Source organism: Schistocerca nitens, chromosome 7 (genome assembly GCF_023898315.1).
Source record: "Schistocerca nitens isolate TAMUIC-IGC-003100 chromosome 7, iqSchNite1.1, whole genome shotgun sequence".
Classification (NCBI taxonomy): Eukaryota; Metazoa; Arthropoda; class Insecta; order Orthoptera; family Acrididae; genus Schistocerca; species Schistocerca nitens.
In genome coordinates, this window is record NC_064620.1 from 120348208 (window position 1) to 120492386 (window position 144179).

Consider the following 144179-nt stretch of genomic DNA (forward strand, 5'->3'; position numbering starts at 1 on the left):
GAGACCTCTGTCCCCAGACCTCTGCCTCGTGGTTCGTATCCCTGCAATAGACCTAGAGCCAAGACCTGTGTAGTGGACTGTTAAGGCAGCCAGTCCACAGAGACGGGTAGCCGAGAGGGCACACGTACACACACGCCGACTGGTGCGAAGTCTGGAACAGGATTCGTAATGAATGTGATAAAGAAAAGAACGTAGCTACTAGAACACTTAACTTTTATATCGTCCTTTGGTATACAGCATTCTTGATGATACAAGTGAGACTATCTTGAGATACATGCAATGGTACAAATGGCGCCTTGCTAGGTCGTAGCCATGGACTTAGCTGAAGGCTATTCTAACTGTCTCTCGGCAAATGAGAGAAAGGCTTCGTACGTGTAGTCGCTAGCAATGTCGTCCGTACAACTGGGGCGAGTGCTAGTAAGTCTCTCGAGACCTGCCGTGTGGTGGCGCTCGGTCTGCGATCACTGCCAGTGGCGACACGCGGGTCCGACATGTACTAATGGACCGCGGCCGATTTAAGCTACCACCTAGCAAGTGTCGTGTCTGGCGGTGACACCACAACCTGCCCCCTATATCCTCCGATAACTATCTACTCCAGTCTGGTCAGAGGCAACCACTGTCCCATCAAAGGCAGAGCTACCTATGAAAGCAGTCATATGACCTACAAACTAAGCTGCAACCACTGTGCTGCTTTGTATTTGGGCATGACAACTAACAAGATATCTGCCTGCATGAGTGCCAAGGACAAACTGTGGCCAAGAGACAGCTGGACTACCCAGCTGCTGAATATGCCACCCACCAAATGTCCCTCATTACAATGTCTGCTTCACAGCCTGCAGCATCTGGATCCTTCCTACCAACATCAGTTTTTCTAACTTGTGGAGGTGGGACCTCACTCTGCAATATATCCTACTTTTATGTAACCCCTCTGGCTTCGACCTGTGTTAGTTCCTTCCTCCACTTATCTATTCCCTTCCCTGCTGTCACTCCAACACGACACTGCCTTCTATTCATCAACACACCCATTAGTCCTTTTCACCTTCTCTACTACTCTACTTTTCCGCCCCACTCATCTCCTCGAACCTCCTGAATGCTCTTAACAGCCCTACCCTTTCCCGACCACTTCCCCACACTGCCCTGCTATTGGCCTCCCCACCCCATGTTGCCTCCTTATCTCCATCACCTGATTGCTATTTCCATCAGGCACAGTTACAACTCAGTCCCCAGTGAGACAGTGCCCATGTGTGAGAGTGTTGTGCTTGTGCGAATGTTTATTCTACTTCAGTATAACGCCATTTGAGCTAAAGCTAAAATGAACAACAGTCTTTTTGCTGTGCCTGTCTGTGACTCAACATCTCCTCTTGTCATAATGTTGTAATTAAAGAAATTCCAACACAGCCAGTAATCAGATAAGAAAGAACATTGCACATGAATGTACTATAACATTATTTACAAAAGAAAACACAGAAATTGCTCAACAGTAAAAATACTCTCCATATTACTAAACATATCTTCTTTCTATACGACTAACACTATTAGTTATTAAGTTCTACCTCATGTACATACCCATACAGACTATAACCTTTTTTCAAGAAGGTGATATCACTTACGTTAAAACTAAGCTACTATTTTCTAACAGTTATTTATAATCACACTTTGAATCATTCAGTGAATAATCTTATGTTTAACACATGTTAGAGATAAAAACAATTTTCTAGTTTTATTACAGCCTGAAATTAATACTTTAGGCAAAACTTATAAAACCATTCATAGAATTAACTCATTTAAAGATGAAAATGGAGGGGTAAAGAAAGTTGTATGCCTTGCCTGACTTCATGCATTTGTGAGCTAATGAGACAACAAAATTTACAGACTAAAAATGAAAATGTCCACTAGACACATCCTACTTTCTGTAAGCTAGTGGATATTACCTTCTTTCATAAATTCCAAGTTACAGGAACATTATTCAGAAATTGGCCTCTGCACCAGTACATACTTCTGCTTCCAACCACATCTGCTAACCAAGTCAGTCTCCCCCCCCCCCCCCTCCCCGCCCCAGGCTGACTACTTGATACTCAGCAAGAACTTCGAAACTCTGAGTGTCTTCTTTTTAAATGTACTCACAAAACTGTGTTATCAATGGCCAATATTGCATATAAAACTGCCACTTCTCATACTGTATCAACCTTTCACAGTGAACAACTAGTTAGGAGCACAGGAAACTACCTGATACAACACTGGTTTGGAAAAACTTGTATCATGTTACCAAAATTGCTTGAAAAAAATGTGGCAGCTATGTAGAAAAGTAAGAGAAGCATTGTACAGTGCCAATAAAAGTGTTTCAACATGATAAACTGTAACATTTTTTGTAAAATAGAGAATCTTATTTACTGGACACCCCTTGTAAATCTTTCTGTCACTAGGTGGATTCACTCTTGTTTGGAATCAGGTAAAGTAACTCTTATTTTGTCGAGAATTGCATGGAATGGAATTCTGTTTGCAAAGTCAACAGCTAATGTGGTTCTTTCTGTTTCTGTCAAACCTAAAAGATTATAACATTCTGATGTCCCAAATGAGTATTAATATTTTACTTTGAAGCTACCATCTCCAGGTTAGGTTACATCACTGCTGGAAGAACAGCAACCATTTTTTTTTTTTTTTTTTTTTTTTTTTTTTTTTGCATACCATGTGAGGTTGTCTGAAGTGTGGTATGATGCACACTTCTTTACATAGAGAGAGAATGTGTTTCTCTCGGTCTGCTGCTTCCAGTGACCAAATTCCAGGACAGATGCAAATTTGCTCTCTTCTGATGTGACTGACACAGCATGTTTCATTGACAAATGATCACAATAGCATTTCTTTGAAAGGCCTGATATGACACACACAGTTGACATTTCATATCTGTTTGCCACATAAGTTAGACAAATATTTATAAAAATTTTGCAACTTTAATTGAGGAGCAGTAGCAGTTAACTTTCCTGGAAGTGTGTGTGGTCTGTGTTTCCTCAGGTACTTGTTATAACCATAACTTCATCTGCACTCTGAACATGTGTATTTTTTATCTTCATTCATCGAATTTCTGATGGTACTGTCCTGATTCAACAAGGAGAAAATCTTTGCACTTTCTTCACACCTCAAAAACTTCACAAGATGGCAAGGAAAACTATATATTCAGTAGTCACATTATATGCCACATACACTACTAGACAGAAGGTAAATACCCATTGAACAGTACATATTTTCCAGCTTCTGCTTTTTCTACGAGATGTCACCTCCATGGATCCTTAGTTATACATCAGGTGATATAGTTACATCTCAGGCACTAAACATGTCTATTTCATGATAAATGGCTACAATTACAAGCACCTAAATACAGGTGGCTATTTTACGGCGGGGGTGGTGGTGGTGATAGTGGTAGTAGCAATAGAGCAATAGTAGTAGTAGTAGTAGTAGTAGTAGTAGTAGTAGTTTATTCACATAGAGACAATATTCACTGCATCAATTTTGTCAGAAAATACTTAGTGTACAAAATACAATAGTATAAGGGTACATAGCACACATTGTATACTACATTACTATAGTCCGATCCATGAACAGTGACGGTTTGTGCATGTCAAAGCATGGACAGGGATTGCATTTTGCAGATCTTATGTGGTACATGTATGCGTGTGCTTTGTGCCTGAAGAAAGCGTATATCCAGCAAATTATCTCTCTCTCTTCCTTATGTAGAATTTCTTTTTACCACCACCGCCAGTGGTGACAACTTGCAACAAAGGAACAGAAATTCACTAAATAACTTGCTGCTATCACACTTAATGCTCATTGCTCATGTTAGCTACAGCATTCCAGTAGAGCACCCAGAACTCTACCGAGTCCTCATTGGCTGTCGGAGAATGCATGATGTAGGTGCCAAGAACAAGCCTAAACTCGACCGCCATCGTTCGTGACTCCAACTATAAATCTGTGTTGTTTACCAGTCATGACTGGACGGATTACACCAGAATTACATATATACATACATATGAGTTGTTTACAGTTTTTCATATAACATATAAAGAAAACTGTTCACAATAAGGAATATGTAACAAATGAAATCAATATTATTTTGTCTACTGACTTCGGTCACTGCTGAAAAATTCTCCATTACAGTATAATGGGTGCTATTTCTAGTCCTGTGCAAATTTTCTTTTTCATAGTCCTGGTGACAGACATTGTACTTCTCAAGGCAGTGTACATATTTAGAGCAACCATTGGAAAACTATCTTGTGTCCCAAACAGTCGACAGCATGGTATTTCAACGTTCCTCTTGTTGTTGATATCATAATTGTGTGTTTCTTACCTCAAACTGAAAGATCCCTATTTCTTTTATTTTTTAAAAAATACTGATTAGGCATACAGGCTGAAATTTGTCATAATTCCTAAACCAGGTGAATACAGGCTTGCACCACTACAGTCTTTTGATTGAAGTGATGATCCTGACAGCCGACAGATTTTTTTTGTAGCATTATTTGATGTTCTATTTATTTCATGTTCCTTAGATCCAGGTAGCAAGGGAATCACAAGGATATGGAATGTATCAAATTGAACAGAGTTCAAATATAAATTACATGACAATAACAATTTGATGTAAATAAAATATCAATTACAGAACATTTACTGAATTAATGCAAAACTGTGTTTCACTGTGGAAGGGTGAGTAATACGTTAAGGGAGCAAAGTTAAACTAAATATTACAATAGTACATGAATACAAAAACCAAATTTTTGCTTCTCTATGGTATTGTCCAAAATAATATAAGAGTGATAACAGTTTGAACTTAACACATGCCTAAGAAAATAATAAAGATGAAAAATATGATACAGACACTGTAGGTTGCACTGTTTTTGAGTGGAGCAATCCAATCATGTTTAAAACAGAATTTTTGACATAAATTTAATTGAAACTAGTTCCAAAACAGTTGTAATGTCACCAATGAGGATAAAGATGAAAAATACTACACAGAGTTTGTAGTTTACAATGACTTTGAAATAGTGCCTCACAATCATGTTTAGATTAAATATCCTGATGCAAAATTAATAAATCTAATGCTAAAATATTTGTGCATTTAACAGTGATGTTCATTTTGTCTCAGAAATGCATCAACTGTATAAAAAGATTTCTCTGTTAGGTACTCTTTGAGAGTTTCTTTGTATGTGGGCAATTGTTTATGGAGACATTTAATATGTGATGAGATATTAAGCAGTTTAATGCAAGAGTAATAAATCCCTTTTTGAACCAAATTAAGACAGTTCAGTGGGCAAACAGTTTTTGAGTCTTGTGTTGTGGTCGTGATATTTGCTGTTGTCTTTATAGAGAGGAAAGTTATTAGAGACAAATGTCAACAAGGGGGGACAAAAAATACTGTGAGGCAGTGATAAGGATCCCCATCCTTCAAAAAAGGATGCCTAAGATAGACACCACTCATTATTCTAATTTTTTTTCACTAAAAACTTTTTGCGAGAAGTTGGTTTTCCCTAGAATATAACTGCATGTGACTTTTATGAATGAAAGTAGCCTAAGTAGGAAGCAGATGAAGAATGTGGGTTGACTAATTATATTTGCTATCTATCTATATAAGCACCGAGGAACTCTGTAGCCTCAACTCCTTGATTGATTTCTACACTTTTTATGTCGATTTCTTCAAGGTTTCTTTGTGGTGTATGGAACTTCATATAATGCGTATTGTCTGTATTGAGTGAGAGACAGGACAGTAAGCAGTAATTTACAGTTGTTTGCCGATGATGCTGTGATGTAGAGGAAGGTGTCATTGTTGAGTGATTGTAGTAATGAATATACAAGATGACAGACAAAATTTTTAGTTGGTGTGATGAATGGCACAGCTTGCTCTAAACATACAAAAATGTAAGTTAATACAGATGAGTAGGTAAAAAGAGTCCCGTAATGTTTGGATACAGCACTCATAGTGTGTAACTTGACACAGTCACTTCAATTAAATATATAGTCATAAGGTTGCAAAGTGGTATGATATGGAAAGAACACATCAAGTTGATTGTAGGGAAAGTGAATGCTCAATTTCATTCTACTGGGAGAATTTTGGGAAAGTGTAGCTCATCCATAAAGGAGACAGTGTACAGAACACTAGTGTGACCCATTCTTGAGTACAGTTTCAAGTGTTTGGGATCCCCACCAAGTCAGATTGAAGGAAGACATCTAAGTAATTCAGAGACAGGATGCTAGATTTGTTACTGGTAGATTCAATCAGCATCCAAGTATTAAGGAGATGCTTCATGAACTCAAGTGACAACCCCTGGAGGGAAGAAGATGCCCTTTCTGCAAGGCAATGTTGTGCAAATTTACAGAACTGGCATTTGAGGCTGACTGCACAGTGATTCTACTGCTGCCAGTGTATATTACACGCAAGGATTATGAAGATATGATGTGATAAATTAGGTTTCATATGGAGGCTTTTAAACTTTTTTTTTTTTTTCCATCTGTGAGTAGAATGTGGGAGGAAATGACTGTTGGCAGTATGCAGTATATGGTAAACAACTGCCATGCACCATATGGTGGTTTGTGGAGAATGTACGTAAATGTACAGGGTGGAGCAGAGGAAACACATGTTTTTCACTATTGAATGACTGGGCCACAGTTTGATAAAAATAATAAAAACAAGTATTAAGTGACAGATTTTTTAATGCAGTTTTGAAATATACATACTTTAATTAGGTTTGAAAAATAATGTCTTGGAGACAACGTCCTTCTTTCTGGATACAAATTTGGATCCTCTCCTGAAAGTTACGCATGGCCCTCTCCAACATTTCATTCAGCAAGGCTTCAATTTCCTGACAAATGGAATTCTTCAGGTCATCAATTGTGGGAGGCTTGTTCACGTAGACTTTTGATTTTAAATATCCCCACAAAAAGAAGTTGCATATCGACAAATCAGGTGAGCATGGGGGCCAGTAAACATCACCATATCTCAAAATAAAATGTCCTGAGAACATTTGTCGAACCACTTCCATGGATGCTTTCGCTGTGTGAGCTGTGGCACTGTCCTGCTGAAACCATATTTCTCTCATGTTCACTTGACGCCTTTCAAGTTCTGGACAAAGAAAGTTATTTAACATTTTAATGTAGCACGCTAATGTCACAGTAACTGAGTTCCTTCCTCTTAAAAAAAAATAGGGTCCAGCAATCCTCATCTTTGAAATGCAGCACCACACTGTAACTTTTAAACTGTGGAGAGGTCTTTGGTGTAATTCATGTGGATTCTCCGGCCCCAATACCGACAATTTTGAACATTGACGTAACTGTCAACATGAAAATGTGCTTTATCGCTCATGAAGACTGTAGCATCTGCATCTTCCATAAACATTCCGTCCAGTACCTGACAAAACTCTCTGCGCTGCACAAAATCCCCTTCACTAAGCTGCTGGATGATCATTATCTTGTATGGGTGAAACTTACGATCATCATGTAAGATGCGGTGAAGCGAACAATGTGACATACCCAGCGCTACAGCCTGTTGTCTAGCTGATTGTTTTGGACTAGCAAGAACCGCCTTTCTCACTCGGTCTACATTTTCTAGAGTATGAACTGAACGGGAAAGACCAGGTTGTTTCTTTTTCATCACAGATCCAGTACTTCTAAATGCTGCAACCCATCAGAGTACAGTATTTCGATCAGGCACTGCACCTCGACGTCCAACTCTACAATTTTGACGGAAAAGACATTGCACTGTGACTACGGAATCACTGTTTCTAAAGTACTGCTCAACAACGAACACACGATGCTCTACGCTCCAACGCTCTGTAGTGACTGAAACTGCATTGTATGGGCAGTCTGCCAACATTCATTCAAGGTCAATACCCCCTTTAGTCGCCACGTACTAGCGGTTCAAAGACCATGCATTTCCTCTGCTCCACCCTGTATATGTAGACAATCTGAAGAAAACCAGTTTAACATTTCAGTGAAAACTTTGTTCACAGTTTTTTCGAGACTATTTTCTGACAATTTGTTAATGAGAATTGTGGTATCATCTTCGAAAAAGGTAAATTTACTCTTTGTATAGGAACAAGTGAGAGATCATTAAGAGCGTCAGATCTAAAATAGGCACACCACAACTTATGGTACCCCACTCAGATGAAGCATGTTCTCCGAGATAAGCCATTCAACACTGAAATCTGCTTTTAATCCTTCAGATATAACTAGAGCCACCTGCTAAACCTTAATACTCTGTCTTTCTCAAAAGAATTTGACAGTTTACACAATCTAAGACTTCCAAGAGATCACAAAAAATACCTACTAGTGACAATTATTTTGTTTATGGCTTACAAAACTTGATTGTTAAAACAGAATATTGCTTGTTTGGTAGAAAGAGCAGTAAGAAACCCAAACCGACTTTTGTTAGTGAATAGCACATCCCTGCAACCTGGAGTGTGTCCCCACTATAGCAGGCCATTAGTAATGTGGCTATTAATAGTGTATAGTACACTGTTATAAGGTACTGGCGAGTTAATACACCCTTTAGTCTCCTCAGAAGGTGCAGTATGTGGGAGAGCTTGGAGCACACATACATTATTTGCTCATTCACTGATAGTTTGCTATAAATCATGAAGTGCAGCAGTTTGACAGCCTTCATGATCTTGACATCCAACTTTTCTGAGGCTATATATCAGATGAGGTGTTTTTTCTTTGTTCATTGTCATTTTATTTTTGACCAACCACACTCCAATGTTTTCAAACAACACATCTGTTGCTTGTAGAGCTATACAACTCTGGCTAATTACAAAAGATGTACGAAAAAGGTATCTTGTATGGAATATATAATTGACATTTACAAGCAAATAAAATTGTAGTGACCTCAGCAGTCAACACATCGGTCATGAACAGTGAGAGTGTAATCCGTGTATCTTTCTTATGGAGTGAGTTTCTTGTACAGAAGCTGTAAACATTGTTTATCTTTTGTGCTGCAGGGCATCTATGAATATCTGCGATGCTGTGGTTTTCTGCTAAAAGAAACTCAGTGATATCACTCAGTTTGCAGATGCCATTTTGAAAGCTACATATAGCACTGCCATCTACCGGTATTTCACGAAACTGTAGGGGCTGAAGCGCGAATATTCCATGATGTCCCATGACAAATTCCACATATTTTCAACCAAAATTGGCGGAGGAAAAAATAAATGGGTTGCGTTACTTGTTGAACGCTCCTCGTATTTCCAGTCAGTGTTGCAGGTGAAGCAGACACATGTCGTGTGGCACACACACAATACACAGAATGGCGGCACAGTGATTTGGCATAGCTGGTACATCGGTTGCCAATTGAATACAATGGTGTCCCGGCTCTGAACTGTTATGGCTGTAGCAAACAGCGGTGCCCTCTCGTGTCGTGGCACAGGGTTCTGGTAATGTGGCAGTAGGCAGGGCCGCCCAGGAAGGTGAACCGTGGATGGCCGGTAGCAAGGCTCCGTCAAGCAGCAGCACACACCGGCGACACAACGCAGAGCTAATGGACTGTCTGTCCACACCCCGGCTGTGAGATGGTGTCAGGCTCGTCAGAACAGTCTATCAGGGGCGATGGCAGAATGCAGTCTGCAGAGGCCCTGGGCAGTCAACCACTGATTAAGGCCTGGTGGAGGCAATGGTGGTGGCTACGTAGTTATGGTCCAAAGTAGAAGGCTGTATCACAAGAAATTGTGGCAACAACTGACACAGAACATGTGCTTTGTAAATGACGCCAAGTCTTAGGAACAGTGACCCTTTTGTTATAATAAACAGACACAGTCTGCATCAGAACTTTTTCTTTACTGGCAGCTGGTTTCTACCTGCGTTGCCGATCATCTTTAGGTCTGGGGCTGCAAAGTGTATTTTGCCAGTACGAGAAAAAGTACCATCACAGCTGTATCTTGAGAATGTCTTTATTCTATCACACAACTAGTTTCGGTGACACATAACCGCCATCCTCACGGCCTGTTTAGCAAAGAGCAATAACACAAAGCCAATACTTGAAAACTAAACAACTATAAAAGAATGAACACACAAAACTACAGTTCTCTAATATATTAGTTGAAATAACCTTAAGGTTATATTTTACACAAACACCTAACTGCAAGGAAAAAACTAAAATACCCGCTTCAAACAGCATATTCCTCCATAATAGGACCCTCCTAGAAATAAAACACAGAAACCTGAAAACACATTTAAATATCTACAACCCAACTGCTACAACTTCATTGTCTCGGGTTTGGGCACGGTGACCACTTTTGTCAGTGTTGTGTAACACAGCTGCTGCGTGGATTGGAGGCAGTTGCAGGTAAACAAATAGCTGTAATCCACACGCCGCATGCCTCGTCACCTACACGTCTGGGCTGGTGGTTTAAATGCAGCTGTTCGGTGCTGGCTTTTCAGAAGTCGCTGCTTTTCTGTGACACCACAGAGATGTCTAGAACAGGATCAGTGACCACGGTCCATTTGTTGTCACGTAGCAGTGGCATGAACTGCAGAAACTGACTGGGGCACACACAAGTGGCAGTAAGGAAGCAGCACCTTCTGCAGGGTTGTTTGGCAGTGGTCTATGCTCCATTCCCAGCACTCCACCCACAGCACTGAGCATGGCTGTTTTGTTCCCTGCCAATACATTAATTCTTATCAGAGTCACATAACACAGTACTCTTCCATTTTTGCTGATGAGTGCTGCTCAGTGTTTATAGACATTACAGTGATCTTTGGCGCTGAGAAAGGAGATTGTAAGGTTGCAGATACAATAATGCCACTGGCTGTAAGGATGACCCAGGGACGATACCATTACCCAGGGCACATGAGGATGAATTATGAGCTAATGCCCATTGATATTTCGAAGAATATGAGACTGTATTATAATAACAATCATCTTGGTTCACACCCAGTTAAAACCTAACTGTGTGTTTCCATCTTAAACACAGGCGGGCTCATTGTATGCTCAGTTTCTCATGCTAAGGAGTAGAACCAGATTGAGCACAAATCCAAAAGCAATCAGGTGTTACAGCTGATCGATTCTTTAAGAACAGGAAGCATTGCCAGAACAGAGGGTTGAAAGTGGGATTGGAAATAACATCCCAAGGAAGATAATCAACAGTACAAGGAGCTCTCAGCCACTAACTTCGAGAGCAATGGAATTATTGGTTTGCTTCTCAGTGATACAGGGTGTTTCTGTAAGAGCATGCAAAAATTTAACAGGATATAGAGGATGCTCCACTGAGCAGTATGAAGTAGGGAACCTGGACTCAGAGAAGTCAGCTTAAGGAGATAATAGGAATAAAATCTTATCACTGTCTACTTTTTTATATACATTATATCTAAAAAGAAAGATGATGAGACTTACCAAACAAAAGCGCTGGCAGGTCGATAGACACACAAACAAACACAAATATACACACAAAATTCAAGCTTTCGCAACAAACTGTTGCCTCATCAGGAAAGAGGGAAGGAGAGGGAAAGACGAAAGGATGTGGGTTTTAAGGGAGAGGGTAAGGAGTCATTCCAATCCCGGGAGCGGAAAGACTTACCTTAGGGGGAAAAAAGGACAGGTATACACTCGCACACACACACATATGCGTGTGCGAGTGTATACCTGTCCTTTTTTCCCCCTAAGGTAAGTCTTTCCGCTCCCGGGATTGGAATGACTCCTTACCCTCTCCCTTAAAACCCACATCCTTTCGTCTTTCCCTCTCCTTCCCTCTTTCCTGATGAGGCAACAGTTTGTTGCGAAAGCTTGAATTTTGTGTGTATATTTGTGTTTGTTTGTGTGTCTATCGACCTGCCAGCGCTTTTGTTTGGTAAGTCTCATCATCTTTCTTTTTAGATATATTTTTTCCACGTGGAATGTTTCCCTCTGTTATATTTTTATATACATTAGTTAACTGCAAATACCATCAATGACACAATGAATGTAATATTTGTACTGTATTTTACAAAATGTGCTGAAACGGACGTCTATCAACCTCAATGCACAGATAACATCAGTGAACAAGATTCTGACGCATTTCGAATCACATCATAGGTAGCCACAATTCTGACAACTAATTCCATCTCCGTATCCACTGGATCTCATATACAAGTGACTTTAGATATCTGTATAGGAAATAATCAAGGGGATTCAGGTCAGGTGACCTCACAGCCCATGGAATAGGACCTCCAATGACCAGGAAATACTGTACCAGTACTGCTCCATCATATTGTGCTGTACGTCTCACAATAACACTCAGTGATGAATGGGTCTGTTGTTGATTCATAGCATGTTGTGTCATGGGACAATGTAAATATGATACAACAGAGCCACCTGATAGACAAGTAAATTAAACAAAACCTGCAAGACGACTTCCTAGTAATCAGGCTCGTCGTCCTTATTTCCTTGCAGGAAATAAAGAATGTACATGTAAATAAACGGCACAGTGGGTGTAAACTTGTTTGCATGTAAGTTGTAAATAAGCTGGAAAACAGAAATACTAGACAAAGGGGTAGACAAGTTTTCTTCCGTATCTCCATATTCTGGATCTCCAACCCCAGGTTCCCTGTCTCATACTGTTCAGCAGAGCATTCTACATGCCCTGTTACATTTTTGCATGCTCTTACGGAAACACCCTGTATATGCACTCTCTGGCACATATCTCGCCATGCCAAAGTGACTGAATGAGATGTGTGGCCTGCACCACTTGCCACGGTATGTCAAATAAAAGGTATTACTAACTCAGATATCCATCTTGAGGTTACTGCCAGTGAGGAAAGACTATACCTATTCACCAAGCCTAGCCATCCACTACATTACTGAGATCCAGGCAAAGCTTCAGCAACTTCTTACAAACGACAACAAAACAAGAATAGAAATGTTAAAAGCATAGGTACCAAATGATCCTCATTGGCCTCAACCATTTAATAATCTCCCTCCTTGTCACAACAAGAAGTGGACATGGTGTTCTCTCTGTCCCCTACGCTCTTGTGTCGGAAGTTAAAGACACAGATCCCCGAACCCTGAGACTTGCAGTTGTCACTACCAACCACGTCTGTAGAGAAGGGCAAACCATGGACCGCTTTCTCTGCTGGCAGCTCTATTCCGCATCCTGCACCAAGGAACATCTACTTCAGCTAGCTCCGCAAGGTCTAGAAGTTATTCGCTTTTAGTTAATCCATTGTATAATGCTCCGTGTACGTACATCTGGACAGTTACTTGTTCTACGTATTCTGTAATTTCTCTGTTTGTTTCATCTGCAGCTATTCTCATCAAGACACTTCACACTGCATGGCAGACGGTACTTTGGTACCACTATCTTTTCCTGTCCTTCCTTCTCACATGGGAAAAATGACTGTCAGCAGACCTCGATATTAGCTCTAATTTCTTGGATTTTCTCGCTGTGGTCATTACACTAGCCGGTTATTGAAGGAAGTAATTTGTTATTCAACTCTTCCCTGGCCATATACTCTCGAAATTTCAATAAGAAACTCTCTTTGATGCACAACGTTTCTTTGTCTGCCAGTGGAGTTTGTTGAGCATATCTGTACAGTTCTCCCCCACAACCGTGCCGAGTTATACGGTCTTCATTGAATCTTTTCTATCTCGTCTGTTAAACAAAACTGATAAGGGTCACAGATTGAAGAGCAATATCCAACGATCGGTAAAACTGGTGTTTTGCATGGCACTTAGTTAGTGGGTTAAATACATCTCCTTAACACTCTTCCAATGCAACTCGGCCTGTCATCTTCATATCGTACAATCTGTTGTGTGCAGTCTTTATGCAGTAGGTTTCTTTTGATTGTCTGGGTTTCTTTGTCTATTCATGAACAATATATTAAATCATGGTTGCCACACATTTCCCCAAGTGAAATTTCCTGATTTCCAAACAGTTTTAGCATTCTTTCCTGACAAATTTTGAGACTAATTGAGAGGGTTCATGGAGTCAAAGGGTGAGATCATAAGTCCCGCAATTCCAAAGTTACTCACAGAAGAAGTGGATAGATCCAGTCAGAGGAGTCAAACTATAAAACAAGGTAGTTAAAACACACACAGTAAAAGGTGGTAAAGATTAGACCCAATCTTAAATCCGGAAAAAAAAAAGAATTATCCTTCTATGAGGGAGTAGTCATGGGTCCAAGACTGACAATTCGTGAAGAGAGGCCCCAACCACAACCACCCTACCTCTGCTCCAAGAGTAAAGCAAAACCTTATGTCTGGAAATAACAACTTTCACAGAGGAAACTGAGGACCAGTTCAACCATCCATGAATTGTCTCCTAAAATTAAAATTAAGGAAAACTATTCTTAGCACGAAGGTGACAATCTACCAGTATGTGGGATATCGCCAGTCTGGCTCTCCACAACCATACTGTGGTGGTGGTTTGTTACGCAGGAGGACACAATGGGTGAGCCTGGTATGACTAATGTGTAGAGGGCATAAAGCAGTGGACTACTTCTGAGAGGAGCCGAATGAAGAGCACCAAAGCGCAGCAGTCTCCTTGATTGTGTGGAGTTTATTATTGAGAACATTAGCGCACCAGATGTCGTTCCACTTTCGAGCAAACGGAGATTTGACACAGACCTGCATATCCGCAGCTGGAGTCACAGTAGGGAATGGAGCGTGAGTATCAGCTTATCTAGCCAAACAGTCAGCCCACTCATTCCCTGGGATACCCATATGACATGGAACTCCGAGAAAGACAAGTGAACAAGTGGCATGGCCAAGGAAGGAGAGGAGGTCATGAACAGCACAGAGCAAAAGATGACGAGAGTAATAGGCTGCTTAATGAGTTGGTAAATATTAAAACACTGTGGAGGGAGGCCTGAATAACAAAATGGAGGGCCCTGGTAACGGCTAGCAGCTCTCCTGTGAACACTCTACATGATTCCAGCAATAAATGGTGTTCTAATTCAGTAGGAGAAGTGAAAGTGTATCTCGCTTTATCTATTGTCTTATAACCTTCAGTGTAGAAGGTGGTACTACCCTAGAACTGTGCAAGGATGGAAGTACAAGACGCGGTGCAACAGAGACCTTAGGACTCTGGAATAGGTCGGTCCTAATCAGCGATCTAGGCACCATCCAAGATGGGGTGTGAGAGGAAATACAAGGGGTGCATTTATGTGAATGAAGATTGAGATCCTGACAGAGGCAATCCCACCCGTGGGTAGTGATCGGGAGGAAGATGTCCCTCAATTGCAAAGAGGGCAGATTATACGGGATGGTCAGGGAATTTGCAAATGGCGACTGCGTAAGAAACCAGGAATTGGCTTCATCATAATTGTAGAGGGGGAATCCCCACTTCTGTGAGGAGACTGTTAATGGGACTAGTGCAAAAGGCACCAATAGCCAGACACACCCCACAATGGTGAACAGGATCAAGTATGTTCAGAGTGGAAGGAGTCGCTGAGCCATAAATCTGACTTCCATAATCCAGTCTGGACAAGACCAGAGCACTGTAAAGATGGAGAAGAGTAGCATGCTCTGCACCCCAAGATGTGTAGGCCAGGAGGAGGAGAGTATTAGGCTTCCGCATGCACGTAGTCTTCCGGTGGAGAATATGGGGCAGCCACATCAGCTTAACATCTAGGAGCTGGTCGCCTAAATAAAGTTCTGGATCAGGGTGTACTATGAACTGATGACAAAAATGCATAACCCACATTTTGGAGGGAGAAAACTGGAAGCCATGGGAGACAGTCCACGCAGAGGTCCATCACATGGCCCCTTGGAGCCGGCACTCAGCAGACGCAATCAAGTGGGAGATGCACCAGATGCAATAATCGTCAACATGCATCGCTGGGGTAACCTGAGGGCCAACAGAGGTTACAAACCCATTGATGGCTATGAGGTAGAGTGTGACACTTAATACAGAACCCTGTACAATACCATTCTCCTGAATCCGATGGGTAAACCCAGAAGAGCTGGTGGGATAAAAAATTGCAAATATAAATCAGGAGGGAGCCGCGAAAGCACCAGTCATGGAGGGCAACTAAAATGCGATGGTGCCAAGCCATGTCATATGCCCTATGTAGGTCAAAGAAGACGGTCACAACCCAGTCGGATTGCAGTTTCGAATCTGAGTAAATGGTCAGTTGGATATAGTCCTTCCCAGAAAGCACACTGATAGGAGGACAAAAGGCCCCAAGATTTGAGTACCCAAAAAATCGGTAGCTGACTATCCTCTCAAGCAGTTTACAAAGTATGTTCGTCAGAATAATTGGGCAGTAGCGGTTGAGAGATGATGGGTTCTTCCCAGGCTTAAGAATGAGGATAACTATACTGTCTCGCCACTGTGAGAGGAAGGCACCCCATGAGCCAAATGTGATTGATGAACCTGAGTAGATATTGCCTCTGTGTAATGTCCAAGTGTTGAATCATCTGGTTCTGGACAGAATCTGGGCCTGGGACCACCTCATGTGGAGAGGTAAGTGCCTGCATGAATTCCCATTTTTGAAGGGTTCATTATAGGGTTCAGCTGGGTGAGTGTTAAAACAGATGGGGTGTGACCCTGGACAGTTGAATGTCACTGGTGCCATAGAAGGCTACAGAGCTTGGACCAAACCTGCGATGAAGAGCCATACACCCCCGGGGAGGAAACATAGTGCTCCCAGCATTCCTTTTCCTTTGCTTAAAATGGAATGAGCCTTACCACAGAGACGCTTAAAAGTGAGGGGGTTGGTCTGTGAAGGGTGTCGTTTAAATCGTTGCAGCACCCGTCAGTAGTCCTGGACAGTGACTGCTATGTCCTTGGCACACCATGCTACTGGTCGATGATGAGGCGGACCTGTGGATAGGGGGACAGCAGTGCCAGCAGCATGAAAAATAGTGTCAGAAATACTCTGCACACCGCATCAATGAGTTCGAGAGAGAGGTGTCGAAGTGCACAGCAGATGCTTATATAGGTCAATTGGCCCTGTGGAATGCCTAATGTGGAAGCTCGTCTGCATGGCAGTCACTGTCCTGGAGATCATCACGGGGTGACCAATATTGGCAAGCCATGAGAGCAGGGGAGGAGATTGAGATCGAGAGCAGTAAAGGTTCCATGAGCGGACTGAAGTGGGCAGGGGAACCACCATTGGGCAGACACAAATCAAAGTCTGTAGTAAGTTGATCAAATTGAAGACCCCTACCGAATGAAGTGGCACTCCACCACAGGGGGTGGTATGCATTGAAGTCCCCAAGGAGGAGATACGGGGGTGGGAGTTGCTGTATTAAGGTAGACAGTTCAACATAAGGATGTGGCCTACCTGGAGGGAGTTAGACATTGCAAAAGGTGATTGCCACAGTCATCTGCACTCTAACTGATACCGCTTCCCAGTTGATATGAAGGGGGATCCCATCACTAATAACATCGGTGTGAACCAAAGTGCAGCCCCTCCAGACACTATCCTGGGGCTGGCACGGTTCTGACAGAACGCTCAATGACATGAAACTTTAGATAGTGGTCATCACCAAAGTGAGTTTCTTGAAGAGCAAGACAGAATGAAGAGTGGGAGAAAACAAAGTGGTGTATTTCCGGGAGGTGGTGATGATATCCATTGCAATTCTACACGATTATTATGTGCACAGTCCAGATGAGAGTCCAGGTGAGACAAAGAACCTGAGGGAAGGTCAAGTCACTTGGTTGGTGGTCTTCACAAATGAGGCTGGGGTGACATCTATAAAAACTGGGTCTGATTCGGGATGAGATGGAGGGGTGAAGGCCCCCGGGAAGCCTTGTCTTTCGACTTGCACTGCTGCTTCTTCTCCCTCGAAGGGAGGGAGTGACATTATCAGTAAGGGAACAGGTGGCAGTGATGTCAGGATCGGACAGAGAGTGAGTGGCTTTGGGGCCCTCTGAGCATGGGTCACTCTCTTCCAGCCTGAGGGTGCAAGTTTCCTGTCCTGAGAATGCCAGGGAAGGGTGTTCTGAGATAGATTTACAGGGTGAAGTCTGTCAAATTTCTTCTGGGCTTCAAATTAGCTGAGGCAGTCAAGGGCCTTCATTTCCTGAATTATTTTTTCCTTCATGTGCACCGGACACACTGATGAGTGGGGAGAATGGAGACCAGAGCAGTTTACACAGTTAGGCGGTGAGGTGCAAGGGCTCCCAACATGAAGAGGGTGGCCACAGTCACCACAGTCACAGCAAGGTGGTGAAAGGGATTTGTCAGGGAGGGAGGGGAAGGGGGAAAAGGGAGAGGGGGAGGAGAGGAATCCACGCCAAAGATGCTAGGGAGGGTGTTCTTCCCCATCTGACTCGGTGTAGAGATTTCAAATTTAGAGATGGAGGTCAAACGTCTGAGGGGGACCAAAAAAGAAAAGCCAAAAAGGAGGAGGAAAAGCAACCAACCAAAACTGCAAGACGAAGCAAAGTCATGAGAATAGCCAGACTGACATAAATAACACCAAGAGAAGGGATGGCAGGGGCAAAGGAAAAGGATGGAGGACAGGGAAGGGGATGGAAGAAGGACAGGGGAGGAGAACGAAGGGGAAGGGAAAGCAGCCCTGAAAAGAATAAAGGCTGCAATGGCTCAGAGACCCATACGCGCCACACACCCACCCACCAAAGAGCTTTTGGCCCCTTGAGGGGGACAAATTTTGAGATCTCAAGGGTAAGTAAAGACATGAGTTGACAAAAAAAATTTAAGGATTTGTGTATTTCTAAACATACGAGCAAAAGTCTTAAATACTAACAATAACATCTTTTGCAATGAACTGTTTCTAGATGGAGAAAGCAAGTCAAATGTTATATATGTTTCATTGAGATCACAGATGTTACCTTATTTCAATAAAACAAAACAAATTTGGTGACAAAAATACGTATTTCATTGGAACCACAAGACAGATTTAAAATATCTTCACTGATTTCAGAAATAGCCTCACAAAAAAGTAGGCCTGGTGAAAGAAGTGTATAAGGCAGGGAAGAGTGGTGTAAACCAACATTAAAGGTGGCTGCCAATAAAATGTTGGTTCTACTACGTTTGTTATTACCCATTGTGTCGTGTCTATTATTTTACAGGTACAGGGTTATTACAAATGATTGAAGCGCTTTCACAGCTCTACAATAACTTTATTATTTGAGATATTTTCACAATGCTTTGCACACACATACAAAAACTCAAAAAGTTTTTTTAGGCATTCACAAATGTTCGATATGGGCCCCTTTAGTGATTCGGCAGACATCAAGCCGATAATCAAGTTCCTCCCACACTCGGCGCAGCATGTCCCCATCAATGAGTTCGAAAGCATTGTTGATGCGAGCTCGCAGTTCTGGCACGTTTCTTGGTAGAGGAGGTTTAAACACTGAATCTTTCACATGACCCCACAGAAAGAAATCGCATGGGGTTAAGTCGGGAGAGCATGGAGGCCATGACATGAATTGCCGATCATGATCTCCACCACGACCGATCCATCGGTTTTCCAATCTTCTGTTTAAGAAATGCTGAACATCGTGATGGAAGTGCGGTGGAGCACCATCCTGTTGAAAGATGAAGTCGGTGCTGTTGGTCTCCAGTTGTGGCATGAGCCAATTTTCCAGCATGTCCAGATACACGTGTCCTGTGACGTTTTTTTCGCAGAAGAAAAAGGGGCCGTAAACTTTAAACCGTGAGATTGCACAAAACACGTTAACTTTTGGTGAATTGCGAATTTGCTGCACGAATGCATGAGCATTCTCTACCGCCCAGATTCACACATTGTGTCTGTTCACTTCACCAATAAGAAAAAATGTTGCTTCATCACTGAAAACAAGTTTCGCACTGAACGCATCCTCTTCCATGAGCTGTTGCAACTGCGCCGAAAATTCAAAGCGTTTGACTTTGTCATCGGGTGTCAGGGCTTGTAGCAATTGTAAACGGTAAGGCTTCTGCTTTAGCCTTTTCCGTAAGATTTTTCAAACCGTTGGCTGTGGTACGTTTAGCTCCCTGCTTGCTTTATTCGTCGACTTCCGCGGGCTACGCGTGAAACTTGCCCGCACGCGTTCAACCGTTTCTTAGCTCACTGCAGGCCGACCCGTTGATTTCCCCTTACAGAGGCATCCAGAAGCTTTAAACTGCACATACCATTGCCAAATGGAGTTAGCAGTTGGTGGATCTTTGTTGAACTTCGTCCTGAAGTGTCGTTGCACTGTTATGACTGACTGATGTGAGTGCATTTCAAGCACGACATAGCTTTCTCGGCTCCTGTCGCCATTTTGTCTCATTGCGCTCTCAAGCGCTCTGGCGGCAGAAACCTAAAGTGCGGCTTCAGCCGAACAAAACTTTATGAGTTTTTCTACGTATCTGTAGTGTGTCGTGACCATATGTCAATGAATGGAGCTACAGTGAATTTATGAAATCGCTTCAATCATTTGTAATAGCCCTGTATTGTGTAGTTTTTCTTTCACGAAATATATGAGTACATAGTGTACAAATTGCCAGTGACTGCCACTATTTTCTTCCTCTTATAAACCATACTTTCTAAGATATAAACTACTTTCAAAATGCCAAAATGTACTAGAATAAATAAAATTTCTATAAAATGCCGCACTATACAACGTACTTGCAGTGAGAGTCTCAATTCCTGAAATACGTGGCCTGTGGCCTACCGAGGAGCCCCACAATCCTGAGTCCATGGAAAAACCACAAAAATCCGCCGCATTACACCACACTGTAGGCAGATCGGTGAGACTTGATCCAATGGGCAGGGCCTGCACATTAGTGGGAAAGGATGGGCTTCAGATTGGCAGCCCCCAATCAATTAGAGATACCCACAGAAATGGCCTGCAGTTTTGGCCTGTCATGGAAGTCCACTGGTGTGGCCAGTTATTTACATGTCACAAACACCAGTTGATGAAATGAGACTGCAGTGATCAATCCACGTAACAGATAACTTGCGTGAATACTCTGAGAACCAATACTGATGAGGATAGGTAGCATCGTAAAGATGACCACTGAGCTGCAGACAGGCACATAGAAGAGACAATCATAGTCACAACTAAATTTCTGGCTATGGTCTTTGTCAGAAAATGGGAGCACACACACATGCACACAATCATTCAGGCACAACTCATGCACACATTACTGTTGTCTCTATGCGGTGCATCTACTACATTCTCTGAGAATCAGATCCAAACACACCAGTCCTCATGCCTCCCTGTCTCTTGTTGGCAGCTGCTAGGCTAGCTGCAAGAAGTGGTGGCAGCACTGACTGCAAGCTGAGGAGAGTGGTAGGAAGGGGAGAAGCAGTAGGAATGAGGGAGTAGGGAAGCGGCGCACGTGGTCAGCTGCATCCAACCAGTGACGATGCAGTACTCCTCAGTAAACAAAGCATTTCATCTATTGTGACAAAAAAGATTTTTCCAGTGTGTTTCAAATTTCCCTGGTATTTCCTGATGTGTTTGAAATTCCCTGATTTCTGGAACCCGCGGCAACGCTGTTTTTAGTCATTCCAGTATATTTCTCAAATAGCTTATATACACTCCTGGAAATTGAAATAAGAACACCGTGAATTCATTGTCCCAGGAAGGGGAAACTTTATTGACACATTCCTGGGGTCAGATACATCACATGATCACACTGACAGAACCACAGGCACATAGACACAGGCAACAGAGCATGCACAATGTCGGCACTAGTACAGTGTATATCCACCTTTCGCAGCAATGCAGGCTGCTATTCTCCCATGGAGACGATCGTAGAGATGCTGGATGTAGTCCTGTGGAACGGCTTGCCATGCCATTTCCACCTGGCGCCTCAGTTGGACCAGCGTTCGTGCTGGACGTGCAGACCGCGTGAGACGACGCTTCATCCAGTCCCAAACATGCTCAATGGGGGACAGATCCGGAGATCTTGCTGGCCAGGGTAGTTGACTTACACCTTCTAGAGCACGTTGGGTGGCACGGGATACATGCGGACGTGCATTGCCCTGTTGGAACAGCAAGTTCCCTTGCCGGTCTAGGAATGGTAGAACGATGGGTTCGATGACGGTTTGGATGTACCGTGCACTATTCAGTGTCCCCTCGACGATCACCAGTGGTGTACGGCCAGTGTAGGAGATCGCTCCCCACACCATGATGCCGGGTGTTGGCCCTGTGTGCCTCGGTCGTATGCAGTCCTGATTGTGGCGCTCACCTGCACGGCGCCAAACACGCATACGACCATCATTGGCACCAAGGCAGAAGCGACTCTCATCGCTGAAGACGACACGTCTCCATTCGTTCCTCCATTCACGCCTGTCGCGACACCACTGGAGGCGGGCTGCACGATGTTGGGGCGTGAGCGGAAGACGGCCTAACGGTGTGCGGGACCGTAGCCCAGCTTCATGGAGACGGTTGCGAATGGTCCTCGCCGATACCCCAGGAGCAACAGTGTCCCTAATTTGCTGGGAAGTGGCGGTGCGGTCCCCTACGGCACTGCGTAGGATCCTACGGTCTTGGCGTGCATCCGTGCGTCGCTGCGGTCCGGTCCCAGGTCGACGGGCACGTGCACCTTCCGCCGACCACTGGCGACAACATCGATGTACTGTGGAGACCTCACGCCCCACGTGTTGAGCAATTCGGCGGTACGTCCACCCGGCCTCCCGCATGCCCACTATACGCCCTCGCTCAAAGTCCGTCAACTGCACATACGGTTCACGTCCACGCTGTCGCGGCATGCTACCAGTGTTAAAGACTGCGCTGGAGCTCCGTATGCCACGGCAAACTGGCTGACACTGACGGCGGCGGTGCACAAATGCTGCGCAGCTAGCGCCATTCGACGGCCAACACCGCGGTTCTTGGTGTGTCCGCTGTGCCGTGCGTGTGATCATTGCTTGTACAGCCCTCTCGCAGTGTCCGGAGCAAGTATGGTGGGTCTGACACACCGGTGTCAATGTGTTCTTTTTTCCATTTCCAGGAGTGTATATTCCTTAATGCCCATGGCAAAGTATATTATATCGTCCAGATACGCCAGTCTTCAAACCCTGTAGTACGTAAGTTAGCAGCTGTTGCAATGTAGCCAGAGCATTTCTCAACTCAAATGACATCATGTGATATTGGTGATTACCTGAGGGGACTCTGCAAAACAGTTTCAGGCTGATCTTTCAGTGCTGCCTCTGATTAATGGTATCCAATTTGTAGATCCTTAGTTGTAAAACTCAGCACTCTCCCTGGTCTCATAAGAGTTTCTGGGATGTTAGGCAAAGCGAACAGTCAGCTATTGTGTGCTGATTTAAGAGGTGATGATCACAACAGAACTCATAAGCTCTGGCGCTGTCTGCACACTTTTTAGACAGCAGCACTCTTTGGAAGACCCTTGGGCTCATGCTTTCCTCTGCAATAATTTCACAGAACTGTGGACCAATTCTCTCCTCCTCTTACATGGTATAGAACCTGATACAGCTTCCAACAGACAGTGTGCATTCCTAATCGTCCCTGGCATTACATACTGGCTGTAGCACATAATGGACCTTCCATATTTAACAGCTTAACATAAATATTTCATTTTCCTGTAGGAGCACAATTTTTTTCCCCTTAATGTGATGTAATGGGCGGGTTTCCCTGGAGGCAGGTTTAGCGCACCTATCTCACCCTCTACTCCATTTCCTTCTGCTATGAGGGGGGGATTGACAAATCTGACTCAAACAGTTACATTTACCTAAAGCCTAACTTTATTTCTCAACATAAGTCTGTCCCCAGATCAATACACCTTGCCCCACATTTCTCCAATTTTTAATCCCTATAAAAATTACGATTTTTCAAGATCTGCAAAATATGTGTTTGTTTCTGACAGAATGTCTTCACTGGACATGAATTTATTCTTGTTAAGCCAGTATTCCAAATTTACAAAAAAAAAAAAAAAAAACATTGCTCAAAGCCAAATCTGGAGGTCTCAGTGAGGTAACAGTTCTTAGGGCAATTCTGTAAGTTTTGCCATGACAATAGCAATGACAGTTCTGTGGGCAGGCACATTGTCCTGGTTAAATAGAATCTTTTTCTTGACCATATGAGATCATTTCTTTTTAATTTCCAGTGAAATTGATACAGTAACACAGTATAATGAGTGCGCGATTGTTTTACACTTCGCCAAGTAGTCTGTAAATATCACATTTTAGGAATCCTGAAAGACAATTGCTGTGACTTTTCTCACTAACGAATTGGTTTCCCCTTTCTTTGGAGGCTTTTTGCATGAGGAACACCACTACCTGGATTGTTGCTTTGTCTCAGTTTGAAGTCAATCAGGTCACATTTTATAAGGCATCACATAATGCAGCAAAAACTCATTTGTATTTTGCTTGAACAAGTTCAAGCACTACTGTGAATTCTCATGATACCACTTATTTTCAGCAGAGAGTATTTTGCGACATCCATCACACTGACACTTTCCTCATACCCAAATGTTTATGCAAAATATCACTTAAAATGTCATTTAGCTGTACACTTGAGATGTTTATGGTCTTGGCTGTCTCCAAGATTTTTCACTCGGAAGTCCTCATCACAATACTGCATACTGAATTCAACATTTCTTCTGTTGTAACTTTTCTCCAAGCAACATGTAACTACAGCTTTTAGACACTCAACAATGATGTAAGAAACAAATTTCTGTGCTTACACACAAGACAGATATAAGACTTCAGTGACAATAAAAAACATGATTCAAGTGCAATTTCTCCTTTGAGTTATGAACTTCTCAATTTTAGCCCTCGTACTTCCAAACTGGCTAATAGGATTCCACATGATAGCCTTACTTCCTCCTCACCAAAACTGTCAATGACAACAAAGCCTGAATTTCCTTCTAGGCCACAGAATTTCGTCCTGCCCAGTTCCTCATTCTCTGGCAGGGGCTCTACTGCATGTGAATTTCCTGGCAGTTCAGTGCCAACACCATTCGCTGTGGAATCTTATCAGGAGAATTGAACTTGACAGATCACACATAGGGTTTACCTAGCTTCCCAAGGCCTTTGGAAACTGCTTGTCTTGCAGCAGTGTGTTCATCTTGGTTGTGGCACCTGGATGAAACTGTTGTCTGTCCAATGAAATGAAACACAACTTTTAGTCAACTATGGCTTAATGTGATACTAGGAAATCTATTCCAAGAATGACTTCATAGACACTACCCAAACGATGATGTTCTTCCATCCACATCTGGAAGCTGTCTACCAATATGGAGCTCAGCACACTCGTTTTACTACCACCCACTCCACATTTATCACACTGTGGCAGCCTCATAGTCCCAGACAAGAGAAACCCACCTCTGGCTATGGATACATAGGATCCTGTATTCAATAAAAATTTGCACTCACTGCCCTTTAGTTCACCTATCACATAGCGTTCCTCTTTGCACTGTTCCATGATGGTTGTATTCACAAGGATTGCTGGTCAGTATTCTGAGTGCCTGTTCCCATCTAATGAGCTTATGTCTGCAACCACTTTCATTCTGTCCACGTAAATGCTATCCTGCACATTCTCGTTTGATATGACCTTATTTCCCACACCTATTGCAACAGGAATGTTACGTTACCTCTGCATTAATTCTGTTTGCCCACATCAGTAGCATGTCATTACAGTGTGGAAAATAACCCACCTCTTCCTTGGCCACATAACATTATTAATTTCTGTCAAAGTATGGTCGTCAATACAACTCTTTGTATTGTGCTCTGTCATTCTGACCTTAGTTCAGGTGAGCCACATGTTGGTAGCCCACTCAGAAATGTAGAGCATGTTGCTCTGCTTCGTACATAATGGCGTCTTTTGCACTTCCATCATTCATCAGCTCGTAGGTCCTAGCACTTATGCTTCTTATGTGACCCACAAACTTCTCTAGGCTACCATTGTTCTTCTGTGTGATACTGTTAAACTGTTACCTGTTATATTTCAATGGCGTCTACGTCAATTTCTCGTGGTATCTGACATATGTGCCTCGCCTACCAATTTATGGAAAGTTATTCTTAAAGCTGTCCCTCAATCTGTTTTCCCAAAGCTGAGGCAGCTACTGCTTTTTCCGGATTACTGAAAAATACTGTGGCATCTTTCCAATCTTTCTAGAAATGGGCTATACAGGATGATGCTACCACATTCTAGAGTTAAGACTTACGAAGCACTCTCACTCTCACTCTCTCTCTCTCTCTCTCTCGGCTCCAGCAGCTCATTTTGGAAAGCTAAACTATGCATACACAGCAGTACTACTTCACTGCGCAAATGCTGGACTATGCTCCAGGTACTACCCCGCCCTGCTGCAGCACCTGCCTGCATTCTTAATATAATTATTTACACTGTAGCTAAGGGCCAAGACAATACAATGCATGAACACATGCTCTATGTTACTTACGGTGAAGCTACAAATGCTACTACTGACGATATCAGCAGATGTTCTGGATTTGACATCTGATGGCATTTCTTACACTGTAGTGGCCCAGCTGACTGCAGATTTAGCCAGAATGCCGGATAACGTTGGCCAGACGTGCACATTGCTGTGCCGGAAGAGCACAGCAGCTGCATATCAGAACAGCAAGGCAGTGGCACAGAGAGAATTACTGAAAGATGTGCACGCACCAGAAGGCACAGTTACACATAGCCGGCTCTCATATGCAGATATAGACAACTGGCAAGACGGTACCATGGCAACACACCATCCTGAGGCTCAGCTCTTCGTGCTAGAAATGCCCCAATAGACGAGCTCTTACGACTGCTTCTTAGGCAAGACAGGCTTATTTGTGGGTTGCCTGCTGGTCTCATCACTGATACAGTTCGATATGGTTGACGTTGCTACAGCTTGGCTCCATTCGGTGGAGCGTGTCTGTAAGAAGTGAGGTGTCAGATGAGAGTAAGAGGTCTTCCACTTCATCTTTCCCTCTCTCCCACCCTCCTCCTCTCCTCGTCAGGTGGGTCCCTCTCATCCTAAGGTCTGAATGACCTGCCCCTTCCTTTTAAAACTTGTCCAACCTATTCCTCTCTCCTCCATGAGAAACAAAAGACTAATTTCAAAATCTAGGAATATGTGACTGTTGGCAGTACTAAATATTTTACATTCTGAAGCTAAGTCATGGCAAATAATGTTGTCTCATAATTTTAAATTTTTCCAAACTGGATTTTCCCTTTGCAAGAACAAAATTATTACAAATTCTAGGCACAAAAGTTTATTAATTTTAAATTACAAAATCTTTTTATTTATCATTGTACAAAAAGTGTATAAAAGTAGCAGTTTATATTCAATACTATGTACATGTTTGTTTACAGACAAAGGAAGCAAGAGGAAACAACTTTAATGCAGTTTCTTATAAACTTTCTTGGTTTAGCTAATCACTGCACGCTTTATGCAATTTACCAAGAATCAGCACTATCACTGCATGTTAACCGCAGTGCTTCGTGGTTACCGATCAATACCGCCTCATATCTGAATTTCCCCTATCTTGAAAGAATATGCTAGCACACAGCTATTATATATTTCTGTTTAACAAAACAGTATAAGACTCTTTGCAGACACACCACACATTTACATCTTGTATTTTGTTAGACGTCACCAGTGCAAAACATAGGACTGATGTGGTGTTGCTATAGTAAAAAATTATTACCACTTGGAACCCCACATTCACATATGACTATAGCTTGCCATATGGTAAATTCCAAGTGATCATAGCTCACAGAACATAAGCAGCAACACTTCTGAAGACAATGTGTGCGAAGAGTGGCACACCTTCATCATATGGAGAGAAATACTGCATTCCACATGTGTGCTGTAAATAGAAAAGAAAATAAAGATAAGTACTGCAGATGTGTGAAGACCAGAAACTAACAAACAATCCATATTATGCTGCCAAATAGATCAAATACATCTAACTGCTTTCGTAGACTGGATTTCCCATTTAACTCTTACAGGTGAAACATCTTTTGGCATGTTAAAAATGCCTGAAATTTGCTTCCACTTAAGTGAACAAGTACAAGAGGCTCATTACAAAGTGAACAATGCATTTCCATAACCTTATTCGGTATCAGGTAACAGGCATTTTTCCTTCATAAGCTGAACAATCGTGGTAAATATTTTTTCTTCTCTTTCCTCTACAGACTGGTAGTTCTTGAGGAGAGAAATTCAGTTATATAGCTGTTTAGAAGAAACTCTATCACTTGTTTATTGCTCTCTGAAGGATTTGAAAGAAAATCAGTGGAATTAGTCTCTACATAGATTGCGTAAGTGGCGGGTGAGGGGGGGGGGGGATGTACACTGAAAGTCATCTAATAAAATATAATTAGAACGTTATTACTGTCATTATTAGTCAGTATCATTACAGAGTGTACAAAGACTTACTAGTGAATTTACGAACTATTAATTTAATTTTGTGCGATGTCACTGTCATATCCCACACAACAGGAAAGGATTCTTCTCTTGTATGAAACACCCTCCATTACGCAACAAACAAGGGATTGTAGGACAGGAATGCAAAATGCAAATTTAAGAAAACACCACACACAAAATCATTTATGCTGTCAACTTTTATGAAGATTGTACTTTTTAGATAAAGGAAATAATGAAATAACAGAGTCATAGTTCCCAAAATAAGTTACTGGCAAAACACTGATTGTTTTTACAACTTTTTACTTTTACTTCCTTTAAAGAACTTTGCTTCTGTGTCCACAAATTTATGTCAACATCCAAATTATTTTGTCACAGGAAGAGATGTACAAGGTTGGGTAAGTTCCTGTGCATTTACAATTTATCTTTCTTAGCGAGATAATTTTTAAGTGATAATGACTGGAGTGCAGGGACATTGTTAGGTGGTAAAACCCATGTGTTTCCTTCTCGTTTTTCTGAAAGTTCTGCTGTCAACGACTCTTAGGCGATGGACGACATTCATAAATTCTCTCAGTTACAGTACAGCTCAATGGAATGAAAAATTGGCTAATAATAAATGCATAATGAAAATAGAGTTCTAAAATCATGCCTTTCCCCTCTCCCAGTTTTTGCTTGTGCGGAATGGTAGCACCCTTGAAGATTTTCTTGATATCTATTCCAGTGCCTATCATATTGTCATAACCAAAAATCTACGTTTCAATGGATTTTGACAGTCATTTGCATGCACTTGCTTCTGCAATCAGACCATTTACTGTACACCAAACATTTCTTATACATAGGCAACTGGGTTGTAAAAGCAGCATACAAAAAAACCAGATACATGTCAAAATCTAAATCACAATGTAATGAACAATCCCTTGTCATAAACCAACATGGAAGGAAATGCTAATCATTTCCTGCATATCTGACAATGTGATCTGATGAATGTTTTAAGTGCTTTCTTCACTTGAAAGTGAAATGATTGCTGCAGTGATGTCAGCTACATGTTGGTGCATTCCCCAAAAATCACACTTTTCGCTACTCTAGTGTTTATATCTCATTTAGTAGATGACATTGTTTTCACAATGGTAGCAGTTACACAGTAGATGACAAATGTGCAGTACTTCTCATCACCACACCACTTCTTGTGGAGATGCCAGTACAAGAAATATACAATTCGAATTGCTGATCTCCCTACTGACATTCTGGATTCTGGTAACTTGTTGACACGTATATAACCAATGAATTACATAAAACATAACACCCATTTTATTTTTGTGAATTGTCAACATACTGACTAGATATTTGGCAAGTGTTGTTACATGGCTGATAGTCTTAACTATGGTGTCAACAGCAATATTGAAGGAAATTTGTATTTATTTTTTTAATGTGGAATGGTATACCTTAGTGTCATCTGAAAACTCAAAAAGATGAATGAATTCAGTGACATAGCATGTGTTAAAGATGGTGTTCAAATTTTCCACGAAATTGTGTGAGAACTGTGGTAATCTGAGACACAAGGTGGCCAAAATCCGAATTCGTGTTGCAAATACAGCCAAATGGAGCTCTTTGCCTACAACTACACTCTGCAAACCATTGTAAGGTGCATGGCAGACAGTACTCCCCATTGTACCGCTTATTAGGGCTTCTTCTCATTCCATTCATATATGGAGTGTGGGAAGAATGACTGACTGAATGCCTCTGTGCATGCAGTAATTATTCTAATCTTATCCTAACAATCCCTGTGCCAGCAATATGTAGGGGATTGTAGTATAGTCCTACAGCTGTCATTTAAAATCAGTTCTTGAAACTTCATTAATAGACTTTCTCAAGATAGTTTACATCTGTCTTCAAGAGTCTTCCATTTCAGTTCCTTCAGTACCTCCCATGGAGCAATCAAACCTGTGAGCATTCATGCAGCCCTTCTTTGTATATGTTCAATATCCCATTAGTCCTATTTCATACACAAGTGATTTGTAAACAATCTCTTTTGTAAACTGATCACAATTCTCCAGCATTCTACAAATAAACCGAAGTCTACCAACTGCTTTACCTGCAACTGATCCTATGTGATCATTCCATTTCATATCCCTCTAAAGTATATGGTATGAGTTGGCAGATTCCAATGATGACTTATTGATATTACAATCAAAGGATACTACTTTTTTTCATTTTGTGAAGTCCAAAATTTTACATTTCTGAACATTTAAAGCAAGTTTGCCAATCTTTGCACCACTCTGAAATCTTATCTAGCATTTTCTACGAGCATGTGGTACATTTTACAGGATTTCTTAAGTAAATTGTGTGAAGCACAACTGATAGTTTGGGAAAGCATCATTTCATATTGAAGGAAGTTCATTATTTTGGGCCGTGTTATCAGCCAGGATGATGTACAAGCAAACCCTCGGTTCAGGCGTACTGTTTGGTAATTTCCTATTCTTACTACAGAAAAAGAGCTACAGTCCTTTTCAGGTTTGACTAATTATTACAGGAATTTGTGCCTAAGTTTGTGGAAGTAGCAAGATCTCTTACATATCTGTTAAACAAGGGAATCCAAATTCAATAGACTCTGTATTCCAAAGACGCCTTTCTGTGATTAAAAGATCTGTGAGCCTGTGGACCCATCGTTTCTTTCCCAGATTATGAAAAACAATATAATCTTATAAGTCCAGCAACCACAACTCAAGGCGTGTGTTAAAGACAGGAAATAGATGGAGCAGGGCACATAATAACCTGCATTTTCAGGCAACTAAGTAAAGCACAAAAGTATTCCAACACACAAAACGTAATGCTTAGCCCGATTTATGATATCCCATACTTTTGTTATTAGATATATGGTACATGCTTCTAAGTTATAATGGATCACACAGCATTAAAATGGCTGATGGGTCTTATAGATCTGTCGAACCATTTGACCCAACTGACATTATGGCTAGTGAGTTTGGTTTTGAAGTAATACACCACTCCAAGAAAAATGCACGGTAATGCACATACCTGAATTGTAAGGTATGCTCAGTGGGACGCATCAGCGTTTCTGCAGATGAGTGGCGAAAGGCTCAGGCCACCGACTGAGACCATCAGCATTTCACAACTCGGGCTCTGTTTTATGATAATGATGGGAGTATCGCATAAGCAAAAAAAGTGCAGATGATCAAAGTCACGCTGGCGAGTTTCCGTGATGAAGTGTCAAGGCAGGCCCATGACTCCATCTCAGCAGGGCACAGAGGTTGCAGAACTACTGAACGAAACACTGCAAAACATTACTGGTTGGAAACATGCAAGCAGGACATGGAGCAACACATGAAGAAAATGAGTACCCTGTGTGCAAAGGGCAGAGCTTAATCGTCAGTGAATTTCATTGCAGAGATTACCAGAGGCCAACAAATTATTGGTACAGATATTCTTGCTGTATTGATATTCATGGACCATTTGCAGACACATCTGTGTGGAATCTGTAGTTCTGACTTTAATTTCTTATTTTTCATGCTGTTTATCTATGACTGCCATGTCGAATCTGCAAGTGGACACTGTACCTCAAGCAATGGTTAACTACTGGGTTCTGAAGTTTGGGACACTGGATACCGAGATAACTGTTCACGGTACTAATTTCACGTCCAAGCTGACAAAACAGTTGTGTCGACTTTTACAGATTTGGCAGTTGCAGAAGAGTGCACCACGTCAGCAAGCCAATGGGAGGACAGAACAGGCAGAACTACGGCCAAAATATTAAGTCACTAACGAACCCAGGAATGCTTTGCAATCGCTAAATGTATGGGAATTGTATATATGTTCTAATCTTCTTTTCCCCCTTCTTTCTGTCCACATCCCCCCCCCTCCTCCTTCCCCCACTCCATGCCCATTTACTCCCCTCAACCTCTGTCCATCTCCTTATCTCCTTTTCTCCCCTCTCTTTGACTCTGATTGAGCCTTGTTATTGCCAATGAAACCTGGATTGGGGATTGAAGTAGCTTAAAATGAAAGGGTAAATCGGTTGGGATTATTGGTACGCGAGGTCGAGACCTTTCCTGCTCCTGGATCTGTGAGGATAGTAGCTTTAATAACAATATTTCGCATTGATTTAATCTGCAAATTTGTAGAATTACAGTTGATTTAGATTCCATAGTGGTATTCTAATCACAAGAAGGTTAGCTATAAACTAAAATTTCCTGTTTTCTGTGAAAACTGCCTGTGTGGAAGAAAACAAAACAGCACATAGTTGTGTATACAATTTTTGTTTACAATTATATATAAGGAGAAAGTAAGTTTGTTTGTGTTTGTGTGTGTGTGTGTTTTGACAAAAGCCTTGTGGGCGAAAGCTTATTTGTGGCAGTCTTTTTGTTGTGTCTACCTGCGACTCAGTATCTCCGCTATGTGGGGAGTAGCAACTATCCTTTTCATAAAATTATTATATATTTTCAGAGCAAGCATTCTCTTTCTCACAGTTGGTTTTGACACAAAATCTGAACATTATTGTATAAAAAAAAGGTATGGGACAGGACTTGAACCTATGTTTCTACAGGAATACGAGCCACGAGACAAGAGGTTAGAAGCAGGAGGGGGAGAAGGGATAGATGAGGATATTGTGTAGGTTTGGTTGGTGGCGGAATACCACTGCGGGAGGGGTGGAAAGGCTCAATGAGAGGTAGCTGAAACCCTGGTGGAGAATGAGGTTAAGTTGTTCCAGTGCCGGGTGGTACCGAGTCACGAGGGGAACGCTGCTCTGTGGCCAGACAGTGGGACTTTGGGAGTGGTAGGTGACTGGAGAGGTAAGGCACAGGAGATCTGTTTCGTGTAGTCATCTTTGAGGTGGGAGTCAACTTCGAGGAAGGTGGCTTGTTGGGTTGAGGAGGACCAGGTGAAGCAAATGGAGAGAAGATGTTCAGGTTCTGGAGGAAAGTGTTGTGTACGACTTCATACATAAAAGCAAGGACAGGTGGGCTACAGAGTGGTGTGGTAACTGTCATTGTAGGAAAGCCGGACAGAAGCAGAAATGATCGGCGAGCAAGTTAATACAACAAACAGAAGATTTACTTAACTTGAATTTCTCCAAACATACAAAGACTCATTATAAATGATGAAACAAGAATACACTCCTGCTAATAAAATAGCAACTAGGATTACACATGCTGTCATAAGCACGAACAAAGGGATTGTAGCATACAGGCAGCAAGTGCAAGAGGGCTGCCGCCGGCCATCTTGTATTGTGGTGGCAGAGGACACTCGTAGTCCAGAGTTGCTGGAGGTGGGGCACACAACACTGGGTCCACCAGATCCGGGCAACTGCTATAGACATCAGATGGAAACTTGTCATTCTGTTACCAACCGTTGAACACCAGTGGGGTGGTATCAATAGGTGATACCACAGAATATGTTTAGGGTGTCCTCGCCTTCAACACAGATCACAAATATGTCATCAGTGAATCTGAGCCAGGTGAGGGCTTTGGGATCTGTTAAGCTGTTCCAGCTCGTCGGCTCCGTTGTGAGCGCCTGCTCCAGGGAGCCGTGTCGCTCGCTGTGCCCATTCAAGTGGGCTGAAACGCCGGCACATGGCACGGCTGGCTGAGGCAGGCGTCAGGGCAGGCGTTTTGATGTGTCAGCTGCATCTTACAAGATCGACAGCCTCACACTCTTAGCTGCTAAGACGTGGTGACATCCTACACCAGGAAATACGATGTTCAGGAAATAAATAAGAAACAACTGTTTTACAAGAAATTGCATACTAAATTTATTGGGCCTCTGTAGCTTGACATTTTCTTTTCATTACAAGATCGGAAATATCAGGCGTCAAAGTGTTCGCAGCGTTAATGAGGAGGATTGCCTTCATTGCTGCATCCTGAAGAAACGATCGTTCCTTACTTTTTACTCTTTTCATTGCTGAGAAAAGCTGCTCACAACAATACATAGATCCAAACATGCACATGATCTGAGCGGCATTGTTGTGAAGCTTGGGAAATGTTTTTCGCTGTAATGAACGATACCATTGTGACAAATCCAATGTGTTGTAGTACCTCTCTTTCAACAAAGTTGAATTTTGCAAATCAATAATCTCCTATTGAAGTGACGATGACAAGTCATTGGGGGAAACTGAAAAAGGAGTGCTGAACACCTTAAGTTCCATTTCCAAACTAGTGAAGTTTCGGAATCGTGTTTCAAACGACGTGGTGAGCTGCTTTAACTTTGCTTGGTAATCGCCGAAAGTAGTACCTTCAGGTAGTTTTAAAGAAGCAAGGCGATTGAAGAACGTTAAATGTCCATTACTCATCTGCCTCTCAAATAAACGTAATGAACGCTTTGATCTGGTCGTGCATGTCAACGATTAGCTGCCCTTTGCCCTCCAATGACAGATTTAAATTATTCAGATGCATAGTTATGTCAGCTAGGAACGCCAGGTCTGATATCCTTCAGACAACGCATTTCTTCCCCTTTCATTTCGAGAAAAAGGGAGATTTTCTCACGAATGTCAAAGAAAACATCAAGAACTTTTCCCCGACTGTCAACAAACTGTACTGTGGTAAGGTATATCCCCATACTCCGCTTCCATAGCTTTCAGGAATCCTTTGAATTGGCGATGATTCATATCGTGACGCCGCACAAAATTCACACACTTCACGACATCTTTCATTACGCCACCTAGCTCTACCGTTTCAGCACACAGTGAATCTTGGTGAATAACACAATGAAGAGTCAAAATGTCTATCCCGAATTCGTCCCTGAGTTTATTTTTCAAACGAGAAGGAAAACCTTGGTGATGTCCGATCATTTGTGGTGCACCCTCTGTCGCTACAGAATGGAGCTTATCCCACGGCAAATTCATATTGTCCACTGATTCACAAACAGCTTCAAAAATTTCACGTCCTGTTGCGGTGTAAACGAGTGGCACCACATCCAAGAGTTCTTCAGTTACTTGCAGCTCCATGTCGACACCACGCACAAAGACTGCAAGCTGAGCACAGACCGATATGTCGGTGCTTTCGTCAAGCGCTAGTGAAAATGCAACAGAGCTCTCCGCCTTTTTCCTGAGCTGTGTCTCTAAATCCGCTGCCAAGTCCAGGATTCGACGAGACATTGTTTGCTTCGACGGACAAACCCCTTCAATTGCCTGCACCTCCCTTGGAAACAAACATTCTGCAACTGCCACCATGCACGATTTTACGAGTGGTCCCACCGAAAACGGCTTGCCACTTGTCGCAATGATGTGAGCGACCCTGTAGCTTGCTCGAATTGCAGATTCAGTACTGTTTTCTCCGCTCTCATTCACCTGAAAATTATAAACGCATTACACAAAATGAACTATGTTGCATGTTTTGATACCCTCCGTATTACGAAACCGTTTTTGAACTTACGTCTCCTCGTATGTCGTTCTTAAGCCTGGCTACCAGTTGTCTGCGTGCAACGCCTTCTACCTGATCGTAGTGCGCTGCGTGAAGACGTGTATAATGTTGTTGTATATTGTACCTCTTCGCAGAATTAAATTCTTTATGACGTACAAGACACTGCAGACGACCGTACCTCTCAATGAATAAGGTATCCTCCAATAGAGGTACAGGGCTCCCGCAGTTAGTCATAGCTGTCATTGAACACTGATTATTGCGGCTGCATGCAGTCAGGGGGCAGTGAGTTCGCTTTCCCCCTCCACGCCGGCTCCGAGCTGCCGCAGTGAGCGCTCCGGCTCCCTGGAGCTCGGTTGGAACAGCCTGCTCTAGAAGGCCCACGGATAGGCTGGCATAGTATACAAGGTGTGACAAAGTAATGAGACTGATGTGGAAAAAAAAAAATGTTGCTTACTGTTTTAGCCAAGTTTAGTGTTGTCTCCTTCAAAGTAGTTACCTCCTGATTGTACACTCTTTTTCCAGCACTTCTACCACTGATGGTAACATTTCTGGAACTCATCTTCTGTAATATCCTCCAAGACCCTTGTCACAGCTTTTTGGACATCTTGTGTTGTTTGAAAATGGAGTCCCTTGACCGCCGTTTTGACTCTTGGAAATAGAAAAAAGCCGCAAGGAGTGATATGTGGTGAATAAGGAGGCTGTGGTAGTGCCGAAATTTGTTTTGAGGTTAAAAATTGCTGTACTGACAGAGCAGTATGGGATGGCTCATTATCATGATGCAGAATCCAATTATCAGCAATGTTGGCACGGACACTAAGAACTCTTTTACAAAGTCTCTGTAAAATTTCTTTGTAGTAATATTGGTTAACTGTTTGTCCAGGAGGCACCCACTCTTTATGAACAATTCCCTTGGAATCAAAGAAGCACACAAGCATGCATTTCACTTTTGACTTTGACATGCGAGCTTTTTTTGGTCTGGGTGATCCCTTTGAGCACCACTGCGAACTTGGGCGTTTTGTCGCTGTATCGCACTGCAAAAACCAACTTTCATCACCAGTGATAACACGGCTCAACAATTCTGGATTGATTTCCGTTTGCTCTAATGGATCGGCTGCCACATTTTTCCGTGTTTCTTGTTGTGGTGTGAGATTTTTGAGGACCATTTTTGCACAAATCTTTCTCATACCAAGATCTTCAGTTATTATTAGATGAACCGTTTCTTGATTGATGTTCAGTTCTTCTGCAATCATTTTCACGGATAATCTTCAATCAGATCGGACAAGTTCACGCACCCTGGCCAAGCTGACATCCGTCTGTGAGGTTGCGGTCTTCAACATTTGTTCTGCCTTCACTAAACATTTTATGCCAACAAAAAACTTGAGCTCTTGACATAACCTCCTCTCCAAAAAGCCTTCTGAAGCTTACAGTAAGTGGTCGTTGCGTTTTCATCCAATTTAACGCAAAAAGAAATGGCGTACCATTGCACAATATTATACGGTTCCATTTCCGTGATGAGAGATACAAACACATTTTAAATTATTGCAGCACAACTCACGACTGAGCAGTCGTATCAATGTGCCGCTTGGACTAGAAGCAGTTTATAGACCGAGGTCAAAGATGTTGTGCCTACACAAGCCTGCAGGGTTGCCTCATCTTGCAAAGAAAATCAGTCTCATTACTTTATTGTCGCACCTCGTAATGCTATTCGGGTGCCCATTATTGTACCATGGATTTGTTTGTAGGTGATGTGTTCAGAGGTGAAGTAATTGTGGGTGAGGATATAGTTGGTCATAGTGACCAGGAAAGAGGTTGTAGATTTGGAATCTGTCGAGCTTTGGAAAAGGTTGTGGCACATTGTAGTAAAGGAAACAGGAATTGTGGAGAGTTGGTGGAGGAAATCGCGCCTAATGATCTTCCACCTGCCAGACTATACTAATAGTGTTAATGCCTGTGATGACGTAGCTTATCTGCTGACGAGTTGTGAATGACTCCTATAAATAGTGTGAGCCAAAGACTCAATAAAATGTGTCCAAAATTAACTATGAAAAGTCAATTAGTTTCAAGTTCAACTAAAGAAAATAATTCTGAGGGCTGAATTCTTCTAAGAAGTGGAGAGTGTAATGGAGTGAGCCAGAGGCACGGCCTCATCGCCAAATGCATACTACTTGACACAACATGCTGGTGCAGCATTAGGCCACGACGTCCACCTGCGATGCTGCAGCACGCCTGTCCAGTCAATGACTGACGAGGTTACTGCAACAAGGGATGCTTCGGTACACGGTATAAATTGCATATGCGGAGGCCACCCAACAACAAACCTACTCTGGCACATAGGAATACTGGCCTTCTGGTCACCGAGTCGGTAGCCACCACAGTGTAGCTTCTGCCATGAAGCCCCCATTGCATCCCAACAGGATGATCTGTTTGTGGTCCAACTGCAGGACAGACGGGCTGAGTGTCGAACTGAGGCCCTCAACAGCCTCTGAGCAGCTGGGCCACCGGCTAGATGCAGGACTGGGGTTCATTCATACACGGATCATGTGCTCCGTGTCAGGGTCGAGTCTGCCAATCGCACAAGAATGCACATACTGCAAGGCCACGTCACCGTCGTGTCAGTGATCTGTGGGTCCAATATCCACTATCTCACGCCCACCACACATGGGAACAAGTCTACTATTATGAACTGTGGAGAAATAAAGGATTCAACTGACTTCGAGTGCCTTGTAACTCATCCTGCCCATTTATCTCCACCAGAGAGATCCCGCACCCCAACAGTTTTCTTTTCTGTTGGTAATGGAATTTCTTCGTAGATTCTTCTTCTAACAAATACAGTGTCATCCTTTCAGACTCCTTGTCATATGAACTGACATCTATATTATGCACGACAAATGCTGCAACTATAATAACTGTTGCACCATCTGGTTTTACTTTGACTACGAAACTTAAACATCTCAGCATTTTGCACATTAATAAACACTGCCAAAAGAGTGAAAGTACTGCCAAGGGGAGAAAAAAGTAATGTCGAGAACTGACTTGGGGTTGAACCAGAGAGCACCTGGACGCAACCACTGAGCCACCAAAGAAAGTATTCATTCTATCACTGGCTGATAAATATTACTTTGCTAAATGACTTACTATGCTTAATACTATTACTGTTCATCAATGCACATGCATCAGTCTTTGCTGTTTAAGCTCATGATCAGTACTTAAAAATTAAATACAAATTGTGTGGTTACTACTATTTGAGCCTTAATAGCATTTTTGTGTGAGGTGTTAAACCATTCTTGGCTCCTGCCAAACTAAACATACTTAACTGTTCACAGCAAATATTTTGAATTTCTGCTTCTTACTTTCCGCCAGGTGTATATAAAATGCCTCTGAACCAATAACATTACAAACTAGTCACCTCCAACAATTTTGATGAGATCAATTACTATCTGAGTTTATTACTTACACAGCTGATAATTTCCTCATATTTTCAAGCTTCAGCAATGTGGGAGTGGCCTATTCATATATTTACTTACTATTTACTGTGTTAGTAACAATTCCTTTCTTACTTCTTTTCAACTTTTATTTGCGCAAAAAAGGAAGATCATTTTGTAATGTTACTTGGTTGTGGACTGATGATTGCAGCTGAACTTGACTTGATCCACGAAATTTTGCCAGTAAAAGATAATCTCAGTTCATGTGACATAATCTGAGCTTAACTTTTATACAGCATAAATTTGAAAGGTCAGGTCGAGCCAAGTTTATTTTCTGGGCTAATTGAAGTTCAGCTTCTTTATACAACTGGGCCAGAGTGTATAAAATTCTGCATTCCAGAGAATTGATAACTAATCAACTTCAGTTGGTTGGTAGATCATGTACCACCATGTTCCTAGGCTTGTACTCCTGGTTTGTGTGTTATGCATTTTAGTGACTGCGTTTCACAGACACTTGGCAGAAGAGTAAGAAAGGGAAATTCAAAACATTTGCAATGAAAGGTTGAGGATATGGGGCTTGACATGTCCAACAATGACTGAACACTTCTTACAAAATTCTCTAGGTTCTAGTAGCAGTAACTATACAATTTCTAATACACTGAGGTGACAAAGGTCATGGGATAGCAATATGCACATACACAAATGACAGTAGTATCATGTACACAAGGAATAGGCAGTGCACCAACGTAGCTGTCATTAGTACACAGGTGATTCATGTGAAAAGATGTGCACTGTGATTATGGCTGCACGATGGGAATTAACATACTTTGCACACGGAATGGTAGTTGGTGCCAGATGCATAGGGCATTCCATTTTGGAAATCGTTTGGGAATTTATTATTCTGAGATTCACAGTGCCAAAAGTGTGCCAAGAACACCAAAGTTCAGGCACTACCTCTTACCATGGACAACACTGTGGCAGACAGTCTTAATAAGTGAAAGCAACAGCATTTGCATAGAGTTGTCCGTTCTAACAGATTGCATGAAATAACCACAGAAATCAATGTGTGATGTATGGCAAACTTATCCATTTGGACATTGTAGCAAAGTCTGGCATTAATGGGCTATGCAGTGAAAGACCAATGTGAGCGCCTCTGCTAACAGCATGACACTGCCTACAGTGCCTCTCATGGGCTCATATCAGTTGGATAGTAGACAAATGGAAAACTATGCCTTGGTCAGATGAGTCCCGATTTTAGTTGGTAAGGTTCCTATGTGTCCACAAGGCACTGTGCAAGCTTGTGGTAGCTCTATAATGGTGTAGGCTGTATTTACATGGAATGGACTAGGTCTTCTGGCCCAGCTGAACTGATCATGGACTGGAAATGGTTATGTTCAGCAACATGGAGACAGTTCGCAAATACGCATGGACTTAGTGTTTCCAAACAATGATGGAATTTTTATAGATGACAATGTGCCATGTCAGTGGGCCACAATTGTTCTGATTTGAAGAACATTCTGGACAATTCGAGAGAATGATTTGGCCACGTAGATTGCCCATCATGAATTTCATTGAACATTTGTAGATCATAATCCAGAGGTCAGTTCGGCACAAAATTATGCACTGAAACACTTTTGCAATCATGGATGGCTGTAGAGGCAGCATGACTCAATATTTCTGTAGGGACTTCCAACGACTTGTTGAGTACATGCCACATAAAGTTGCTGCACTTTGATGGGCAAAAGGAGGTCCCACATGATATTAGGACTTATCCCATGACTTATATTACCTCAGTGTAAATTTTTAACTATTGAATACAGACTTACACTGCAATAGCAACTGCATGCACATTGATGAACATAAATAGTAAGCTTCTGTCCACTTCCTGTAACAGTAGGCCTGGCGAAATTACCACCTGCAATTTTTCAAATTTGAATAGTTCTGGTACTACTTTTACTCAAGTTTACGCAGCACACATAATTACAAAAGATGAGCTGTAATAATTGTAGAGTGTGTATTAAAATTATACCTTGTCATGTGGGGATGCTTTCATGGTAGTTTCCTTTATACTGTCATATTTTCAAACTTTTTCACTGAGATTTGTCCCTATGTTCTGTGAACTGAAGTCAATGACTACTTCTTTATACACCTTTGTTAACCAGAGTAACTTTCAGTTTTTTTTCCCTTCTGTTGTGTCTTTATGGTGACCCAATACGACTTCCAGTAATAAATCATTTTCTACTTTTGAGCATTTTTTTCTGATTATTTTTCTCCATCTTTACAAAAAGACATATTTGATAATAAATACTGTGTATTTATGATGAATGATTAATAACTGAGGTCAAAGTGCAATGATCGTGTCAATAGCTGATTTTAGCTGCATAGAAAAAGAGTATTCCATTGTAATGTACAGGACATGGCGGAAAGCATTTCCAATTTGATAGGCAGTGTGCAGCAATAGAGTACAGTGGTGGTGATGGGGGTGTCCTTGAATAACTGCATATGTGCTGGTTTCAGTGTACAGCATGGCTTGCTCAGGTGAATATCACACTTTTGTTGTTGAGCAGTTTACTCAAAACAGTGTATCGCCAATAACTACTCAATGTGCATTCTGCATTCGTTTCACGCTCAGTTGTTGGGACCCAGCTCCCGACAACAAAAACATTTATTTGTGAGTTTCAAATTTTTGAGAGAGAGGTTCTGCTTTGAAACATAAGCCCCAAGGTCAACGATGGACAGCTATGGGCCCAGAAAATGCTTCTTCAGTGAGAGGTTCAGTTTAACAATCTCCTCTATGTTCCACAAGAAAGCATGCCTGAGAGGTTCAGTTTAACAATCTCCTCTATGTTCCACAAGAAAGCATGTGTTAGACTTATTATTATCAGATTGAAGTGTGAGAAGAATCTTGCATTGAGATTTGAAAATGCATCCCTACAAGATTGTGTAGGACCAAGAAAGAAGTGGAAGAGATTACAAAGACAGTACGCACAATCCGTATCACTTCAGGCAGGGGGATTACCTTCACAGTCTCGGATGTTATTGAATTTAGCACATGTTAAAATTAAGGAGTAAGTAAGAAACATGGACTTTTTTTTATTTTCTCCAAAAGAATTCCTGCCCCGAGATACAGGCCTCCACAGATGACATCGCGAACACCATTTTGAAGAAGCGTATTTCGGAAAATTTTTTCAGTTGCTGCATCTCTGTAACAGTTCTAGATATTTTGTTAGAGTTTTTTTATTTGAAAGACAACTGCTTTATGATTACAATGGTATCCTCCATTTGGACATATCTGTCAAAGTTCTTTTACTGTTGCCTTTTGAATTTAGAGATTTTTTTTCAAAAATGCCAATCCAGAAAAGTTAAGATTTTTTTTCTGTTGATTAGTACCATGTAGTACTATATTCTCTGTAAAGGAGAGCTTCCACTTTTTGTACAGGTTTTATTTTAAAAACTCTTTTTTAACTTTCAAGGATAATGTATATCTTCACTGAAGTAGTTTCTTAGTAATTTCTTTGTTACAATGTTTATTTCTATTGTCTTTGTTGCAGTTATTTCTTATCACTTTCTTTGTTACAATTATTTCTCTTGATTTTCATTGTTGCAGGTATTTCTTACACTTTGTTGTAGTTTCTTGTCAGATTCTTTGTCACAGTTGCTCGTTGCAGGTTTCTGTATTGTAGTTGTTCAATGCTAATTTTTTTACTTAAGAGGCTTCTAAGAAACCTGAGACCATCCAGTGAATTCTGTGTTTTCATGAGGAATTTGCCAGTTGACACAGCTGCAGTATGTTTTGTGAAAAGGACTGTTTGAAATGTCTTCTGACTGGGGCCACAGGAGAGAAGCGTACTGACTATTTGCGTATCAATAAAAGAGTGATGTATAAGATAAACAAATAAACAGACTTTGTTCAGGTTGGGAATAAGGGTTCTCATTTGAAGACTTTGTTTCAAAGTGAAGATGTTTCCAGTGACTACTTTTTGTGTTATAAATGTTTTAACAGAATAACAACAATTATAGTGTCTAAACAAGGTTGAAGCCCCCCATGGTGCACATGATTCAGATTTTGCATCAATAGAGGAAGAATTAAATACCCTGAATCAGTCAACTACTGAGGTAGGTGTTAGTCCTGTTAAGAAACTGTGGTCAGTGAAGCCGAACCATAAGCTCTATGCATCATGGAAGCGGAGAGAAATTACTAAAGCTATGGATGAATACACTACAGCAAAACTGGCCACACTCTTCAAAGCAGAAATTCCATCTTCGGAAATAAATGAACCAAAGCACCTTTGCACCTGTTGCCAGGAATTTTTCACAAATATCAATTCAGCTGTTGAATATTGTGCATCCTACAGTGAAAAGGTGCAAGTTTTAACTGTTATTCCACGGACATTTTCAAAGAAAACAATTTTGAACCATATTCCATCAGTATCAAAGTACATGGTAGACAAATCAAGAAATGTGAGGTCTGTAAAAGGAGTCTTTGGAAGAACAGATCCTATTATGCTAATCCTATAGAAGCAGCTCAAGTTTAAATAGTGCACTCATTTTATCTGGAAGATAAATGGGACTGTTCTTGCACGAATTTTGAACTTTGTATGGTAACTTTGAAGAAACTTAATGGAGCACGTGACATACGATGCCTTGGCTGGGAGTATGAAGTCTGTGATGTAAAGGGAGAAACTTGTTTGTTTCAAGAATGAGGTGACTGCCCTGGAAAGGGATGAATGTCTTTACAGACACTTGGCCTAGAAGACTTAGATAACTCTGTAGAAATTACACATGCGACGTGGGAGGAAAATAAACTAATTAAGAAAACTGTTGCCTTTGACAGTTTCATTGATGAACTTGGTAAATGGTCAGTGAAACCAGTAACACACCAGCATCTGAAAAAATTGCAACAGCACATTGCAGAAGTGGAAGCGTGTGTACAGGCTGAAGAACTATGTTTACTACTTCACTGTGATTTTGCTGAGAACTGATCTGTTATTCTCCCACAAGTAGTACTAGGATATTATTGGAGTAATGACCAGGTTTCAATTTTTACAGGAGTGACATATTTTTCAAAACAAGACCACAAGTGTTACAGTTAGAAGTGATGAAACAGGACATGACTCAACACATGCTTTACTAGCAATGCACAAAATTCAGCTGCAAACAGGGGCAGATAAGATAATCATTAGTTCTGATGATGCTCCCAGTCATTTTAATAATCGTTGCCAGTTGTTTGAATTGAGTAAGTCGCTTGTGCCAACTGACTGGGTATACAGTGCTACTGGTCAAGGAAGGGGCCTTGTGATGGTGTAGGAGGCCTGCTGAAGCACCATACTACAAAACAATCTTTCCAGACCAAAAACAGCTGCGATTCAGAATGCCGAGGATTTTATAAGAATCGTGAAATCTTACACATCCACAGGCCTCATTCTTTTGTCCAAAGAGGAAATTGAAGAATTCCATGAGCAGAAAAAAAGAAGAATGGTCCAAACAAACTACTCCTGTGAAAGAAATTCAGAAGATACATTTTTGGACTCTAAGTGGTGGGCAAACTCATATTGCATGCACTTTAAACAGCAAGAAAGAAGAAATTTCGTTTGTTCGGCCAACACCTCAGAAACAGCAGGATAATATTCAGATTCACAACCTGAGAAGGGGGATGTTTGTGGCATGTGTGTATAACTGTTACTGGTGGATTGTAGAGATTATAGACACCAGTTACGAGTTACACGAAATAAATTGTAGTGAACTTTATGATACCACATGGACAAGCTGCTGGATATAGGTTTCCAGCTGAAGGATAGCAACAATGCCATCAGTGCTCACTTCCTGTTCACAATGTTTTGAAGACTGTAAGTGCTCCAGTTCCTATTGGTTCAACATGAAGGCATCACTCTGTATCAAAGAAAGATACTGAAGCAGCGGGATGCATTTTCAGTTCAATGACTGGCTAATTTCAGTAACAAACACAGAGAACAGAAGTTGCATAAACTGAAACCTTTAAGTCTTTGCACCTTTCACATCCATTTTGGAACCATTTAAAATGCTTGGAAAGTGAGTCTCTTACTCATATTTATGTTTATAAAACCTGTTCAACCTGAAAGTGGAAGCTCTCCTTTTCATGGAATGTAGAACTATATGGTACTAATCAACTGGGAATTAAAAAAAAAAAAAAAGGATTATGGATTGACATTTAAAAAAATTCCGTAAATTATAAAAAAAAGTTCAGAATGCTATAGTAAAAGAACTTTGACAAATAAGTCCAAATGGAGGATTTCTTTGTAATCATAAAGCAATTATCTTTAAAATAAAAAACCAACAAAAATCTAGAACTGTTCCAGAGATACATCATTTTAAAATTTTTTCCAAAATTCACATTTTCAAAATGGTACACGCTGTGTCATCTTTGGAGGGCTGTATCTTGGAGCAGAAATTTTTTTGGAGAAAACAAAAAAATACATGTTCCTTACTTGGTCCTTCATTTTAACATATGCTATGGTCGAAGTAGAGAGGATATAAAATGTAGACTGGCAATGGCAAGGAAATCGTTTCTGAAGAAGAGAAATTTGTTAACATCGAGTATAGATTTAAGTGTCAGGAAGTCGTTTCTGAAAGTATTTGTATGGAGTGTAGCCATGTATGGAAGTGAAACATGGACGATAACTAGTTTGGACAAGAAGAGAATAGAAGCTTTTGAAATGTGGTGCTACAGAAGAATGCTGAAGATAAGGTGGGTAGATCACGTAACTAATGAGGAGGCATTGAATAGGATTGTGGAGAAGAGAAGTTTGTGGCACAACTTGACTAGAAGAAGGGATCGGTTGGTAGGACATGTTTTGAGGCATCAAGGTATCACAAATTTAGCATTGGAGGGCAGTGTGGAGGGTAAAAATCGTAGAGGGAGACCAAGAGATGAATACACTAAGCAGATTCAGAAGGATGTAGGTTGCAGTAGGTACTGTGAGTTGAAGAAGCTTGCACAGGATAGAGTAGCATGGAGAGCTGCATCAAACCAGTCTCAGGACTGAAGACCACAACAACAACAACAACAAATTCAATAACATCCGAGACTATGAAGGTAAGATTTTTTCCTAGCCTACCTGAATTGATATCGACTATGCCAGTAGAACAATGTGTGAAGGCTTGCTTCATAGCTGTCATCGAGAAGAAATTGTAATTTTTTCAGGAGAGGCTCATTTTCATTTGTCAAGTGCAGTAAATTAACAAAATTTCAGGTACTGGTCTGAAAACAACCTAAAAGAACTCCATAGTCCCAAAGTAGCAGTTTGGTGTGCTGTTTTTAATTCTGGAGTTATTGGTACTTTTTTTTTCTTCAAAGAAAATTGTGAGTGTTACTGTAAACAGCAATCAGTACTGTGCCATGCTCCGTAACTTCCTACAGTGAAAACTAGGCGAACTGTTTAATGACCCCGAGAGTGTGTGGTTCCAATAAGATGGCGCAACAGCTCACACAGCACTTCAATCACTGGCATTGGTGAGGGAAATGTTTTCTGGATATGTCACTACTTTGCATGGTGATACTGGGTGGCCATAACTTTCACCAGACTTTTTTCTGTGGAGCCGTCTCAAGTCCAAAGTGTAACAACATCACCCTCAAACTTTAGAAGCCATCAAGGAAATCATAACTCAAGACGAAGGAATCACACCCGACTTGACTCACAGAGTAACGAGCAACTTCAGAGAAAGGCTCAACCGACGGATCGACAATAGAGGCAGCCATTCGAGTGACTTATTGTTTAAAACAAGTTAATACACCATATTCTTAAATGGCATTATGTGTGTTCTTAGATAATAAAAATGTCCTATCTTACTCAGTTTCATTTATCTCAGCTTCCCTAACAGGAGTGTTGTTCTTCCCGCACCCTGTAGACCGACACCGTACGTTCAACTGATTAAAATTTATTATTATACAACATAGTGAATTCGTGAACTGGTTTCATTTTCTTAACAAAGCTCAAAATCGGTCTCCAGTCACTGGGGTTTACACAATTGGCCCACAGTATTCTGGTCTGCCACCAGCAGTACGTACCATATGACATATCTAATTACACTGGAAAAATTACAGACAATCAGCTAGCATTCTCACCTAGGTGCCGGCCCAGCCAGCAACAGGCCTGGGTCATTCGTCCCAGAGGCAGAGCTGTTTGTGCCGCACATAATAAGAGAGAAGACTGCACTTTCGACAAGTCTTGATGCCACAGCGATATCCACCTCCTGGCAGGGCTGCTGCCCTATCCTTGCCCTTGCAATACTTCAGACCACAAGGGTACCACCCAACACAAAGCTCCAGATTACAAGTGCAAGCATGCCAAGGGTCCGCAGTTTCGAGGCAGCGGGGAACAGGTCCCGCCCGTGATCCTCCATCAGGTGGTGACCTAGAGACAGAGGCAAGCAGTGCCGACAGTGATGCACCTGCAACAGAGGAGATACTGTAACTGGTCTGTAAATTGTAACATGCACATATGTATCGCAGAATTAGAATGTAAGCACTGACACAGAGAGCCATTTAAATATGTAATTTAATTTATCATTCAAAGTACTAGCAAAATCTGAAACTTATCAATGTATTGTAATTATTTTGCTAGTTACCTAGTGATGCTTTAATCCAATATTCTTTCAGAACAATTACTAAATCACGGTTTTTATCTAAGTCACTGCACTGAAAAACAACTATGTTTATACCCTGCAAGCTGCCTCATGTGATCCACCCATTCCCAGACACTGCTACAATGTTCAAACACAGCCAGCAGGCTGAAGAGTGTCCAGTTAGCCTTGCTGACCATCCATTTTGGTGGCTTCTGTGCAAGTAATGCTCCATCCAGTACATGAAAGCAGACTGGGGAGTGGTCACTGGAATGACTGGGGAGTGATCACTGGAATGAAGGTCATCAATGACTTCCAACTGAACAAAGTCTGTGAGGTCTGGAGAGAAGCAAGAGAGGACAATGGCTGAGTATGACACATATCAGCACAGAAATTGGGAGTACCTATGTTGAGGATGCACAGCTCATGAGAATCCCGAGGCTCTGAAAACCAACCCCGAGGGCAAGCAGAGGTCGAGCTCCACAAAACGAGATGAGCATCGAAGTTTCCTAGCAAGAGAAATGGTCGGAGAGTCGTTTCACAAGATCTACAAGAGCCTCGGAGGCTACTGCACCTCGCAGAGGAAGATGTGAGGAGCAAACAGTGATCCTCCGAGACAAATGAATTTCAGCGGCAACTGCTTGCAGGCCAGTAGCCAGAGGAAGAGCTGAGGAGTGGTGTGCATTACCAACATACACAGCAACCTGTCCCTTGGCCCTTTCTCCAGTCCGGTCATCCTCATAATGGAGCGTATAAACGCATAGTGCAGAGGCATCAGGTGCTTTAAAATATGTTTCCTGCAAACACAAGCACAGGTGTGCAAGGTGTTTTATTTCCTCCACATTGAACCCATTAATATATCACTATAGGATGGGAGCCATCTATGATGTGGGTAGCACTTTCATCCTATCTTTCAGCGAGGGTGGGGAATCCACAATGGGTGGAGGCTTCCTCTTGGGGTGAGATGATTGCCCCAGTCCGACATCATGGTCCATCACCTCTGAAGAACATTCGAGAGAGGCACCAGACAGGATGACATCAACACTGTTGGACGGTGTACTGCAGTTTTCTTGTCCAACGTGGTTTCAAAGCAACAACTGTGGAAGTGACAGTGGCAGTGCTGGAAAATGGACTAGACACGATCTGTGGAGGGGCAGGAAGTTCCACAATGTCAGCAACCACGGCCTAGACCGAAGTTCTACGGGGAGAAGCAGGCTTCAAATTAACTGCAGCAGCAAAAGTACACTGACAAACACAACCACTAGTGCTGACAAGCAATCTTCATTTGTGTAGCAACATTAAGTTTCTGGACTGGCCGTTCGAGAATGGAAGCAAAGGAGACAGCGAACATGGGTAGCTGCATGACCTTTTATATCTTTTACACTTCACCATGTCTTTTTATCTCCCAAATTTTCTGTTCTTCAAGGAAGACACTGCAGTCCCTACTCCAGACAGGGTGATCCCCAGAGCAGTTGACACAATTCAGAGGAGAGGAACAACATACTCCATCGTGGGTGACATTACCACATTTGCTACTGGGCAAATTAAAACGAGCATCAGGTTTAGGAAATAATGATGATGATGACAATATTCGGTTTGTGGGACACTCAACTGCGTGGTTATCAGCACCCATACAAATTCCCAATCTTTTCACTGTCCAGTCACCCCACTTTCACAAATGATCATGAAATTATGAGGACAACACAAACACCCAGTCCCCAGGTAAAGAAAATCCCCAACCCGGCAGGGAATCAAACCCAGAGACAGCAATGCTAGCCACTAGACCACGAGCTGCAGACTTGGGAAATAAGGCTGTACACTTAGGTGAAGGAAACCTGCCTTGACCTGCTCTGGAAGCTTGGTGCTGTTAAATGTAAGAATATCACAGTCTGACTTTCCCTCTCCTTCCCTCTTTCCTGACGAAGCAACCGTTGGTTGCGAAAGCTAGAATTTTGTGTGTATGTTTGTGTTTGTTTGTGTGTCTGTCGACCTGCCAGCACTTTCATTTGGTAAGTCACATCATCTTTGTATATATATATCCCACGTGGAATGTTTCCCCCTATATATATATATATATATATATATATATATATATATATATATATATACTCCTGGAAATTGAAATAAGAACACCGTGAATTCATTGTCCCAGGAAGGGGAAACTTTATTGACACATTCCTGGGGTCAGATACATCACATGATCACACTGACAGAACCACACGCACATAGACACAGGCAACAGAGCATGCACAATGTCGGCACTAGTACAGTGTATATCCACCTTTCGCAGCAATGCAGGCTGCTATTCTCCCATGGAGACGATCGTAGAGATGCTGGATGTAGTCCTGTGGAATGGCTTGCCATGCCATTTCCACCTGGTGCCTCAGTTGGACCAGCGTTCGTGCTGGACGTGCAGACCGCGTGAGACGACGCTTCATCCAGTCCCAAACATGCTCAATGGGGGACAGATCCGGAGATCTTGCTGGTCAGGGTAGTTGACTTACACCTTCTAGAGCACGTTGGGTGGCACGGGATACATGCGGAGGTGCATTGTCCTGTTGGAACAGCAAGTTCCCTTGCCGGTCTAGGAATGGTAGAACGATGGGTTCGATGACGGTTTGGATGTACCGTGCACTATTCAGTGTCCCCTCGACAATCACCAGTGGTGTACGGCCAGTGTAGGAGATCGCTCCCCACACCATGATGCCGGGTGTTGGCCCTGTGTGCCTCGGTCGTATGCAGTCCTGATTGTGGCGCTCACCTGCACGGCGCCAAACACGCATACGACCATCATTGGCACCAAGGCAGAAGTGACTCTCATCGCTGAAGACGACACGTCTCCATTCGTCCCTCCATTCACGCCTGTCGCGACACCACTGGAGGCGGGCTGCACGATGTTGGGGCGTGAGCGGAAGACGGCCTAACGGTGTGCGGGACCGTAGCCCAGCTTCATGGAGACGGTTGCGAATGGTCCTCGCCGATACCCCAGGAGCAACAGTGTCCCTAATTTGCTGGGAAGTGGCGGTGCGGTCCCCTACGGCACTGCGTAGGATCCTACGGCCTTGGCATGCATCCGTGCGTCGCTGCGGTCCGGTCCCAGGTCGACGGGCACGTGGACCTTCCGCCGACCACTGGCGACAACATCGATGTACTGTGGAGACCTCACGCCCCACGTGTTGAGCAATTCGGCGGTACGTCCACCCGGCCTCCCGCATGCCCACTATACGCCCTCGCTCAAAGTCCGTCAACTGCACATACGGTTCACGTCCACGCTGTCGCGGCATGCTACCAGTGTTAAAGACTGCGATGGAGCTCCGTATGCCACGGCAAACTGGCTGACACTGACGGTGGCGGTGCACAAATGCTGCGTAGCTAGCGCCATTCGACGGCCAACACCGCGGTTCCTGGTGTGTCCGCTGTGCCGTGCGTGTGATCATTGCTTGTACAGCCCTCTCGCAGTGTCCGGAGCAAGTATGGTGGGTCTGACACACCGGTGTCAATGTGTTCTTATTTCCATTTCCAGGAGTGTATATATATGTGTGTGGAAACATTCCACATAGGAAAAATATATCTAAAAACAAAGATGATGTGACTTACCAAATGAAAGTGCTGGCAGGTCGACAGACACACAAACAAACACAAACATACACATAAAATTCAAGCTTACGCAACAAACTGTTGCCTCATCAGGAAAGAGGGAAAGACGAAAGGATGTGGGTTTTAAGGGAGAGGGTAAGGAGTCATTCCAATCCCAGGAGTGGAAAGACTTACCTTAGGGGGAAAAAAGGACGGGTATACACTCGCGCACACACACACATGTCCATCCCCACATATACAGACACAAGCAGACATATTTAAAGACAAAGAGTTTGGGCAGAGATGTCAGTCGAGGCGGAAGTGCAGAGGCAAAGATGTTGTTGGATGACAGGTGAGGTATGAGTGGCGGCAACTTGAAATTAGCGGAGATTGAGGCCTGGTGGGTAACGGGAAGAGAGGATATATTGAAGAGCAAGTTCCCAACTCCGGAGTTCGGATAGGTTGGTGTTGGTGGGAAGTATCCAGATAACCCGGACGGTGTAACACTGTGCCAAGATGTGCTGGCCGTGCACCAAGGCATGTTAAGCCACAGGGTGATCCTCATTACCAACAAACACTGTCTGCCTGTGTCCATTCATGCGAATGGACAGTTTATTGCTGGTCATTCCCACATAGAATGCATCACAGTGTAGGCAGGTCAGTTGGTAAATCACGTGGGTGCTTTCACACGTGGCTCTGCCTTTGATCATGTACACCTTCCGGGTTACAGGACTGGAGTAGGTGGTGGTGGGAGGGTGCATGGGACAGGTTTTACACTGGGGGCGGTTACAAGGATAGGAGCCAGAGGGTAGGAAAGGTGGTTTGGGGATTTCATAGGGATGAACTAACAGGTTACGAAGGTTAGGTGGACGGTGGAAAGACACTCTTGGTGGAGTGGGGAGGATTTCATGAAGGATGGATCTCATTTCAGGGCAGGATTTGAGGAAGTCATATCCCTGCTGGAGAGCCACATTCAGAGTCTGGTCCAGTCCTGGAAAGTATCCTGTCACAAGTGGGGCACTTTTGTGGTTCTTCTGTGGGAGGTTCTGGGTTTGAGGGGATGAGGAAGTGGCTCTGGTTATTTGCTTCTGTACCAGGTCGGGAGGGTAGTTACAGGATGCAAAAGCTGTTGTCAGGTTGTTGGTGTAATGGTTCAGGGATTCCGGACTGGAGCAGATTCGTTTGCCACGAAGACATAGGCTGTAGGGAAGGGACCGTTTGATGTGGAATGGGTGGCAGCTATCATAATGCAGGTACTGTTGCTTGTTGGTGGGTTTGATGTGGATGGACGTGTGAAGCTGGCCATTGGACAGATGGAGGTCAACGTCAAGGAAAGTGGCGTGGGATTTGGAGTAGGAACAGGTGAATCTGATGGAACCAAAGGAGTTGAGGTTGGAGAGGAAATTCTGGAGTTCTTCTTCACTGTGAGTCCAGATCATGAAGATGTCATCAATAAATCTGTACCAAACTTTGGGTTGGCAGGCCTGGGTAACCAAGAAGACTTCCTCTAGGCGACCCATGAATAGGTTGGCGTATGAGGGGGCCATCCTGGTACCCATGGCTGTTCCCTTTAATTGTTGGTATGTCTGGCCTTCAAAAGTAAAGAAGTTGTGGGTCAGGATGAAGCTGGCTAAGGTAATGAGGAAAGAGGTTTTAGGTAGGGTGGCAGGTGATCGGCGTAAAAGGAAGTGCTCCATCGCAGCAAGGCCCTGGACGTGCGGAATATTTGTGTATAAGGAAGTGGCATCAATGGTTACAAGGATGGTTTCCGGGAGTAACAGATTGGGTAAGGATTCCAGGCGTTCGAGAAAGTGGTTGGTGTCTTTGATGAAGGATGGGAGACTGCATGTAATGGGTTGAAGGTGTTGATCTACGTAGGCAGAGATACGCTCTGTGGGGGCTTCACCTCCATCTGTCCAATGGCCAGCTTCACACGTCCGTCCACATCAAACCCAACAACAATCAACAGTACCTGCATTATGACAGCTGCCACCCATTCCACATCAAACGGTCCCTTCCCTACAGCTTAGGTCTTCGTGGCAAACGAATCTGCTCCAGTCCGGAATCCCTGAACCATTACACCAACAACCTGACAACAGCTTTTGCATCCCGTAACTACCCTCCCGACCTGGTACAGAAGCAAATAACCAGAGCCACTTCCTCATCCCCTCAAACCCAGAACCTCCCACAGAAGAACCACAAAAGTGCCCCACTTGTGACAGGATACTTTCCGGGACTGGACCAGACTCTGAATGTAGCTCTCCAGCAGGGATACGACTTCCTCAAATCCTGCCCTGAAATGAGATCCATCCTTCATGAAATCCTCCCCACTCCACCAAGAGTGTCTTTCCGCCGTCCACCTAACCATCGTAACCTGTTAGTTCATCCCTATGAAATCCCCAAACCACCTTTCCTACCCTCTGGCTCCTATCTTTGTAACCACCCCCGGTGTAAAACCTGTCCCATGCACCCTCCCACCACCACCTACTCCAGTCCTGTAACCCGGAAGGTGTACACGATCAAAGGCAGAGCCACGTGTGAAAGCACCCACGTGATTTACCAACTGACCTGCCTACACTGTGATGCATTCTATGTGGGAATGACCAGCAATAAACTGTCCATTCGCATGAATGGACACAGGCAGACAGTGTTTGTTGGTAATGAGGATCACCCTGTGGCTTAACATGCCTTGGTGCATGGCCAGCACATCTTGGCACAGTGTTACACCGTCCGGGTTATCTGGATACTTCCCACCAACACCAACCTATCCGAACTCTGGAGATGGGAACTTGCTCTTCAATATATCCTCTCTTCCCGTTACCCACCAGGCCTCAATCTCCGCTAATTTCAAGTTGCCGCCACTCATACCTCACCTGTCATCCAACAACATCTTTGCCTCTGCACTTCCGCCTCGACTGACATCTCTGCCCAAACTCTTTGTCTTTAAATATGTCTGCTTGTGTCTGTATATGTGTGGATGGACGTGTGTGTGCGCGCGAGTGTATACCCGTCCTTTTTTCCCCCTAAGGTAAGTCTTTCCGCTCCCGGGATTGGAATGACTCCTTACCCTCTCCCTTAAAACCCACATCCTTTCGTCTTTCCCTCTCCTTCCCTCTTTCCTGATGAGGCAACAGTTTGTTGCGAAAGCTTGAATTTTGTGTGTCTATCGACCTGCCAGAGCTTTCGTTTTGAATATAATAGAGGGAAACATTCCACGTGGGAAAAATATATCTAAAAACAAAGCTGATGTGACTTACCGAACGAAAGCGCTGGCAGGTCGATAGACACACAAACAAACACAAACATACACACAAAATTCAAGCTTTCGCAACAAACTGTTGCCTCATCAGGAAAGAGGGAAGGAGAGGGAAGGACGAAAGGATGTGGGTTTTAAGGGAGAGGGTAAGGAGTCATTCCAATCCCGGGAGGGGAAAGACTTACCTTAGGGGGAAAAAAGGACAGGTATACACTCGCTCGCGCACACACATATCCATCCACACATATACAGACACAAGCAGACTTACCAAATGAAAGTGCTGGCAGGTCGACAGACACACAAACAAACACAAACATACACACAAAATTCAAGCTTTCGCAACAAACTGTTGCCTCATCAGGAAAGAGGGAAGGAGAGGGAAAGACGAAAGGATGTGGGTTTTAAGGGAGAGGGTAAGGTGTCATTCCAATCCCGGGAGCGGAAAGACTTACCTTAGGGGGAAAAAAGGATGGGTATACACTCGCACACACACACATATCCATCCACACATATACAGACAACATTCCTACGTGGAATGTTTCCCTCTATTATTATATATATATGATGTGAATATAATAGAGGGAAACATTCCACGTGGGAAAAATATATCTAAAAACAAAGATGATGTGACTTACCAAACGAAAGCGCTGGCAGGTTGATAGACACACAAACAAACACAAACATACACACAAAATTCAAGCTTTCGCAACCAACGGTTGCTTCATCAGGAAAGAGGGAAGGAGAGGGAAAGAAGACGAAAGGATGTGGGTTGTAACGGAGAGGGTAAGGAGTCATTCCAATCCCGGGAGCGGAAAGACTTACCTTAGGGGGAAAAAAGGACAGGTATACACTTGCATACACACACATATCCATCCGCACATACACAGACACAAGCAGATATTTGTAAAGGCAAAGCCTGTTGAGTAAGAGGCTCACTAGTTGGGCAATGTTCTTACAAATGTTCCAGTACCAGATAGAGTATGTTAGGGGCACTGAAAATGTGGTCGCAGATGCTCTCTCACGCTCGCCAATTGGAAGTGAGGGGAACAGTGAAGAGGAGGATGAGTGTACAGAATTTAAGATGATGTATATGACAGGTGTTGAAGAAGAAAAACAGATTAGAAGTACATGCACGGACAAAAGGCGTATACACAATGCGGATCCAATTTTGAAGCTAGCTAAGGCCCGACTGGGTAAAAAGGGCCATGAGAAGTTGGACAGTTTTTACAACATACTTAAAGCGGTGGTGTTCCGCAGTAAGAAAGAAAGCAAGTAGGAGTGGCAACTGTGCTGGCCTGAGGAACATGTTCAGACAATAATTAATTATGTGCATCTGAGCCATGGGCACTATGGGGCACAAAAATGTATAGGGGTACTAAAAGACTATGTGGTGTTCAATAACATGGACTGTAGGGTGAGAAAGCTACTAGGTGCTTGCGATAGGTGCCAGCGAGTAAAACACAACACCATTACCAGTCAAGGGGAGATGCAAAACATCTTGCCCAAAAATGCTTAAGAGCTCCTAGCAATTGATGTGTTCAGCCCGTTACCAACTAGTAGAGGTGGAGAAAAGTACATTCTGCTGGCAGTTGATGTATTTTCCAAACATGTAAAGATGTATGGGATGAAAAAGGCCACTGGTGGGACAATGATTAAAAAACTGGAGTCCTACTACAACGAAATTGGTAAGCCGAAAGCAGTGCTCTCTGACCATGGGTCCCAATTCACCTCCAAGGCATGGGAGAACTTCATGGAGCAGACAGGCGTGAAACACGTAAGGACCTCAGTTTACCAACCGTCAGGAAACCCAGCTGAGAGGTATATGCGTGAGCTTGGACGATTGTGCAGGACATACTGCAGTCATAAACATACCATCTGGGCTGAATATGTGTCCAAGTTTGAGGACATCATGAACAGTGTGAAAAGCAGTGCCACTGGGTTCACACTTCATGAAGTAATGTGGAATAAAAAGGCGGCCAACCTGACAGCTGAAGCAGTGAGCTTTGCACCAGGCACATCTATTTCTGAACAAGAAAGACAGAAGCTAATTACTGGGCAACTGGCAAAAGGGGCCTTACAGAGAAAACATGGGCATGATTTAAGATACAAGCCTACAAAGTACAAGTTGGGTGGCCTAATTTAGTAAAGACAAAGGAATGGACAAAGGATTTAGTTGGAGAGATAAAAAAGCTTTTTGAATTGTACCACTGCCCATTTGTTGTGGTAAGCTGCCCTCACCTAAAAGCTTACAGGTTGGAGTACCCTAAGTCACATAAACCACTGGGACTCAGGAACGTAACTGAGCTGCGACTGTACGAACAGCCACTGTAATGGGGTTGAATCTTTTTTTTTTTTGTTTGTTTTTTTTTTTTTTTTTAATAAGAAAAGGTGTTTACTTAATGGTGTTTTATATTGAGGATAATTTATCATGTGTATGTTAGCTAAGGTGTTTTTTTTTTTCTTCACTAGGGACTCCTTGCAGTGTACTATTTATATATGTGTTTAGTTTTAAGAATTTTCGGGATGGCCTAGTGGTTTTCATGTTTATCTCGTTAAAAGTATAGTGGTACTTGAATTTGTGGAACAGCTGGCTGACACAGCTAATTCTCTCACAATGACTAGTGATACAGGCTACAACAGTTGTAACCACTGTACAGCACTTATATGAACATGACAGGATGTGAATACGAGAGAGGGACATTGAGTGGCATTTTTCTTATTATTTATAATGATACAAATAATGATTCAATTTTTCATGAGTGGTGGTTGTGATTTGGTCTCGCAAATTTTTTTGGTGCATATGGGGGTGGAGATAGTTCAGCATGGGACTGACTGATGAGAATATGGAATTGAATGGTATACATATAATATGTTCTTGTATTCACTGAAGAAATGTCTAGATTTGGAGGGATATATAATTTGTTTTTATTTTTGTTTATATGTTTAGGATTCAGGGGAATATAGGCTGATTTGTGGATTATGTTGTGCCATGGGGTAATTTATGTATTTGATTTTATTCAGTTTGCAGTGCTGTAATTTTCATTGGTCACTGAGCAGCAGTTAGATTATTGTTTGGGTTAAAACTGTATACAGGGTTGTTGCTGGAACCTACCTTGGAACCCATCATATAATACATTTTTGAGTACTATTCAGGTTGTTTTTAGTTTCACTTTGGTTAGAGAAATCTTGTCTCAATGTTCTACAGTTGCAACGATTTGGGCCATTTCTGTTCTTGAATGGAACAAATTTTTACGATCCAAGAAAAACCTGTAGCCAGCATGTATTTCTTGGTAACACTACCATCTGTATGTTTGTTGTAAGGTTTCGCCCTGAAATTTGGCTTTAACTGTGTTAAGTCTGGATAGCAGAGGGGGTGGGTTTACATCTGACCCATTCTTGGTACCCAGACACCTTCACTGACAGGAAATTGATCAGGTGAATTTTGTTTGTTCCTGGTAGAATTTGGTTAGCTGCCTGGCAGGAGAACTTGAGAAATGGTGCCCGAGGTCTGAGCTCCAGCACTGATGCAAGTTAGAGGCACACCACAGAAGACAGCAAAAGATATAGTGCTTACTGTACGTGCTGCATAATTTCTACTAAGAAATATAGTACATTGAAATAAAAAGACTGAAAAAAAGGACTATATTTAGAGGGCTTAAAGAAAAATTGCTGGTCCCCCTTCAATTCATTTATGTTTTGTTACTTGCAACCTTTGGCCAGTCATATCAGCATCATGGAAATGCTGATGAATAAATACCATAAGTTTAACTAAGTTAGGGTAGGAAGTGCTGCCGCATAAGATAATATAGGGACTTGTTCATGTCGATTTTTCTGCTGTCATATGTAGATTTCATTTTTGTGTATTATTTTGTTTCTGAGGGCACAGACGGGTTTTGGTCCTACTTGCGGCACCATACACTGCACTTATGGAGTAGCAAGTGAGGGTAATTGTGAGTGTACAAGCTGGGGGGGGGGGGGGGGGGTGGAAGATTAGAGTGGCAGTTTCCCACCGCAGAGCACGTGGCTGGCAGTTGGTACGGGGCCGTGGCGAGCGGCTAGCATTTACGCGGCCTTGGAAAAACCCAAGCGGGAGCTAGGCAGAGGCGTGAACAGCCGTGTTTGCACGCTTGGAGGAATTTATATTCCAGACAAAAATTGATAAAAACAGAACTAAGAGTGAAACTGAGGTGCGAGTTGGCACTCATCGGTAGAAAAATATGTAAAGCTAAATTACCTAGATGCGCCACAAAAATATATAATAGTTTAAAAGTTATTGTCATCTTAAAAATTGTAAATTTATGAAAGTTGAAAAGCTAATAGCTTGGCAATGCTTTGGCCGATTACTATACACAAAGTGTATATGGATGCGGCTAGTAGAGCTGCATCGAGCAATCATAGCTGATTTAGCAGAATCTGTACCATTTTTTAATGAGACGTCGGAATGTAAGATTTGGTAATAAATAAATTTAAAGAGATGAAACTAGTGGCAGCATTCTAAAGTTTAAGGAGGCAGGTGAGTAAGTATGTATTTTTATTTGTTTATTTATGTGTAGTATAATAAAGACCGGGAAAAGCAAAATCAGGCCACAAGAACATTATTTGTGAAAAAAAAAACGGTGGCAGATACAGAAAATTGGACTTTAAATTGTTATTGCCAGGAAATTTTCCATATCAGTCAATGTACCATGTGTGTTTAGTTTTAGAATAGTCGTAATTTTTTTGTCAATTATCGTTTTGAGTTAGGCAGTCATTGCGAGGTTCAATGGGTTCGGCCATCTTTGAGGAGTTTTGAGCGACGCTAGGAGCTGGACATGCGTCCATCTGGGGGTAGTAGTGGGTTGGTAGCCACATTTGAGGACATGTACGTATATAGCGACGTTTGAAAATGATCAAGTTGAGCACAACAGTGTATTTTGTGAACTGCGAACAGACTGTCGAGTGCCATGATCGCGACATATGAATTTTATAGTGAAGTGTTGTAGCATCAGTTACGAATAGCCGCCCTTACGTAAAAGCCCCTCAGACTTCATAAGTGTTTAGTCAATATATTGAAAACTTCTGTGGAAAAACAGGAATAAACTACTTGTTCAAATTATAAATCAATGTGAGTGACTCAATATATTTTTTTAAAATTTCACCGCAATACCTGCCTGCATTGTTCTTTTATATTTTTGTTTCAGCTTGAAAATTGAGTTTACGAGAGGTGTGAGCTGGCTCCTTATGACGAAAAACATAACCAAACATTGAGACCAGCCACATCTCTGGGCTGCTCAATTAAGCTGAGTGTTGGGTGTAACAAATATATGTATATTTTCGTGCCATAGCACATGGGGGCTCAAGCTAATTATTCAGTCTACAGTGCATAGTGTCCAGTACTGTCATAGGTAACAGAGAAGATGGATGTGTCCCATACTGGCAATCAAAGGAATCATTAAAGGAGGAGGCACATGATGGGTGGCCATGCATGGCAGATAAATGGCATGCATACCTGCTGAGAAGAAAGTCACAGCTGTAGGACAGAGGTAGTTCAGCAGCTTCAGCATACACTCACAACTGGGCTAGTGTAAAAGGCGCCATTCGCCAAACAGATGCCACAATGTTGGATAGTGCTGAAACTGTGAAAGAGGGATGGATATTCAGACACATAGACAAAGCACCCATAGCCAAGTTTTGAATGGACAAGGGACCGCTGCAAATGGAGGAGGGTGGTTTGATCGGCATCCCAGGTAGTACCATTGAGGACACTAGATATTGAGGAACTGCATACAGTGGGCTGCCAGGTAAGACACATGGGAGGACCAACAGAGTTTCCTATTGAGTATGAGCCCCAGGAATTTCATAGAATCAATGAACGGAAGGGCAACAGGCCCAAGATGTAAAGATGGTGGGAGAAACCAATTGTGCCGCCAGAAATTCATACAGACGGTTTTGTCATTGGAATAACGAAAGCCATTGTCGATGCTCCAGGAGTATAGATGACCAAGAAACTGCTGAAGATGCTGCTCAGTGAGAGAGGTCTGTGGAGAACTGCAATAGATGGCAAAATCGTCTATGCATGCAGTAATTACCCTGACCTTATCGTCACGATCCCTGTTAGCGATATTTAGGGGGTTGCAGTATATTCCTGGAGTCGTCATTTAAAGCCTGTTCTTGAAACTCTGTTTAATAGGCTTTCTCGGGGTTGTTTACATCCATCTCCAACAGTCTTTCAGCTCAGTTTTTTCAGTATGTCTGTGGCACTATTCCATGGATCAAACTAACCTGTGGCAATTCGTGCTGACCTCCTATGTATATGTTCAATATCCACTGTTAGTCCTATTTTGTACAGATCCCTCATACATTAGCAGTATCCTGGAACTGGTGGCATGAGTGATTTGTAAGCAATCTCCTTTGTAGACTCATAGCACTTCCTTAGGTTTTTTTTTTTTTTTGCGCAAAACTGCTATGGTCATTAGCGCCCGGTCCGTGACTTAGGAAACAGTAAAAAACCGAAAATGGAAACCAGCAGCAATGGGAACGAAACTCAAAAAATTGGAGAAACTAAGGCTTAAAAATCCACTACAGAAAGGGGTTGGTTGTCCCCAAAAAAAGCTTCAAATGATTGACGTCATTTCACTGGTACTAATAAACTCGAGAACGCGATCGGCCGAGCGCGTGTCATCTGCTAAAATGGACGATATTCAGGCGACAGCTGTAGACGGGCGCGTAACGGAGTAAAATAGGGGCACTCAATTAAAAGCTGTCTTACCATCCACAGCTGAGAGCAGTGGGGACAGAGTGGGGGAGGATCGCCGCTTAAAAGATGTCGATGGCTAAAAAGACAGTGCCCTATCCGGAGTCTAGTTAAAATTACCTCCTCCCGACGACGCGTTTGGGAGGAAGAGATCCAAGCACAAGGAAGAGCTTTCACATCCCGCAATTTATTATGGGGAAGTGTCGACCAATGTGCGTGCCATAAAAAACCAACACAACGACATAAAACGCTCCGTAGATCGGCGAAGGGAATCGATTGAATAGCTGGCGGAAGAAGAGAGACGGCAGCTTTGGCTGCTATATCGGCTGCCTCATTTCCACAGATACCAACGTGTCCCGGGAGCCCGAGGAACGCCACCGAGACGCCCCCCAGGTGGAGCAAGCGTAGGCAGTCCTGAATCCAGTGGACCAGAGGGTGCACAGGGTAAAGAGCTTGGAGACTGAGGAGAGAGCTGAGAGAATCCGAGCAGATAACGTACTGTATCCACTGATGGCGGCGGATATAGTGGACAGCCTGGAGAACAGCGTAAAGCTCCGCAGTATAAACCGAACACTGGTTGGGAAGCCGAAAGTGATTTGGAGTGTCGCCAACAATATAGGCACTCCCTACACCTAACGATGTTTTCGAGCCATCGGTGTAAATAAATGTGGCTTCCGTCATTCGTGCACATAGAGCAGCAAATGCCCGACGATAAACAAGTGAAGGGGTACCATCCTTGGGAAATCGACAAAGGTCACGGAGCAGGCAGATCTGGGGACGGAGCCAAGGCGGTGGTGTACCCCAAGTTGTCAAGAAGGTTTTAGGAAAGCGGAAGGAAAGAGAATGGAGCAGTTGACGGAAGCGGACTCACGGTGGTAGTAGGGAGGAGGGGCGGCCTGCATACCCTACATCAAAGGAGGTGTCGAAAAAAATGTCATGGGCTGGATTAGCAGGCATGGAAGACAGATGGCTAGCATGACGACTCAGAAGGACTGCTCGCCGATTGGACAGCGGAGGTTCAGCAGTCTCAGCATAAAGGTTTTCCACAGGGCTGGTGTAAAAAGCTCCAGACACTAAACGTAATCCACGGTGGTGGATAGAGTCGAGACGCCGAAGAATAGACGGCCGAGCAGAGGAGTAGACTATGCTTCCATAGTCCAATTTCGAGCGCACTAAGGCGCGATAGAGGCGGAGAAGGACCACTCGGTCCGCTCCCCAGGAGGTACCATTCAGGACACGGAGGGTGTTGAGGGATCGCAGACAGCGAGCCGAAAGATAGGAAACGTGGAAGGACCAGCACAGTTTTCTGTCAAACATAAGACCCAAGAATTTAGCGACATCTGAAAATGGAAGGTTGACAGGTCCTAGATGTAAGGAGGGTGGAAGAAACTCCTTACGTCGCCAAAAATTAACACAAACCGTCTTACTGGGAGAAAAGCGGAAGCGTGTTCCGATGTTCCACGAGTGGACACGATCGAGACAGCCTTGAAGACGTCGTTCAAGAAGGCTGGTCCGTTGAGAGCTGTAGTAGATCGCAAAATCGTCCACAAAGAGGGAGCCCGAGACATCAGGAAGGAGACAATCCATAATTGGATTTATGGCAATGGCAAACAGTACAACACTCAGCACGGAGCCCTGGGGTACCCCGTTTTCTTGGGAGAAGGTACGGGAGAGAGTAGTGTTCACCCGCACCCTAAATGTGCGCTCTGCCATAAATTCGCAAAGAAAAAGTGGCAGCCGACCTCAAAAGCCCCAAGAGAACAGTGTGCGGAGGATGCCTGTCCTCCAACAGGTATCGTATGCTCTCTCCAGATCAAAAAATATTGCTACCATTTGGCGTTTCCAGAGAAAATTGTTCATGATATAAGTGGAGAGAGCAACAAGATGGTCAACTGCAGAACGATGTTTTCAGAATCCGCATTGGGCAGGTGTTAAAAGACTGCGGGATTCCAGCCACCAAGCTAAACGGTAATTCACCATACGCTCCAAAACCTTACAGACACTACTCGTGAGAGAAATGGGGCGATAGCTAGAGGGGAGATGTTTGTCCTTCCCAGGTTTCGGAACAGGAACGACGTTAGCTTCCTGCCATCGTCTGCGGAAAGTACTGTCGGTCCAAATACGATTATAAAGGCGAAGGAGGTAACCCAGACTATGGGTTGATAAATGCAGCAACATTTGGACGTTGATACCATCCGGTCCTGGGGTGGAGGAGCGAGAAGAAGAGAGTGCATGTTGGAGTTCCCGCATGCAGAAAACAGTATTGTAGCTTTCGCGATTTTGAGAGGAGAAAGCAAGATGTCGCACTTCCGCTGCACGTTTCTTCGGAAGAAACGCTGGCGGGTAAATTGAAGAGCTCGAAATCTCAGCAAAGTGCTGACCCAATGAGTTAGAAATTGCGACGGGGTCCACTAATGTATCATGCGCGACAGTGAGCCCAGAGACCGGGGAGAAACTAGGCGCGCCTGAGAACCATCGAAGCCGACTCCAAAACTTCCGAGGAGGTAGTGAAGGTGTTAAATGAGCTAATACAGAATTTCCAGCTTGCCTTCTTGCTATCGCGGATGACACGACAGCATCGTGCACGGAACTGCTTATAGCGGATACAGTTGGCCAAAGTAGGATGGTGGCGGAAAACGCGAAGAGCACGTCGCCGCTCACGTATTGCGTCACGGCATGCCTCATTCCACCAAGGAACTGGGGGGTGCCGGGGCAATTCGGAGGTGCGTGGTATTGAACGTTCCGCAGCGGTAAGAATAACGTGTGTAATATGTGTGATCTCATCGTCGACGCTAGGAAAGTGACAGTCATCTAATGTCGCTAGAGATGAAAAACGTGTCCAATCGGCTTGGGCAAACTTCCAGCGTCGCGGGCGCATATATGGCAGTTGAGGCTGCAGTCCAAGGACACATGGAAAGTGGTCACTCGAGTGTGTATCATCAACGGCGAACCATTCGAAGCGCCGAGCTAGCGGAACAGTACCGACCGCAAGGTCCAAATGAGATAAATTTGTCGTGGAGGCAGACAAAAATGTGGGGACCCCAGTGTTGAGGCAAACTAGATCCGCTTGGTGGAAGACGTCTAGCAATAGTGAGCCACGTGGACAAGGATGTGGAGATCCCCAAAGCGGGTGGTGGGCATTGAAGTTCCCAACCAGCAATTAGGGGGGTGGAAGCTGACCAAGAAGATGAAGATCAGCTCGTGCCATTGGTGTGGACGATGGAATGTATACTGTACAAAGAGAGAACATGTATCCAGAAAGGGAAAGACGGACGGTGACAGCTTGGAAGGAAGTGTTTAAGTGGATTGGGTGATAATGGAGAGTATCATGGAGAAGAATCATGAGTCCTCCATGGGCTGGAGTGCCTTCAAAAGATGGGAGATCATATCGGACAGACTGAAAATGAGGGAGAACAAAGCGGTCATGGGGACGCAGCTTTGTTTCCTGAAGACAGAAGATGACCGGCAAGTAGGATCGTAAGAGGATCGACAATTCATCCCGATTGGCTCGAATGCCGCGGATATTCCAGTGGATAATGGACATAGGGTGAACAGAAAATGGAGGAATGTGACCAAAGTTGCTGTCAACATAACAACTGCTCAGAGCTTGTGACCGACAGCATGGAATGGCATTCAGCCGAAGGCAGAAGATCCTGATCCATAGGTTGTTCAGGAGCAGCTCCTGCCACCAGTGATCAGCCGCCAGCAGTGCGCCTCGGCAACACAGAAGACGGCCGAGGGCGATTTCCGCCAGGTGGTGCTGTAGATGGGACACGCCTTGGTGGAGAAGGAGATGAACTGGGTTTCTTTGTAGCCTTCTTGGAAATATGATGTTTAGAAGGAGGAGGAACCGATGGTTGTGAAGTTGGGGTACGTAAAAAATCTTCACGAGTACGCTCTTTTTTCGAAGTCTTGGTGTCTGACTTTTGGGCGTGAGATTTAGCAGAACCCGATGAAGGGTGAGCCATAGAGTGGGCAGGCGAAAGTGGTGAGGTTGAACGGGCGATCTTTGCGCTGGCCGATCTGACGACTGTGGCACTAAAGGTGAGGTCGCAAGTCTGCGTGGCCGCCTCCTTTGTTGGCCGAGGAGAAGCAAGGACAGTGCTGTATTTGCCTGTCTGAGGCACGGTGGGCTGTCGACTGGCGAATAATTTTCGAGCAGCAAAGGTCGACACCTTTTCCTTCACTCTGATTTCCTGGATGAGCTTTTCGTCCTTAAAAATGGGTCAATCACAAGAGAAAGCAGCGTGGTCACCCATACAGTTGATGCAGCGAGGGGATGGAGGTGGACAAGCACCCTCATGGGCATCCTTGCCACACGTAACACATTTGGCCGGATTGGAACAGGACTGGCTGGTGTGATTGAACCGCTGACACCGATAGCAATGCGTGGGGTTTGGGACGTAAGGGCGAACGGAAATTATCTCATAGCCTGCTTTGATTTTCGATGGGAGTTGAACTTTGTCAAATGTCAAGAAGACAGTGCGGGTTGGAATGATGTTCGTGTCAACCCTTTTCATAACTCTATGAACAGCCGTTACGCCCTGGTCAGACAGGTAGTGCTGAATTTCTTCATCAGACAATCCATCGAGAGAGCGTGTATAAACGACTCCACGCGAGGAATTTAAAGTACGGTGTGCTTCAACCCGGACAGGGAAGGTGTGGAGCAGTGAAGTACGCAGCAATTTTTGTGCCTGGAGGGCACTGACTGTTTCTAACAACAAGGTGCCATTCCGTAATCTGGAACAAGACTTTACAGGATCTGCAATTGCGTCGACGCCTTTCTGAATAATGAAAGGGTTGACCATGGAGAAGTCGTGACCTTCGTCAGTCCGAGATACAACAAGGAACTGTGGCAACGATGGAAGAACTGTCTGTGGCTGAGACTCAGTGAACTTACGCTTGTGAGCAGACATAGTGGAAGATGAGGAAACCATTGCGGAAGAATCCCCCATGATTACCGGTGTCTCTGATGGCGCGCTCCTCCCTTGTGGGGGCCCTCTCTGAGGGCACTCCCGCCTTAGGTGATTGTTCACACCTCAGGTCACACCTCCCGACAAACGGACGGAGGGACCAATCGGCACTTTCGGAAGGTATCAGCTCGGGTAATCACCCCTCCCTGGGCCTGGCCGTTACCAGGGGGTACATACGTGTCCTACCTGTCTACCCGGGGCGGGGAATTACGCGTTACCCCGTCACCGGCTACGCACAAAAATGCGTGGGTCGGCCTTCAGACACGTACAGGGAGGAAGAAAGAGAAAGGGAAAAACAAAGAAAGAGAAAGGAAAGAGGAGAGGTCTCAAACGCCGCAGCGGAGAAACGGGTAAAGAGAAGAGGTAAGGAAAAGAGAAGGACAAAGGAAGGATGAAGACATACAAGCAGAGAAGGTGAAGAATGCGGTACATTTACGAGCGTCCGTCTCTGGACGTAGGCACAAACCATACTCCCAGAGGGGGAGAAAGGGAAGGAAAGAGCCAGAGGTGAGGGGAGGAGGGGCGAAGATGGGGGAGAGGGAAGGATGCGGAAAAGGAAGGTATGCAGCCCGGAAAGGAAGGAGGGCCACATTAGCTCGGGGTCCTGTGCTCTCTACGCACGTATCCACAAAAGAGTTGTGGACCCCCTGGGGGGGCACTTCCTTAGTATTCTACCAATAAACTGAAGTCTACCATATGCTTTACCGACGACTGACCCCACGTTATCATTCCATTTCATAGCCCTACAAAGTGTTACACCCATGTATTTGTAATAGTTGTGACTTACTGGTATTATAATCACAGGATACTACTTTTTTTTTATTTTGTAAAGTGCACAATTTTACATTTTTTTAACATTTAAAGCAAGTTGCCAATATTTGCAACACTTTGAAATCTTATCAAGATCTGACTGAATATTTATGCAGCTTCTTTCAGACAGTGGAGATAACAGTATCACCTGCAAAAAGTTGGAGGTTACTATTAATATTATCTGCAAGGTCATTAATATACAACATGAACAGCAAGAGGTTCAAACACACTTTCCTGGGGCACACCTGAAGTTACTTCTATATCTGATGATGACATTCCATCCAACATAACATGTGTCCTCCCTATAAAAAGTCCTCAATCCAGTCACAAATTTCACTTGATACCCCATATGATCACACTTTTGACAAAATGTGTAGGTGTTGTACTGAGTCAACTGCGTCTTGTAAATCAAGAAATACTGCATCTACCTGACTGTCAATCCAAAGCTTTCAGTATGTCATGTGAGGAAAGTGAGAGTTCGGATTCACATGATCAGTGTTTTCGAATCCATGCTGGTTGACAATGAGTTGCTGATCCTGTTCAAGATACCTCATTATGTGTGAGAATAGAATGTGTTCCAAGATTCTTCAACAAACTAATGTCAAGAATATTGGAATGTAGTTTTGTGGATAACTTCTCCTACCCTTCTTGGAGAATTGTTTTACTGGGCGCATATCTATTCAGTGCATGGTCAATTAGTCTTTTAAACTAGAGCCATAGTTCCTCTACACACTCGTGCCCTATGCTGAGAGTTTCAGGTTCCTCACTGAGATACGACACTACTGATTTTGCATCTAATTTACTGAACATATAGCGGAGACACTGAGTTGCGGTAGGCACAACAAAAACATTCACACACCACCTACTCCAGTCCGGTCACTAACATCACCTATCCCATCAAAGGCAGGGCTACCTGTGAAACCAGTCATGTGATTTACAAGCTACGCTGCAACCTCTGTGCTGCATTATATGTAGGCATGACAACCAACAAGCTGTCTGTACGCATGAACGGCCACCGACAAACTGTGGCCAAGAAACAAGTGGACCACCCTGTTGCTGAACACGCTGCCAAACATGATATCCCTCATCTTAATGACTGCTTCACAGCCTGTGCCAAATGGATCCTTCCCACCAACACGAGCTTTTCTGAATTGCGCAGGTGGGAACTTTCCCTGCAATACATCCTATGTTCCCGTAACCCTCCTGGCCTCAACCTTCGTTAGGCACTGTCCTCATCCATCCAGCCCCCTCCCTGTTCCCATTCCAGCACTACACAGCCATCATTTCACCGCCACACACAGTCTTAATTTCTCTTATTTCTCTCCTTTCCGCTACTTACCCCTTCCCCCCTCCGCACCTTCTCTCCTGCCCTCCGTCTAAACTGTAGCACTTGACTGTCCGCCACTCCCACCATACTATCCCTCCCCCTCCCCACCCCAGCCTCCTCCTTACCCCACCCAGTCGCCACTCCCATCATGCACTGGTGCTGCTGTTCGCAGTGTGGTCTCAGCTCTCTGAGACTGCAGACATGTGTGCAAGTTGCATTTGTGTGTGTGTGCCTACTGCTGACAAAGGCCTTAATGGCTGAAAGCTTTAATTGTGTGAATCTTTTTGTTGTGCCTATCGCGACTCAGCATCTCCGCTATCTGGTGAGTAGCAACTTTCCTTCTCTGGTATTGTTACATTCCATCCTGGATTTTCCATTGTTTGATTACTGAACATATATACGTTTCCAATTGTTTTAGTTGCCCTTTGTATTTTGGTAATCATTGTTGCCACAACTGCATCTAATTGTTTTAGTTGTCCTTTGTATTTTGGTAATCATTGTTGCTACAACTGCATAACAGTCATTGATACCAGTTTCGATGTGGACATCCTCAAAGAGGTCCAGCCTATTTGTTGTTATTAGATTCATTATATTTCCATTGTGAGAAGGGACATTTCACAGTCTGTCGTATCATGCCCACCATTAACAAAATTTATTTTCCCAACTAATTGTAGGATGATTAAAGTCTCCACTGATGAATGCAGTATGACTGAGGAACTTATGTCCAGTTGAACTGAGGTTTTCTCTATGGTTTTCAGTTACATCATGAGATGAGTCTGGTGGGTGATAGAAGGATCAATTACCGTTTTATGCCCACCCCTGACACTGAGTCTTGCTCAAATGATCTCACATGCAGCTTCAGTCTCTATTTTGGTGGATTTGAGTTTCTTGTCTACTGCGACAAACACACCACCCCCATTTCCCATTCGCCTGCCCTTCTGATACACACTCAAATTTAACCAAAAAATCCCACTATTATCAATTTCAGTTTTCAACCAGCTTTCTGTACCTGGTATTATGTGAACTTCATTGCTTTTCAGAAGCGCTTCAAACTCTGGCACTTTGTTGCAAATGATTTGGCAGGTGCCATTAGGATTTGAATACTCTCAACTGTGGGAGACATTTCTTTCGATCTTACATTGGCACTTATGCGTTTCCTACAGTTATTATTATCTGGAGTGGATGGAGAGACCTTCATCTAAAAAACTTTTGTGTGCATCCTACACAGTCAGCACAATCTCTGCACTTTGTTTTTGTTCTTACACTCTTATTGTTCCTCTTGGTTCTTGTACATATTGCATATTACTAATCTTTCCCTATAGCTGACCCCTATCTTCCTCAGGAGTTTTAACATCTTGCACCATTTATTGTCAAATGTTTTTCCACGCAACATCAGATCTCTCTCTCTCTCTCTCTCTGGTGCCTTTACCTTTCCTAAAGCCAAACTGATTGTCATAAGAGATTCTCAATTTTCTATTCCACTCTTCTGTCTGTTATTATTGTCAGCAACTTGGATGCATGAGCTGTTAAGCTGAGAGTTCTATAAATTCTCGTACTTGTCAGCTCTTGCAGCCTTGGGAATTGTATGGATGATGTTTTTCCAAAAGTCTGATGGTATATTGCTGGTGTCTCACATTCTTCACACCAACATGAACAATGGTTTTGTTGCCATTTCCCTCAATGATTTGAGAAATTCCAATGGAATGTTATCTATCCCTTCAAACTTATTTGATTTTAAGCCTTCCGGGGCTCTTCTAAATTCTGACTCTAAAACTGTATCCCCTATCTCTTACATATTGACTCCTGTTTCTTCTTCTATCATATCATCTGACATGTCCTCTCCCTCGTAGTGGCCCTCAGTGTACTCTTTCCACATATTTGCTCTCTCCTCTGCATTTAACAGTGGAATTCCCATTGCATTCTTAATTTTCCCACTCTTGCGTTTAATTTCACTGTTCTAACTTTATGTGCTGAATCATTTCTTCCAACAATAATTTCTTTTCTGATTTCTTCATATTTTCCATGTAGAACTTTCGCCTTAGCTTCCCAGCACTTCATATTTATTTCATTCCTAAGTGACTTGTATCTGTATTTCTAAATATCCCCAAATATTTTTGCACTTCATTCTTTTGTCTATCAGCTGAAGAATTTCTTCTGCTACCAGTTGAAGTATTTCTTCTGCTATCCAAGGTTTCTTTGCAGTTACCTTCCTTGTACTTACATTTTCCTTTACAGCGTTTGTGATTGCCCTTTTTAGAGATGTCTATTCCTCTTCTACTGAACTGCCTACTGAACTATTCATTACCGCAGTATCAGAGAACTTCAAGTGTATCTCTTCATTCCTCAGTACTTTCACATTCCATTTCCTTGCACATTGATTCTTCCTGAATAGTCTCTTAAACTTCAGCCTACTCTTCACCTCTACTAAATTGTGATCTGAGTCTATATCTGTTCTAGGTGCGCCTTACAATCTAATATTTGATTTTGGAATCTCTACCTGATCATGATGTAATCTAACTTAAATCTTCCCACCATCTCTTGTGATTCTTGAACAGAGTATTTGCTATTAGCATCTGAAATTTATTGCAGAACTCAATTAGTCTTTCTTCTCTTTCATTCCTACTACCAGGCCCATATTCTCCCGTAACCCTTTCTTCTTCTCTTTTCCTACAATTGCATTCCCATCCTACAAGGCTATTAGATTTTCATCTTCCTTTATGTACTGAATTACCCCTTCAATATCCTCATATGCTTTCTCTATCTCCTCATCTTTGGCTTTTGACATCAGTATGTATACCTGTACTACTTTTGTCAGTGGTAGTTTGCTGTCGATTCTGATTAGAACAACCCTGCCACTGAACTGTTCAGGTAACACACTCTCTGCCTCATCCTCCTATTGATAACAAATACTACTCCCATAGTACAATTCTCTGCTGCTGTTGATGTTACCCTACACTCGCCTGACCATAAATCCTTGTCTTCCTTCCACTTCACTTCTCTTCACTTCAATGATTCCCACTAATCTAGATTGAGCCCTACCACATTCAAACATCTGACATTCCACACAGTGACTCATAGGACATTATCATTTTGCTATTTAATCCATTTTTTTTTCCCCATAGCCACCTCTCTCTTGGCAGTCCCCTCACAGAGATCTGAATAGGGGACGATTCAGGGATCATTTGCCAATGGAGAGATCATGACACTTTTTCAGCTACAGGCCACAAGTCCTGTGGGTACACACTATGTGTCTTTAATGCACTGGTTTCCATTACCTTCTGCATCCTCACGCCATTGATCACTGCTGATTTTTCAGCCTTTCAGGGAAGTTTCCCACCACAAAGCCAAGAGAGTGCCCTGAACCTCTCTCTGCTCCTTTGTCCTCTATGACAAGGCTGTTGGCAGAATGGGGGTGACTTCTTATCCCGGCAGTCAGCAGCCACCATTGCTCCTGATTTTTATTCAAAATTTAAAAAGTGGCTGGGTTCAAACCTGTGAATGAGGCCTTTTGATTACTAATAAAATGCGCTACCTCTAGACCATAAAGCTAGGCCTATAGAGAGTGCAAAATTCATTATTGCAAGCTCCCCATTGGCAATAAAAAACTGGCAACTGGCAATCCACACTTCCATGTAAATTTTATTGTATCTTCTAAACACACTACGGCGAGGTTCAGAATTGTATAGACAACATAAACTCGTGCACACCTCACTTACTACAGCAGTGTGTATACGCCATACCAAGTGTTGCCAGTAAGGAGAAAGTCCCGGTTAAAAAACGCGGTAATGTATGGTATGGTATGGTATGCTTTGCTATCTCTGGTGTTCACGTTTTACAGTTACCTATATTGTGACATAACATTCCAGCCCGAGATGCTGGAGGTGGTGGTCACGTGTGCGTGAGGTGTGCTTGCTTCTGCATATGAATGGTGTGTGTTTCTCTTTTGCTAATGAAGGCTGTGGCCACAACCTCTGTGTGTCTTAATTGTGTTTGTCTGCAGCTTAATGTCTTCTAAATGTGTGAATTCCTAAGGGACCAAACTGCTGAGGTCATCTGTCTCTAGACTTTCATGGTTCTCTAGACTTGCGCACTACTTAAACTAACTTACGCTAAGAACAACACACACATACCCATGTCCGATGGAGGGCTCGAACCTCCGGCAGGAGGGGCCATGCAATCCATGACATGACGCCTCAAACTGCACAGCCACTCTGCGCGGCTAATTTATCTTCTTTACGGTAAGTAGCAATCTATCTTTTCAACACTATTGTAACTACACATACATTATTTCTAATTTTGTGAAGTTATCATGATGGGAAAGAGAAAAACAAACATTCAGTGTTTTTTAAGCATAATACATCCACTGAAATATGTGCAGCTGGTGACTAAAGTGGGAAAGACAATGTGAATGTTCCTCATGAGCAGCAAAAACAAATTGCAGTTTGTGAGACGTAATCAGCCAGTAGTAACAGTGTTTAACTTACATCATCTTCCTATTCTACTAAAAGGAAAGATGATATTGTCACACCACCACTCTCAACCAAAAGGAAATTTAATAGACTAGTTAAGCCATTTTGACTGGCTAATGTATAATGACACAACAAAGCTTGCATTTTGTAAATTATGTGAACAGATGCAAGCTAGTAACATTGACCAAACTGCTGAGGTCATCGGTCTAGACTTTCATCGTTCTCTAGACTTATGCACTACTTGAACTAACTGATGCTAAGAACAACACACACATACCCACGTCCGATGGAGGGCTCGAAAAATGTTGGTTGTGTAAAGGTAAAGAAACAATCCACAGAAACATCAATGGCAGATGCATTAAAAAACTTACAGTCAAATGTTTTCTCACCTTACATATTTGTTTAATGTAGTACATTACATTGCTGAGCCACGAGAAGCCATTTAAAGACTTTGTGCACCGTCTGCATTTGGCACGAAAATAGTCACTGTGATAGCACAGTATGGCAATGAAAAACTGTGCAGAGAATTCATTCATTTTACAGTGGACACACTGAAGCATCACCTCATACACAAATTGGAAAACTGTAAATACACCAGTCTTCTAATTGAGGGTTCCAATAATCAATCTGCAATTGTTCATGCACATGTGTATGTAAGCTATTAGGTCTACAACTTTTCTTCCGCCGTTTTGCAATAGACAGCAGTAGCAGCAAGTAGGGTTCGGGTGGTTGATCATAGGTGTAATACAATAAGTTTAGGCATCTGTAAACATAATGCTATACAAATATTAGTCGATCTGTGATGGCATCATAATGTTATTCTCGATTAAGTATGTCAACTTATATACCCATTTCTCGCCATTTACGGGAAGTTTTAATTTTCTGCTTTAACATGAAGAAATCTGCAGCTGTGGCTCTTAAAATGTTGGGTAAGTCCAATGGTGAGGGAATTATTAGTGGAAGAATGTGCAGAGAATGTTTTCAACACCTTAAGAATGGTGATTTTGATGTCTAAGATTGGCATGGCGGTGCAAGACAGAACGTTTTCGTAGCTACTGAAACAGACAAAGACAGTCACAGGACATCATTATCAAAAGCAATTGATGCGTTTGAGCCCAGCACTGAAACACAAATACAGCAAAAGACATGTAAAGGTAATTTTACAGCAGGTTGCAAAACCCCCATGTCGCAAAACCTGTCAAAATATACATGGAAACGTTGAAATGAGAAGTCCTATTCCTCCCACCGTATTCTCCATACACTGCTCTCTCTGACTACCACCTTTTTCGATCAGTGGCATACAGTCTGGCTGACCAGCACTTCCGATCATATGAACAAGTGCAAAATTGAATCGATTCATGGATCCCAACAAAAGACGCCCTGTTCTTCCGTCACGGGATTCATATGCTATCTGAAAGATGGGAGAATGTAGTGGCCAGCGATGGGTAATACTATGAATCATAATTTTTTTGGTAAGTTTTTCGCAATAAAGCCACGAACTTCGAGAAAAAACGGCGGAAGCAAAGTTGTAGACCTAGTACCTTAATACAAAAGGTGGCCACATCAAGGAGGACATTTTAGGTGTAACAGAGCTACCAGACTCCAGTTCCACTGGTTATTTCACAGCTTTAACAGATTTAAGATCATAGGCCCAAGTGAATACAGAGAAAAATGTTATAGGTTTAGGTACTGATGGTGCTGCAAATATGGTTAGACACAAATCATGATTAGCTGTGCAAATGGAAGCTCTTTTCCTAAAACTGATAAGCATTATTATCTCGTACACCGCTTGCCGTGTTAGATCCCCATAGGACATATGAACATCTCAAAGCATTTTACTTGGTTGTTAGAACTACTGTCAAATTCTATCACAGATCAACAAAACAGTACAAGTTCTAGGAGGAGAAATTTGTAAACTGAGTGATATTCACACCATCAGGTGGCTAGTAAGCAAAGAGAGAGAGTACCATTCAAGCTCTCCTGCAACCACAGAAACAAGATGTGACCCACCTTGAACAGGTAGCCCACTGAAATGAGAATGACACTGCTAAAGCCAAAGGTTTGCTGAAAAGTATAAAGAAATTTAAATTTGTTATGCTTCTCTACCTTCTCTTGTACTTCTACTGGAAACAGACCATTAAGTATAAGGAACTGCTTACTTGGTCCCTGAAAATGAAAACTGAACACTGCATATCAGTTTTGGAGGACTTCCACTCTACTGTTGGGCCAAGCGAACAAAGGTTTTTGGAACAGGTAGAAAATTTCAGGAAAAATTAATAATGTTCGGCTGACAAACATTTAGACTTGGGAGCAAGAATACCAGACTGTAACAAGTAACTTAATAAAAAATGCAAAGGAGTACATCACACAAAGGTTGCAATCTGCCTCATCAGATGGTTATTACCTCTCTGTATGTTTTTAACACCTTAGGCTAGCCTCATCACGACAAAATTCTTTAATATTGAAATGAAGAAATAAAAAAGGTCTTCATGTATTTGACTCAAATTCTCTTTGAGGATGAAGTGAATGTTCTGCTATGTGAGTGGGCAGAATACAAACTTTTGTTTCCCTCACTGATGTTGAATCACACTCTTAGACGATTTACAATCAAATTTTTCCGCAAGATTCCCCAATCTGCTTCAGGTTCTCAGATTTTATGCTGTTCTACTTGTGAGCACAGTTTCATGTGAGTGAGGTTTCAGCTGTCACAACAGACTAAAAACTGAATACAGGGCTTGGCTGACAACAGATACACTTGAGAATTTGCTGCTGCTATCTATAAATGACCCTTCTCTGTCCGAGTTTGACTCAAGAGCTGCCATTGATAAGTGAAACTTCTCTGACCAAAGACAATGATACACAAAAATGAAGTGTTAAACCACTAGACTATAGTACTGGTATGTCTTAATGTTTGCCATGATTATGTTGAACCTTAGTATTCTATTAAACAATATGATGCTGTTCGAACAGTTTGTCTGTCAAACTCCATAAAGAGAAATTGAGGGGGGATTATTTTTTCATATTCAGATAAAGGGGTTGCGGCAGCAAAGTTGTTAGACTGGTTAGTGACTTCAGAACTGAAATTGTGCATCCTGGGCCTATATCATGTATGTCAATCCACTAAAAGATTTTGGAACATGTTTTATATTTTAAAAAAAGATGTAAAATATTACATGAATTCGGAGAAGATACATAGACTAAGTTGAAGATATGTGGAAGAATTTATGGAACAATGATTAGAACTTTAACTGCCAACTCTATTACATGGAAGCAGATCACAGGTCCTGAATAAAAGACAAGGAAAACAAATACAAGGAACAGAAATGAGATTCCTTAGAGTGGTGGAGGGATGTAAAAGAACAGATACAATACAAAATGAAGATATCTGAAAGGGGTTGAGAATTTGGAGTGTGGAAGGAAAACCCAATGAAAACAAAAAGAAATGGAATGAATATTTATATAGAATGGATCCAGAGGGACTAGCATGTCAGGTAAAGAACTTTAAACCAAAATGGCGGACCAAGAAAACGATGGGAAATGTAACAGGCCACAATTGACATAGCACAGAAGTGAAGAAGAAGAAGAAGAAGTAGTAGTAGTTTTATGATTGTGTATTGTTATCTTATTGGAGACCAAAAAAATCTTATCTGCAGAAATAATAATGGACTCCTTCGATGGCAACCTTGTGAAACCTAGCTTGCTCTGTTCGATCATGAGGCCAAATGGCAATGTAAACAGACACTCAAGCTGATGCCATGTTCCTTGAATTATGAAAAGTATTGAATGCAGTTATGCCTGGTCACCTACTGAACAAAATACTAGCAAACAGAATATTCAAGGAACACAGATGTTGACACATGTGACTATTACAGAGCCATCAGTTTAATATGTCACAGTTGCAAAGTACTGAAAAGAATTATTTAAAGATGAATGGAAAAACTCATAGAAGCAGACTTGGAGGAAATCAACATTGGTCCTGAAGAAATGTAGGAATATGTGAGGCAATACCGACCCTACGACTTATCGTAGAACACAGACTGAAGAAAGATGAACTTACATTTGTAGATTTAGATGAAGCATTTGACAATGTTGACTGGAATAAATCGTTAAAATTGTGGAGGTGTCAGGAGTAAAATACTGGTACAGAAACCAGATAGCAGTTACACAATTCAAGGGGGGCATGAAAGGGAAACAATGGCTAAGCAGCAAGCGAGACAAGGTTATAGCCTATCCCCAATGTTAGTCAAACTTTATAGAGAGAAAAAATAAAAAAAATAAACTTTTCAGTTTGCCAAAGGCATTGCAATTCTGTCAGACAGCAAAGGACGTGGAAGAGCAGTTGAATGGAATGGACAGTGTCTTGAAAAGATGTTATAAAATAAACAAACAAAAGTAAAATAGGGGTAACTGAATGTAAGCAAGGGTAATGGAGTGTAATTGAATTAGTAAGGACCATGGACCTTGCCGTTGGTGGGGAGGCTTGCGTGCCTCAGCGATACAGATGGCCGTACCGTAGGTGCAACCACAACGGAGGGGTATCTGTTGAGAGGCCAGACAAACATGTGGTTCCTGAAGAGGGGCAGCAGCCTTTTCAGTAGTTGCAGGGGCAACAGTCTGGATGATTGACTGATCTGGCCTTGTAACATTAACCAAAACGGCCTTGCTGTGCTGGTACTGCGAACGGCTGAAAGCAAGGGGAAACTACAGCCGTAATTTTTCCCGAGGACATGCAGCTTTACATGCAGCTTTACTGTATGATTAAATGATGATGGCGTCCTCTTGGGTAAAATATTCCGGAGGTAAAATAGTCCCCCATTCGGATCTCCGGGCGGGGACTACTCAAGAGGACGTCGTTATCAGGAGAAAGAAAACTGGCAATCTACGGATCGGAGCGTGGAATGTCAGATCCCTTAATTGGGCAGGTAGGTTAGAAAATTTAAAAAGGGAAATGGATAGGTTAAAGTTAGATATAGTGGGAATTAGTGAAGTTCGGTGGCAGGAGGAACAAGACTTTTGGTCAGGTGATTACAGGGTTATAAATACAAAATCAAATAGAGGTAATGCAGGAGTAGGTTTAATAATGAATAAAAAAATAGGAGTGCGGGTTAGCTACTACAAACAGCATAGTGAACGCATTATTGTGGCCAAGATAGACACAAATCCCATGCCTACTACAGTAGTACAAGTTTATATGCCAACTAGCTCTGCAGATGATGAAGAAATTGATGAAATGTATGACGAGATAAAAGGAATTATTCAGGTAGTGAAGGGAGACGAAAATTTAATAGTCATGGGTGACTGGAATTCGTCAGTAGGAAAAGGGAGAGAAGGAAACGTAGTAGGTGAATATGGATTGGGGGGAAGAAATGAAAGAGGAAGCCGCCTTGTAGAATTTTGCACAGAGCATAACTTAATCATAGCTAACACTTGGTTCAAGAATCATAAAAGAAGGTTGTATACCTGGAAGAATCCTGGAGATACTAAAAGGTATCAGATAGATTATATAATGGTAAGACAGAGATTTAGGAACCAGGTTTTAAATTGTAAGACATTTCCAGGGGCAGATGTGGATTCTGACCACAATCTATTGGTTATGAACTGCAGATTGAAACTGAAGAAACTGCAAAAAGGTGGGAATTTAAGGAGATGGGACCTGGATAAACTGAAAGAACCAGAGGTTGTAGAGAGTTTCAGGGAGAGCATAAGGGAACAATTGACAGGAATGGGGGAAAGAAATACAGTAGAAGAAGAATGGGTAGCTTTGAGGGATGAAGTAGTGAAGGCAGCAGAGGATCAAGTAGGTAAAAAGACGAGGGCTAATAGAAATCCTTGGGTAACAGAAGAAATATTGAATTTAATTGATGAAAGGAGAAAATACAAAAATGCAGTAAATGAAGCAGGCAAAAGGGAATACAAACGTCTCAAAAATGAGATCGACAGAAAGTGCAAAATGGCTAAGCAGGGATGGCTAGAGGACAAATGTAAGGATGTAGAGGCTTGTCTCACTAGGGGTAAGATAGATACTGCCTACAGGAAAATTAAAGAGACCTTTGGAGAGAAGAGAACCACTTGTATGAATATCAAGAGCTCAGATGGCAACCCAGTTCTAAGCAAAGAAGGGAAGGCAGAAAGGTGGAAGGAGTATATAGAGGGTTTATACAAGGGTGATGTACTTGAGGACAATATTATGGAAATGGAAGAGGATGTAGATGAAGATGAAATGGGAGATAAGATACTGCATGAAGAGTTTGACAGAGCACTGAAAGACCTGAGTCGAAACAAGGCCCCGGGAGTAGACAACATTCCATTAGAACTACTGATGGCCTTGGGAGAGCCAGTCATGACAAAACTCTACCATCTGGTGAGCAAGATGTATGAGACAGGCGAAATACCCACAGACTTCAAGAAGAATATAATAATTCCAATCCCAAAGAAGGCAGGTGTTGACAGATGTGAAAATTACCGAACTATCAGTTTAATAAGTCACAGCTGCAAAATACTAACGCGAATTCTTTACAGACGAATGGAAAAACTGGTAGAAGCGGACCTCGGGGAAGATCAGTTTGGATTCCGTAGAAATGTTGGAACACGAGAGGCAATACTAACCTTACGACTTATCTTAGAAGAAAGATTAAGAAAAGGCAAACCTACATTTCTAGCGTTTGTAGACTTAGAGAAAGCTTTTGACAACGTTAACTGGAATACTCTCTTTCAAATTCTGAAGGTGGCAGGGGTAAAATACAGGGAGCGAAAGGCTATTTACAATTTGTACAGAAACCAGATGGCACTTATAAGAGTCGAGGGGCATGAAAGGGAAGCAGTGGTTGGGAAAGGAGTGAGACAGGGTTGTAGCCTCTCCCCGATGTTATTCAATCTGTATATTGAGCAAGCAGTAAAGGAAACAAAAGAAAAATTCGGAGTAGGTATTAAAATTCATGGAGAAGAAGTAAAAACTTTGAGGTTCGCCGATGACATTGTAATTCTGTCAGAGACAGCAAAGGACTTAGAAGAGCAGTTGAACGGAATGGACAGTGTCTTGAAAGGAGGATATAAGATGAATATCAACAAAAGCAAAACGAGGATAATGGAATGTAGTCAAATTAAATCGGGTGATGCTGAGGGGATTAGATTAGGAAATGAGACACTTAAAGTAGTAAAGGAGTTTTGCTATTTAGGGAGTAAAATAACCGATGATGGTCGAAGTAGAGAGGATATAAAATGTAGACTGGCAATGGCAAGGAAATCGTTTCTGAAGAAGAGAAATTTGTTAACATCGAGTATTGATTTAAGTGTCAGGAAGTCGTTTCTAAAAATATTTGTATGGAGTGTAGCCATGTATGGAAGTGAAACATGGACGATAACCCGTTTGGACAAGAAGAGAATAGAAGCTTTCGAAATGTGGTGCTACAGAAGAATGCTGAAGATAAGGTGGGTAGATCACGTAACTAATGAGGAGGTATTGAATAGGATTGGGGAGAAGAGAAGTTTGTGGCACAACTTGACTAGAAGAAGGGATCGGTTGGTAGGACATGTTTTAAGGCATCAAGGGATCACAAATTTAGCATTGGAGGGCAGCGTGGAGGGTAAAAATCGTAGAGGGATACCAAGAGATCAATACACTAAGCAGATTCAGAAGGATGTAGGTTGCAGTAGGTACTGGGAGATGAAGAAGCTTGCACAGGATAGAGTAACATGGAGAGCTGCATCAAACCAGTCTCAGGACTGAAGACCACAACAACAACAAGGTGATGTTGACAGAAACAGATTAGAAAGCGAGACACTAAGAGTAGAACACAAGTTTTGCTATTTGCGAGAAAAAATAAATGACGCTAGTCAAGTAGAGGGATATAAAATTCATACAGGCAATGGCAAGAAAAGTGTTTCTGAAAAAGAGAAATTTTATTACAAATTTTGTATGAAGCCTTTTTCTGAAGGTATTTCAAGGGTAATCTTGTACTGAACTGAAACATACAGAAGACAATCTACATCTAAATCTATACTTCAAAAGTTACACGCATTGCTCAATCCAAGTGGTAAAGAACCTAGGGGCATGCCTCAATTTCCCCGATGTCCCTCCATTTTATATCACTCTTAAATTTTTTTTATAATGCACAAACATCCTGAAAAAGCAGTTAGTAACAAAGCTTGATATGTATACTGACCTGGACGTGCTGCCCATAGTTGCAAATCTTGTTCTCTGGTGTATGTAGCATCAGATGCTTCTCCACACACAGCTGCAATATGATGTGATATGGCACCACTCTTGTTCACATCAACAATCAAATCCATTGTGAAATTCTCGCGTCCCCTGTCTTCTTCTGGTGTCCTTACAGTGCCTGGATTCTTCTGCAAATTAAGAATATTGCAAGTATATGGACATAAGAAAAAGAAAACTGTGGTTGATGTGAGCAAGCCATTTAACAAGTTTTTTTAAAAATAACGTTATGGACTGGAGCTATGACTGATAATGCTCTTCCCATAAAAACCTTTTGAATCACAAGAAACTACTATTGCATACATGGTTAATGAAAGTTTGGGGAAAGCTCTTAAGAATGAAAATGTTGTAGGATTACAGGAGATTACTCACTGAAAAGCAGAAGTGTTGCGTTGTCAACTGCCACACAAGAAAGAAAGAAAACATGGTAGCTTTCAGAGTTATCCTTTGACGAGCTAGCATAAAGAGCAACTTCCCAAAAATAATACCAGAATAGCCGCCTTAATGTTTTTGCTTCACTACGTAAGAAATATTAAGGAATATTTTACAAGTAAACTTGCATTAACACTGAAGCACTCACTGGAGTCAAGGGAAAGAGTTGGTCGGATTTCCATCTTTACCACTGTCTTACCACAAATAACAATTACAAAAAGATGCTGAAATTGTTTCTTAAGAAGGTTTGATAATTAATAATAGGACAATGGGGTACCAGACAGAGGGGGTTGGAGGAGGAGGTAGATGGAACACTGCACACAGAATAATTTACGCAAATCTACACTTTCGCAGCGAATCTCAATGAAGTCTTCTCGGGTTATCACCTGAGTTAAGATGTCAATCTGTGGCAATGTTTCAAGAAGTTTCCTACTTGTCATCATCAGGCAAAGTGTCAGGTTCGTGTCCTGTCCAGGTCTTTATAGCCACTGGGCCACAAGATCCTCTGCCTTGTCTGTGCTGGCAGCACCAATCGTGCAACTCCAGAACAGGTTTCAGAGCCCATGGTGGGGACAGTCACGGCCGGCGGTGTTTGGGGTCTCTGTGCTGGCAGGTTTGTGTGTCACATCCTGGTGGGGGCCGCCTATTCAATCTGCTGCCTTCACCAGTTTCGCATCAGAGCGTTCCATGTGGTGCTAAGTTGGAAACTGCTATCTCGATTGAAAAGGTTATCACAGACTCTTATCTCCACAGAATATTTTACATGTCATTCTTTCAATTTCACCTTTGTGATATAAATGTAAAATTGTTGAATATATTTTGTGAAACTAAATTCTTAGCACACAAAGGTCCTACATAGTTAGAGCAGATTGTAAAAATATCAGTGACTGAAGCTAAAATTTGACTTCACTTCAGATAACACATCCAACTGAAAAATTCACTATGTTGTATAATACTAAACTTTGATCAACTGAAAGAGATTCAGTGTTGATCTAAATTAGCATGGACACATTTGGAAAAACCACTAATCAGCTTTTGACACAATCTCACTTCAACTGCAGACATTAATCACACATCTTACATACACAGTACCTTTTACTGAAAGTTTTACACTGTACAAAGGAGGAAGAAAAAAGTGGAAGAAAGTCCACAAACATTCTCAAGAAACATCTCTGCAGGTGAAAAATATCAAAATAGCTAAGACATCCATAAAGTAAATTACAAGAAACTATATAATTAAATAGAAAGTGACTTTCCAGGCAATATGGTTTCAAAACATATTGTCATAACTATCTTTGCAATCAATAGCATAGAGGACACACAGCTCAGCAGCTGACAACACACAACCACCAGGGCTTTTACATCAAATGGTGCTGTCAATTTCCCTTTGGACACAAACTAGGCGACTGTGGCGTCAATATCAAATTGGCAGAGCATGGTAAACACATACATATTACAGATTGCAGGCCATGAATCTTGGCAGCTTCTTGTGTAGATTACTTTTTAAAGCCATCATTATTCAACACTGGGGAAACTAATGATGTAGAGAGCATCAAAAGAGCACAGGGAAATTCCCATTACAAACATTTACTGGTAGGACTTGTAGAGGGGAGTGAGTACATAATACTTTGAACAGGAACCAATGTCTAGAAACATACTGTTTCCATTCTACAATGGTTTCAATTCAGATGTTTAACTCATCCACTTCTGCTTGAGGAACTGGATTTGGCATGACGCAATACAATTATTAGGTAATAATTTGAAAGGAAACATAACGACACATCCATTAAAAACTTAAACACATTTGTTTAAAATAGTGCTGATGCATTACAATATCAGGTGACCATCTGACATCGCATACCATCCTATCTACCCTGTCACATATGAGAACAGGCAATGCAGAGACTTTTCTATGTCCTTCGGCAAACGTGGACATGTTACACATCTGAATTGAAACTGTGGTAGAACGGAAATGCTGTTTCCAGACATGGGTTCCCATTCAAAATATTATGTACTCACTCCCCTTTACAAGTCCTGGAAATTTGCAATGGGAATGTCTGAACATCCCGTACATCTGCATTGTCTGCTTAAGTGCTGCCGTCATCAATCCAAAGGATGGTTCAAGCGCAACAGTGATTTACTAAAACAGTCCTTTTGCAGGTGGTATAACATTGTGTTCCTTATAACTTTGAAGAGACTTAACAATCTAGACATGATCTATAGCTTTATGTGGACTCCAAACAACAGCGTGATCCCGTATTTTTCATATTAACAAACATCGCTAGAGAAATCGTAAGTGATAAATGAAACGGGGGAAAAAAATTCAAGGACTAACTTGCAATTGAGCCCTGGGCCTTTGGATACACAGTCCAGCACACAACCTCTGACCTAGTGAGACATACTTTTGTTTCATTATTGGTCAATAAATATGACTTTTCTGACTAAAACGTCCATACTGTGTGTGTTCATCAACGCATGTGTAGATTTTAAATGCCTTGTACATTTGGTACCTAAATTTTCGCTCTTGTGATCACTGATTTGCCCAGAATTAACACAAATTGTGGTGTAATTACTGCTGTTCAAGACTAGCAAGCATTTCAGTAAGAGACGTTGATCCATTACTGGCTGCTATCAAACTTCATATACAGGATGAAAAATATTTAAACCGACAAAATCTCGGATGTTGTAGGGGACATCAAAACAAATATTTTTTTCCATAATGTCATTTTTTCGTATGAGGAGTATTTACAGTATTTACTCGAATCTAAGCCACACTTTTTTTCCAGTTTTTGTAATCCTAAAAACCGCCTGCGGCTTAGAATCAAGTGCAAAGTAAGCGGAAGTTCAGAAAAATGTTGGTAGGTGCCGCCACAACTAACTTCTGCTGCCGAATATATGTAGGGCTACACAGGCATACTTTGCAGGCACAAAGATAAATACTGGCGCCAAAACCTCTGAGTCAGTAAATAAATTTAAAAAAAGGTGGAAGACGAGCTTTTTTCTCCGCCCCGAGTTTTGACTACTGCATTTTCATACCTTATCCAACGAAGTAAATACAAATTCCGTATTGTTCATCTTCGAATGTAACAGCATTTCAATGTACTACGAAAATCCGACTGGCAGGACTGTTTGGGTTGTTTGTCAACTCTACGTTCTGAATTTTTTCCTACCTCTGAGAAGAGATGGTTGCTAATAGAAACTTTTATGAATTGTGAATCACATGCAGTATTCTCTTCACCATAAGAATAATAGGAATATAAACATTTTGCCCTGTATTCTTTTGTGTTTGCTGCTATCTCATTTAAATCCTGTCTGCCTAATAAACTACGAAACTAGAGACAACAGCAAACACGGAAGAATATACATAACATGTCATGTTTATATTCGTATTATTCTTATGCTTAATAGTGATACAGTCAGAGATGAAGCACGGCAATTGACTAGATTTTTAAATCTAAGATGACTCTAATTTCTGTGCAGAATGTAATGTACTAAAGAGGCGTCTGCAAAGATTTTCAAAAGGAGAAAAATTTTCGCTAAACTCTCGTTCAGAACATCTTCTATCATTTGCAGTCTATTATTTGGATCTTGTTGATCATTATCAAAGAAGGCAGCAGTGTAAGTAAAAACAAATAGCAGTCTCTTGCCATTGTTTCGCTAATGAGATGATTCCTCTCTCTTCTTTTTTTTTAATTGTAAGCACGGTAGCTCGCACAAAAGCAAGCCATGCCGCGAGCGGCAACAGGCTGGGAAACACCCACCATCAGAATGCGACAAACAATGCATGACACAGTACAGTAATGCATTTTCAGCTTAGAGTGACGTAAACACCTACAACAAAGAGATCAAAGAAAAATAAGCAATCAATTCAAACTAGACGAAGCATGTGAAAAAGGATTTTTTTTTTTTTATGACCAAGAGACAACACATTAACACAACCCAATTTCAATGACAGTTGTTGTTGTTGTTGACAGTAGATTTTCAAAAATTCCTCCATACGGGCAAAAACCCCAGGTGTATCCTGAATTGTTCCTGCTGCTGCTACTATCCGGGCAACCAGATCCTCTTCTGATGCAACAGGAGTTGCGTAAACAAGGTTGCGCATCTCTCACAACTCAAAAAAGTCCAGAGGGGACATATCTGGGGATCGAGCAGGCCATGGTACAGGACCACCTCTGCCAATCCACGTTTCTGGGAACTGTCGGTCCAGGAATAGACGCACCCAACGAATGAAATGTGCCGACGCCCCGTCACCTTGAATCGACATGTGTTGTCTTGTAGGGAGCGGGACATCTCCCAGCAATTCTGGCTATGCTCTGGCGAGAAAATTGTAATAGTGCCTGCCATTTAATGGCCTAGGTAGCAGATACGGCCCAATTAAACAGTCCCCAACAACACCGACCCACACATTAACGAAGAACCGCACTTTATGAGCGCTAGTAACTGTGGCATATGGGTTATCCTCACTCCAAACATGCTAACTGTCATGTTGAAGACTTCATCACGCCCGAACGTTGCTTCACTGGCAAACAACACAGAGGATGGAAATGTAGGCTACATTTCACACTGTTCCAGGTACCACTGCGAAAACTGTGCTCTGGGTGGATAATCAACTGGTTCCAGGTTGTGGACACGCTGTACTTGAAATGGAAGTAACAATTGCTCTCGAAGGACTGTTCTTACATCGGTCTGATTCGTCCCCATGTTACGTGCAATTGCACGAGTGCTGATTGAGGGATCCTTCTCCACATGCTGCAAGACAGCTTCCTCAAATTGCAGCGTTCTTACCGTGTGACAGCGTCCCTGTCCAGGTAATCTGCTAAATGACCCGGTCTCATGCAGACGTTGGTACTCAGCAGCAAAGGTCGTATGATGCGGGATACGGCGATTAGGATATTGTTGTTAATAAACCCGCTGTGCAGCTCGTCCTTTGTGGTGCGCTATGTAGTACGCACCAACCATATCAGTGTACTCCTTCCAGGTGTATCACTCCATTAGTAAACAGAGACAATGCACTACTACAGTGGTGCACAGCAGTTGCCTATACAAGTAAAGAGCATAATACACCGTGTAACAACTGAAGATGGTAATACGGCCTCTAACAACTGAAGAGCGTAATACCGCCTCTACCGGTTTAAATAATCCTCATAGGAAAAAATGACATTAGGGAAAAATATTTGTTTTTATGTCCCCTACAACCTCCCAGAGTTTGTCGGTTTAAATACTTTTCACCCTGTACACCTACTGTTTACTGCAAATAGTTCGTATTTCCCTATCTTACTCTACCACTAAGTGTCCTTGAAGTGCCTTTAAATTTTTCGCATTAATTACAAATTATCTCCAAGAATTCTTACAGGGTATGTGCTCATACTTGCATCATTGGTACTCTCCTTTGCCTAGACTTTAAGACTGAAAAAATTATTTCAAACTTCAGCAGTGTGGGAATGTTAAGAATAATTTATTATTCACTTCTTTTTGGCTTTTGTTTGTGCAAAATGAAATCCAAATTTTGTGTGAACTGACAGCTGCAATATAACTTCAGTTGTTCAACAAAAATATCTCAGTTAAACCTCATCCTAGGTCAAAGCAATATAACCTTAGATTAATGTTCATTCAGTGCAGATATCTGAGTTCAATTTGATAAGAGTTCATTTTTTGTGCTAATCTACCATCAACTGGTTTATGCAATCAGCCCTCAGATACATTTATATCTAATTTTAGTATAATCCAAAAACAGAATAAGTCTAAAGAAGTTCAGACACAAGTACTGAACAGATAGTGAGCTCAAAATCATTATGCAGTTAACAGTACCGGACATTACAATTATTTATTTATAGTGTCATGGGTTCTTTTCTCCCTCATCCTAGCATTTCACAATGTTAGCCCTGTCTTCTGCCTCAGATGTGGGAACATTATATTTCCCATTCCAAGTGGATGCCAATGACCTACATCTGTTTGTTACCAAATGGTTCAAATGGCTCTGAGCACTATGGGACTTAACATCTGTCATCAGTCCCCTAGAACTTAGAACTACTTAAACCTAACTAACCTATGGACATCACACACATCCATGCCCGAGGCAGGATTCAAACCTGCGACCGTAGCGGTCGTGCGGTTCCAGACTGAAGTGCCTAGAACCGCTCAGCCACACCAGCTGACTAGTTGTTATCAATACTTAGGTCAAATGAAGTTGTAACTGCAGTCAAATGGTGTTAGAATGAGGACATGTCTGGTTCAGTGAAGGTAAAATTTCCTTTTGTGTGTGTGTTGGAACATATATGAAATCTCATTACCATATTGTCACCATGGCATGACAAGGTACGAAAATGCCCATTGCTCAATGCATTACCATAGCTTGAAAATCTCTTTTTTTCACTCAGCACACCAGTAAGCTCTCATCACATCCAAAGTCAATCCTAGCTGACACTGAGGGTTCTTCAACAACATCTACACTCCAAAAGCCACTTTATGGCATGTGGCAGTGTGTTGGGTTGAGGATAAATTGATCAGGTAAGTCCTGATTGCATTTTGTTTATTTATGTTGATAGTATCAAACGAAGATTATGACTTTTAGACAATAAAAATTCCCTGTGGTGTTGTTCAACACCTAACACAGCTCTTAACAAAATATGGTTCTTAAGTGACTATGAAATAAAGTGAATTCTCATAGAAAGTTCAGAGAAAGTATACAATTACATTTCTTATTTTAACTGATGCTACTGTGACTTCTTGATGAAATACTGTATTAACTAAACAAAACACTTTTTAGCCTTGTTTCGCAAACTTTATTATTACAGTATGACATAAGTTTCAGGTTATAAGCTCAGTTATGTACTAGGAAATTCACTTCTAACCCAGAACATAGAGGTTGTACAGCAATAATAAAACTTGTGAAACAAGGCTAAAAATTTGTTTCATCTCATTAACATAATAAATTTCTTATACTAACATCATAACGTCACACCATTCTGGAAATTTAAGTTTGTATTTAATCTGTTCAAAAGCAGATACTCTAAATTACTTTCTGCTAATGACAAAAGTGATGCAGATGACTGTACTCACATACCTATTCAGAAACAAACTCACATATGTAAACTCAGGTTATATTACTATCATTAGATTTCTCTCCTTGCTAAATATAATAAGTCAGACAATGGGAAGTCCAGGTTGGAATATCAGCAATTGCGGAAAGGAGATTGTTACTCACCATAAAGATGACTTGAGTTGCAGCCAGACACCATGAAAAGACTGTTACACATTTAGCTTTTAGCCAAAGCCTTCATTAGAAAAGAAACACACACATGCATTTACGCAATCAAGCACACCTCACACACATGACTGCTATCTCTGGTTGCTCAGGCCAGATAAAATGAAATGCATCAAATGGGAGCAACAACTGTAGTGGAGCAGGGAAGGGCGAGGGACAGCAGAGCAGGGGTCTAGGAAGAGGAAACAATGATGCTGGGCAGAGCTTTCAAAGGCTAGAGGTGGCAGACAAGGCTACCCGGTGCCATGTAAGAAGGCTTTGGGGGAGGGAGAGAAGTGAAAAAAGAAGAACAGAAGAGAGAGGAGCAGGGAAAGGGAAGAGAGCAGTGCACATTGGGGGTGAGGGGATATGAGTTTGGAGGAGGTGATGGGACAGTGGGCTATTGACAGGAGGGTGTGGGGACTGTTTGTTACCATAAATTGAGGCTGGGATGATTTCGGGATCGGTGAATGTATTGTTATCGTAAATCCCAATTTCGCAGTTCAGAAAAGCTGATGGCAAAGAAGAGGATCCAGATGACCTGGGTTGTGAAGCAGCTGTTGAAATAGAGCATGTTACATTCAGCTGCAAGTTGTGCCACAGCATGATCTACTTTGCTCTTCACCACAGTTTGGCAGTAGACACTTATCCTGGTGAATTGCTGGTTGGTAGTCATACTAACGTAAAAAGCTAAGCAATGACTGCATCAGGGCTAGTACTCCACCAGGTTGCTTTCACAGGTGGCCCAGCCTCTGATGGGGTAGGATAAGCCTGTGACAGGACATGCAGCTGAACCCAACATGATTGATTTCAATGCTACTTCTCCCCTTTCCATTCCCTTTTTGTCCTTCACTCACTCCCCAGCGCCTCACAACACTGCACCATGTACCCTCATCTGCCACCTCTAGTCCCCACATGCTCCGCCAGGCAGCACTGTCTCCCCTTCTCCCACCCATACGCTGCTATCCCTCTCGCTTCTCTGCTCCACTACAGATTGTTGTTCTCATTTGACACACTTCATTTTAGTCTCAGTCTGGCCTGAGCAGCTAGAGATAGTGGTCATGTGTATGTGAGGTGTTCTTGCTTGTATGAATGTTTGTGTGTGCTTTCTTTTCTGGTGAAGGCTTTCACCGAAAGCTTAATGTGCAACAGTCTTTCCATTGTGTCTGCCTGCAACTGAACGAGTCATCCCTTCAATAATAGTAAATATAGTAAGTTTTAGACAGAAATGTGGCAGTGAATCATCATAAACAGCTCTCAAGTTTCCAGATGGGAGGCAATGTTGAAAAACTGTCCCCCTCTGATGAGGGTTGTACTCATCTACTCGCAAAGTGTAGAGACATTGCAGAATACTCCTAGATTTATATGTGAGGGGTGGCCAAACCATACCTCAAGGTGCAGGTGGCAGCATAAAGGGTACATTGCAGGATTAGTGTTTAGCTGGAGAATACTTTGATTGAACTCTACTTCAGATACAAATTTTAGGCATTCCAACAATGGCATGCCATCTGGACACAGCAAAATTAACAATCTGCAGTGTTGGATGTTGAACTGTTTGAAAACCTTTGTTTATAGCCAGGCAGGGCACTGTCCACCACAGACCATGATCATTTTGTGACTGTCTTGGCTGACTATCTCACACTGTGTCTTAATAGCGAACTTTTTCTACACCTTCATAGGTAATGGACTCTACTCAGTAGAAACTCCTATACAGGAAACAATGTACGTATTATCCACAGTGAGCCTTTTGCTTTTACAGGGTAGTCAACCCTTCCTGCAGCTTTAGTTGGTTTGTTTAAAAGAGGGGGGAAGGGACCAAACTACAAGGTCATCAGTCCCTTGTTCCAAAGGAAACTATGCCCCAAGGGTGAGAATACGACAATGATACAACATAAAACAGAATGAAAGGAAAAACCACAACAACGACTGAAGGGCAACAAACACTTAATGGACAAAAGGGGACAAGAAAACCACAAGATGTAAGAAACAGGTACAAGAGGTTAAAACAAGAAAGCAGGTTACCATGGCTGGCTAAACATGAGGATAAAAAGGAAAAGCCAGCCACTCTGAAACACATTAAAACCCCCTCCCTGAAAGCAATAGGGTGAAGGACACACAGGGACAAAGTACATGTGCTAAAACTTAGAGCAAATGATAAAAGTCACCCTCACAAACAAAACGTAAAACTAAAGCTGCTGTTGAGGCATTGTCGCCCAACACTGAAGGCAGGGTGCTGGGAAAGTATGCATCAGCCACGTATGGCCAATATGGAGCCGACAGAGAACCCAAGTCCATGCGAGAGGTGCGCACGGAGGTCTTCCAAACATTTGTAGTTTCGTTAATGACACACAGCTTGTTGTGCATACTGAGGTTATGCCATTCCGTATCCCAAAGCTGCAAAACCTTGAGGCGTAATACTGAACGCAGGTCAGTTTCAGAGAAGGCGATCTCCATAAGCAGTTTCTGCGTAGCCTGTTTGGCCAGCCTGTCGGTAAGCTCATTGCCTGGGATTCCGACCTGACCTGGGGTCCAGACAAACACCACTGAACGACTGGACCGTTCCAGGACACATATGGGCTCCTTATGGTTGCGACCAAAGGATGACGAGTGTAGCACTGGTCGATAGCTTGTAGGCTGCTCAAGGAGTCAGTACACAGGAGAAATGACTCGCCTGGGCATGAGCAGATGTGCTCAAGAGCATGAGATATGGCCGCCAGCTATGCAGTGAAAACACTGCAGCCATCTGGCAAGGAGTGCTGTTCTATATGTCCCCTGTGAACATAGGCAAAGCCAACGTGACCATCAGCCATTGAGGCATCGGTGTAAATCACTTCATGGCCCCGGTACATGTTCAGAATCGAGAGGGAGTGACAGCAGAGTCGCTGCGTTAACTGAGTCCTTAGTGCCATATGAAAGGTCCAGATGAAACTGCAGCCTAGGTGTACCCCATGGAGGTGTTCGTGAATGAAGCTCAAGTATAGGTGGTAAAGTCAAGGACCCCAGTTCGGAGAGAAGGGATCGCACACGAACTGCAATTGTAAGCCCCGACCTGAGCCGCCGATGCGGGAAATGAACCGCCATGGGTGGGAAAAGGAGACTGTAATTCGGACGCGCAGTAGAACTATGAACATCTGCAACGTAATTGGAGAGCAATTGCGCACACCTAACCTGCAACGGAGTGACTCCGGCCTCCACCACGATGCTGTCACTGGACTCGCCCTAAAAGCTCCTGTCGCTAGATGAAAGCCACAGTGGTGCACTGGGTCGATTAAACGCAATGCTGAGGGTACCACCGAACCATAAACCAGACTCCCACAGTCAAGGCAGGATTGAACAAGGGCTCTGTAGAGCTGCAGCAGTGTAGAGCGATCTGCACCCCAGTTGGTGTTGCTCGGGCAGTGGAGGGCATTGAGGAGCTGCCAGCACTTTTGCTTAAGCTCACAGAGGTGAGGAAGCCAAGTCAATCGGGCATCAAAAACTAGTCCTAAGAATCGATATGTCTCCACTACAGTGAGTGGATCGTCATTAAGGTAAAGTTCTGGTTCTGGATGAAAGGTACGACGCCAACACAAGTGCATAACACATGACTTTGTGGACGAAAACTGGAAACCGTGGGCTAGAGCCCACGACTGCACCTTGTGGATGGCTCCCTGGAGGCGCCACTCAGCAACACAAGTACTGGTGGAGCAGTATGAAATGCAGAAGTCATCGAAACACTCAATATAGGGCCCTGCATGACCTCATTCTCCTGGATATGCGGCGAACTATGGGAGGCACCAACTTCAACACAGAAAGTACGGAGCGACAGGAAATTTTGGATAAAAATCGGGAGTGGGCCTCAGGGACCCCACTCATATAATGTGGCAAGGCTATAATGTTGCCAGGTAGTGTCATATGCTTTTCATAAATCAAAAAAGACGGCAACCAGGGTTTGGCGTCTGGAAAATGCTGTTCGGATGGCAGGTTCGAGGGACACAAGATTATCAGTGGTAGAGTGACCCTGGCGAAAGCCCTGACATGGAGCCAGTAGGCCATGTGATTCCAGGACCACACCCAGCCACCAACACACCATGCATTCCAGCAGCTTACAAAGAACATTGGTGAGGCTGATGGGCCAATAGCTATCCACATCAAGCAGGTTTTAACTGGGTTTAAGCAATGAAATGATGGTGTTCTCCCGCCACTGTGATGGAAAGATGGCATCGCACCAGACCCAGTTGAAGATGACGAGGAGATATCGCTTGTAGTCAAATGAGAGATGTTTAATCATCTGACCATGGATCCAATCTGGCCCAGGAGCCGTGTCGGGGCAATGTGCAAGGGCACTGAGGAGCTACCACTCTGTAAATGGGGCATTATAGGATTCACTGTGGCGTGTAGTGAACAAGAGGACTTTCCCTATCATCCGCCGTTTGAGGGTGCAAAAGGCCGAGGGTAGTTTTCCGATGCAGAGGCGCGAGCATAGTGCTCAGCAATCATGTTTGCATTGGTAGACAACATGCAATTGATGTTAATGCCAGGGACACCTGTTGGGGTCTGGTATCCAAAAAGAAGTCTTATCTTCGTCCAGACTTGGGAAGGTGACATATGGCATCCAATGGTTGAGCCGTATCTCTCACAACACTCCTGCTTCCGTCTTTTGATAAGCTGGCAAATGCGGTCACAGAGCCGCTTAGGGGCTATGAGATGGTCCAGGGAAGGGTGTCACTTATGCTGCTGTAGAGCTCGCCGACGCTCCTTAATTGCCTCAGCGACTTTCGGTGACCACCAAGAAATCGCCTTTCCCCAGGGGCACGCTAAATACGGAGGAATCACATTTTCCGCCACATTAACAATTGTTGTAGTCACCTGCTCAACCATCACATCAATGTTACCATGTGGGGGAGAGTCAATGATGACCACAGAGGGGAAAGTTTCCCCGTCTGCCTTGTTTAAAGCCCATCTGGGCAAACGTCCATGGGCCTGATGCTGGGGCAGTGATGAGAAGATGGGGAAGTGGTCAGTACCATACTGGTTGTCATGTGCTCTCCAGTGGATAGAAGGGAGAATTCCTGGACTGCAAGTCAATAAATCAATGGCCGAGTAACTACCATGAGCCACAGAGAAATGTGTGGCGGCCCCAGGATTTAAGAGGCAGAGGTTGAACTGAGACAGTGAAGTTTCGACATTTCTGCCTCGGCCAGTAAGCACGGTGCCACCCCACAAGGGGTTATGGGCATTAAAATCTCCCAAAAGTAGGGACGGGTCATGGAGTTGATCAATCAGTGCAGCTAATACATTCAGAGGTACTGCACCACCTGGAGGATGATATACATTGCAGACAGTTATTTCCTGTGTCATTCTTATTCTGACAGCCACAGCTTCAAGAGGGGTTTTGAATGGGCACAGTTGCACTACAGACTGAGTTTAGGACACAGACACAAACTCCACCTGACACTTGATTATAGTTGCTATGGTTCCTGTAATATCCCTTCTCACTGCTCCTTAGGTTTCTCTGGCTGGGAGGGCTTCACTGATTCAGTCTCCGGGAATGAGGAGGATTGTGAGGCCTTACGACCAGCTGCTTTTGGGCACTTCAGCCATTGACGGGCGTCATCTTTCCCACTAGCAAAAACCTGGGAAGGGAGTGACCCAAGGGATCCCTTCCTCGTGAGAGGAGCCGAAGAAGACTTACACTTCTCTGGCTCGGAAGTGGTGACTGGTGTCCCCCCTCCCCCCCCCCCCCCTGATCGTTTGGGGGGGAGGGGGGGCCAGTGCTCCCGAGGTGGGTGGTACGGGAACAACAAGAGGGGAATTGCCCCCCACCATCAAGGGGGCAGGTGTAGCCTTCTGGCTCTGAGAGCCGACTGGAATTCAAGGAACAGATGGGGCTACAACTGTTCTCGTAGGCACTCATATTTTCTCTTAGTCTCAGTGTAGGTCAGTCGGTCCAGGGTCTTGTATTCCATGATATTCCTCTCTTTCTGTAAATTCCTGCCATCTGGCAAGCAAGGTGAATGATGCTCTCCGCAGTTGACACAGATGGGAGGTGGGGCAAATGGAGTTTTGGGATGTGATGGACATCCACAATCTTGACATGTGATGCTGGAAGTGCTGTGGGAAGACATATGGCTGAACTTTCAACACTAAAAGCACTGCATTGGGGGAGGGATATAGGGCTTTACATCACACTGGTAGACCATCACCTTGACCTTCTCGGATAAGGTGTCACCCTCGAAGGCCTAGATGAAGGCACCGGTGGCCACCTGATTATCTCTCAGACCTCGATGGGCATGCCGCACAAAACGGCCACGTCGTGCGCAGCTTGTTGTCAGACTGCAAAAGAAGGTCCCTGAGGAATATTATACCCTGGACAATATTTAAGCTCTTATGTGGCATGATTGTAACAGAAACATCCCCCAACTTGTCAGAAGTGAGTAAAGCCTGTGACTGGGCAGAGGATGCTGTTTTTATCAAGACTGACCCAGATCTCATTTTGGACAAGCCCTCCACCTCCCCAAACTTGTCCTCTAAATGCTCAACAAAAAACTAAGGCTTCATTGTCATAAAATATTCCCTATCAACTCTCACACATACAAGGTACTGGGGCGAATAAGCTTCACTGCCATCCTTAGCCTGGCGTTCCTCCCATGGTGTGGCTAGGGAGGGGAATGATTTAGGGTCATACTTTCTTGCGTTTTACTGAGACTTGGAATGCTTAGAGACTGCTGGTGTGTGATCACCAGCACGTGATAATGTGGTACTCTTCATCGCGCATCATCCGTCCTGATGCCACCCTCTCCAACCAGGGGCCACCCAGCCGCAGCAAAGGCCATTGCCGGGAGTCCCAATACCCCAGGGTGACGTTCATCTACTCCTTGGCATACATGGGGAGTTAACGGCGCAGGCATCAGCATAGCGATCTCTATGTGGTCAGGGGACTACAGCCAACAGGGTGCATGGCAGCCCTACCACAATGGACTGGCTACCGTGCTGGATATCAGATGCAACCAAGCAAACAGGTCCATTATCATCATCAGTGCAGGAAACAATACTGCACAGTGGATGGAGGAAAATGCACCCAGGAGTGTGACCTCACCCAACAACTGGAGAATGAGTGGAAGTTCAAATCTACGTCGACAAAGGATGTGATAGGTCTCAGCGCATGATGGACACGATGCACCATGTAAGACGCCTTTCCCCAATATGCTTGCTCTTCGGGAAACTTACGAAAAATGGAGGACAAACGTGACAGGGACCATCAATAAAGGCCAAAACGTGTGAGACTCCTTTTAGTCGCCTCTTACAACGGGTGGGAATACCTCGGCCTATTCTAACCTCTGGACCTGTAGGGGGGCCTGCAGCTTTAATTGTGGTATGCAGTCACAGTAATGCAGCTTTTAAAGAAACAGAGACTATTGCATAATAGGTGTAAAACAAAACAGTGGACTATAGACAGAGAGATGCTGAATGAAACTTATTTACAGTCAAGAGAGCCTTCAATTACTTCCACAGCAGAATAGTGTCAAATGATCTTTCACAAAATCCAAAGAAACTCTGGTCATATGTAAAGGCTGTTAGTGGCAACAAAGTTATGGTCCAGCCACTCGCGGATGAAACAGGAACAGCAAACGAGGGTAGCAAAGCAAAAGATGAAATGCTTAATTCCATTTTTGAATGTTTCCTTGCGAAGGAAACTCCAGGATGGTGGTGGTGGTGTGTTGGGGCTTACGGGCGCTCAACATCGAGGCCATCAGCGCCCTGACACACATTAAAAGGAACGAATGTGGACAGACCTAAGAAAACTAAAGCACACACTCAAAGAAAGCAGGAAAAGAAGGAAAATGCTGCATAAGAAAGTAAAACCTAAGGAAAGGGGAAACATAGCAACAAGAATGTCACAGGAAATTGTTATTGGCTGGCCACTTACATAAAATATGGGCGAGCTTGTCACACAGTGAGCAAATTAAAATCCTCTCCCTAAAATCTTTGTAAAAACATTTGACAGGGAACAGAACTTTAAAACTTTAACCACATTCGTCCGAGTGTTGCCTAAAAGAGATGGCAGGTCCGCTGGCAAGTCAGCCGCGACCCGCTGGTCAGAAAATAAAACGCAATCCAATAAAACGTGGCGCACAGTGACCTGGACGCCGCAAGCACCACAAATTGGAGGGTCCTCTCGCCGGAGCAGGAAGCCGTGCGTCATAGGGCTGTGGCCTATTCGAAGCCGAGTGAGGAGAACCTCGTCCCGTCGATGGGGCTGAAAGGAAGTACACCACACACGCGTTGTGGGCTTGACTATACGGAGCTTATTGTCAGTCACTTCCAGCCACTCATCCTCCCACCGACGCATGACCCGTGAGCTCAACAGCGAGGTGAGTGCGTGCAAGGGGATAGCACACTGAGATACATGTGGGGCGAGACACGCCTCCTTGGCTGCGAGATCTGCCCTTTCATTCCCAGCAATGCCAACATGCCCCGGAATCCTGCAGAAAGCTACAACCTTCCCCAGTCGCTGTAGTCGGAGGAGGGCATCCTGGATGGTCTGGACAATTTTGTCTGCCGGATACAAACGTTGCAATGAGTGAAGGGCACTGAGTGAATCGGAACAGACAAGAAATTTAGGAGAGGAAGAATGTCTCATGTGCTCCAGTGCCTGCAAGATCGCAAACAATCCTGCATCAAAGACAGTAAAAGTTTAAGGCAGTCGGACCTTGAGGACACGATATGGAAAAACAACTGAGCAACCAACAGAATCCCCTTGTTTCGACCCATCCGTAAAAACAGCTACAGTCGTGGTGCTCAGATAAAATGGCAGAAAATGCTGCATTAAAAACGGTGGCAGGAGTGCAAACTCTCTTGTACTGCAATAAATCTAAAATCACTCCAGGCCTCTTCAGTAACCAGGGTGGCAAGCGGTTAAAACCTTGGATTTGGGGTTGTATAGACTCCACACCGAGGGACTCTAGTACACGTTGCACACGGATCCCAAACAGCAACGTAGCCAGGGGACGGCGGGAAAAAAGGCGGTCCAGAGGTGGATGGGCAACAAGATGGTGAGCAGGCGATCTGGGAGCTGCAAGAAACTTACAAGCCTGGCGCACCGGCAGGAGCTGCCGCCGGATGGTAAGTGGCGGTTCGCCAGACTCAGCACAGAGGCTGGGTACGGGACTGGTCCGATAAGCACCCGTGGCCAGTCGGATCCCAGCATGGTGAACAGCGTCAAGGATCCGCAAATAAGATGGCCTCGCTGACCCATATACTGTGCACCCATAGTCCAGCCGTGAACGCACAAAAGCTCCATAAAACTGTAGGAGACATGCCCTGTCCGCGCCCCAAGACCTGTAGCTGAGGCACTTGAGGATGTTCAGTGCCTTCAGCGTTCTGGCTTTCAAGTCACGTAGGTGTGGCAGCCATGACAACCTGGAGTCAAAAATTAGGCCCAGAAACCGCACTGTGTCTCTAAAATGTAGGACAGTATCCCCCATATGCAAGGCAGGCAAAGTAAAAAGATGACGAGAACGATTAAAATGAACACAAAACACACTTATCGGCAGAAAACCGAAAACCCGTCTTTGCAGCCCATTCCTCTAACCGCCGCACTGTTAGCTGCAACTGACGGCTCACGGTTGCAACACTGGAGGAGGAACAGAAAACAGCAAAGTCATCCACAAATAAGGAGCGCTGTACTGGACTCCTCACTGTAGACATTATACTGTTGATGGCTATGGCAAAGAGGGTAACGCTTAAAACACTGCCCTGGGGGACACCGTTCTCTTGCTCAAAGCGATCAGACAGTGTGTTACCAACGTGGGTCCGAAAAAACTGCTGAGACAGGAAAGACCGCATGAAAATCGGAAGGCGGCCACGAAAGCCCCATTGATGCATTTGTGCAAGAATACAGTGTCTCCAAGTAGTATCATATGCCTTACTGATATCAAAGAAGATACCGATACAGTGATGCTGACGGAGAAAAGCCTGCTGAATAGCCGCCCCTAGGAGGGTCAGGTTGTCGACCGTGGACCGAAATTTTCGGAATTCACACTGAAAGCGGCTAAGGAGCTGTCCGGTCTCTAACAGCCAGACCAGACGCCGGTTAACCATCCGTTCCAGGGTCTTTCCGACACAGCTTGTCAAGGCGATACTACGATAACTACCGGGACATGTGCGGTCCTTTCCTGGTTTCTACATCTACATCTACATCTATACTCCGCGAGCCACCTTACGGTGTGTGGCGGAGGGTACTTATTGTACCACTATCTGATCCCCCCTTCCCTGTTCCATTCACGAATTGTGTGTGGGAAGAACGACTGCTTGTAAGTCTCCGTATTTGCTCTAATTTCTCGGATCTTTTCGTTGTGATCATTACGCGAGATATATGTGGGCGGTAGTAATATGTTGCCCATCTCTTCCCGGAATGTGCTCTCTCGTAATTTCGATAATAAACCTCTCCGTATTGCGTAACGCCTTTCTTGAAGTGTCCGCCACTGGAGCTTGTTCAGCATCTCCGTAACGCTCTCGCGCTGACTAAATGTCCCCATGACGAATCGCGCTGCTTTTCGCTGGATCATGTCTATCTCTTCTATTAATCCAACCTGGTAAGGGTCCCATACTGATGAGCAATACTCAAGAATCGGACGAACAAGCGTTTTGTAAGCTACTTCTTTCGTCGATGAGTCACATTTTCTTAGAATTCTTCCTATGAATCTCAACCTGGCGCCTGCTTTTCCCACTATTTGTTTTATGTGATCATTCCACTTCAGATCGCTCTGGATAGTAACTCCTAAGTATTTTACGGTCGTTACCGCTTCCAATGATTTACCACCTATGGCATAATCGTACTGGAATGGATTTCTGCCCCTATGTATGCGCATTATATTACATTTATCTACGTTTAGGGAAAGCTGCCAGCTGTCGCACCATTCATTAATCCTCTGCAGGTCTTCCTGGAGTACGTACGAGTCTTCTGATGTTGCTACTTTCTTGTAGACAACCGTGTCATCTGCAAATAGCCTCACGGAGCTACCGATGTTGTCAACTAAGTCATTTATGTATATTGTAAACAATAAAGGTCCTATCACGCTTCCTTGCGGTACTCCCGAAATTACCTCTACATCTGCAGATTTTGAACCATTAAGAATGACATGTTGTGTTCTTTCTTCTAGGAAATCCTGAATCCAATCACAAACCTGGTCCGATATTCCGTAAGCTCGTATTTTTTTCACTAAACGTAAGTGCGGAACCGTATCAAATGCCTTCCTGAAGTCCAGGAATACGGCATCAATCTGCTCGCCAGTGTCTACGGCACTGTGAATTTCTTGGACAAATAGGGCGAGCTGAGTTTCACATGATCTCTGTTTGCGGAATCCATGTTGGTTATGATGAAGGAGATTTGTATTATCTAAGAACGTCATAATACGAGAACATAAAACATGTTCCATTATTCTACAACAGATTGACGTAAGCGAAATAGGCCTATAATTATTCGCATCTGATTTATGACCCTTCTTGAAAATGGGAACGACCTGCGCTTTCTTCCAGTCGCTAGGTACTTTACGTTCTTCCAGAGATCTACGATAAATTGCTGATAGAAAGGGGGCAAGTTCTTTAGCATAATCACTGTAGAATCTTACGGGTATCTCGTCTGGTCCGGATGCTTTTCCGCTACTAAGTGATAGCAGTTGTTTTTCAATTCCGATATCGTTTATTTCAATATTTTCCATTTTGGCGTCCGTGCGACGGCTGAAGTCAGGGACCGTGTTACGATTTTCCGCAGTGAAACAGTTTCGGAACACTGAATTCAGTATTTCTGCCTTTCTTCGGTCGTCCTCTGTTTCGGTGCCATCGTGGTCAACGAGTGACTGAATAGGGGATTTAGATCCGCTTACCGATTTTACATATGACCAAAACTTTTTAGGGTTCTTGTTTAGATTGTTTGCCAATGTTTTATGTTCGAATTCGTTGAATGCTTCTCTCATTGCTCTCTTTACGCTCTTTTTCGCTTCGTTCAGCTTTTCCTTATCAGCTATGATTCGACTACTCTTAAACCTATGATGAAGCTTTCTTTGTTTCCGTAGTACCTTTCGTACATGATTGTTATACCACGGTGGATCTTTCCCCTCGCTTTGGACCTTAGTCGGTACGAACTTATCTAAGGCGTACTGGACGATGTTTCTGAATTTTTTCCATTTTTGTTCCACATCCTCTTCCTCAGAAATGAACGTTTGATGGTGGTCACTCAGATATTCTGCGATTTGTGCCCTATCACTCTTGTTAAGCAAATATATTTTCCTTCCTTTCTTGGCATTTCTTATTACACTTGTAGTCATTGATGCAACCACTGACTTATGATCACTGATACCCTCTTCTACATTCACGGAGTCGAAAAGTTCCGGTCTATTTGTTGCTATGAGGTCTAAAACGTTAGCTTCACGAGTTGGTTCTCTAACTATCTGCTCGAAGTAATTCTCGGACAAGGCAGTCAGGATAATGTCACAAGAGTCTCTGTCCCTGGCTCCAGTTCTGATTGTGTGACTATCCCATTCTATACCTGGTAGATTGAAGTCTCCCCCTATTACAATAGTATGATCACGAAACTTCTTCACGACGTTCTGCAGGTTCTCTCTGAGGCGCTCAACTACTACGGTTGCTGATGCAGGTGGTCTATAGAAGCATCCGACTATCATATCTGACCCACCTTTGATACTTAACTTAACCCAGATTATTTCACATTCGCATTCGCTAATAACTTCACTGGATATTATTGAATTCTTTACTGCTATAAATACTCCTCCACCATTGGCGTTTATCCTATCCTTGCGGTATATATTCCATTCTGTGTCTAGGATTTCGTTACTGTTCACTTCCGGTTTTAACCAACTTTCCGTTCCTAATACTATATGCGCACTATTTCCTTCAATAAGCGATACTAATTCAGGAACCTTGCCCTGGATACTCCTGCAGTTTACCAATATTACGTTAACTTTTCCTGTTTTTGGTCTCTGAGGACGGACGTTCTTTATCAACGATGCTGATGTTCTCTCTGGTAAGCCGTCAGGTATTTTATCGTTTCGCCCAAGGGGGGGTCCCTCTAACCTAAAAAACCCCCTTGTGCACGCCACACGTACTCTGCTACCCTAGTAGCTGCTTCCGGTGTGTAGTGCACGCCTGACCTGTCTAGGGGGGCCCTACAGTTCTCCACCCAATAACGGAGGTCGATGAATTTGCAACCATTATAGTCGCAGAGTCGTCTGAGCCTCTGGTTTAGACCTTCCACACGGCTCCAAACCAGAGGACCGCGATCGACTGGGCACTATGCTGCAGATATTAAGCTCAGCTTGCACTCCGCGTGCGATGCTGGTTGTCTTCACCAAATCAGCCAGCCGCCGGAAGGAACCAAGGATGGCCTCAGAACCCAAGCGGCAGGCGTCATTCGTTCCGACATGTGCTACTATCTGCAGCCGGTCACACCCAGTGCGTTCAATAGCTGCCGGAAGGGCCTCCTCCACATTACGGACGAGACCCCCCGGCAAGCACACCGAGTGCACACTGGCATTCTTCCCCGACCTACCCGCTATTTTCCTGAGGGGCTCCATAACCCGCCTAACGTTGGAGCTCCCTATAACTAATAGGCCCACCCTCTGTGACTGTCGGGACCTTGCCGGAGAATCGGCCACTGGCCCAACAGGCGAGGCATCCTGTGGTGGCTCGGAAACGATGTCATCACCACTAGGAAGCACCCCGTACCTGTTGGAAAGGGGTAAGGCAGCTGCCACGCGGCCAGATCCCACCTTCGCCTTTCGGCCAGGCACGCGCGAGCCCACCACTGTCCGCCATTCACCCTGGAGTGATGGCTGACCGGTAAGATGCTCACTGCCGGAAGACGCAGCGACATCAGGGGTTCCATGTGATTCCAAGGCCACCGAAGTAGGCATAGGTCTCACCACAGTTGCCCCAACGCCACTACGAGCCGACGCCTGCGCCTCGAGCTCGATGAGCCTAACAGACAAAGCCTCCACCTGCCCCCGAAGAGTGGCCAATTCTCCTTGCGTCCGCTCACAACAACCACAGTCCCTACACATGACTATGTTTACCCTACTCTATACGGTGACAAATTCCCAAGATAATCTTCTGATGAGCTACTCTGATAATCAAGAAACACTCACTGAAATACGAGACGCGAAAACTATGCTAGGTTTTCCCAGAAAAACTATTTAAAAGCTAAGCGCAGCAAATAAGTACAAAATAAATTTCTCTCCTAACGATCAAGAACTGTTAGTTTCTATGCAGAGCAGATAAACACAAATAGAATCCCTTCCTTAGTGGAAGGTCGTAAACAAAATGCAAAATAAACGCTTTATACAAACAGTACTCGCTGCTGCTGGTGCTCTCGCTCTGGCTGTCACAAGACAACAGGAGAGGGATGAGAATTGCCTCCCTCCACGAGGTGGGGAACACTCCTGTCTGCCATATGAGATTAAAACATTCGAGGAGGATTTCCTTTGACGCCGCTGGCAGATGTCGAAGCATGGAGTACCGGATGCGGTCGTAACCTGGTGCAGTGTCAGAAGTCTCAATAAGTGCCGATTCAAGTTCCCACATGGAGAAAGGGAAATTGTAGACCTCAGAACTGTTCGACCGAAAGTCCAAGGTCGCTCTTTCGACAGCCGCACGGTAGCGACGAAACGCTGGATCCCGATTTGCAGTGGAAGTACTTTGTGCAAAATGCTCTGCCAGCGTCTGAGCAATGGCTCTGGGTGTAGTTTGGAGGCATCCCTGGTTCAGGACAGCAGCTATTGGTAAACGGCTATGTTTACCGGAAATCCTCCAGATGGCTTCCCATACTCTTGTGGAACAAGTGGAATGGTTGATGGAGTCCAGGAACTCCGGCCATGACCTTTTCTTGCTCTCTTTAATGACACGGCGTGCCCTGGCTCTCGCGATTCGAAAGGCGGTATGATTGACCGCTGTTGGGCGGCATTTAAATTGGCGAAGAGCTGCACGCCTGTCCCGGATGGCTGAACGGCACTCTTCTGTCCACCAAGGCACAAGGCGCAGCTTAAGAGTGCCAGAAGACTGTGGTATGGACAGGTCAGCAGCATGATGGACCACAAGCGTGACGTGATCCACCCATTCCTGTAAGTTATTGTGGCGGTCAAAGACAGCCAACCGAGTGAACAGTGGCCAGTTAGCCCTGCCAATCATCCACGATGGTGGCCGCTGCTCCAACAATACACCATCCAGGAGATGAATGTGGATAGGGAAGTGATTGCTGGAATGAAGGTCATCAATGACCTCCCAGTGAACAGAGTCGGTGAGGGTTGGAGAGCAGAAAGATAGGTCAATGGCTGAGAATGACCCCGTAGAAGTAGAGAAATGAGTCGGAGTACCTGTGTTGAGGATGCACAACACTTGAGATGTTAGGAGGCCCTCCAAAATTCGACCTCGAGCGCAAAGAGAAGTGGAGCCCCACAGGACATGATGGGCATTGAAGTCTCCCAGGAGGAGAAATGGGCGAGGGAGTTGGTCGATAAGATCTGTGAGAGCGTCTAAGGTCATTGCATCCAGAGGGGGTAAATAAAGGGAGCAAACGGTAAGCCTCCGAGGTGAATGAATTTCAACTGCAACTGCTTGCAGGTCAGTATCCAGGGGGAGAGCAGAGGAGTGGTGGTCATTTTTGACAAACAGAGCGGCTCCGCCTTTGGCCCTTTCTCCAGTCAGGTCATCTTTGCGATATGACGTATAGCCCCTTAGTACAGGAGCACCAGATTGTTTTAAATGCGTTTCGTGTAAACACAAGCACAGGGGGCGTTGCCGTGCTAGGAGGTTCAGTTCCTCCGCATGTACCCGGAATCCATTCATGTTCCACTGTATAATGGGAGCCATCTATCAGGGTGGGAGTACCTTCATTCTCACTTTCTGTCGGGGAGGAGAGCCCACAACAGGTGGAGGCTCAGTTTTGGGGCGAGATGATTGCCCCAGTCTGACATCAACCTCCATCGCCTCAGAAGAGGAGTCGAGAGAGACATCAGAGAGAATGACATCCACCTCAGGAGACTGTATAACTGCAGTCTCCTTTAGTGGGCGAGTCTTCACCTTTGTCTTTGGCTTCGATGTTCTGGCCTGAGGTGGCATTGGAGCCAAAACCTCAGAAGCAGTAGGGGGTGTAGCAGCGCTGGGCAGTGCACAAGACTGGACCCGGGAAGGGGCAGGAAGTTCCATGATGTCAGCTACCACGGCCTGGTCAGAAGGCCGGGGGGGAGCAGCAGGCTTCACAGGAACGGCAGCAGCACACGTACATTGACAAGCACAGGTGCTAGTGCTGACAGTAGCAACCTCCGTTTGTGTAGCGGCATCGGTTTTCAAGACTGGTTGTTTGAGAACAGAAGAAAAGGAAGCAGCGAACGTGGGCGGCTGCATGGACTTGTAGATTTTCTTCGCCTCACCATACGGGATGCGTTTTGTAGTTTTTAGTTCCTGGATCTTCCGTTCCTCAAGGAAAACTCTGCATTCCCTACTCCACACAGGGTGATCCCCAGAGCAGTTGACACACTTGGGAGGAGAGGAGCAACCAACTCCCTCATGGGCGGCTTTACCACAATTCCCGCAAGTGGCTTCCCCTCTACAGCCGAGAGTAGTGTGTCCAAAGTGTTGGCATTTACAACACCGCATGGGGTTGGGGTAATAAGGCCGTACACTGAGACGTAGGAAACCTGCCTTCACATGCTCTGACAATTTGGTGCTGTTAAATGTAAGGATAAATGAGTCAGTCTTTATGAGAGCACCATCCACCCGTTTCATAATGTGTTGCACGTTGAAAATTCCTTCCCGGGACCATTCAGCCTTCAGTTCGTCTTGGGGAATGTCAACGAGATCTCTACAAGTCACAACACCCTTGCTGTAGTTCAAGGTGTTGTGAAATTCAGTCTCTATCACAAACTCCCCAAGAAATTGTGCCTTCTGAAGGTTCTGGACTTGCTGGAAGCTAGATGTTTCAACCAACAAGGTGCCATTTCGCAAGCGCTTTACAGATTTTAATGTGCCAGCAATACCTTCTAAGCCCTTCTGTATAAAAAATGGCGAAACTTTTTCAAAACTCCCATCTTTTCTTTTAATTATGAAAAACACATTCTGCGAAGCAGCATGCGTTCTGTTACTACTACCTGAATCAGGAGGACTGGCTACACAAGCCCTCTTGTTGGATTGGGTGTTAGAACCTACCAGAGGTCCACGCGTTCCGCTGGCAGGAGAAGAATAAAAGTTCGAGGGTTCCATCTCGGTCCCACGAGCAGCTACGGAACTAGAAGTCCACCTAGACAGAGCCCCGCGTGCCTAGGTAAGCCTTATACAACTGGGGTGCGGCAGGTGCCCCAGAGGTTGCCCGCTTGCGACTGTTCCACCCCAACAGCCATGCATCTTATAGGCGCGCAGCACACCGAAAGATTGAGGGTTTTTTATAGAGGTTTACCTTCCTCGCAATCCAGGCGGTCAAGCCAAGATTACCATTCCCCGCATCACACAACATTCCACCGCCGCGCCATGCGGTGGTCGCTGAAGCATGTCCGGGGGTTACAGTGACCGGAGACTGGCGGCGCTGACCAGTCCCCAGCTCACGACCCCGGGGTCACCAAGCCCGTACTCAGCAAATGAATGCTGAGCCCCTGGGGTGGGGAAACTCCAGGAGAGCTGTCCCAGTTTATCCCCTGTACGATTAAAAAGATGAGTGAAACAAGTTATTAGTGTCAGTGGCTGTGAGAAACAGCTGACATCATTGTAACAGAACAAAGCTCCAGGGGCGGGAAATATCCCTATCAGATTCTATACTGAATTTGAAGTGGAGTTAGCCCCTCATTTAACTAAAGTCCGTCTTAGATTCCTGGAGCCTAAACTGTCCCAAGTAGTTGGAAGAAAACATAGGCCACAACCCTGTACAGAAAGTGTAGAAGTGATCCACAAAACTACTGTCCAGTACCTGAAACAAATTCTTTGTAGGATCTTGGAATATACTCTCAGTTCAAACGTAACGAGGTATCTTGAACAGAATGACCTCCTCGATGCTGATCAGCACAGATTCAAAAAACATGGATCATGTGAAACCCAACTTGCATCTTTTCTCATATGACATACTGAAAGCTTTGGATCCAGGCAGTCAGGTAGATGAAGTATTTCTTGACTTCCAAAAAGCATTTAACTCAGCACCATATCTATGCCTATAATCAAAAGTATGATCACACAGGATATCAACTGAAATTCGTGATTGGATTAAATGTCTTTTGGAGGAAGGACACAAAGTTATTTTGGATGAAGAGTGACAGATGTAGAAGTAGCTTCAGTTGTGTCGCAGTGAAGTGCGTTGGGACTCTTACTGTTCGTTTAGTATATTAGTGACCTCGAAGGTGCTATTAATAGTAACCAGCATTTTGCAGATGATGCTGTTATCTAAAATGTATGACTATCTGAGAGAAGCTATGTAAATATCCAGTCACATCTTATAGGATTTCAAAGTGGTGCAGAGATTGGCAAACTGCTCTAAAAGTTCAGAAATGTAAAAATTTGCAGTTCACAAAACAAACAAAAAATGTAGTATCCTATGACTATAATATCAATGAGTCACTGTTGGAATTGGCCAACTCATACAAATACCTGAGATACACCACCGTAGGGATATGAAATGGAATGATCACATAGGTTCAGTCGTGGGTAAAGAAGGTGGTAGACTTCAGTTTATTGGTAGAATACTGGGGAAGTGCTATCAGTTTATAAAAGAGATTGCTTAAAAATTGCTCATGTGAGCAAATAGGACTAACAGGGGATATTGAATGTATACAGAGAAGGGCAGCATGAATGGTCACAGGTTCGTTTGACCAATGGGAGAGAATCACAGAAATGATGAAAGAACTGAAGTGGCAGACTCAAAGTTAGATGTACGCTATTGAAAGAAAGCCTACTTACAAAATTTCAAGACCCATTTTTAAATGACGACTCCAGGAATCTTCTACAACCCCCTTATTTACTGCTCCCTAGGAATCATGAGACAACATTAGATTAATTACATCAAGGATGAACACATTTAAACAATCATTCTTATCATGCAGCATACATGGATGGAACAGGGAAAAAACTTAAATAACTGATACAATAGAATGCATCGTTCGCCATACTCTTCACACTGGTTTGTCCAGCACACATGTAGAAGTAAATAAAATGTTGCAGAATATAGATGTAGATGTAAATAAAATAAGACTAATCTGTAATGCAGCCAAAGGTCTATCCTAAGTTGGAAGGTGATAGTTTGGTGAAAATTGGTGAAGCCAACATGGCAAGAAGCTAATTTTCAGAATGAAAATTGTGGTGACAGACCGATGTTTAGCACTGGCCGAGGGCCAGGTTAGTTTGAAAGATGTTAGTTCAAGTACTGGTTTATCATGGGCCACAAAATTATCTGTATTTTTATGATGAATATGTTGCTAATTTTTTTAAATACATGATACATTCATTGTTTGTATTTACATTGGGTTTTGGTACAATGAACTTCAATTTATTCCTATGAAAAACTGTCTGCTGCTCCTTCAGATGGTACTTACAATCAGTTGTTAACACAACCCGTTACATTCCCAAGGCACCTCATGGCAAGTGCTGGTATCACTTCTTTGTAAAATATGTAGATAATGACCCGACCCTCTTCAAGGCTCTTACTCTAAGAATGATACATTGGCGAGACACAAGGAAGCTTTTTCCATTTTGAAGCTTAAACCAAATGCATTCTGTTAATTACAAGCTCACATGTTACATACATTCAGCTTTGGAGGATAATCAACTATGGAAAGCTCTTAAGAAAGGAGGTGTGTGTGTGTGTGTGTGTGTGTGTGTGTGTGTGTGTGTGTGTGTGTGTTTTTCACTGAGTGAACACTCGTGGTAAAACGGGATGATCAGACATCATTAGCATACAGGAAGTTAAAACTGGAAGTGACAATATGTCACGTTCACCAAACCATAAGATTTAAGGGACAAACTTAATGGCACAGTGGAGAATAGCTCTTTTGAATAAATGAAAGGCAGCATTACGGCCACAACAACATAAATTTCAATAACTTCAACAAATTTGCTGCTATGTTTAATGGATGTTTGTAACTACACATTTGTGGGAGCAACTTCTTTCCAGGGAAGAGAACAACATCTACCACATAAGTACACTCAGACTGCAACTTCAAAGCCTGTCTTCAAATTAGCAGTGCTCAGAAAATGGTATCAGACGTTGTTAGTTTAGTGTAAAGCTGATACTTTAATGTAAGGCAAAATTATTAGAATTAATTGATATCCAGTATTTTGAAGTTTCATGTGTGAATCAAATAGTCGTGAAATATAAGTTGATTTTAATTTAATCTTCGTCCAAAAATGACGTTCATGATAAGACTGCGTCATCTTAAGAAAGAAACATCATGTTTCTTACTTAGCTGCCCCATGTTGTTCGTATGCTCCATGACATTTGCAGCAAAATACGATCAAGCATATATTCCCGATGAGAAAAATGTCAAAGTCAGTAAATAGACACACACTACAAACAATGTACCATGCACTAATCCATTCGCACCTCTCATGTGACATCCTGCGCTGGGGAAATGCTGCAAATGTGCATACACAAAGGGTACTAAGATTATAAAAGAGAGCCATATGATGCAATTATCTACTTATAAACAACCTGCACTGTGTTGCTAAATGGAGAATATCACAAACCTAATACAAGAAGAAAAAATGACCGTCATATAGAAAGAAGTAGGCTACAATTAATAGACGTAGAACCTGTAAATGCTGGACGCATACTGTACAACAGTTTACCACAATGTATGAATATGATAGAAAATAATGTCTCTTTTTAATAAGAAAATGATAAAGACATCTGAGCAACATTTGTCCTTACAATGCTATGGAACATCTTGAAATAAAAAAATTAAATAGTGTGTCAAAATACACTGCAAAGGAAAACTGCAACAACTGTAAAATGGTGCATAGAATCACTTCAGGTATGTTAGATGTACAAAATAATATTTCATGTCAAAACGCCAATGCTGATGTCCTCTGCTTTTACTGCTTTTCTTGGCAGTGCTGAATGAACTCCAAGGACTTACAGAAAAATGAACTATATTATCATTGGTGCCTTTTATAATATACTTTTAATGGCTTTTTGTAAAAATTCTATAAAATGTGTGTGTATTTACTGTATTTTTGTAACTAACAAATACACGTAACAGTCAGACTACAAATGCAATTATATATATATATATATATATATATATATATATATATATATATATATCACTATTTTTGCTACATATATGTAAGCTTTATGTAAACATCACCTGTTGAATATCATTATAAGAAATGATCCACAGACAAAGACTCAATTAAAAGAAATTTAAGTTTCATTTGATTGTCATTTCTCATCAGTGCTTCAGTCAATGGGGAAAAAAAAGCCATGAAAGGCATTAATCAGCCACTGTACAGTGATACCTCTGTAGAATTAACATTAGAAACCATAGAATAGCCTCGTTGGCAACTGTTTCTTGCACCCAGCTGCCTTGTTTCAATCCCCCCCCCCCCCCTCACGTTTCCCCACCATTACTCTATGAAAGCCTGCCAGTTGCTCACTGATGAGACGTGAGAGTAAGTCAGCTCACACTAGCGGATTGATGAACGAGCCTGCTCTAAACGAAAGTGGTGGCCTCTTCTCTCAGTCCATAGAACAGTCTCAGAAGCTATTATAATTTAGCATGAAATCATAAAAAAAAGTCATGAATAAAATAATCAGTGAGTCTGTATTTAAGAAATGCCCATAAAATGTTAGAAATACCAGTGATAAATTTCTACAATAACAATAAAACAGCATAAAATAACTTCAACAAACCTGGCGAAGCTTAGCCATTGCATCTGCTGATATAAAGTCTCCCTTGTGAAAATGTCTGACAAAGCACATAACCTGATACTGACTTTGGCCACGTTCTTCTTCACCCAATACAAGTGCCTTCAGTACTTGTACATCCTGTTGAACAAGCATGTACTCTCAATTTTGTTTTTATTATTGGACACTATTACATGAAAATTTTGAGAAGCATGAAATTTATGACAACTAATAATTATTTTCATTTAGTTTTCACATGAAGAGCACCAGACTCACATTCCTGAAGTCAACAAGCTGTGTCACGAGTGTTCCATCGGAGCGTTGGAATTCTAATATTACTATGTCTTCTGATACATTTGCTGAAATTGTTTCCTGCAAAACGTCGCCACCCTAAAAAAGAAATAATTAGCAATATTAAAGGCTTTTTACAACTGAAAGATAAATGAGAAACTTAAATGGACATTATGTGCTAGGCTGCTGCCAATCCGAATCTTCACAAAATGTGCTTCTGACTTGCTAACACTGTTTTAAGCACGATACAAATGTTTACACGAAATCTTAACTGTAGAGACAGATTGATCTGTGGCGTAGCCTGAGATCTGTTCAGGTCAAAAGGTGACAGTTTGTGAGATAGAGAGTATCAAACACCTCCGTTAATCCATCAGATACCCATGCTTTGCATTGTGTGTCTGACAGCTACAATAATACACATGTACTTGTTAAAATCCAGTAATCCAAAATAAAGCTAAAGGCCCAATAGTAAATAATTACAAATAAGTGAAAACATTTTTTAAAAACTCTTATACAAGGATTGTATGATTTTTGGGCAATTTTCTGTAACAAACAGAAGGCAAGAATACGAATGCAGTTTAGTTGACACAGTAAACTTAGATTATTAGTATTCGTAAATAAAAATTCATACGTTTCAGAGGATTTTCTGGCATTTACAAATCCCAGGAATCTTTCTGTGCACACTGTAACGATGGGACATACCTAAGTGTGTCATCCACGTGCACTTTTAATTAACAGATTAGACTGCATTTACTCTTACATGTACGAGGCAGTCTACCCAATAAAACTCTGGGAAGCCAGCCTGTAACTATTGTATACAAAAATATTTTACTTAAATTTCCACCATCAAATTCTTGTAGGGCGAAAAGTTTACGAGATATTTCATCTCTGCCAAAAAAAAAATTAGTTATTTAGAATGCGTTTTCAATTCGGCTGTTCTCAATCTACACACACAGAGCAGACAACAATCTTGACATTAACTTAGGCGTTATGTCGAGGAGAAAAAACTGACCGGTAACGATACCAAACAAAACTTAACATAAATCTAACAAGTTGTTTCATCACATAAACCTACCTCGTTACATCTGACATTTTTTCCATAGCGGCATATTTTAACTTTACTATTTTGGTGCATATTTTTAGACACACTCACCTGATTTTTTACATTAATAAGCAACTGGGTATCCCCAACGACAATTATATTGAAAAGATACAGCACACCTAGACCATAGGCACAACTAGCACCAAACTTAGTTATCATTCTTTCTACCAAGCTCATAACATTAACAACACTTCGTTGGTCACATTCTTGACATCTCCCACAAACACTTTCGGATGTGCTGTAACAATACAGATACTACACATGAAGCTGTGTGATGCATAAATTCTCTGATAGCAAGTACAAGTACATTAATATCTTTGATCCATGACTAGTTGGTCACATGTAAATAAACAAATGTTTGGGTGTGTTTGCCTAAAGTAGTGTCAATGCAAGCCTTATATTTTTGAAGAGGAAGTCTATCACCGTAGACGTTCTTGTTGACTATCGTGAAATGTTCCCAACAAAGCAACGGGGGGAAGATGTACGAATGCCTGTTTGCTATTCCCCAATGCTCTATGCTTTTCCTTTCATATAATGTATTGTGGCATTGTTATGTACGTGACTTATTGTTTTACCAGTAGCTAATAACGCTATATTGCTATTTTCAACGTTCTGCTTTCTACTATTTTCTACGAAATAGTATCGGTACGTGTGACATTCAACTCCCTCTTCTACTTTTTTTTAAGAGGTACTACCAATGTGACGTCATGTTTAAAGTCATTACATAAATATTGATGTAATGGTTCAAATGGCTCGGAGCACTATGGGACTTAACATCTGAGGTCATCAGTCAATATTGATGTAATACAGTTTACGACCTGTAATATAGTGCATCATTATAAGTCAATGCACAAATGGGTAAGAGTTGTATAGACTTCGCCCCCTCGCAATTTTACGTTTTTCGTAGCTGATGGACGATATGACACGTATCAAAATATTCGTCGATTATTTGTTAGGTATGTAACACAGCAGTTCTGAGTTAATCTTATAGTTGGATACCTGTACTAGAAAAGAAAAGTGTTACATATAGCACAAACATAGACCTCATGGTACATTATAGATAACTATATTAAAACCTTTAATTCATAATTACATTCACTGGATGGTACATACTCACAACCAGGATAGTCATCTTCCAACCAAACCCGAACTTCACACTACACTGTGGATTAGTTTCTCACCACAAGCAGTATTTTGAGAGTGGACAAGCTCTTATCTGCTAATGAATTAAATGTTGTGCAGAAACTTTGTAACGCACATTCTGTCATGTACCCGGAACTGATAGTTACATGTCCCATGGATCATTTTGCACAATAGATTGTAATGATGTGGAACGAGTCATTTTACATTTACATTACAAATTAATGTGTACGTGTGGTTACATTCTAAACATTTCTAACAGTCTTTTTTGATGCTGTAATCGGGACAAAGTTCATAAATTGTTATGTTGTAATCAGGTTGATCACCTAAATAAGCAGTGAAATAAACTTTACCTGATGCTTTTTTCTTGGTGTAACGCACTCCGTTCTACTATGCAATAGGATTTTATATTTCTTAACACAGTAACCCTACCCAATGAGAATGGTAATGCCCCTTTGTCAATTTGTTTTGAAGTTCATTTTTCCTGTGATACTGAAGTTTTCATCTTCTGAGTCTTGCTGTGGCCACAGAAGTGTATGCTTGGATGTCTGTGTATTTTTGATGGAGAAAGAACTAATGCTTGAAAACTTGTCTGGATGCTGTTTTCTGTTATGTATTTCTGTGCTTCATGCATTGATCCACTATAGTTGAGTGGTTTCCTTTCCCATATGTTACTTATTGCTCCATTCAGGAATACCTGTTATTGTTCTTTGCACTAAATAATATACAAGCTACTGTGCAAAGCATAATTACACTATTACACTTGCGATACAGTTCACCTTGATTTTCCTTCCCTCTCATTTGTTCAGGAAACTTCATTTACAGTAAGAAATAGCCCTAACATTCATCAGAAAAAATGCATCGTTCAAAATATTCCAGAGAAATGAATAAGGTTGCCTTAAATGTTTCAGACAATGTTTCAGATTACGTTTCTCAATCAGATACGTAATTTCCAGGAAATCTTGTTGCCTTGAAATAACAAGTAGCATAAGTTCAAACCATAAACAACTGATCACTTCATTGAAAGGATTGCTTTACTTTGCTCAAAAATAATTTGTTTCATATGCTCCCAGTGTGCCACTTAAAATGATTTCTATGGAATAATTTAATCCTTGTATCACAGAAAGGATGAGTGAAGTAAGTATTAGTGTCAGTGTTGTTGAGAAACAGCTGAAATTGTTAAAATTGAACAAAGTTCCAGGGCCTGATGGAATCCGTATCACATTCTATACTGAATTTTTATCTTAGTTATCCCCCCTTGTAACAATAATCTATCATACAACCCTTGAGCAAAAAACGAAGCCCAGTTCTTGGAAAAAAGCATAGATCACATCTGTATATACAAGAGGGGTAGTAGAAGTGGTCCAAGAGACTGCCACCCAATATCCTTGACACCAATTTGTTGTAGAACCTTAGAACTTATTCTGAGCTCAAACATAATAAGGTATCTTGATGCCAACCAGCACGGATTCTAAAACCATCAACTGTGTGAAATCCAACTTGCACTTTTCTCACATGACGTACTGAAGTATTTGACTCAATACTACACTTAAGCTTATTTTCTAAAAAGAATCAGCACAAAGGTTCAACCAGATCTTGATACAATTTCAAAGTGGTGCAAAGATTGTCAACTTGTTATAAATGTTCAAAAATATAAAATTGTGCAATTCACAAAATGAAAAAAAAGTAGTACCCTATGATTAAAATATCAATAAATCACTGTTGGTATCAGCCAACTCATGAAAATACCTGAGTGTAACACTTTGTAGGGTTATGAAATTAAATGATCACTTAGGTTCAGTTGTTGGTAAAGCAGATGGTAGACTTCGGTTCATTGGTAGAATACCGGGCAAGTGCAATTAGTCTACGAAGGAGATTGATAACAAATCACTCATATGACCAGTTCTAGAATATTGCTCAAGTGTGTGGGAACCATACCAAATAGAACTAACAGAGGATATTGAACATATACAGAGAAGGGCAGCACAAATGGTCACAGGTTTGTTTGATCTGTGATAGTGTGTCAGAGAGATACTGAAGAAACTGAATGGGCAGACACTTCAAAATAGACTTAAATTATCCTGAGAAAGTCTACTAACAAAGTTTCAAGAAGCTTTAAATAATGATTCTAAGAATATACTGTAACCCTCTCTGTATCACTCACATAGAGATCGTGAGGATAAGATTAGAATAATTACAACACGTTCAGAGGTGTTCAAATAATCATTTGCCCCATGTTCCATATGTGAAAGGATTGGGAAGAAAGCTCAAGAACTGATAGAATGTCATTCACTTAATGGTGGTTTGTAGAATACAGATGTAAATGTAGAATAATAGATATTAAACAGCAACACACAACCTGTGACTTCTGTTAATAAACTGTATTACTTCGTAAAGATTGTTGTAACTCTGAAAACATTTTGGGCTTACTATGAAATCTGTCCATATCATGCTCTTCCATGCTTTTCAAACTATTGTGTAGTGTAGTAATGGCCTATCACTTGTCTGACTCGTGACATGTTCTTTGTGTTGCTAAGAGATTTTTCTTCTGTTACATCTTATCCCTATGTTTCATTCACGGTGCATCTCTTTTCCAGTAAAAAGAAGACAAACAGAATTCATTTTTGACTTACTTGTTATTAGTGCTTCAATGGATGAAGCTTCTAACGGTTTCTGATGACACGAGACAGCGTGGTACTGGGGTGCAAGACTCACAAGTCTCTCACAGTTGACAAATGTATTGTGTGCAGCTGATCTTCTTCTCGGGTCAGACAGCTGTGTCAATCTTTACAAACTCTTCTTCCCCGGAGACTATAGCTGGTTAAAGGAATTTCAAAATAGACTTCCTTTGTACTCTTGAAATGATTCTGTACTCTCAGGATACTTTTTGTTCAACCCTGTTATATTTTCTTCTCCACAATAAAACAACTTCCACATAATAGTTCAACTCTTGCAAGTCAACCCTGCCTTGTACCATTAGATACCAACAGATACAATTACAATATGTCTGGTTTAATAACCACTATAAAACCAGTTCTTGCTTCTAGCAAGTCCAACACCAGAAATCAAATGTAAGTGTCTTTAGTTCAATACATAATTCATTTGTTCACAACAAATACGGTCGTTACACCATCAAGGAATAAAGTGTGCTTACTCCTTGTACTGTACATACAGCGTCTACGGCGCGAGCAGCAAACACTTGTTTGCGCCGATCAACCATCACTATTGCAGTATTCTCCCAATACACGTCCATCCTACACACACAGAAACCGGCGGCAAGGTAGACACATCTCTCACCCTCTTACTTAAGATATTGGGTGTTCGAGACGGTGAAAAGCAGAGTTGTGTGTCTAGACCTTACACTGAAATTCTCGAGGCACTACATATCCCTCACCTTAGCTCGAATATGCGATATTTTATACATAATTATCATGTACAGTAAGAACACACAGGATAATGTCTCATCTTTCAACAATATATCTTTTCTATCAATAACAATGAATATGCCTATTCTCATCACTTATTCCTCTTTTTTATGCGTACTAAATTTTTGTTTTCTGCCTTTTTCCAATCGTTAATTCCAGGTGTACATATCTCATGAATACTCTACTGCTTTGTTCTTATTTCCCGTACTACTTTTCCTAAGTATGTACTTATTCATTTCTTATTATAATCTGGAGGGACTCTGGGTAAAATAAAAGTGTTCCCTTCTTCTGACACTTGTAAATCTAAAACGTAAAAATGCTAGTGCTGCATAGAATTGAAACCTACCAGACTCATCTCGTTAAACGTGTTACTTCTGTCACGATACTGCCCTTTTTGCCTTTAGGAACAGTACATATATCTTACGTGTGTTGATCCTAGGAGTACCTTTTCTCCTTCCAGTTTGTAGGTACGCCCCTTTCTTATTCCTATCCTTCTATGGTACAGGTCAGTCCCCTTTATGGTGCCCCTGTCCGCGCAGTATAGGTGAGCCTTTCGTAGGTCTGCCTATCCGTCCTTTTTTCATCCAATAAATGTTGAGCGCACCCTCCGTATCCTTCTTGAGTAGGCCTCCTGGTTCATTGCCCTAGCATACATCTTTATGTATACTATTCTTAAATATTCTCTGGCAAAATTAAAAATCTACTTTACACCTCAACTCCACTTTCCAAAACTCCATCTAAGACCCTAGAGTCCTCTTTCACTCTTCACTCCTATTATATAAACAGATATCATGCCTACACATAATAGATGCTGTGTCTACTTGTATTTACCAACTCCCAGTAGATAACATGCCTTTTCTCAAAAGACTAGCATAACTTACTCCAATTAACTTATCCCTGTTTTATACTTATTGCCCCATTTCTCCTGCTTCTGTAGGCACATGCGTTGATTGTTATTGTCCTGTCTTTATATGCGTGTAAATATACACTCCTGGAAATTGAAATAAGAACACCGTGAATTCATTGTCCCAGGAAGGGGAAACTTTATTGACACATTCCTGGGGTCAGATACATCACATGATCACACTGACAGAACCACAGGCACATAGACACAGGCAACAGAGCATGCACAATGTCGGCACTAGTACAGTGTATATCCACCTTTCGCAGCAATGCAGGCTGCTATTCTCCCATGGAGACGATCGTAGAGATGCTGGATGTAGTCCTGTGGAACGGCTTGCCATTCCATTTCCACCTGGCGCCTCAGTTGGACCAGCGTTCGTCCTGGACGTGCAGACCGCGTGAGACGACGCTTCATCCAGTCCCAAACATGCTCAATGGGGGACAGATCCGGAGATCTTGCTGGCCAGGGTAGTTGACTTACACCTTCTAGAGCACGTTGGGTGGCACGGGAGACATGCGGACGTGCATTGTCCTGTTGGAACAGCAAGTTCCCTTGCCGGTCTAGGAATGGTAGAACGATGGGTTCGATGACGGTTTGGATGTACCGTGCACTATTCAGTGTCCCCTCGACGATCACCAGTGGTGTACGGCCAGTGTAGGAGATCGCTCCCCACACCATGATGCCGGGTGTTGGCCCTGTGTGCCTCGGTCGTATGCAGTCCTCATTGTGGCGCTCACCTGCACGGCGCCAAACACGCATACGACCATCATTGGCACCAAGGCAGAAGCGACTCTCATCGCTGAAGACGACACGTCTCCATTCGTCCCTCCATTCGCGCCTGTCGCGACACCACTGGAGGCGGGCTGCACGATGTTGGGGCGTGAGCGGAAGACGGCCTAACGGTGTGCGGGACCGTAGCCCAGCTTCATGGAGACGGTTGCGAATGGTCCTCGCTGATACCCCAGGAGCAACAGTGTCCCTAATTTGCTGGGAAGTGGCGGTGCGGTCCCCTACGGCACTGCGTAGGATCCTACGGTCTTGGCGTGCATCCGTGCGTCGCTGCGGTCCGGTCCCAGGTCGACTGGCACGTGCACCTTCCGCCGACCACTGGCGACAACATCGATGTACTGTGGAGACCTCATGCCCCACGTGTTGAGCAATTCGGCGGTACGTCCACCCGGCCTCCCGCATGCCCACTATACACCCTCGCTCAAAGTCCGTCAACTGCACATACGGTTCACGTCCACGCTGTCGCGGCATGCTACCAGTGTTAAAGACTGCGACGGAGCTCCGTATGCCACGGCAAACTGGCTGACACTGACGGCGGCGGTGCACAAATGCTGCGCAGCTAGCGCCATTCGACGGCCAACACCGCGGTTCCTGGTGTGTCCGCTGTGCCGTGCGTGTGATCATTGCTTGTACAGCCCTCTCGCAGTGTCCGGAGCAAGTATGGTGGGTCTGACACACCGTTGTCAATGTGTTCTTTTTTCCATTTCCAGGAGTGTATATGAGAACTATACAAAAAAAAAAAAAGAATAATGATGCAGAACCGTCACATATCAACAATGTAATATGTGCATCTACTCAGATGTACCCATGTCTTTATTCCCCTACACACCTTGGCAGTTCGGACATCGCTTCAGTTTTCTAATCCGCAATTTTCATGTTCGTGTGTAAGTTTCTCTTTGCATGTATGTCTGTGTGTGTTTGTGCAGCCTGATTCTTCGACCTACTTATGTGAAATAAGTTGTAGGTTCTTTGTAACCACGGAAAAAGAGAGAGACTTCTGCGATAGATGTATATGAATATGGAAAGAGGGAAAGATAGGTAGGTACTCAGATGAGAAGTAAGAAAGGAAAAAGTAGAAATGGTTGCTAAGATCGAAGAAGAGAAAGAAGATGTCCCCAAATACAGGAAACCCATTCCACCCCCTTCTCCAGGATCCCTACTTCGCTGGTACTTGAGTGAGAAGCCGGAGGAGGTGTGAAGTTAAACGTCTCCTACAGAACAGATATTCTCACCTTCACCTTTGAAGTACCCGAACAAAAATCTTAGCAACCCCTATGGAATGGCAAATGGTGAAGAACCAGTCACACTTGTCTATGAAGATTGTATGAAAGGTGTGGTGTGCGTTTAGTGTTAAGTCATGCTTGTACTTACACTACCCATCCCTTCCAAAACTAATATAAATCCTCCCTTATACAGGGTGTTTATAAATGAATATTGGGATTTTAACGCTTTATAATATTTATTACATTAAACTTAACAGTTATAAATGATATGTCAAATGAAAGAGCAACTCAAACAGTTGTGTTTGGCCCATGTGCAGCGAGCAATGTTTCCGCCGCAATCCGCTAGGCAGTGGTTGAACTTGATTGTACCCAAGCGCTGGATAGGCCGCAAGGGGCCCAATGACAGATCTTGCTTTGCGTGGCCTCCATGTTCACCTGACCTAACGCCATGCGATTTTTTCTTTGGGGCTTCATCAAGGGTCGTGTGTACATGCCTCTGCTACCAGCAGACCTCCCTGAATTAAGAAACCGGATTGAAGCAGCTGTTGGTACAATCACTGAAGACACACTTATCGACGTTTGGGAAGAACTTGGCTATAGACTTGATGTGTGCCATGTGACAAATGGTGCTCACCTTGAACATTTATAAGGTTCTTGGTAAAACTGTTTGAATTGCTCTTTCATTTGACATATCATTTGTAACTGTAAATTTAATATAATAAATATAATAAAGCGTTAAAACCCAGATATTCATGTATAAACACCCTGTACATCCCATCTCATAAAAGGTGTAAAATGTTCTGTAAAAAATGGAAAATTATACACTACAATAACATACTTGTTAAGTCATTCAATTTATACTATACTTACATAAAATCCTGTATTCTGTTTATGTTGTCTTGACACCACTCGGTTTAAATAGTACCATCATATTATACTTCCCACTAATATAACATTCTGTTTATTTCACTTCATGTCTAGAGATCACTGCTCATCCATGATTCTCTTAAATTGGTCTCAATCTTGTAGTCATATCCGGCTTCCTACATACTAAAATTATAGGATAGTTTAAGATTTACAGAATAGTGCAAGATTTGGAGGGAATTTGGTGCAGGAAAAATAGTACAGAAGAAACACCGAAAACAACTAGGGATCCAACGGTCATCAGTCTAGCTGTTAACACAGCATGTTAATGGGCCTGGGAGATATACAACTTTATATCTTTAGCATTGTATTTTCCTTTCCCTGATCCCATTGACAGATCCACCAAAAATACAGTCTTGGGATGTATTATTGTCTATACTCAGTAAGGTTCCTAATATTTCTGGAAAAATTTGTGTGTTTCATTCTTTAGTGCCGAGCTCAAAAGACGTTGCTTTACTAGCACCAGGTCATCTACCTTGTATTGAGGTTTGATTGATTTTTCATTATGCCTAACTACTCATTGTCAACCAGGTTCTAAGAAACTATCGTTTGAGTATGTAGGTGATCAACAGCAGGTTGTGCCGGCCAAGTGAAGCATTTCATAAGGGGTTCTCCACAAAGGGTTTAGGGTCATTCCATCAAGTCACCCAGGCCTTGACACCAACCATGTCAGATTTTGATGAAACTTGGTATAATTACTTCTTTTATCATCCTGAAAGCACTTGTAAAAATATTTTGCTCTATCTCTTATAGTTTTTTTTTTATAAATTTTTAAAGTTTTTAGATTTGGCGTTGTTTCAGCAGTCGGAAATTGTAACTTAAACATATCCTCACAACTAAAAACATTTGTGTATTAAAGAATACTCAAGATATAAGTATGAAATTTTGGATTAAGTTTGTGTATTATATCTAAATGTTAAAAAAAATTACCATAAAGATATATTAAAATCTTCCAAATGAAAAAAAAAATTACAAGGTGGTGGTTTTTTTTTTTACGGAGGTTTAGTTTTACAAAAACTGCAATATCTAGTCTCAGACCTAATAGAAAGCTCAAATTTGTTTTAAAATACTCTTAATTGTATAGGCTATTAGGTAAAAGAAAAATTATGTTGGCTTTTTAACCTGTTTAATAGTTACCTAATTTTTAAAATAATATTAATTATATTTTTAAAATAAAAAGTACCAAGTGACTTAGACACCGAAAATAAGTTTTTGTCTTCTTGGAGTAACAATGTACGCTTGGATTTTGTTTTGTTACTCCTGTGTTTTGAAGTAAAAAATTATTACAGTGTTAAATAGTGCTTGGATAGTATTTTATTAAGTTTATTCGAACTTTCAGTAAGTACTGTTACTTAGTTTACAGAGATTCTTTTCCAATATCCTATAAAAGTAACCAGAACAGTAATCAGACCAAACGTGAACTCAGTATGTCAGATATTCAAACCTGTAGCGTAGGGTTATTTAAAAAATCTGACTGTTTCCAAACAACCTACACACCTTCAAAAAAGTTACAACCAGTATCTGAATTGAGTGAGGAAGAAAAAGATTTGATCCACTTATGATCTGGAATTAATCTGTGTGAATTTAAGAATATATGTTCACACCACAGCTACTACTTTTTAAATGTTTTTGAAAAGTATCAAACAACATGTGTAGACCCACTAAAAAAACACAAAAAGCCCATAAAAAAATCGTTGAGAAGTGTAGGCTTGGATCTTTCTAAAAAATTACTGACAAAAAATATTAGCATAAAACCTGGACAAAAGCTTTGCTCAACATGCCGTAACTTTTGTGAGGCAAAATTAAGAGTTGAAGTCAATGAAAGTGAAACAGATGATGAAGTCATGGTTGAATTAGAATCATTGGAATCCAGAAATGAATCCCTCGTACAAACAAACATTGCTCTTGATAATTTAGGTTTAACACCGATAAAGCTTCATGGCTTGTCAGAACAAAGTAAAGGGCCTTATTTTAGAAGGAAGGTTAGCAGTTTTGAAAAGACTGCAAAAAAGGCAGTTTCAAAAGCATTAAAATATGATGCACCAAGTTCTGATGATGACGAAGAAGATAAAAGTGTGGTTGAGAAAGCAAAGGATTTTGATGTAATGATTTCTCTTATGAAAGAGGAGATTTCATCTGTTGGGAGGTCTAGAAAAGTCCAGATTCTGACCTTGGCTCCAGATTCTTGGAGTCGAAATAAAGTGATGAAAGAGTTTAATGTAAGTGAGTACATGGTGCGACAAGCTAGAAAGCTAAAATCTGAAAAGGGTATTTTGGAAACTCCTGGTCCAAAAAAAGGCAAAATTCTTTCTGAAAATACAGTAAGACTTGTAACAGATTTTTATGAAAAGGATGAAAGTTCCAGAGTGCTACCTGGAACAAAAGACAAATTAAGTGTTCAAAAAAATGTGTACATGCAAAAAAGACTCATTTTGTGTAACTTGAGAGAACTCTATTGTTCTTTCAAATGGGAGAATCCCGAGGTAGAAGTAGGATTTTCAAAATTTTGTTTCTTGAGACCTAAATGGTGCTGCAGGCACACACACTATATGTGTATGCAGTATCCACCATAATGTTAAACTATTACTGGATGCTTTGAAAATTGAAGAATCTTATAAAAACCTAATTACCATAATGTTAAACTATTACTGGATGCTGTGAAAATTGAAGAATCTTATAAAGACCTAATTAAGATGCTTGTGTGCAACACGGAAAACCGAAACTGCATGCTACATCATTGCGACAGCTGTCCTGCAAAGACTGCACTAACTGAGTACTTAACTGAAAAACTAAGTGAAGATTATGATTTAGAAGAAGAAATTGTAATCAGTCAGTGGGTTAACACAGAGAGGGCAGAAATGATCAAACAGTCTATCAGTGTTGAAGACTACATTTCTTTATTGGTTAGGTCATTGGAAAAGCTAACCCTGCACTCGTTTATAGCAAAATCCCAATCAGCAGCCTTTAAAAGATTGAAAGAAGACCCACCACCCAAAACAGCAATTATTGTGATGGATTTCAGTGAAAATTATTCCTTTGTTATACAAAATGAGATCCAAAGTTACCACTGGAATAGAGGTGGTTGTACTCTACACCCAGTTGGAGTTTTTCTAAGAAATGAGGAAAACAATGTTATTGTTTCCAACCACTGTTTTATTAGTGATGACCAAGAACATGACACTGGTTTTGTTAACTTTGTACAAAAAGAAATTACAAAGCGGCTGTCATTATATCATACTGACATTGACTCAGTTCACAACTTTACAGATGGTTGTGCTGGGCAGTACAAAAATAGAAACAGTTTTAAAAATTTGACTGAACACTTGAGAGACTTTAATTTGAAGGCCCTCTTTTTTTGCAACAAGTCATGGGAAGTCAATTTGTGATGGCCTAGGAGGAACTATTAAAAGAATTTTAAGGAAAGCCAGTCTACAGCTTTCAGACGAAGAACAATAATGACAGCAATCGATGTGTACAAGTTTTGTGAAAAAAATATTGAAAACATTCATTTTCACTTTATTGACAAAAAAGAAGCTGATTTGCTACGGTTAAAACTAGAAAAACGTTTTTCAGCAACCCGAACCATTCCTGGAACAAGAAGTTTTCATAACTTCAAACCACTTCCAACAAACAACCTTGAAATTAGAAGGACTACAGATAGTGTAAAACCCTACTTAGTCTTTTAGTTCCATTCTTCTTCTGATTGGGTTCGTGTTGAACCATCCATAAATAGCTATGTGGCTGCAAATTATGATGGTAACTGGTACTTTGGACTGGTAAAAACAATATTCAATGATGAAGAAGATGCAGAAATTCTATTTCTACATCCTTCAGGACCAGCTGCATCATTTTATTGGCCTGAAAGAGAAGATTCTTGCATAGTGCCTTTGGAGCACATAGTCTGTGTAGTAGACGCACCTCAATCAAGCTACACTGGAAGAATGTATTACTTCAAAAAAGACTGTATCAAAATAACTGAAAGCTCTTGGATGAAGTGGAAAAACAGTTTGAATCAGCATTAATGTTTATTAAAAAGACAAAATTACTCAAAAAATTCAATGTTTCAAGCAATCAGTTGGGTTATACATAAGTGTCTTAAGTACACTATCTTTGTACATAATTCTAATGTAATCTACTATAATTAATAAACATGTTAAAAAGCCATCATTATTTTTGTTTTATCAAGTGGCCTATATGTTTAAGAGTAAATTAAAACAAATTTGAGCATTCTATCAGGTCTGACACTCTAGATACTGCAATTCTTATAAAACAAAACATCCGGGGGGGGGGGGAGGGGGGGGGGGGAAAGGCATATATTTTTTTCATAGGAAATATTAATATATTTTAATAGTTTAATAGTATCACTTTTATATTCAAATATGTATAATAAATAAACTTGCTGCAAAAATTCGTGGTGTTATGTAAAAGAGTTTTTAAGATAAGCAATTTTAAAGTTTTGAATACAAATTAAATTTACCATTTCCGAAGGTTCGGAAAATGCAAAACATAAAAACTTTAAAAATTTATAAAAAAAAACTATAAGAGATACAGCAAAAAAAAATTGCAGGTGTTGTCAGGATGGTATTAGAACCATTTGAGCCAAATTTCATGAAAATCTAAGGAGGTGGGTGTAAAATTTATTTTTTATTAGGTGATTTGATATGGAATGTCCCTTTACCTATTACCTCTAAAGGTGTTAATCCCGTTGATAAATGTGGTAATTCATTTAAAATCAGCTCAAAGTCTCTAACTTTTGTGGCCCACAATGTATGTTTTTCATGGCAATAGGTGCAGCATAATTTCCCAATTTCTTTCATAACCCTTTCACAAGGGCTGGAAGATGGATTATAGTTGGAGGTTAATATTTGATGAATATTTTCCCAAACTAGAAATTTTTTGAAATCATTACTAATAAACTGAGGACTATTGTCGGTGAGAAACCGCTTTGGTTTTCCTACCTCTACAAAATATTGTTGCATACAGTGAATCACAGTTGGTGTATTCGCTTTCTTAATAGGGTACAACTTAACATACTTCGACCAACACTCTACGACGACAAAAATGTAAGCCACTCATTTTCCTTTTGGAATTGGTCCGAAGAAATCTGTTGCTGTTAGATTGTGTAATGCTTTAGGAGTGATTGGATACATTTTATACTTAACATGAGTGTTACTCTCTTTCACCTTATGACAGATTTCACAAGTCCTAATTAAAGCTACTATCTTATGTCCTAGCTTCTTAAAATAACAAAACTCATTCATATGAGCTGTAGATTTCTTTATTACAAAGTGTCCATATCCCGTATGAACATACCACAGAATCTTGTCCTCCATCAACTCCGGGATACATAAACACCAGTGTTGTGATGTTATATGGTTTCTCCAAAATAAATTATACCCTATGATCTTCCATTTCCCTGTTTGATTAAAAGGTAAGGAATTTTTGTTACACATAGCATATATTTCTGTAAAGTAGGTATCATGCTGGATATTTTCAGTTATCTTCTGAACCATATATAAAGGTAAGGAATTTTTGTTACACATAGCATATATTAGCCTGTTATGTGGATATTCTAATGTCAAAAAATTAATTGCCGGGTCCTTCCATAAGCTTTAATTATTTCATACCTACAGGTCCCCCCCATGAACCATGGACCTTGCCGTTGGTGGGGAGGCTTGCGTGCCTCAGCGATACAGATGGCCGTACCGTAGGTGCAACCACAACGGAGGGGTATCTGTTGAGAGGCCAGACAAACATGTGGTTCCTGAAGAGGGGCAGCAGCCTTTTCAGTAGTTGCGAGGGGCAACAGTCTGGATGATTGACTGATCTGGCCTTGTAACATTAACCAAAACGGCCTTGCTGTGCTGGTACTGCGAACGGCTGAAAGCAAGGGGAAACTACAGCCGTAATTTTTCCCGAGGACATGCAGCTTTACTGTATGATTAAATGATGATGGCGTTCTCTTGGGTAAAATATTCCCGAGGTAAAATAGTCTCCCATTCGGATCTCCGGGCGGGGACTACTCAGGAGGATGTCGTTATCAGAAGAAAGAAAACTGGCGTTCTACGGATCGGAGCGTGGAATGTCAGATCCCTTAATGGGGTAGGTAGGTTAGAAAATTTAAAAAGGGAAATGGATAGGTTAAAGTTAGATACAGTGGGCATTAGTGAAGTTCGGTGGCAGGAGGAACAAGACTTTTGGTCAGGTGATTACAGGGTTATAAATACAAAATCAAATAGGGGTAATGCAGGAGTAGGTTTAAAAATGAATAAAAAAATAGGAGTGCGGGTGAGCTACTACAAACAGCATAGTGCACGCATTATTGTGGCCTAGATAGACACAAAGCCCATGCCTACTACAGTAGTACAAGTTTACATGCCAACTAGCTCTGCAGATGATGAAGAAATAGATGAAATGTATGATGAGATAAAAGAAATTATTCAGGTAGTGAAGGGAGACGAAAATTTAATAGTCTTGGGTGACTGGAATTCGTCAGTAGGAAAAGGGAGAGAAGGAAACATAGTAGGTGAATATGGATTGGGGGGAAGGAATGAGAGAGGAAGCCGCCTTGTAGAATTTTGCACAGAGCATAACTTAATCATAGCTAACACTTGGTTCAAGAATCATAAAAGAAGGTTGTATACCTGGAAGAATCCTGGAGATACTAAAAGGTATCAGATAGATTATATAATGGTTAGACAGAGATTTAGGAACCAGGTTTTAAATTGTAAGACATTTCCTGGGGCAGATGTGGATTCTGACCACAATCTATTGGTTATGAACTGCAGATTGAAACTGAAGAAACTGCAAAAAGGTGGGAATTTAAGGAGATGGGACCTGGATAAACTGAAAGAACCAGAGGTTGTAGAGAGTTTCAGGGAGAGCATAAGGGAACAATTGACAGGAATGGGGGAAAGAAATACAGTAGAAGAAGAATGGGTAGCTTTGAGGGATGAAGTAGTGAAGGCAGCAGAGGATCAAGTAGGTAAAAAGACGAGGGCTAATAGAAATCCTTGGGTAACAGAAGAAATATTGAATTTAATTGATGAAAGGAGAAAATATAAAAATGCAGTAAATGAAGCAGGCAAAAAGGAATACAAATGTCTCAAAAATGATATCGACAGGAAGTGCAAAATGGCTAAGCAGGGATGGCTAGAGGACAAATGTAAGGATGTAGAGGCTTGTCTCACTAGGGGTAAGATAGAAACTGCCTACAGGAAAATTAAAGAGACCTTTGGAGAGAAGAGAACCACTTGTATGAATATCAAGAGCTCAGATGGCAACCCAGTTGAAAACAAAGAAGGGAAGGCAGAAAGGTGTAAGGAGTATATAGAGGGTTTATACAAGGGTGATGTACTTGAGGACAATATTATGGTAATGGAAGAGGATGTAGATGACGACGAAATTGGAGATAAGATACTGCGTGAAAAGTTTGACACAGCACTGAAAGACCTGAGTAGAAACAAGGCCCCGGGAGTAGATAACATTCCATTAGAACTACTGATGGCCTCGGGAGAGCCAGTCATGACAAAACTCTACCATCTGGTGAGCAAGATGTATGAGACAGGCGAAATACCCTCAGACTTCAAGAAGAATATAATAATTCCAATCCCAAAGAAAGCAGGTGTTGACAGATGTGAAAATTACCGAACTATCAGTTTAATAAGTCACAGCTGCAAAATACTAACGCGAGTTCTTTACAGACGAATGGAAAAACTGATAGGAGCCGACCTCGGGGAAGATCAGTTTGGATTCCGTAGAAATGTTGGAACACGTGAGGCAATACTGACCTTACGACTTATCTTAGAAGAAAGATTAAGAAAAGGCAAACCTACGTTTCTAGCATTTGTAGACTTAGAGAAAGCTTTTGACAATGTTAACTGGAATACTCTCTTTCAAATTCTGAAGGTGGCAGGGGTAAAATACAGGGAGCGAAAGGCTATTTACAATTTGTACAGAAACCAGATGGCAGTTATAAGAGTCGAGGGGCATGAAAGGGAAGCAGTGGTTGGGAAAGGAGTGAGACAGGGTTGTAGCCTCTCCCCGATGTTATTCAATCTGTGTATTGAGCAAGCAGTAAAGGAAACAAAAGAAAAATTCGGAGTAGGTATTAAAATTCATGGAGAAGAAGTAAAAACTTTGAGGTTTGCCGATGACATTGTAATTCTGTCAGAGACAGCAAAGGACTTGGAAGAGCAGTTGAACGGAATGGACAGTGTCTTTAAAGGAGGGTATAAGATGAACATCAACAAAAGCAAAACAAGGATAATGGAATGTAGTCGAATAAAGTCGGGTGATGCTGAGGGAATTAGATTAGGAAATGAGACACTTAAAGTAGTAAAGAAGTTTTGCTATTTAGGGAGTAAAATAACCGATGATGGTCGAAGTAGAGAGGATATAAAATGTAGACTGGCAGTGGCAAGGAAAGCGTTTCTGAAGAAGAGAAATTTGTTAACATCGAGTATAGATTTAAGTGTCAGGAAGTCGTTTCTGAAAGTATTTGTATGGAGTGTAGCCATGTATGGAAGTGAAACATGGACGATAACTAGTTTGGACAAGAAGAGAATAGAAGCTTTCGAAATGTGGTGCTACAGAAGAATGCTGAAGATAAGGTGGGTAGATCACGTAACTAATGAGGAGGTATTGAATAGGATTGGGGAGAAGATAAGTTTGTGGCACAACTTGACTAGAAGAAGGGATCGGTTGGTAGGACATGTTTTGAGGCATCGAGGGATCACAAATTTAGCATTGGAGGGCACCGTGGAGGGTAAAAATCGTAGAGGGAGACCAAGAGATGAATACACTAAGCAGATTCAGAAGGATGTAGGTTGCAGTAGGTACTGGGAGATGAAGAAGCTTGCACAGGATAGAGTAGCATGGAGAGCTGCATCAAACCAGTCTCAGGACTGAAGACCACAACAACAACAACCTACAGGTAACCTAGACAAAGTGTCAGGTACAATATTCTCAGAACCCTTTGTATACTGGATTTTAATGTTGTATTCCTGTAGGAACAACATCCACTGCATTAATCTTCTGTGTAATAATCAACTATTCATTAAAAAGGATAGAGCTTGGTGATCTATATATACATATGTTTCGGACCCCCATACTATTGTTTGAAATTTTTGTATACTCCATACTACAGCCAATAGTTCTTTTTCTGTTGCTGTATAGTTTAACTCATGTTTTTCTGGGACTCCGGCTAACAAAGGCTATAGATCTATGATTTGTGCTTTCTAGACTTCACTCTCCTTGAAACAGTGCCGCTGCTACACTATAGTTGGAAGCATCTGTAGAAATCGTAAATGGTTCACCCATAACCGGATGGTGTAATATTGGTGATTCTGCCAGTGCCCATTTTACATTTTCAAACGCACTATTTGCCTCTTGTTCCCAACTCCATAGTATTCCCTTCTGTAATAAATGCAGAAGTCTTGGGTCATTCAGCTCTTGACTTCGTATATATCGTCTACAATACCCGGCCATTCCAATAAATCCCTTCAGTTGTCTTATGTTTCTAGGGGATGGACATTCCTTAATAGCATTTATACGTTCGGGACCTGGTCTAATTCCCTGCACCCATACGATATGCCCTAAAAACTTAAGCTCTTGCGATGTGATTTAGATAATTTTACTGTAATAGGCTTTTCTTTAAATTTTTCACGGTTTTCCTTAAGGTAATACAATGTTCTTCCCATGTAGCGAAGATTATAAGGATATCATCCACATATATTATTAAATTCCTTAACAATTCCCTACCTAATGTCTCGTCCAGTGCACATATAAACACGGATATCTGTTGTAGTTTATGCAGATTAATGCAGCTAAATCACAGGTAACAACTATTTAAGGGGCAAAGTAAACGTATGCTTTATTTGCAAAACACGTATTAAAACTTTCGACTACCGAATTATATTACGTTGCCCCATCAACAAACACGGAACATGTATATTCCACAGAGTCCAATGCACTCTGCACATCATATCTTGTGCGCCAATATGCACGCTGGAAAATGTTTGTTCACATATCCCACACACTCCCCATTAAATAAATATTTTTCAGATACTCAACACTATACATCCCAAGTTAAACCATAATGTTTCACCAGCTTCTGAAATTTTTCCCTACAGAGAGGCTTGGTTAGGAGATCAGATAACATTTCTTCTGTGCATAGATAACTGAGGATTATATTACCCCGCTCCGCATGATGTCTTATAAAGTGATGCCTTATGTCAATATGTTTCGATCTTACACGGATGACATTATTTTTTGCAAGTTTAATAGCTCGCATGTTGTCACAAAATACCGCAGTTGGCTTTAATGTTGGAGGAGATTCTATTTCACTCATCAGTGTATGGATCCAAAGAGCTTCTTGGATAGTGGAGGACAAGGCCATATATTCAGCTTCTACAGTACTCAAAGCAACAGTTCTTTGTCTCTTACAAGACCATGATATCTGCCTTTGACTGTAACATGACTAGTTTTATCAAACTTTTATGCAAACATTTATTCCAGCAATAGTCGCTTTGCTTTAATCCATATATGCCTTTCTTCATGAGCCAAAGTCTCCTTTTTCTTGATAAGGTCGCTTAACTTCATTGGGTGGAATCTCATATATTTCCTCTTCCAGTCTTCCATTCAGCTAGGCTGTTTTCACATGCAGTTGATGAATTAATAAGTCTTAATGATGAATACTTCACCACTGGTCAGAAAGTTTCATTGTAATCTACTCCTTCTTTCTGGGAATATCCTTTAACTACCAATCTAGCTTTGAATTTTGGTATTGCACTCTCAGGATTTTTAATACTAAACACCCATCTTGTTCTTAGTGGCTTTTTTATTTTCAGGCATGTCAACCCATTCATATGTATCATTATCGACAAAAGATTGCAGCTCCTTTTCAATAGCCTTTTTCCAATCTTGAGCATTTGAACTTGTTAAAGCTTCATCAGTTGTGATTGGTTCATTGTTGATTGTTTGGGCAGCATACATTTCATAATCTGGATATTCTTTTGGTTTTGCTATACATGAAGACTGCCTTAAACTGACTTCCTCTGTTGAATCTTCTTCCTCAATTTGATTCTCGGGTAGCACATCAGCTCCCTCTTTATTCTCATCTTCCTCTGTTTCAGTTTCCATCTCTGTTTCAGCATTATCACACATTATGCTTGGTTGCATTACTGTATCATTTTGACTACTTTCCTTTATTTTAGGTCTATAATCTTCCAAAAATACTACATCTCTACTACTTATTATCTTCTTATTCACAGGATTAAAAAATCTGTAGCCTTTTGAATCCTCACAGTAGCCAACAAAAATATATTTTTGAGATTTTGCATCCCACTTTCCTCTTAATGGTTTTGGAATCTGAGGATTCATTCTCCATAGGTCCACAGAGATCTGAATGTACGAGTTGCAAGACTTCGGTAGATCTGCTCTAACTCAATTTAAATAGCAATCTAGCCTGCTTCACATGCAAACATACCTCACATTGAACATTTTTCATTCCATAATTTTCCATCCCAGTTGCCATATTCTTCAGTAGAGTCATACTTTTCCTATTGAAATGTCCAAGTCTCCTATGCCACAAGAAACCTTTTGCAGTGTAAACAGAGTGATTTCCTGTTTCAGCAATATTTTGAACTGTATTCACTTTGTAAATACCTCTTACATTATTTGCAGTAGCTACAATATCACCACAAGAGTCTATAACTTTGGCTCTCTCTATATCGAAGATAACTTTATTACCCTTCTTTACTATTTCGCTTACTGGCAACAAATTAGTTGCAGTATTCTTTACATAGGCCTACTGTACATCATGAGCAGTAACAATTTCCTTTTCCCCACTCACAAGCAAATTAAGATCCACTTTTCCTGCGAGTTCACACCTTAACTTAGATCCGTCAACTGTGGAAATTCGAATGGCAGTCCTTGATTGAACGTCATATAAACCTGACGGAGCTTTGGTAATGTGCACAGATGCTCCTGAATCTAGGAACCAATCTGCATGATCGTCACTCGCTTCATTAAGAGAGTAAAAAACAGAAAATGCCTTACCTTTATCGGTAGTCTTTCTCCCAGGACTACTAGAATTAACATGCTTCTATTCTTTTATACTTTTCGTTAGACTCTGAAACAATATGTTAACTTTCTGGCATCTGAAACATCTTATTGGCTGCTTCTTCTTCTTCGTGTACTTGGGAGTATAAAGCCGACGCTGTTTCTTTTTCTGAAGCATTAGAATCTGGTTCATTCTTCACATCCTGTAGAATCTTTTCCTTAACACTATCCGCTGTAATGGATATTCCTGAACTTTTCAAACCCATAATCATTGGCGAATATTTCTCTGGTAGTCCAGCTAACAATAAACTTCCAATCCACTCATCCGCAATTTCAAAGCCAATATTCCTCAGACGATTGGAGATTGAAATTATTTTATTCAAATATTCATCCACGCTTTTACACTTATTCAATCTTGTGGTTATCAGCTCACGAAGAAAGTGATAAAGAATTTTAATACTTTGACATGTCCTATATTACACGTACATTTACTGTACACAATGTAATCTTAAAGGATCAAATAAAATTCAATTCAATTCAATTCAACACCACTTTTCTGGTTAAACCACCATCTTCAAATACGTTTTTCAGTTTGTCCCATACCTCCTTTGCTGACGAAGCTTTTTCTATTTGAACATAATTCACTGGATCAATCAAAAAGATTAGTTTTGATTTCGCCTTCCGGTCCTTAGTAGCAAAACTTGATTCCATAGGTGCCAATTTACCGTTTACGATGTCCCATAAGTCATCTAAATGCAAATACGCTTCAACGGCAAATTTTCAGGTCGCGCTCTATTTGCGGTATCTGTGTTGTACTCATTTTACAGTTATTTTTTTCTTCGTATAGCGTACGCAATCCAAGTTTATACGAACTTCCGCGAAAATCACGTCAACTTAAAGCGTATTATTTCGCTTTAATCCAGTACCTGGGCCCATAACCTGTTGTAGTTTATGCAGATTAACGCAGCTAAACGACAGGTAACAACTATTTAAGGGGCAAAATAAGCGTATGCTTTATTCGCACAACACACATTAATACATTTGACTGCCAAATTATATTACGTTGCCCCGTCAACAAACACGAAACATGTATATTCCACAGAGTCTAATGCACTCTGCACATCATATCTTGTGCGTCACTATGCACGCTGGAAAATGTTTGTTCACACATCCCCAATAATACCGAGATATTTAGTCCAAACGGTAACACATTACAATGTTATGATTTCCCATCAAATAGAAACGCTGTATACTTATTTGAATCAGGATGTAACCGAATTCGTCAATACCCAACAGTCAGATCCATCGTGCTAAAATACTGTGCTTTCTCAAATTTGGACAGTAATTCATCGATGTTAATTGGTCTGTCTCGTTCCGTATCGATATGTTTATTAAAAGTGCGCGCGTCCAGCACTAACCGCACTCCTCCTATAGCCTTTATTCCCATACTAAAGAGTTATTCATAACACTCGTACTACGTTCTATTATTTTATTGTCATTCATTTTATCTATTTCTTCCTTAACCGCTTCTTTCAGGCTTGTCGGTATCGGATAGGATCTACAAAAAATGGAGTATTATCTTTGATCTTACATTTACATACATAGCCACTAATACTACCCGGACTATCAGAAAATACCATTTCATATTCCAATTGAATTTTAGATAAATCCAATGTTTGGTCGTTGGTTAACTCTGGGGATTCATTTACTTTGTTTCGTGTGTCAGCTCGGTGTGATGCAAGACTTATGTTTTCAATCTCTGGTGACAATTGCGCTGCCGCTGTTAATCGTAAACGTAAACGCTGATACTCAGTTATTTGTTAACCATTATAGCGATCCGTAACAAACTTTACGCAATATTTATCGTCACCTATTCCAAAATAAAGAAAATTCTCCTCAAAATTCAATAAGACGTTAAATTCTGATAGCCAGTCTATGCCAAATAACACATATCTACTGATATTTTCAATTACTAAAAGTGTCTGACGAAATGGGACATTCCCAATGATGCAGTTCACCTGGGTCTCGTGTTTCACAACTTTACTTTTAGTTCCAGTAATAGCTGTTATGTACACTCCTGTTACCGGTAATAGCTGTGAGTTACGTTTAGTTCGTAATGTGTCAAAGAAACCACTAGAAATAAGTGACACTTCACTACCGGAATCAATAAATATGTTAACTTCAAAATCTTCTACCTTTCCAACTGTAATTGGTTGCGAATTAACGGTAGTTAAGCTAGGTTCTTCTAGTAACAACAATTCTTTGGTCGGTACTTTATGCGTAAAGCTAATATATCTATTACAAGCTAGACTTCCTAATGTATTTATACGACCTGGGCCCCGGCCATGAATCCAGGTCGCATAACGTTTTCCTCATTGTTTGTAATCACCGGCTGGTTACCAAATCGGGATATTACATTACCACTTTGTACTGTATTGCTACTAGGTACAAATTCCTGCGACGTTACTGGGCGTATATTCGAAGGTGGATGTTTCTTTCGATAATTTTCGTTACCCGTATTCCGGTTACATTGGTGTACTCTAGTTAAGTTTGCCTCATGTCTCTTAAAATTGCTATTACTATTATTACTACCACTTCTGTAATCCTGATTTTCAATTTGATGTATGTTTTCGTTGCGGTGTTTGTTTAAGGCATCAAGTGTGTCTAAAAAAGACAACAGTTCTTCTACTGTTTTCCACCCACTACACAGTATATCTTTCCATGGGTAAACGTCTTATTAGAATTCGAACTAACCCTTCTTCCTCCAGGGGCTTATGTAAGCACCTCGCACGTGTTCAACGCCAGTCAAAATACTTTCTCATTGTGCCCCACATATTGTTATAATACTTAGGTTCCCACAAATCAGATATTAATTTTTCTTCGGAACTAGCTGACCAATACTTCTCCTTAAACTTTTTCTGGAAATCTGCCCAAGATGAAAAATTCTCAATGTTCACAGTGCCCTATTCTGAAGCATCTCCTAAAAGTTACCCTACCGCCAATTCTATCTTTTTTGAGTCTTTCGGCGAGACTTGGTTAAACCGTTTCAGAAAATGAGTTGGGTGTATGTCCCCATCTGGCTTAAATTTTGGAAACTGCCTGGATAGTCCAGAATTTGCTCCTCATTATAGGTCGGTTATTGCCTCACTGGTTAACATCGCGTTAGAAGAAGTCACTTTTCTGTCTACCTTATCCTGGATAAGTTTGAATTCTTTCCGTAAACTATCTATGCCTTTCTTCGTATCATTAAGTTCCAAAGCTAAATGTGAAGAAACATTGTTAGGGGTTACCCTCTCAGCCACTTTTCTATCATCTCTTCTACTTGTTTCTCCAGATTACTGATATTTATTATATCTGAAGTAGCTAGTTTCTCCTTAAACTTTCATCCCACATTGTCAACTCGCGTGTTAATGCCTGCAATTTGCGATTAGACTATATGAATTAGTTTGCCCTGCTCTTCAACATTTTCCTGTAAAGTGTGTAACCTTTGTTTTACAGCATCAAATGTAACATTACATACACTTTGAAATGATCCTAGTTTTTAACTCTGTTCCATTTCTACATTATTACATTTATCTTCAGTGTCTAATTCTTATTTTTTAGTTAAATCTTGAAGTTGCTCATCCTGTCTCTGGTTAAATTCAGTAAATAGTTGATTAACATGAGTATTCAAAGAACAGTGAGTTCAATCTTTAAATCTAACTTCAGATTTTCTACCTTATTATTTAAAGAGTCAAATTCAGTCTTTAATAAAACTATATTTGCTGCTTGACTGTTCAAGGTTTCACTTTGATTACCTACAATTTCACTCTGAGCATCTAATTTTTCACTTGTTGTTGTTGTTGTTGTTGTTGTTGTCTTCAGTCCTGAGACTGGTTTGATGCAGCTCTCCATGCTACTCTATCCTGTGCAAGCTTCTTCATCTCGCAGTACTTACTGCAACCTACATCCTTCTGAATCTGATTAGTGTATTCATCTCTTGGTCTCCCTCTACGATTTTTACCGTCCACGCTGCCCTCCAAAGCTAAATTTGTGATTCCTTGATGCCTCAGAACATGTCCTACCAACCGGTCCCTTCTTCTTGTCAAGTTGTGCCACAAACTCCTCTTCTCCCCAATTCTGTTCAATACCTCCTCATTAGTTATGTGATCTACCCATCTAATCTTCAGCATTCTTCTGTAGCACCACATTTCGAAAGCTTCTATTCTCTTCTTGTCCAAACTATTAATCGGCCATGTTTCACTTCCATACATGGATACACTCCATACAAATACGTTGTATTTCACTTAGCATTACACTTTATGCTTTCGTACTCAGTTCATCTTTCAAGGAAGCATTTTGAGCATTTAAATTTTTACTTTGAGTAGTAATTTGAGCATTTGACTCTGTTCTTACTGAGTCTAACTTTAGACTTAGTTCTTTGGTTAAATTTGCTAGTTCAGCCCAGTCTGACGTTTCCTTATTTACTGTCATAGCCAGGGCTGGTTCTGCTAGTTGCTGTTCTTGATGTATAACTTTATTGATTTTAGACCTAGTAATCATCTAAAAGAAAATTCACCACTGAGTACAATAACTACACTAACAGTTTATCATTTAGCAGTTCCTTCGACTTTACCAAACAATTATTGTTTTTTGCTCACCCAGCGTAGAGTTCTAGTTGCATTGGTGAGCGGATGTATAATAAGCGCTGGTGGACAGCACTGGTGCCGGCAGCATCGAATGTTGGTTTCAGCGTTGTCATCGGCGAGCGGACGTGGAATCAGCACCGGTGAGCAGTAGTCGGTGTCGGTGGCTGGTTACTGCGTTGACGTCAGTGAGATGTACGTGTGTGAAAACTGCTTACTCTCCACACCCAATCTTCTTAGTCGAGAAGTTGGGGTCTTCTCTCTCTCCCTTTTTTTTTATGCTATTACTTTCTCACGTCTTTTACTGCATTGCATTCGCAACTTTCTTCCATTGGTTTATTGGACACTATACAGTTACTGGAAACAGTTCTCACATCTTGTTAGGCCTGGTTGCTTGTTAAGTCCCATAGTGCTCAGAGCCATTTGAACCATTTGAACCTGGTTGCTATGGCAACTCATAATACCTTCTTCCAGTTACTGTTTTAAAATTCCTTCTTCGGGTCCTGTCACTTACGTCGCCACATTCTAACAGTTTCCGACGACACGAGACAGTGTGGTACTGGGAAGCAAGACTCAAATGTCTCTCGCAGTTGACTTATGTATTGTGTGCAGCTGATCTTCTCAGGTCAGATGGCTGTGTTGATCTTCACAAACTCTTCTTCCCCAATGACTATAGCTGGTTAAAGGCATTTCAAAGTAGACTTCTTTTCTACTCTTGAAATGATTCAGCACTCTCAGGATACTTTTTGTTCAACTCTGTTATATTTTCATCTTCACAATAAAACAACTTCCACATAATCGTTCAACTCTTGCAAGTCAACCCTGTCTTGGACCATTAGATACAATTACAATATGTCTGGTTTAATAACCACTATAAAATCAGTTCTTGCTTCTAGCAAGTCCAGCACCAGAAAATCAAATGTAAGTGTCTTTAGTTCAATACATAATTCATTTGTTCATAACAAATACAGTTGTTACACCATCAAGGAATAAAGCGTGCTTGCTCCTTGTACTGGACATACAGCTTCTACAGTGCGAATGGCAAACACTTGTCCATGCTGATCGACCGTCACTATTGCAGTATTCTCCCGATACACGTCCATCCTGCACACACAGAAACTGGCGGCTAAGTAGACACCTCCCCATTCTCACACTCTCGTACTTAAAATATCGGGTGTTTGAAATGGTGGAAAGCCGAGTGTCTCTAGAACGTACACCAAAATTCTCGAGGCACTACAAGGAACATCCTCAAACCATCCTCCTCTCAAAACTTACATCTACTACCAAATATTACAGGTGATCCAAAATTTCAATGCACTCTGAACTACATTGAACATTCAGTCCTTTTCCTGAATGGACCTTCTGGGGCATGAGAGGTTGAACAAAAAGTGTTTCACTGATAATGAGATAATAACTGTCCCAAGTCTATGTGTATTTTCCTTGGAAAAGGCCAGACTGATTTCTTTTCCCACCGCATTTATTTTCTTATTCATTAACCTGTAAGATAACTTTCAAGCTACGTAAAGCACATCCACAATACATAGATACACTATGTGTTTTAAAATATAGGTTGTATTGCACAGTATCCATTCATACAACTTAATAATTACACTAGGTTAAATTTAGTTACACTAGGTATACCAAGTTGTTCTATGAACACACTTAAGAATAATAAGGATGGAAGCTGATTGTTTATAATTAAATTAATAGATGATAAAAATAGCAATTTGTTTGTAATTAAATTGCCAGGTCATTTATGTTAGTATTCACAAATTCATCAATCATGTAGAAAGCTTTTTCTTTCTGTGAGGATTCTATAATCTTTCTGAACATATTAATATTTAAGTGCCTCATCCTACTTGGCAATTTGTTGAAAAGAGACGTTCCTGTATGTAGGAAGTTTTTCTTTTTTTAATTTTTGTCAGGCTGGTCCAGAGAATATTCAAAGAGTTCCAGTTCTTAGTTCTGAAGAGTGCACTTTCGATCTTATATCATGTTTATCCCAAGTGTTCTTCGTGTGGGTGGAAGTTATGCATTGTACCCACCTTGTCAATATGGTGCAGACGTAAACATTAGGCTTTGCTACCAGTCAGTGTGTTACCACAACCAGATTTTCTACTTTTACATTTGTTGGCATCACCGTATCACAACCACATTGTCCCCATTCAACCTAATCTAGACCTCTGATTGAACTACAGATCAATCTGCCACCACAACCAAGATTCCAGGTAGAATCCCAAATGTAACTTTTGCCCTTGATGTGCATAAGGGTGTGAAATATTTATGACTTGTGACAGTTATGATCTTGTTGTCAGTGAAATACATTTCAAAAAGGGTTGCCATAAGTTCTGGAAATCTGGGACATTTGAGAAAAAAATTAAACACGGGAAAAAAATCATGTTTTTCTCTCGGTATATGAAATGGTTTGTTTACTGAGATGTCATGCACAGTTGCTGGCTGGGCACAGCTGAGTATGTGCTCTGCTTCCTTGCACCCTCATTCTTACTGCTTCTCCCCATCCTGCCACTCCCCTCAACTTGCAGTCAGCACTGCCACCACTTCTTGCCACTAGCCTAGCAGCAGCTGATGAGAGGCAGGGAGGCATGAAGAGTGGTTTGTTTGGATTTGATTCTTAGAGATTGTTGACAAAGTGGCTGAAGTCAGTGGTCATGTGTGCATGAGTTGTGTCTGGTTGATTGTGTGTGTGCTCATTTTCTGTCAAAGGCTATGGCCAAAACTTTAGTTATGAGAGTGTGACTGTCTTTTGTACATGCCTGGCTGCGGCTCAGCGATCATTTTTACGGTGAGTTGCTACCTATACTCATTAGTATTGATTCTTAGAGTATTCGTGCAAGTTATTTGTTGCATGAATAGATCACCGCAGTGTCATTTCATCAACATGGTATCTGTAACATGTGAATAGCTGACCATGTGAATGGATTTCCATGATGGGCCAAAACTATGAGCCTTTCCTGCAGGTATCTCTAATGGATCAGGCCTGTCGATCTGAAGCCCATTGTTTCTCACTAAGGTGTAAACCCTAACTGTATGATATAGTCTCACCGATCTGCCCATAGGCCGGGTCTGTGCGTGGCATAATGCACTGGATTTGTCTGGTTTATCCAAGGACCCTGGACTGCGGGTGCTCCTCGGCAGGCCAGATGCCGTGGGTGATGGACTTCAGGAATTGCAACTGTCTCACCACAACTACATTGTACAGTGTGGAGTTTTATTGATTTTTTATTTATTATAGTAAATTTTGGCACTTTGAAAATAATTTATATATTAGAAAGTGTGGACGGTAAGAAGAAGAAAATTGTGGCAGTCACTGGCAGTTTGTAAACTATATACTGATATATTTCTCAAAAGAAAAATCATACAATACCTGTAAAATAATAGACATAACACAGTGGGTAATAAATGATGATAACGAACATAGTAGAACCAACATTTTATTGGTGGTCAGCTATAGTGTTGGTTTACACAACTCTTCCCAGCGTTATACGGTTCTTTTAAAATACCTACTTTTTTCTAAGGTTATTTCTGAAATCAGTGAAGGTATTTTAACTCATTCTTGCGACTCCAAGGAAATGCATATTTTTGTACCCAAATGTGTGTCATTTTATTGAAATAAAATAACAACAGTGGTCTTAAGGAATCACACATACCATTGACTTGCCTTCTCCATCATTACAAAACATGTTGATGTTAGTACTTAGAGAGTTTTGCTCACACAGGGGAGAAATACAGAAGTCCTTACATTTTTTGTCAACTTATGACTTTACTTGTCTAGAAATCAGTGAAATACATGGGAATTTCACTTGGGGAAACTTGTGACAACCACGATTTTGCAAGCAGTATTGCCTCTGAGACCATATATGCATCTAAATAGCTCCTCGCTCCGGAAGAGGTAATCCACATTATTATTGCACAGTTTACATGTGTGTGGAAAAAGGTGTGGTAGCCATTGTATAGCTGTTTTGCACTAACAGAACCCTTTAATTTTCTGATTAGGTACTACATGTAGTATAGTTTGCTGCATAAATTATCTGTGTATGTGTTCCAGTTCAGTTTTGCGTCAAGATGAATACCTAATAATTTGAAAGTCTTTGCCATGGCAGTCGTTATTGTTCCGGCGTAAAGTCAAGTACCGGCATGCTAGGCGGGAATGTTAGAGCAGAGAGGGCTGAGAGATGGCAGCAGCCAATTGCACACTGACCAACCCCTCTCCAGGACAACAACACAATGGCAGCGCCATCCACACGAAGAGGACATAAGCGCCGTGCCACCTTGCTGCGGCCCAGTTTGCCCACTTCCATAGCGGTACCAAGATAGGCGCTTGTATATCAGCTTCTTAGGAAATGTATTACTTCTCTTGTATTAAGAATTGTATATACTGAAGAGATTGCTTATGTTGCATGTCATGCTTTGCTTGCAACACATCATTGTAAATTTCTCAAAGTTAAGTACTGTCATTTATTTTCTGTAAATAAAACTCATGAATATGATTTGCTTGAATTGTTGTCTAGCAGTCCGAGAAAGAAGGTTTCCTAGACATCCCATAGTAACGAGTAGGCGGGATACAACAGTTATCTTTTAGGGAGAATGCTATACTTAGTTTTGCTATCGTTAAATTTTAATTTATTTACTTTAAACCAGAAAGATGCCTTGACCATCCTATGTTTGTTTATATCTTCTGCATGCAGTTAATTTGCAGGCGTCTGGGCCTGCACTGATACATTTAAGTTTGGATCGTGTAGTATGAGAGGACTCACGGCCCTCCCCTTATTCCACTCCCCAGTGATGAGAAGGAACAGAACCTATATGTGAACATACTTTATTCTATACTACCTTACAAGTCCATAAAGTGATATTCAGTAATACATTACAATCTGGCCGTGAGCTGCGGCCCTCGGCTGGTCGAGACATACGACTACTTGCTGCAGTGTCTCCTGGCTACCTGAGATATCTGCTCTCATCAGATGCTATTCCATATTCGTACACACACAAAGTTACAATATTTCCTGGCAGGGAGTGGATTATACTGGACATATTGACCTGTCCAGTTTGCAAAATGCCACTAGGTGGCCCTTTGGAGTGGCAAATGAGTTACTGAACTCATCATACTCCCACTCTAAACTGAGTATTATCATTTTACAAGAAAAACTTGAATTTAAACAGTAACAATATAAAAACATAAATTCCAAACAAGGAAAACAATAAAAATCTAACTAGGCACAATATCAAGGCATATACAAATGAAATACACTAAGAGTTTTGGTGATGGTCTTTTATTGTATATTATGACATAAATCAGAGGGAAAACATCACTGATTCACTGCTTGAGCAGGGGACACAATTTTGCTATAGGCCTCTCGATCCGCCCATTAGTAGTTTTCATGATAACTACAAGCACATGCTAATTGGGCCTGGGAAACAGCCGCTCAGCGACACCCAGTCTCCACACCAAGAGAGGCGAGCTATAATCTTTGACCAGAATGTAATCGTCGATCTGGGGCTGCCGTGTTCATTATGAGTCCATCTACTGTGTTGCTGCGACTGATGCAGGTACTCGGTGGATTGCCTCTTCTAAAAGGACTGAATGCAGCTAATGTACAAGTTGTCACTTGTGCAATCTGTTTGCAGGAATCTCAAGGATAGAAGATTCAGGATGGGCACAGAGTGGCTGTCCAATCAAGAAAGCAGTGTGTGATCAGAGAGAATAACAACAGCCTTGAATTTAGAAATGCTTCCATTTGAGTTAACACAATAGTCACTTCTTCAAATGTCAGTATTGTACTGCCAATGACACGTTTGAGATGTGACTTCTTACATTTGACTCCTGCTTCCCACAGTCGACCAAAGTGAGGGGCATGAGGTGGAGTAAAATTCCAACAGAAGCCCTCACAGATTGAAAAGTTCACCACACTTTCAACTGTAGGATCAAAGAAAAATTTTTTAAGTTAATTGTGGGCACTTGCAGATGTAGTACCATTACCACTATATATTTGAGAGGGTTTTACTTCTTCCCACAATGAATTTCCTGAGGGCATCCAAAAATGAGCTAGTTACTAAGTCACTAACTCTAGGTGGACAGCTTTGGTTGACAGTCAAATAAATAAAACAATATAGGCCTTGGTAACCTTACTCTATCTTCCACCACAATTCACAGTAACAGGGCCTGCATAATCCACTCCACAGTGCTGGAAACAAGACTGGTTCCTCTAGATACTGGTAGTTGACCCACAAGTTGAACTGCTGCCTGGGAGTTAAACCTTCCCAATAATTCCTTTGAAGGTGGTGTGCCTGTTGGAAACCCAAAATCTCTTATGCAATATAGACAGTGAAAGCTGTGACCCGGCGTGCTACTGATTTTCATGTTCATACATCATGAGAAGGTGAAAGATAATAGGGTGTTGCTCATCATACGGTACATTGGCATTCATCAGCATTAATCACACTTATAAAATACCTACTGCATTAACGAATGGATGCATATTTCTTAATTTCCTATTATGTGGAATAGAAGAATTGGCCTTTAACACAGCGATATCACTACCATACTCACCATGCCGAATGCCCTTTTGATAGAATTTTGGCATTTGTGTGGGGTGAGTGGTCCAGTTATCCTGTCTGCTTGTTGCAACCTAGTGTTGTTAATAAATCTCAGTGCATAAGCCAAAACCATGTAGGTTCTCTTGAATGAGGAATATTTACACAGCAATTCGCCATCAAGCTTAATAACAGACACAAAAGATACTTCTGGTGCATCATCTACCACAGATGAAGGACAAGTGCTGTAGTGAATTTTAAAATTTTCCTGGCGAATTGACTGTGCAAACAAATTTCGGGCTTGCAGCCGGTCGTCGTTCAACACTTCGCACGATATTTCAACTGGGCACCTGCCAGTCATCTTCAGATGAGCCGTCGCAGACTGGCGAAAACGTGCTCCGTTCTGCAATATATAGCGTACTGTAAGTATTCTGCGCATGCGTCCAAAACTTGATAGTTGAACCACACTGCCCGCCGGCAGCGCCCTCGCTGGTGGAATAGCGGAACTCAGTCGCCCTTTCGTTGCTGTTTGCCACGGCCGTCGACGCACTCTGTCGTCTTCGATTTGAGCAAATCGTGGAGATAATGAGATTCCATGCATGTCCAGCTGGTAGCCGCTGTCACGGTTTAA

General features: G+C 42.0%; 1 protein-coding gene across 1 annotated transcript; it reads right to left on the reverse strand.

Annotated features, from left to right (window-relative positions):
* Positions 1-27042: 27042 nt before the first annotated feature.
* LOC126194810 (out at first protein) lies at positions 27043-112158 on the reverse strand. The gene is made up of 6 exons (XM_049933124.1): positions 111955-112158; positions 110787-110900; positions 110517-110651; positions 80906-81089; positions 47103-47428; positions 27043-27655 (listed from the first exon to the last, which is right to left on the reverse strand). The coding sequence occupies exons 1-5, from the start codon at positions 112078-112080 to the stop codon at positions 47136-47138; spliced, it is 852 nt and encodes a 283-aa protein (XP_049789081.1). The 5' UTR covers positions 112081-112158; the 3' UTR covers positions 27043-27655; positions 47103-47135.
* Positions 112159-144179: the final 32021 nt, after the last annotated feature.

Excerpts from the sequence above, each read along its gene's own strand:
- LOC126194810 (XM_049933124.1), bottom strand. The coding sequence starts at position 112,080 with ATGAGCTTGGTAGAAAGAATGATAACTAAGTTTGGTGCTAGTTGTGCC. Across the intron at positions 110,901-111,954 it reads TTATTAATGTAAAAAATCAG|GGTGGCGACGTTTTGCAGGA; the intron begins GTGAGTGTGTCT and ends TTTCTTTTTTAG. Across the intron at positions 81,090-110,516 it reads CAATGGCTAAGCTTCGCCAG|AAGAATCCAGGCACTGTAAG; the intron begins GTTTGTTGAAGT and ends CTTAATTTGCAG.